Here is a 143,560-nt window from a genome sequence, read left to right as displayed (position 1 = left end):
GCAGAACCACTTGTTTGTCTTGTATCGATTTATGTCCAGTTTTTCAGGGCTTTTGCTGCACACAATGGACCAAAAGATTATGCTTGTGTATGCTGTCTTTGCATGCATTCCAATTGCATTCCAATCACTGAAGGTGCAAAACAGCACCAAAAGTGTTCTGTGGAAATGAAGGTTGCTACTGGAGAATGTCCTGAAGCTACCAGTTTGAGCTGCTGCTGCCCAGGCCCATGTCCCAATTGCTTCTGGAGATCTCCAAGGAGGAACACTGTCTCATAAGAAGCTGCTCCAGTCCATTCATCATCTTGGCATCCCTCTGTAGGACTCTTTCCAGTATGTCTGTGTCTGTCCTGTAGTGAAGGGGGAAGAACTGGACGCAGAACTCCAAGTATGGCCTCACCAGCATTTAACATCCTGCCTAACGCAGCTCAGGACACCATTAGCCTTCTTAGTAACAAGAGCCCATTGCTGGCTCACATTTAGATTGGTGTCTACCAGGACCCCCAGATTCTTTGCTGCCAGGCATGTCTGGGTGCTGAGTTGCTCCTCCCCGGGCCAGGACTCTTAACTTCCCATTGTTGAACCTCACTGAGTTCCTGCCAGCTCACATCCCAGCTTGTCCTAGGTCTCTCTGGATGGCAGCAGGAACATTTTGGTGTTCCCATCACTCCCCTCTGTTTGGTGCCATCAGCAAACTTGCTTAAAGAGCTCTCAGTCCGTCATCCAGATCATAAATGAAGGTGCTAAAGAAAACTTTTCTTTTAATAAGGGAGGGATCCTGGGGCACAAGAGAAACATTACTGGGTAAGGATATGACTAAACTCCATGGTTCTATTTGCTTCACATCATGTGTCAGCAGTGATGTCTCCCTTCTACAGAACCACCCTTCAGTGCAGCTAGATACAACCCTATCATGCTCGTGTATTTTTTTCTTGTAGAATGACTCAGGTATCACCAGGGGCCCCAGTTCCTAAGCACTAAGTGACATCATACCTTGGCAATTTGATGTCAGAGCAAACCAGCCATCACTGCAAGTGCGTACAGATTAAACTGGCACTGCTGGAGTGACCTCCTCACCAGGGAGGAATTGTCACTACTGGCCTTTGTCCCAAAGGGAATTTTGGCTGCCCACAGCTCTGCCAAAGGGTTGAGGGGGAGGTAGGTGTCTCGAGAGCTACAAAGCTCTTTGGGACACCCCGGTCAGAGGACAGCCAATGAAAATAATGACTCAGTTGACCCCTCAGAAGACAGCCAGCACCCAAAGTTTTCCACGCAGTATTGAAAATCACCACGTGCTGGCTTCAAATCACATTGCCCATGCCAGACTCCCACCTGTTTATGTGGAAAACTTTATGCGCCCAAAGCATGAAGTTGTTCAGAATAATATGTTGGGTGGATCAAGGTTTCCATGTGCTCCAGTGCTGTCAAAATATAGTGTCTTAGCCAACACAGTATGATATGAGGAGGGCACTGGAAGCTGAGCCTTCAGGGACTGTTTGCAGAAGCTCTTCTGGTTCTAAGGCAGTCATAGACCTTTCACCTGCTGCTGCTTGTGTGCAGGAGCACTGCAGGTTGAAGCCAGCTATGCAGGGAATAAAAAAAGCCCCATTCCTGTGCTTCTGTGTCACCACACCACACAGGAGAGCCTCAACAGGGGCAATTTCTTGCAACCGAAATTGAGAGGATAGGATGTGGAGTGCAAAACTTGGCTGGCATCAGGTCCCCTTATGAACTTCTGCTTTCCAGGCTGAACTTGAGCCCTCCTCCGCAGCTCCCCACAGGATGTGCTCCAGCTCATCTTGGTGGCCACCTGCTGAGCCCAGTGCAGGTTATTCACATTTCATGTGCACTGCGGACACTGCATCCCAGCCAGGATGTAATGAGTGCCCACTAAAGGAGAATAACCATATTGCCTCATCTGCTGGCTGTCCCTCTCTCCTGAGTTCTCCTCTCTTCACTTGTCACAGTTGCCGTGGGTGCCTCTGCAAGCAGCTAGAAAAGCTGGAACAATGTCCAACAGAAGAGTGCAGTTGCATTTCTCAACCAGAGCAAGAGTGTCAAACAGTCATACAGCAAAGTGATGGCGCTTCACTTGAAAACTACATGCCTTGATTACAACGAATTCTGGTGATGAATTGTCTTGCTAGGGAAACCCTGCTGTGAAAGGCTGGGCATCCTGGGGACAGTCACACTTACACAACACTTTTCTTCTTTGATACATTCTGTTCTTCAAGATTGCTGAGTTGAATGATGAGTTGATAGAGGTCCTGGGACTGCAGCAGAGAGTGACAGCTTTGTTAAGCAGTGAATGATGACCTTACTACCAAATTCTGATTAATGCTTCCTTCCAAACCCTCCTTGCCCTTGCAATATGCTGTCCATTAGCCCCTGCCAATATCTGCCTACAATAGCCTTTTTGCTGTGATAGGAATTGTGTGATTATAGTTATCTAAACGTGTGAATAATTGGGAGGTTATGCCATATTACATGCTTCATCAAGTTCCCTATTCAGGTCTCGGGGAAACATTTGAAGTTCAACACTATGTCTCAATTATGCTTGAATTTCTGGCAGGGGGAAAAAGAAAAAGTCACACTAACGAAGCTGTCAAAAACACATTCTGCTTTAAATTTCCTGGGACAATTGGACAATGAGACTCAATCACACAATGAAGAGCTGCCTTCTCCTCGCTCTATTAACAGACTCTTGAGTTTATTGAATTGCTTTCTTAGGCTCTGAAAATAGTTACTGATAAAACTGCATTGTGCAGTAAATAAGCGAGCTTCATAAACAATAAATTCTGTGCTGAAACTTTTATCTCCTGACAGTTTCTATGAAGAGCAATGTGCTTCTGTTGGGGTATGTAATGAGTTTGCACTGTGGTGACGTTTGTAAGCTATAAATGAAATAACATCAGTCTGTTATTGCAGCTTGGGTGCAATATTCTCATTACTGAAAGTGAGACTTCATTCTTCTGTGTGCTCTGGAGGTCACAGCTCTGGACTGGGATTTTGCCCCAGGCACCTTTGCACTTCAGGACTTTAACAGGAGACAAGCCTATCTACATTCTGACAAATTCTTTTGAAATTTTAGGAGAAAAGAGTGTTATTGTAGAGTTACTGATCTCAGTAGCGAGCAAATATCAATTGAGGGTGGCCAGGGAAGTCCAAAGGGTGTCCAAGAGGAAGAGTGAGAGGGTAGCAATGGCCATTGCCCCTTGAGCTTGTTCTTCTGCCCTGATTTCCAGTGGCAGACTGGTTTGGTACCAGGAAGTCACCATCAGATTTGTTGTGCTAGAATTAAACACCATACGGAGATCACTTTTCTTTTATGGAAGCACTGAAGAGCTTTCCTTTGCATAGCTTCCCCATGAAGGATGCCCAGTGTACTGGAGCTGTAATTTTGTGAATGGGGGGTGGGCTGCTGCACCATGATAATGGACACCAGGCAGAGACCTGTACATGGGCATTCATATACAGGCTCCATGAAGTAACAGAGGGCAGGAACATAGAATCACAAAATCATAGAATCACCGAGGTTGGAAAAGGTCTCTAATCTCATCCACGCCAACCATCTGCCTACCACCAATATTTCCCCACTAAATCATATTCCTTAAATACAACGTCTAAATGTTTCTTGAACACCTCCAGGGACAGTGACTCAACCATCTCACTGGGCAGCCTGTTCCAGCACCTAAGCACTCTCTCAGAGAATAAATTTTTCCTAACCTCCAACCTGAATCTCCCCTGAGGAAACATGAGGTCACATCAGTGGTATCAGGTAGAAATGGAGGATAATGATTTATGCTCCTGCTCTACACGTGATGAGCAAGGGCCACCAGCTCAGTAGACATGACTGTGCAACACCAGGTCACATGTGAGATGATGGCAGATCCAATTCTATACCTGCCATGAGGTCTGCCCAATGCTTACTGTCAGGATGCCATCAGAGACCAGCATGACCATGGCCACCAGGCTCCCATCGTGGTATGTCAGGCTGGCAAGGTGCACAACTCACAGTATGCCATCAGCTGATCCTCCCATCCTTTGGTGGGGACAGTACCCACGTGGTTGGTGGCTCTTATCTCTTGTGGTGTGCCCCACTGCGAATCACACAGTGAACGTCCTCTCTCCAGCAAGGGGACAGCCATACCATGGGCATACTGCTTCTGGCCATGCAGTGATGTTGGAAAAAACAAGGGGGTGAAAGGCCATAGAAAATCTTAGCAAGGTGAATGAATGCAGACAGAGAAATGTATTTATCTTTCCTGAAATATTGCAAAATATATCCAGGCTTGGCCTAGAGTGAGTGAAGCAGTGAAGAAATCTAAAGAGTATACATGCATTACATACCAGCATGGAAAAGTGACAGCAACACAAGGCCAAAAGAGGCCAACCACACTCCCTTGGGAGTCTAGGAAATAAGTGAATCAAAGAGGGCTTAGGGCCAAAACAGGCCAAAGGAGGATCCCTCAGGAGTCCAGGAAATAAAATGAATCAAAGTGTGTTTGGGGCTGATACAGGCCAACCACAATCCCTCTGGAGTCCAGAAAATGAGTTTAAGTGTTGTCCAGGCCAAGACAGCCTATTAAAGTTTCCCCCACCACAGAACAAGTCAGCTGTGAACTGTAGAAATTGTAGGAAATTGGGCCATTAATACGAGCAGAACTCTGTTGCTCATCTTCCTTGCCCAGAACCCTGGGCCCTGGTTTGTGTAGCTGTGCTTTAAGCTCGAGTAACCTCCTGCCAGGACCCTCCCTTTGTAGATCTTCCCTCTGTTTCTACATTCCCTCAGTGAGCTCCCTTGTCATCTTCCAGCATTGTCTGGAGGACCAGCCACAGACACCTGGGGTCAACAGCTGTCCTGACATCTGCCTGGCTTGGAGTTTCCTCCTTGGTATGGTTGATTACATGCAACAGTGCAGTCCTCCCACCAGTGCAAACCTCACAGGGAGGATTTTGCAAGAACATGCCTCACTACAATTTCTTCTGAGTGTTTGCCAGGATGGCAAACAGTGGCCAGGCTGTCCAGGAGAGGGCAGTTGAGGGGCAGTGCTCATGGTGGTGGCACTAGTCATCACCCTCACACTGGTGCCGGCTTTCAACAGTGCTGGCCATGTTGTAGTGTGTTCTTCCATGGTTCTTCCACTCACTTCCATGGTGCTGCTAGTCATGCCTGTGGCAAAGCTAATTTCTGAACTGCAGAACTGAAAGAGGAACAGGAACAACTTGTTGTCATTTCCACTGTGTCCACTGGAACCCATGAAGGTTGGCAGAGAATGAGATGTTGTCTCTTATCTCTCATGCCCTGTGGCTGCTCCTCTGTTGTGTGCTGCAGACTCCTTGGGAGCCATGAGACTTTGGTAGTTCTAACTCCATTCTCTCTTGTCATGCTTGTGGTTGCCCCATGTCACCGGTTTTGCCTTTCCCTTGGTTATCGTACATTCGGGCATCTCCATCTCAGGGGATTATTTTCTTTTCCTTGGCTGACAGTCACCACTACAAACCCTGGGAGGCCTCAGCACCTCCTCTCAGTGCTGTCATTGCTATTGCTGGGGGGTCACAAAGGGAGTAAATCCAGCGGCCGCTTCATTTTATTCATGAAGCAAACCAGCGGGCAAATGGAGAATAAATCAGAGGAGGTACTGACAGTGTGCAGTCAGGCACGGGGATTTACTGCAGCAGAAGGTTTATTAATAGAGTTGTGGCTCTAGCAGCACTGTCTGTAAAGGCTGTGGGATAATTTAATGACCAGCAAGGACAGAAAGCTGAGATAACTGCAGCATCCGTGTCAGTAATGTTTCCTCTCTGCGGTGCCTTAGCTCCCTCCAAAGGGCCAGCCAGAGAGGAAGTAAATCTTGGTGAGCCTCGAGTGTCCCTAACCTGAGTCTCTCCTGTGAGGCAAATTGCTGTTTATTAGTGAGAAAAGGCTTATGTGACAACCTCCACCTGAGGGCTATGGGCAGGTAAATATCCCCTCCGGATGAAGGGGACCATGGAGGCCACCAGGACCATTGATGTCACCCTAGCATGGCCTTCAGAGAGAGAGGTGCCACTAGTTTGGTGCTGCAGCTTTGAAGGGTGAAGCAAAGAAAGACAAATGCTGCCAGTCAGTACCTAAAATGGGAATTTTAAATAAGTGACCTAATCTTAGTCACCCCTGAAAGCCATAAACAGCTCAGGCAAGGTCATGAGGAGCCTCCTATGAGTTACCTGCTGCTGAAAATGCCACCATCACTCATGGAGCTTTTGATGACCTTCAGAGCAAATGGGTTTCTTAGCTTCCTCTGGCGTGTTTTACTCTCTGAAGATGAAGCGAGAGCACAAATTTGGTACCTTTGGGGTTTCTCTCAGCCTTTTAGCTTTGGGTTAAATTGATACCAAGGAGGAGAATTTATTTTGTAGAAACAAGTAGGGGCAGAGATGGAGGCAGCAACAGAAGAGGCTGTTCCATGTCCCAGGCTGAATTTATTGCTGCCTGTTTTCTTTCTGGACACACCAAAGCAGAGTCCACAAGTCATTCCCTCTCTTGTCTCTGCAATGCTACAGTAAGCAAATTGACCTGGAGTTTATAATTCAGCTTGTCAAAATAATTTTCTGGGATTAAACTGAATTTCTTGGATTAAAAATTCAAATACACCCAGTGCTGCAAAAGGAATGCAAGCTCCTCTTTATTTGATTTATCAGTGGATGCTCCCCAAAGTCTTCCCGAGGAAAGCCAAAAACCATGTGTGCCTTGTAATTAGATCTAAATGATTATGAAATTTTGGGAAATTGGTGTTTATGACACCTGCTGGGGTACACTTCCTCCTCCCGCTGAGAGACGACAACGCAGGAACAAGACCGAGCCTAACTCGTCTGACCTCCTCCTGACCTATGACAAAATCACTCAAGATGATTTCACTTGAAGAAGTGATGGGCTCTCGGTTGTTTTTTGAGCTGGAAAAAAATCTGTTTGACTTCTAAGTACTAATTTTCATTATTTTGCATCTTACTTCGGGGGAGATTCAGAGTTATTTTGAAACAGGTGACATTACCCCTTAAAACTGGGACGTAAGCTTTGGTTTTATGCAGCAGATGGATAAACTATCAGTCACTTGCCTGTAGGTGGAAAAATCTTTGCTTAAGCCATTAACACTCCCTAGTGTAACACTACCTGTGTTAAGCAAAGGGAAATCTGTTTTCTTACTGCTATTTGATATTGGGAAATAACAGGAGCAGATAAGCTTTATAGCAGCACTGGAAATGTGTTTGCAGTAATAAATGAGACGCATAACAGGCAAAACCATCTTTGCTGCTGAGCCTGCGTTGGCATGAGTCTGTTTTCCCTGCCTCCTCATGAGAAGCCTGGGGTCAAGATAGTCCCAGGATAGGCGATGGACGAAGGCAAGAAAGGATGAAGAGCACTGTGACTCATCCCATACTCTCACCATTTCACATGGTAGTGGCAATAAGGAAATTAGGGTTGGTTGCAGACCTTGTAGAGTACCCACCATCTGCAGCACTGTCATCTTGCTATGGAGAGCAATGCTTTGCAGCAGAAATTGTGTCCTTAGCTGCTCTCATTCATTTCCACACGATCTGAGCATCCGGATCCAAGAGGGGGATGGCTTCCAAGGAGAGGAGGCACAGATGTTGGGAAATTCAGGAAGGAGGCTCATCTAAGTACTTAAATATGTAGCTGCTTAAGTGCATGGCTTACCCATGGAAACTTGTGCTTCTGATAGGCCCATCCAATAGTCGCTGAAGTCGATGAAAAGATGCCCCTAGAGTCAGATGAGGTTAAACTGCACTTGGAGAAACACATTTATGCTCCTTTGAAATGCTGTAGTCTGTCCATCCATCACATGGCCCTTGACTTCCACATTTCCTCCAAGTTATTGGTTTCCATGCTTCAAACACGTGCCTGTTTCAGTGTTGTTGGACAATTTCACTGCTATTTGCTGAAACTGATTTCTGCCCAGTAACTGAGCAAAGGTCATAGCATCTTTAGCAGCTTGTTATACCTTTTTTCTTGTGGTTTTCCCATGTTGTTTCCTGAAACATCCCACATGGACACAAACAACAAAATATTGCATGAATGAATGATAATGATTAATTAAAGTTCCAATCCTTCCCTGTTTGTGAAAGCAATTTAACAGATTCCATCAACAAATTGAAGATCCATTTGCCATCAGCAACCCGCAAGATATCTGTTCCAGCACTGTATCTGTACAGGAAGGCAGAGGAGTTCCCCAGCCAAGAGGTTCCTTTCTCCTGTGGAAATCTGGCTGGTAGAAGAAGGGCCAATCTCCTAAATACTTTATTCACCTGTGGAGGACAGCATGCCTTTGGCAACTGAGGTGGCCTTGGTTTTCCTGGCAGTGTTGTGGCAGACCAGAGGTTAACACCCATAACAAAAAGCCATTGCCCAGGAAGGCCTACATCCATCATATCCCATTCTCATCTATTTGGAAATGCATTTTGTTCTCCCCAGCTCTTGAAACCCTATTGTTTCGAATGCTGTCTCAGTCTACGTGGCCACCCAGACTGTATGTAACAGTTCTACCCCGGGAGTAATGAGTGGAGGGATCTACCTTGTCCTCCACCATGGGCTGCAAAGAGTTGAGCACAGTGGCTCCCCACCCTCTAAGTCATTGCTGAGCATGCAGGGTGCCCAATTCCTGGCTAGCACAACTTACACCTTACCAAGCATGAGGGCAGGTGTGCTTACACTAATGGGCATGTACTTCCTCAAGCAGCATGTGCTTTTGCACTTCCCTTCTATTCTTGTTCTCTTTTACAACTGCTAGGGCCAAGTATGCCCGATATAACTCAGGCATGCAAACACTGGAGCTTGGACTAGTTTGTCCCAGCTGAGGATCCTTGGAGCCTCCAGGATCTCCATATTTGAGTTACGCAGGCTCTCAAAGTTCCTAAAACAAGAATGTTCTCCCAGTCCTTCCTTGTGCAAACCAGGTGAATTCCGTTGTTTTTCCAGACGATGCCTCTCCACCAGAACTCCCTCCAGTGCTGTAAGCTATTTATAAGGCGAGCTGTGACTGTACAGAACACGCTGGCTCTCATCAGGGTGTGCCTTACACGTTGGATGCTCCTCCAGAAACAGCCTCTACGTGTGCACGGTCTTTTCCTGATTTCCCCCCTTTCCTCTTTCCTTCCTCTGCTGCTGTTTTCAATCACGGCTGCCCGGGCAGCACGGTGGTCAGGCTTAGAGACTTGCTAGAACTGGATTCAAGATTTATGAGAACTAGATGTAACCAGGCCTCTCCCAGAGGTTTGGGAAGAACAGCTGGAGTCTGGCACTTTCCATCATGACAGGGACTATTAAAAACTAAGAGTTGAACTGAAAAAAGCCAGGGGGAGGCGGGAGGGGGGCAATGTTTAGGCTTAAAATGCAAAACAAGTGCCTGCAATATCCAGGCTGTCTGCGCAGGGGCCAATTCTGACAGCAAACGGCTTTCGCAGCTGCTGGGAGCCGGGCTTATTTTAGAAACCACTTCAGAAACAAGAGGTTAAAAGCAAGGAGGGAGGGCGGGTTTCGATGCGAAGGCTCTGTGTGTGTGTGTGTGTGTGTGTGTGCGATCCTACTGCTCAAAGCCCTGCCTGGATGCATGATGGAGCGCTTCACATCCTGCGCTGTCTGGAGGCCGTTTCGGCTGGGCCACCCCACCCAGCGCTGAGGTAATGGCCCCGGCCGGCTGTGTTTGTCGACATCGCTGAGGCGTGCGTACGTCCGGCCCGCTGCGCCAGGACGGCAGAGCTGCTGCGTGACCAGGAGGGAGGGGACGCCATCCCACCCCATGGTTGTCTTCCATCATGGCGGTGCCCCACCTGTCCCATGCCCGAGGGGTGCTGGGGTCGGGATGTCTGTGGACCTCCTGTTTCTGTCAGCAGGACAGGATGGGAGTCTGGAAGGAAGTCTGGAGAATTGTGAGGAGCCACTGGTACGGAGCTTGCCGTCCACAGAGTCTGCTGTGTGCAGAGCTTGTGCCTTCACCACTGGCAAGGTGGGGGATGCACCAGCACAGCCAGGTGGGTTACATTCGTTCTTCCCAAAACCAGCCCCAGAAAAGCAACCAGAGCTAAGAAGTGCTTAACAGATTGTCGTTCCTCTTGGCGGACAAAGCGTTGTTAAAAAGATGCCCTCTATGAGGACCGAGTGAATTACATCTCCAGCAACCATCCCCTGGCGAAGCAATATCCTTGGTGTCAAGGCAGCCGTCACATACATCATTCTCTTAACCTGCAGGCCAAGTGGAGGCTCTTTATTCCCATGCAGTACCTCATGCTCTGAGGCCCAAAGTCATCTGAAGAGGCAGTGGTGCATTTGGGCATGTGTGTCCCCATCTCCATCTGTGTAGGACCTGATGTCTGGCCTGGCTCACGCGAGACCTGAGGTTCAACTAAGCTGAAGTCAGCAACCAGGAATATCAGAGAAGAAACAGTAAGAGAATAGAAAAAAAAAAAAAGTTGTTTTTTACAGGATGTACATTTTTGCTTTAAGAAATCTCCCTGACCCTGGAGATTCCGCAATATCATTTCAACATAGCTCTTAGTAGGATGTGAAACAGGGCACAGGAGGGCAAACAATGGGAACAAGATTATCAACACTTTTATAGAAATATTTGTTTCTGGCTTTCTCATGTTTTGTTGTTGCTGCTTGTTCCTTTTTTTTTTTTTCAGAATCTTAAACAATCAGTGTCTTTCATTAATTTTTTTGTTGTCTTTTTGGTAGGACTCTGCTGCTTTGGGTAAAGAGATATGAAGAAATTTGAAATACAAGAAACTCCAAATGGGTGACATTTTTATGCTTGGATTTTTGAGTTCAGGAAAATCTGATGGGAAAAAAACATTGCAGACAACTTGAGTCTCTACAAATCACTTGTCACTTAATTCTGCAAAACATATTTCTATGAACCCATCAGGCAATGCCTTTCCATGTATCTCAGTGACCTCTACTATCTCTACCTTTACTATCCATTATGCAAACATGGAGCTGAACAAGAATCATAGAATCACAGAAAGGCCCGGGTCACAAAGGAGCACAGTGCTCATCCAGCTCCAAGCCCCTGCTGTGTGCAGGTCGCCAACCAGCAGCCCAGGCTGCCCAGAGCCACATCCAGCCTGGCCTTGAATGCCTGCAGGGATGGGGCATCCACAGCCTCCTTGGGCAACCTGTGCCAGTGCCTCACCACCCTGTGTGAAAAACTTCCTGCCAATATCCAACCCAAACCTCCCGTCTTGGTTTAAAACCAAAGAGGCTCTCCAAAAGCTTGTAACATCTGCAGGAAAGAAAGCACAGGTTACTGCCCCAAACTTCTTGCTATTCCATGTGAGACAAGGACAGAATCTGGCCCCATGAGGTTTTACAGAAGTGAGATGTCACTGTGCCAGGGCTGCAGGCTCAGAGCTCTGCTAGGGCACAAAGAAATACAAGCTCTGTCATGGTGGAGGAATACGAGAAGCACATGTTTGGCCAAGCTGGTGGGCAGCATTATTCCTGCTCCCAAGGCTGGCTGGGCTCTGGTATGTGCAGAAAAACAACCCCATTTCCTCCCATTGGTGTAGGGGCTTCAGAAAACGCAAATTTCACCCAATGCTATTAAAACTAACAGTTGCCACATGTAAATATTTATGTTAGCCATCTCGCTTCATCTGTGAAGCTCCTAAAAACAAAGAGCCAAACTCAACCCTGGCTGTTAGAGTAGGACCAAGATGCGATGCAGCCTTCAGAAGCCAAACCAGCAGGTCCAGGAGGATGAAGGGAGCCTGAGCTTAGACACTTGCTGGTGGACCAGCATGATGTGCGATGCTTGTGGAGTGATTCTGGTCCCATCTACCAATTGGTCACCACCATTGGTGATGCCTGAGAAAAGAAGAACCCTGGTTTCTCGGGGTCCCTGTGAGTGCGTAGTTGGGAGAACCATCGCAAGCACCAATGTGTGAGCTTGTGCTCTGTGTGTGAGAAACCCATGCCCAACCTCTGATTGTGAACCAGCCTCTCCAGTGCTAGATCCTCCAGACATCTCTACCAGTAGAAGCACATGATGAGGAAGAAGTTCCTCAAAGAGTTCTAATACTCATCCATGCACGTTGTACTGGTTGGTTTGGGTCTGGAGAGAGGAACAGAGGGACTAAAAGCATTCATGGTTGCTTGTGCCACTGACCTACATAACACTTACATATGATCTTGTGTATTACTCAGGCTTGTTTCAGTGCAGCACAAGCATTACAAATGAGATCTCTACTGTGCTTACCTCCAGGGGCTCTATCTTTTGGCATTGAGGAGTGAGGTGGAAAATTATACAAGATTTTTTCTTCCCTTGGGAAAAGATGTGAAATCTGGATCATTTCTGTCTTTCCTCGGTGGCTGTCCAAGCAGAAGTTAAAGCTCTCACAGCAATTTCTAAAATCCCCCTCTAGATAACACGGCAGAGAGGTTTCAAGGTTATTCTCAAGAGTGTAATGGCCGTGTTTCTTCTTCACTGCAATACTGTGATCTAATGAGCAGTTTCAAGAAGCATCAGGACAACGTGCAAACTGGAAAGTGTTTGGGAAAAAAAAAAAAAAAGAGAAAAGGAAAAAAAAAAAAAAAAACAAAACCCCAAGATCCTCTTAATTCCAGTCTGCTTTCTTTGCTTTCTTTGTGCTGTTTTGAATAAGTTAAAAAGCAAACTGGGAAAATTTAATTTACACCAGGGGAAAAAAATACTGCTGTTGAAGTCCATAGAAAGTCCATAGTGATACTGTTCCACTTCAACAAGTATTTGTAGCGTATCCTATATATTCGTATGGGTATATATATACACATATATATATATATATAAATGTTTTTCCCCCCGGGGTTTTCCTTTTAAAGATTTTTGCCTTTTCACATGTGAACTGTAAACAGACTGACAGATGGAATTCTTTTGTATAAACTGTTTCAGATACACTATTCTTCCATGCCTGTGTCAGTTGTTTACAGTATCAAAAAGCCACAGATACGCCTAAAAGTAAGGAAAGTTGGAATTTCTGCCAAACATTTGGATACCATCTATCCTTCGAGGCTATACCCTCACTGCATCGGGTGGTGCTAAGGAACTTCTTTGCTAGAGGCATCTCCACAAGATGCGTGTCAGCAGGAGACTGGGCTATCTTCAAAGAAAGAGCTGGGGAGGGAGAAAAGAGAGTTTTGCAGACTGTAGACCCCAAAAATTGCTGCTGCCAGTGTCTACACTTGGTAATGAGTGCATAATAGACGGGTGGCTGCTGGGCTGGTGCTGGGAATGTCTGGAGTTCTCCATGTGGGTGGTACACGGTCCCCACAGCTCTTTTGTGTGTGTTTTTCCTTCTTTTCCTGCCCTAGATGCCAGGCAAAGGGTCTAATCTGGGAGGCTGTCATGTACTAGACAGTACTCAGGGATCTACGAGGCTGTGACTTCTGGTGAATGAGCCTTTTATCAGTCTGGTTTGGGCCTTTGAAGTGTAGAAAAAAATGCAGCTTTTGAATAAAGTCCTCCCAAGAAGTCCCATCTAGAGAGAGCCTATTCCACTGGAGGAACTGGTTTAAGCTGCCCGAGCCCTGTCACAACAACAGCTGCACCCAGTGATTCTCAGCATCCTGGCAGTTCCACACTGACAACCTTCATTCGCCCTGAACTCTGTTTCTGACCCTCACCCTGAGAAATGCACTTTAATGGTCTTCAGTCATTGAAAATACCCTCTCATCCTTTGCACTGCTTCTTTTCTGTCTGAACCATTGTAGGGGTTTCCCTGGAAGGGGAATGGCCACCATCACGGGACTGGGATGGGTTGCATGCTAAAGTGAAGTACTACCTTGAGTGGATTGCAGCTCATGCACTTTGGAAGTGCTCTCCAGGTCTTGCATATCTTTGCAAATAGCAGCCACACCAGTGTACTAATCTCTGCAATAAGGATCAGTGGAAGTCAAGACATGCAGTGGGAGGAAATGGATGTCTTCTGCTAGAAAGCAGCAGGGAAAGCAAAGGGAGCAAGGAGGTCAAGGCTGCCTGAAGCACTGAGAAGGACGCTGGACCTTCAGATCTGAAAGCCTGAAATGGCCAAAAATTCTCCAGATAATAAGTCCTTCCCCAGGGTAATGAGAAAGAGATCCCCTGATACAGAGGAACGTTCTGTTAGTTTCTGAGTTTAGAAAAAATGAAAAAAAGGGGCCTCTGAATAGAAATGTGTAGGATTTTGCTCCCATTAAGCTGTCCAGTAATTATCTTGGTGGCTGACTCCAGTTCTTTCCCAGAAGGCACGGTTTGGCAAACATGCTGGTGTTGTTCACCAGGACATCTATTCACTTGGATGTGGAGATCAGGAAGGTAGCAGAACTAAACACTTAGGGAAAAAAAATCTCCATTAAAAAAGAAAACAAAAACATAAACAAAACAAAAAACACAAATAGAACAAACAAACCAAGGAAAACAATCTCCAGTTGGCCAACACATCCCACCCTAGGATTTACCATCAGAAGTTGCTCTCCATCAAGTTAAGCCTCTGCTGGAATACAATCAGTCGGATATTTGTCTGCATGAATGCTGGCAATGTTCGGGCTTGGGAGTGTGAATCCAGCACTGCCCTCTCCTGGATGGACATCAGGAGCCTCCCAGGCACCCAAGAAATGCATGAGAAGTGCAAGAAAAGTCCTAAGAAGCTGCTGTTTAGTTCTCCACCCTGCAAGGTACAGAACTTCTCCAAGCTTCTTCTAGCCCACTGCATCACAAATGCCAGGCACTCACTTTGTAAAGACACTATCTTCTTTTTCAATAGAAATTCTCAGCTGGAAGTGAGTCTGACCTCTATCAAAGATTGTTCACTGAGAAGCTGTAGGCGGGATGGTAGAACCCATGCTTGAGCATTTCTAGATCACTGTTGTGCTACCTTGGTGAGAGAATCAGAGCATGATAACTGCAAAGTGATGGACTTGGAGAATGGACAGGCTATGAGATGGAGAACACCAACACAGCAATGTGCAGGGTTCTGATGGAGTTTTAGTTGTGCAGGTTTTTGCCTAGTGAAGTTGTGGATGCCCCATCCCTGGAGTTGCTCAAGGCCAGGCTGGATGGGACCATGGGCAGCCTGATCTGGTGCCTGTGTAGCGGTTGGAAACCCTGCCTGTGGCAGGGGGCTTGGAACTAGGGGATGTTTGAGGTCCCTTCCAAGGGATTGGGTTTGATTCTGTGATTCTGTGAAGGCTCTTCCTGCAACACAGGCAGCACTCAGCTGCTCACCCAGGTTCTTCTTGCTCAAGGGGCAGAGAGCTGCTTTCCCATGAGCATAAGGGCTGTTGTTCCTGAGTTCTGTGTAGCCATGGTGAGCTCTGTGGTCATGTAAACATTGCACAATGGAGAGCCCCTGCTGTCTGAGGGCAGCAGAGGCACTACAGGGCTCCTCCTCTTTGGACTGCTCTTCCTGGGGGAGTGCAGCTCTTCATGAAGTCACGACAGCAAGCTCTGAAGGTGCCAGCAAGCCTGCAGCCCTCTCAGAATTATGCTTGCATTGCTGAGAAGATGGGTCATGTTTCTGGGAATCCACCCTGACCTCCTCTGGTGATGCTCTGGCACTCTGAGGATAGAGACAGGGAACAAATAGATGCGTTTTACCCAGTTGCTGGTTCCACTTGAGGAACTTCACAACTCTGGGTGATTAACAAGCTCCTGCATTCTTGCATTTGGGGCCTTCCCTTCTGGACAGACCTCCAGGAATATGGTCAGGACAAGGCGATGGTGTGGGCAGCACCTGCTGGGGGTAATGGGGCAGGAAGAAGGAGCAGAGAGAGCGCTCTGGATCTTCCCTCATTCCTAAGGGTTGACAGCAGGACACATCTCCCCCTCGTTGTACTCCTTGACTCAGGGGCAACATGACTTACAGGTAAGACCTCAGCCTTGTCTGTGATGGCGAAAAACCTACGGACACCTTTTGTTCCTCACAAAAACATTCTCTCCTGCTTGGAGAAAGGTGGAATCCCGTCCCGTAGCTAAATTTAATACAGATTGACAAACTGTTTTGCCACCTACAAAGCTATTAATTTGCATGCTGAATTTTTCTTTTGACAAAATTGCAGGAAGAAAAAAAATATAGACAGACATCTTTAGCCCTTCAAGAGAAGATAGATGCTGGCTGGCCTGGTGGGAAGCGACGTGCCAAGGAGAAGTAAAGGAAGATAAAAGCTCTGCCAGCAAGTCACTGCGAGTGCTTTTGTAGAAACAGTACGAGTGTGATGAGCAAACCTTTGACCGCCTATTGGAAACAGATTTTTCTCAACACAGAAGCAATCCCTTTGGAACGAGAGCCCTGACCAAAGCTGGGCGTCAGAGAAGGGCTTACAGCGAACTGTGGGGAGGAAGGAAACCCGCCAGTGGGACAGACAGCATTGCCTTTTGTTTTAGTTTGTAGCACTGATTGTTGACTGCTTTCTGATTTCACAAGAATCTCTGGATTTTGTCAACTTCCTTCAGAGATTTTGCTGGGAAAAAAAGTGGTAACTGTGCTTAATGTTCTCCTTTCTCAACAAAACCACTCAACGTTTTCATTCAAATCAAAATTTTCCATGGACAGCAGTGCGTGTTCCCCAACCAGCAGCATAAACACTTTGGGCACCGCACTGCTCTCTAGATATTTGTATTCCAGCAGCAAGAACTCAGGTCAGAGTTTTTTTCTGCTCAACCTCACGGAGCAAGAGACAACTTTACTCTGAAGACTTTGTAATCAGAATGGGAAAGACAGAGGACGAGAAAGGAAGAAAAAAAACATTGTAAATATGCTTTAACAGATGGGGCACTGAGGTGGCAGAAGATGAAGTGATTCCTTTGACGTCATAATCATAGGAAATCTAAGCCAAAATGAAGAACTAAATCCATCCCTCTTGGAAGGCTCAGCACATATTTTTAACCACAGCCCATCCTTTCCCTCCAGTGCCGTTGAGTTCCTTGTTGCTTGCGAGGGGATGGCACTTGGCACAGTGCTACTTGCTGAGGATCTGTCACCTTACAGGGACATATCTTGGGTGATTCATGAAGTATGCCTGATGACCACTTGTTCCCATCAGCTCCTCCTGGGGAAATCCAGCACCTGAGTGAAGCTTTGCTTTATCATGGGTGTTGGCAATGTGGATATTGGGGATTCTAGGCTTCGTCACCATCTTGGTGATAATGATAATCATGATAACAATAGTAACAACAATAGAAACTGAGGTGGATCCAGGTAGCTTCATCCAGCTGTCTGGCTTGCTACAGCCACGATGGTTGAGGTGAGCAAGGGTGAGCAGAGCACCCATGGCAGTGTTTCCTCTGTGGGGATGGCAGAAGAATGAGGGGTTTATCCATCATCTGGGAACCAGAAAACATGCTTGGGCTTGGTTTCATCCCACCTGGCACGCTGGTGGATCCCTGGCAGGGATCCTCTGACCATAATGGAAAGCATGCATAACACATGATCGAAATCTGGAGATTTACACCCATTTTGCTTCCTGTGAGAGCACAAACCAGAAGATAGCCAAGGGAGTCAACCCTATTCTTTGTCCCTCTCCCGTGATTCCTACAGCTGATGGACAACCTTCACAGCCCAAATGCACGGTTTGGTGATGGAGACACACCACCAGCCCCAGGACCCCAGTGCTTTCCCACTTCAGTGTTGGGGGAGCACAGTGTTGCTGAGCCCTGTGCAGGCTGGCGTGCAGAGCAGCGGGGATTAGGGCTGGAACTCACAGCATTTGGGCCATTGTGCAATGCCGGGCAGCTGGAGGGTTTCACTTTTCAGAGGGGAAAAGAAAATATGAAAAACTAGAACCAGAAAACTCTTTTTTTCCTTCCTTTTTTTTTTTTTTTTTTTTTTTTTTGGACCTATCCAGAGCTTTCCACAATGCTAGTGATTTAAACCAGACCTGGAATATGAATGCAACTCTAATATTTCTACCTTACTGAGTTACAATGATGAGTCAAAGGGCTGGCCGAGGCTGAAGGCAGCAATGTATGTATGTACAGCTACAGCTGAAATCTCCCCTTGCATAGACACCTTGTCAGCTAGAGCTGGATCCAGAAGGTTAATAATGTTCTGTCCTTTTGGCTAATTCTGCAGGCATGGGAAAGAGAATATGAATTTAATTTAAAATCTAGACATTCCTTCCAGCTCTGGGATGGGGAAGACAAAGCTAATTTCACCACTGGGCGTAGGGAGGCACATCCCTAGCTCTGCATCCAGGCTAAATCTGGCCTGGGAACTCACTTCTAGGGGTGCTTGAGCCAAAGATATGGGGAAGTGGTACCATTCTGTGGGAAAGAATGAGGTTGCACCACAGTATGGGGTGGGGAAGAGGAGCAGGTGACCGGGATGTGAGTCAGGCTTCTCAAGGATGAGCAGCCCTTACTGTCTGGGTGCAGGTGCAGCATTGGGGAGTGCCCCCAGTGTCTCACCAAGGGAGGGATGTGAGCTCAGGGTTGAACTTTTGCGAGGAGTAGAGGAGTTCTGCAGACAAATGTCTGCCCAGAGCTGGGAGCAGGCATGAGGCTTAGCACTCCTCAGCTCAGCCAGACTCCTCTTTCACCCCTCATCCCTATCTTCTGCCTTCTCATCCTCCTGCCAAATAAATCTCCTTCGAGTTTAAATAAATGCCATAGTGTCCTAAAAGTCTTGCTGCCCCGGAGAGGAAAAAAAAAAAAAAAAGAAAAAAAAAAAAAAGGAATTAAACTGAAAGAGAAATAGTAGATGTGCATCTTCTTCCCTTTGGTCTCTCTGAAGGCTATTAAGTGATGCTGGGTGACTGTGGACAGGTACATGCAAATAATAGGATCAAGGCAGCAGTACAAAGGTTTGTCTCCCAATCTTAATGCAGGTGTGGGAGACACAAACCAGGTGGCTAAAAGGCTCCTTTGTTTGAAGCTGTCAGGAGAAGAAGCTGATAATCTCATGCCTCATCCCTAAATTCTCTTTCAGCCGTGTCAAGGCATCTCCTCACATCAGGAAGTCTGCAATGACATGGCTATGTGCTAAGCTCAGTTAATGTGGTCCGAGGTTTAAACACTTCAGGTTGAAAGTGGATAATTGGTGGTAGTGGATTTTAAAAGCTCACACAGGTGCCTTTGAAAAGAGGTCAGGAGTCAAGTGCATCTCTCCTATGAGAAATGGTGAGCCTTTCCTAAGGAGATCAAAATTCTTCCACGGAGAGCCCCAGGGCCTTGTAAGAACTGTTATTAATTTAGTTCTGTATGTTCCAAATAATGGAAAAACGATACCACATGTGTACACGCCTAGAAACAGGGGCATGGTCTCTCCGACAGATAGGATTTCACCTGACTCTCATGGGCTGTTAATTAACTAATCAGCTCTCAGAAGCAGCACAGCAGCCCATTCCCCAGCTGGGACATCCAAGGATGCTGTGCCCTCGGCTCAAATGGGCCCCGTGGGGACAAGGATAGGCTACCAGCAAGCATCTACCTCGGGATCTGAGGACTGTGGTGCCTCCCGTATGGATTTTCAAAGTAACACAGGGATGTGGGCTCCCGGGTGCATCTTTGCTGCCATGGGTTGCTGCAGCCCTCTGTTGTCCTGGTCACGATGCATCATCCGCAGCCCACAGGCTGAGACCACCCTGCCCCTCCCAGAGCCTTTTCTTGGCAAAGAGGGCTCTGCACCTAACTCATCTGCACCTTTAAAAGTCTGCCGCTCTCCATCTTCACTCCATTATTATCCAGAATCAGGCTTAACTAAGGGGAAGTTAGAGGAAATTAACATCATTTTCTTACTACAGTGGATGTTTTTTTTGTGTGTGTGTGTCAGTTGCAAGACATAAGCTTGCCTAAACACGCAGCACATGAAAGCAGCTCCTGCCCGTGGCATATCGGGTTGCAAAGGCTCTGCGATTGCACCGAGCCTTGCACCTGCCCAGAGCACAGGGAGCAGAGCAGGGCTCGGCGTGGGGCGAAGACAGCTGGGCGGATCGAGGCCAGGAGGAGCTGGTTTTGTCCCATGCTCAGCATGTGTTTGAGTTTGCAATCCGAGCACCCGGGGTGACATGTGCCAGTAAAGCTGGAAATAGCATCGCTGTTACTCATATTTGCGTTGGAAGGAAGGGATGGCTATTGCTAGCTCCTAACCCCGCATGCACACACGTCTCTGGGTCTACCTATGCAAACAGCCCCTTTGCTTGGAAGATCACATAATTTGGTGGTTTGGAGCACGCAGCCCAAATAAGCACAGAGAAGGGCATCACATGAGAGCAGGCTTATTCCAATTGTGAGAGAGAGCAAGGAATTTTCTCCTTGGAAATGTTCAGATGAAATTGTTGATGTCTTTTGAATGGGATGATATGGCACTGTGGGCAATGACACACCTACCCATCCTGCTGCAAGCAGGTGGCACTTTTGCCACCAAAATAGCTATTCCCATCTGTCCCCCTGAAGTCTTTGGCACCTTTTTTCGCTGGGGCCAATGTGGGAAAGACTCCCACTGGTGAAAAGATGTTACAGATTTGTTATTATTTGCTGTACGCTTATTCGTCTTACAGTAGCACGTCAGAGATCAGCGTGGGGGGCTCTGAGCAGAAACAAAACCCCCAATATGGTCCCTGCTCCAGAAACTATGAGCTCCAGCTCCCTGTCCTCTGCACCAGTGCTCAGGGCTTACCCATCCCATCTCAGTTTTATTCGGCATAGTGTGAAACTAGAAATTGCTGGGACACAAAACCAAAGCCTTCCCCTCTTCAGCACGGAGCATGGGAATTACTGAAATGCTTCATTTTGTTTCAGTTTCTTAGATGAGAAATGATCAAACTGATGCTTTCTTGCAGGAAAGGTTCACTTTTGACAAAGTGATCTTTCCCAAAGGGACAAATAACTCATTCAGAGACATTTCTCCAGCTCCGGCTGTAAGGAACTTAAGAACAGCACTTCTCCTTTTTTATTAATATTGTTTGTTGGTGAAATGGCTTTAATGGCTGTGGGGTCAGTTGACAGATAGGAGGTAACATTGTTCTCCTCCTCCAGCGAATGTAGTGTTTGGCATGACTTCAAAATAACCCTATTGTTTGTCATCTTCTCAGAGTACACTATAAAACCCCTGTTAAAAGGAAAGATAACGTTTTCTAAGCATAAGTCAAGTGCTGGGTTGCCTTTTTTCAAGCTGCCTGATGAGAATTAATGGTGTTGGATCTCCTGTTTTAAACACATTTGGCCAGGTTTTCTGGAGGCACCTAATTTATCTTGAGGCTCTTTCATCTATTATCTAGCTGTGAGCTTGTTCGTAGCTCATCAGCCATCCTCGTTTTGACAGGGGGCCTTGTGATGAGCAGCCAAGAGCGCGCGGCGGCGGGGCCGAGCATATCTCTGGCACGGAGGTGATGGGAAAAGGCTAACCTCCTGCCACTCCTCCCAGCACTCCCCGAAAACAGAAACAGAGCCCGAGACCATCACGCCGAGCCCTCTGACGTGTCGGAGTGAACCTCTGACAGATCCCACCTATCGAGCCACGGAGCAATTGTCACCTCTTTCCCTGTGTGGGAGCTTGGGGGAGCTTTGGGGAACCTCCTGTTGTCGAGGGGATGTTCTGCAATGGAGAATTGGGTCAAAGCACAGATGCTGTCCATGGAGCCATAAATACAGACGAGAGAGTGGCAGTAGCTTTGGAATAAAAATAACGTTATCTAACGAGGGGAGGGAAATAAAGATATTATGCAAACGCTCTTGAAACAGAATGGTAATTTTTCCATGGTTTGGACACCCAGACGAGAACGATCCGGTACGTGATTCAGGACCGTCACAGATGTGCAAGTTTTGCACATCAGCTCCAAAGCCCCGCCGGAATCAGGCGGAGAAGTTTTGCAAAATAAAGACGTCGCCTTCTTTTTTCTGCTTTCAGTGCGGACGGACGCGAGCGCTTGGAGCAGCAGCGACAAAGCTGCTGGGAAGTTTGTCACCATAACACTGGCTGTTTATGCTTTGTGTGGATGAAAGAACAGCTTTCTTCAATTAGGCTTTGTACTTCAGCTGGCAGGCGGGTGCCGGCTGTCTGAAACCCCAGCTCTCGCGCTGCTTGTCCCAGGAGCCAATGGATGCCACGCACGTCAATGACTTCAGCATGCTGCCCAGCCAAGCCCTCCTGCTTGTCCTGGGACAGAAAGGGAGAAAATGGGAGACATCCAACCAGCAACAGCAATCATGTGAATTCTATTGTGTTCTATGATTCTCTTTGGATCGGGCCTCGTGCAGCTTTCTTAATGCTTTCCCTCTTTATTCCCTGCTCCGTGCAGGTGCAGGGAGCTGACATACCAGTGAGAAGCCTGCTGGTTCCTAAAGAACAGCTCGTTTTGAAGCCAATGGTCTTGTGGGGAAAGCAGGCTCTTTCCATTGAGTTCAGCAAGTTTTGAATAAGTTGCCTGGATACCTAGCGTTGTAACAGCATGAGTGATCGGTCGATAGATATTTGTTTAATAAGAAACAGTGCATGTGAAAGGAACTGCCTCGATACTGATGTGGATTTATAAGATGCTGATTGCACTTTGTCATGCAGTTCTGCAGATTGAGAGAGCTGGAGTTTTATGGTTTACCGGAAGCTGATAGCAAAGCCGTGGCAAAAAATCAAAACGCAACACCCATGGCAGCCCTTCACAGGGAAAACTATTGTATAAATTAGGGCCTAGAGGAATTTGTGATATTGCCTTGGAATTCTTCTAGAGTGAAATGTGTTTCCTGGGTCATACTGTGGCAGAGAAAAACATAAGCAGGGACTCTGAGATGCATGAACGACAATATTTAATAATTAAAACCAAACCTCTTTATACCCAAGCAGGTCTTCCCATCAACAAAACTGTAACAACTGAGCTCTGATATTTCTCATCTCTCCTGTGCTTGTGTAGCTCACCACAACCATCCCACAGAAGGAAGGATTCAGGGGTTGTAGTCTTCTCCAGCTGGGAACTTTGGAGGCATGGTGTGGCCTTGGGCACGCATGTTTCTTGTGACCCCATGTTGAAGCCAGGGTGCCGAAAATGGACTCAACCATAGAGGATGGATGAACACCCCCAGGAAATATTTTCCCCTGCACATCTCCCATTCTGGCTCCTTAGATTGGATATTAGGAAAAATTTATTCTCCAAAAGAAGGTGCTGCAGTGGCACAGCTGCCCAGGAGTGGCAGGGTCACCGTCCCTGGAGGTGTTCCAGAGACATGGAGATGTGGCACAGCAGGCCTAAGAAGCTTGGGGTGGATGAGTAGCGCATGCAGGGGGAACAGAACTGTGATTCAGATGGCAGCAACACTTCTTGGTGGCACTTCATAAAGGGTTTCCATGGGTTTAAACACCACTGCCAGTGCTGTGAGACCCTGCAGAGAGAGAACTGGTCTTCACGCTCTCCATTCAGTCTGTCTAATTTATGTATTTCTTTCCCTCACACTCTTAATAATAACCAAAGGAGAAACAACGGGCACATGTGAATCTCCACATCCAAGCAAGGTCCAAATGCCACCAGGACCTGCTCCAACCCACAGCCTGGCAGACTCGGGTATGCTCAGCTCTCCTGGGGATTCCCAGTCTGACCCGAGCCAGGTAACTGGGCAGCTAAATCCCTTTAAGCGTTTGGGCCTCTTCCTCAGCTCTCACTCTGTAATTCCTTGTCTCGCAGGTGCGTTGTGAGATTAAACACATGAAAGACTCAAGGCACCGAATGCCGCCGTGATGAGACCCATCTGACAGAAAGATCAATTTGTGCTGGAAAATGCCTGAGATTTTTCTACCCAACAGTAGGATAATTTATCTCCCTCTCAAAAGACTTGAAGTGTGTTTTCAGGAAATGCAAACATGTTGATTTTCGCTACCCATTTCTCTCCATCCCTCAAATAAACTCTGCTTTCCTGCACACGGCAGCTTTGAAAATTGAAGAAGAATCTCATTAACTCCCCCGAAGCCTTAATTGTCCCATTTATTCCTAGGCACTCCGGAAGCCCATCTTTCAGTGGCTTGCTCGCCCTGCTAACAACTCACCGTAATCCTTTCCATAATCCCCAAGAATGCTGATCACTCGGGTGGCGTTGGGCCTTCCTTGCTGATGAATTGCAGGGTATTTCATATCCCCTCATCAAAAAGAGCTCTTCTTCTGCCTTTACTCTTTCAGCAAGGAAAGTCGCTTTTATGTCAGGCATCAGGCCTTCCCCCGCCATCAGCGACCTTTTTCTCTTCATACACAAAAGCAAATGTTCTGGAAGCTCTTTAAAATACCTGAGCAACTGGTAGTAAATGAGTCATTTCCTGTTGTTCTAACCTTTTTTTTTTTTTTTGGCTGCTGAGAAGTTATCTCAGCTCGGGATGTTAAGACCGTTGCACGATCCTCTGTGTTTGTGCAGATAAACATTATCTCTTGTCATTCCTGAGCTGATCAAGCTGATTTTATAAACAGCCTTTCATAGTGGAAAGGGCTTTTTTTTACTCTTTGCAAACCTTCCGGGCTGGAGTTTGGTGGATGCTGGCATGCGGGAAAACTACTGTATGTGTGTTTGCATTGCGGTAACTGCAAATCTGTCCATTCCAATCTTTGTTGAGTTAACACACTGGGCAAACTAGGTGGTTTTGCAATGACCTCATCCCAGGATCTCAGCAGAAAACAGCCCGTGTACATAGCTGAGCCTGGAATGCGAGCGAGACCTCATTCATAAACTTCCTTACCATTCCTTTACACTCAAAGGCAGGAATAAAAATCAGCCAAAACAAGCAGAAATGGTGTTCCGGAGTTAACCAAGTGGGAAAATATATAGATGTGCTTTTTTTATTTTATTGTATTATTGAATCAGGATGCTTTTAACCATCTGTGGGAGGCTTTCTGTGGTATCACATTCATGCTGTCCCTTGAACTACGCTAGAAAACTTATCATTAAGCTGCCTTCTTTTCCTTTTTTTGAAAGTTTTTTTGCGTGTGTGATATCACCTCCTTTGTTGGTGATAGCACCACCACCTGCTTAATGCCATTGCAAATACAGAGCTTGGAAAAATGTGTTACAAACAGCAGGTGGTACGAATATACTGCAGCTCAGAGAAGAGGTCTAAATACAATGACAGTTGTTTTGATTAAAGCTGTTAAGCAGCAAGGGGAGAAAAGCAATTAATTTTTGCATTTTTTCTAAGGACGTCATGATCTTGAAGTCCTTACATTGAGGCAGTCTGTGCACTCACTGTGGACAGTAAGTTAATACACAAAGATCTTCTGTGTTGTTGGACTGAGGACTGAATTCAGCCTGCAACATCTGGCCTGGAGATGTCACCCACCAGTGGCAATGACTGCCACACAATGGTCAGCACAAGGCTGGCACCACTGGGGTCCTCAAACACTTCCCCAGTGGGATGCAGTACTATTTGGGCACATTTGTAGCCCCAGCCAGTTGGGAGTTCCGCCGTGCCAAGCACTTCTAAGTCTCTCTTTGTCAGCTCGGTGGTGAAAATTGGGCTGGATGATAATTGCAGTCACTGAAAGAATTTGTCTGTGGTCTAATCTGAGTGCAACTAAGGAGCTCCAGCATGTGCCTCCAGCAACTTGGATGTCCAAGTGGTCTTGCTTTTCAGTGCTGGACAACCCCAGGAGGAACTTGGTTTCCAAGAGAAGATGACAGTGAGTGTATTCAGTCCAACGCAGCTGTAGGTATGGTACAAACACACAATTAGAGACAGTTCCTGCCCTGGAGAGCTTGGATTCTAAATAGACAAATAGATCATCTCCAGATGGCAGAGGCTGGAGTTGAATTGGTGGGAGAGCACACAAGTGTGTGGTACTGCTGCTTCTGGATGCAGACAGCTGGCCACAAGGCAAGGGGAGAGAAATGCTGTAGATGCTGGGGGGGGGCAAATTCCCTGCAAACAGCCCACAGGATGGGGCAAGCATGTGGGGATAGCTGCAGGCCGTGGTATGACACATAACGGGAAGAGCTGGAGGAGGGAAAGGAGGGGAGAGGGAAGGAAGTCCATCTATGGCAGCTCCTGCTGAAATGCAGGGGGGGTGCCAACACACGCCAGTGCCTGGTGGTGAAGAATGGATGAGTGGATGTGATTTAACATTGTTAGACACTTGGGACTTTATTGTAGAAAGAAGGATTGATGAGGGCACGAATTCCAGCCAGTCTGTAAAGGAATAGGACAGTGGTAAAGAGCTTTTTCACCTTTCACCACCATCACCAACATGGAGCGTAAGACTCATGCCTAGAGATCAGAGGATGAGTTGCTCCAATGGAGCCAAACCAGTAGGACTTCAACAATATGCATTACAAACATGTGAAAGATAATGGGGAGTTCAGTTCCACAAGCACTGCCAGGGTTGTGCTGGGGGATTGGGAGCCTCATCAGCCCTGGAAAGGGCTGGTGTGGGCAGTAAGAAGCCCAGTGAGACAGGAAATGTTGCAGGGCCTCTGGGCAAAGCAAGGGAAAGGCAATGGCTTGGAAACAAGAAGCCCTGGAAGTGCCTGTGGCAGGACGCTGGATGTGGTGGGGATCCCACAGACATCTCTACAGAGGAGAAATACACTGAAGAGAGCTACCAGCAGTCATTGTTGGCTCAGAAAGTCCCTGGTCTGCCCGTTTTTGTAAGCTGAGTAGGCTCTCACTGAGGATAGTCTAAACCTTATACTCTTCCCCAAACCTCTTGAGGCGTTTGTCACTTCCAGAGGCAGGATATTGGACCAGGGAGACCTATGGGCTGATACACTGATTTGCTTTTACAGCCCTGCTCTCTATCATTTGCTCAGCTTTGGTCATCCCAGCATCCATTTTGAGGGAATACAGCTGAAGTGAAGAGAAGAAACCACCAGTTGCCTGGGAAATCTTCTGAGTATTTATTTCAGACCACAAGCACTGTAGGTGGCTCTAAGATTTGGGAGGATGCAGGTGAGAAGGATTTGTGGGAAAGTATTGGATTTCCAGTGGCCAGAACAATAAAGAATAATAAGTGAGAGGCACCTCTCCAAGCAGACATGGGTTTCAGCAGAGTGGGACAAAGAGCAGAGCGTCCACCAACAGTAGAATGCCACATGCTAATTGCAGGAGTTTACCACCAAACATGGGAAAGCTTTAGTATTTAACTTGGCAAGAAAGAGGTGATTTAACTGGTATAACAGAGATGCGGTCAGGCAGTATAAATCAGTGGGCCACAAATTACACAGGAAATTTAGGTCTAGCTTTCAGAGTTGAGGGAGGTGGGAAGATGGAGGAATTAAAACCTGATACCATTAAAATATTGCTCCAGGGCGGAGAAGAACTTGCTGTAATGCTGCTTAGGATACAGATTGCTGTTTAAAAGGGTCAGGAATACACAGCAGGTCATTCTTTTACAAGAACTATCTGGCAACACGAAGAGCAAATTTGGAGCAGGTAAGATGATGGGAGTTGCATATTGTAAGACATGGGAGCATTCCCAGTTCTTCAGAAGAAAAAACACTATTCTGAGTTAAGGTGACTGAGACAAAATGAACTCATGTAGCCCATCCCCTACTCTTCAGCTGGGCTAAATTGCTAATAAGGATGTTAACTGGAGGAGGGTTCTTATGAGCTGCAGCTGAAGTTAAACACACCAGTGCCTTTCTCTGACAAACCAACTGGCTGAACTCTGCCACATCAGCATAAATGCAAAGCCTTCTGTATGCATTTGGTTGTTAATGGGAATATTAGAACCTGTTAGAATTTTATCTACTGCTTCAGTTGTACTGTTTTTAGGCCACTGCAAGTTTATTATTGTAGGCTAAGAGGGAATCACTATGATCAGTTTGTAAGGTTTTATGAATTATCTCCTTTGGAAAGATACTCTTGTTTTGCTTAAAGATTCTTCATGGCTGATAATACTTCCCTCTAGATGAACGGAAAAAAAACGCAATTGGTTTCTGGTCAGAATTTGTTTAGCTGCATGCTTCAGCTGACGGATCTTCTTTTTTTGTTTGCATGTTTGTTTTGCTGTTGATATATTTAGCTTTCTGTCTACTCGGTAAGCCTATTCCATCAAGCCTAGATGGATTTTCCAGCTGCCTTGTGATTTGATTAAGTCAAGTTAATTTTCATCAGATGATTTGAAACAATCTGATCCAACTTCTTCAGATACCTTGGTAGTTGCAAACTGATCTCTACCGACTCAGAACTGCCCAGGATCACTTCTGATAATTCAGATCATCTGTGTTGCCTTTGGGGACTGATTCAAATTCTGCTAAACCAGCATAACAACCCCCCTTGATCTAACAGGCTTTGGACCAGCCTCCCATCTCTTTGAAACAGCAGGTCATATATCTGACTAAAGGTAAAGATTTTGGCCATATGCCTACAGAGTGCACTGTAATACAAGCCAGCAATAATCGGAAGACAAATTTTGTATATGTGCAAAGTATTAGTGCCCTTAATGATAAAATGTCCAAAATTCTTGGATCAGGCTTGAAAACAGTGGGCTTGAGCTACTTTTCACATGGGAATACCTTACAAGCAGTAAAGAGCAGATGGAAAAGATCAGCATAAAGGAAATGAAGTGCTCCTCATGCTACGGAACCCAAGATCTGTGGATGCAGACTACTGCCATTCTGTTATTAACTGCAGGCACCTAAACAGGAATCCTCACAACAAAGAAAAACCTTCCTGATGGGAAGAGGCCATGCTGAGTAGGTTGTGTTCAGTTGTCAGCTAAACAACTGAACCCACCTTAGGGACTATCTGTGGACATCTGCTGCTTCCCCCTCAGGAGGTTGTTCTCCCACTGAATTCAGCAAGGTCCAAGTCAAACTGAGGACCTTAGGCAAGGATGAGACTCCTTTGCTCCCACCTCATCCGAGGGGGTTCAGATTCTTCTCAGAAAGAGTGGTGATGCACTGGAAGAGACCAGGGAGGTGGTGGGGTCACCATCCCTGGAGGTGTTCCAGAGCATTGGAGATGTGGCACTGAGGGACGTGGGCAGTGGGCATGGTGGGGTGGGGTTGTGCTTGGTGATCTTGGAGTCTTTTCCAACCTGAATGATTCTATGGTTCTATGATCTCCTTCATCTACACCGATTAGTACAGCACCCAGCGTTGACCCAAGAACCCAGGTGTACCCAGAACCACGTCTCAGCTGCAGGCAGTTCTGACCATCTTCGGATAACGAAGAGCCTCAGAAATAACAACATACCAAAAAGTCATCTGCACATGGATTTGGGGGCATAAAGAGAATTTAAGATCTGCCATCTAAATAAAGAAACCTCCCCCAGCCATACCGCACTGTGAGGGTTCCAGCCAGATGCTGCTGCTTCTTGGGCTGCGGGGCTGGAACTGCAAAGTAGCTGAATCAAGAGAGTGGCCACACAGAAGGAAGTTGTGGAGGAATATGGAAAAGATCTGTCTGCATCACAGCATCAGTTCATCTCCTTGGCAGGGCCCTTTCTATCAGCAGCGGTGCCTAATCATTAAACAGATGGGCTGAAAAACCACTTTGCAATATAGATGGGCTGAGAAGAGAAGCATGGTTTTAAATCCACGTATAGGCTGTTCATTCACAGGGTTTTTCCAGGGGGCTGTCTTTCCTGGGGCCCAGCTGACCTCATGGCACAAAGAGGTCTGTCTAATAACAGTGGGATCCCTGCCTAACGTGCACACCTCCTGAAAAGCTTAAGAGCCATCACAAGATGCTCCAGCCCAACTGAAGGTGGCACTTAGGGGCATCTGCCTTTTGCCTGATGTCACCCAGTGAGGTTGGGACACTTTGCCAATGAAAGTGCATCTACACCAGGGTGTTTTTGCCCACTAAGTGCTGGCTACAGTTTCTTTTTTTTCATGCATCCAACCAGCAGAGGGAAAAACAACCAGAAGTCTATCTAGTACCCAACATCATACTTGCTGAATGTTTCTTTCTTTTCCCTATCAGCTCCTTGTTTCGCTGTTTTATTTATAGTATGTTCCAGGCCATAATCAAATGCTCTGTTGTATAAGATGTGGGCAAAAAGACAACAAAAACCCCTTGGGGAAACTGAAGGAGAGATATCCCTGCTAACTGAGGAAAGACAAGGCTGGGGAGGATGTGGTAACTCAAGGTCTTGACAGCAAAATACCCCCGAACTCCTGCACCTACAAACCCCTTTTCCTTGGAATGGTCCTGCAGCATTCTCATCTCCCAGGAATGCAACATCCTTCTTAGAAGCACAAGATGGATGAGCCACTGGGAGCACACAGCTTGGGAGAACACTGAGACTGAGGAGTTCTTAACGGGATCAGAAGAGCCAGTGTTACACAAAGAGATTATTCACCCACTTGTGGTTATCGACTTCTTAAAAATCCGAGTCTATTTTTTATCCTGGTCCCCCAGCTTCCCATTCAACACTGCTGTGCTTCAGCTTGGCTTTATCTCAGTCATCTCCACGTGCTCCTGCAGGAGCAGCTGTGCAGGACTGCTCTTGTCCTTCACTTGCTGCATCTCACCTCTAGTGATGTCTTGAAGACATGAGCGCTTCCAGTGGAAACGCACAAGTAGAACACTTAGGAAACAGCCAGGCCGTCTGGTATTTCTGTTGCTCCTACTTACACTCAGCACTGCGTGGGTGCCTGAATGCAGTATCTGAAGTGTTTCTTGCCTGATTTTCATTTGTGTAGCATGCAGGATCAGCTGATGTTTGTCTTCATGTGACGTGCCTTTGATCCTTCTTTGAGCCCTGCTAAGTAACACTTGTTATGTGTCAAGTGACTGTGACTACGACTGCAGGAATGCACCATCAGAACACACAAGAATGAAGCTTCTGGCTCCTCTGATTGTCAAACAGAGGGAAAAAAAAGCGGCTGTTTTTCCTTTCTGTACATAACCACTCTATGTGGACACTAAACTGAGACCTGGGGCAAGAGCTGAGCTGCCTCATGCATCCACTTGCATTAAAGAAGAGTTGCTGGTGCCTAACAGAGAAGATCCAAAATGCCCGTAAGGAAAGCACTCTTGCTTGTGTTTCATTAGAGATAAAAATTAGTTCAGATACTATATCTATTCATTTAACTGCGTGTAACTTGGAGCCAGCAACTCAGACCTCCCAGAAGACCCGAGTGCAGCCTTCACTCTCAGAAGAAAACACATGGTGTGAAATCATCTCCTCTACTAGGAGACAAAGCTCAAGTGCTGTTTACTTCTGAACAGAGTACATGAAGATTTGCTAGGTGTATCAGCAAAGCATGAGCTCAACACGACCAAACCTGCAGGAGGGGATACCTTACCACTGGAGAGTGTGCCAAGGGCTGGAGAAGTCTGAAACAAGAGCAAGTCCTGTAGGACTGCTCAGGGATGTGGTAGAAAAGACAGTGCAAAAGTCCAATGAAAGTGGACAACAAAAACAGGTGTTTCTATGTGCTAAAATCAACTGAGACAGAAAATGAGGACATTTCTACTCACAAAAGGAATGGAGATAAATGAATTATGTACAGGGTGCAGGTTCCCTGGAAAGCAAGCTCCTATTCTACAAAAAGAAAAAACCTCATTTGTTTGAATTCCCTGAAATATCAAGTAAGACAAAGCACTGGGACATGAGTTACAAACGAGATGGCTGTTGCTATTTGCTCAGAGAGGCAATCTCACGCAGCAGCATCCAGAACGTGGTGTCTGCCAGTCAAATTATGATGGGAAGAGCTAGAGCTTACCATTTCAGCACAGGCTGAAAAGCGTCTCCTTCCTCTAGGGAATCTGCTTGCAGTTCTTGTTTGCTGGTGAACTTTTGGATAGTAATAAGTTGACCTTCAGCTGTTGCCTGGAAGCTTTTCCTCTATCTCAAGCAAGTGATTTGAATTCTTTCTAACTTCCGATCTACAGAATAGGATTCCTAAAATTTTACGGAGCTGTTGTGAAGATTGTTAATGTGCATGAGATACTCATGTGTTGGGACTGTGGGCCAAGGAAGCGTCCCAAGTCTGTTCTCAGGGGAAGAGAAACAACATTCTTAGATTTTGAAGAAGCATTACTGTGAATACACAATAAAATAAAGAGGTCAATGTACCCATGTAACAAATTTCCTATTAATACTGGTGAACAGCAGGTAGCTTTGCAGAAACAGAAGCCAGTCCGTAGACAAGAAGACAGCAGGTGAAACAGATGCAATGGATTCTGAAATATCAACAGAAAGGGAAGAGTAACAGCAGATCCCAGTCTTGACCGCAGTCACAACCATGAGCCTTGACCTCAAGGAGCAAAGGGCCACCTCCCTCCCACCCTCTGCTCCTTCCTCCATTCTGAGGATGTAGCCATTCACACATACCGTGCTCCTCACGCAGCACTGTGCCTTCCCAAGTCCATCCCAAGATCCTGTTTTCCCACCCCATGGTGCCATGTCCCTGCTGGGTACCGTCAGTCTGCAACATGGGCTTCTGCCGGGTGCGATTTCATAAGAGTCAGCCACTGCACTCCAGCAAACTTTCGTTGCCTCTAAGTTCACAGCTATAAATAGGGGCTTTCATAAGGTGGTGCCCGCAGAAGTTCTGGCACAAACAATTTTTAACATTTTGAATGAGTGGGGCTTGATGGGAAGCCTGCTGCCTGCCGGCTTTGGCAAGCTCCACAGACCTGTTTGGGTTGAAACATGCCGATATCCAACAGAATGAGCTGTTAGCCTGGCTGAGACCATTTCAGCTTATTGCATAAGTGACTTAGACAGATGTTTAATGGATTTATGTAAGGCTGGCTGAAGTCAAACACAGGTGTAAGAGATGAAAGGGGAATGGGAAAAATGCACTGTGAAGATCATTTTTCCATTTCTGTATTTTTTTTTCCCCTGGCTGTTGATTCTATTGCCCTTTCCATGCAATTTCTGTGCTGTGAGTCACCAAGAAAAAAAATACACACACACACACAAAAAAAAAAAACACTATTTTTATTTACTACCAGCAAGGAATGAAGTTTTACACAAAGCTGTGCTGTAGCTGTACTCACTTCTCCTATTTCAGCTATCCAGTTTATTTCTGCTCCAGCCCAGCTGCATTCTGCTCCCAAGGTGTGCTGAGCAGACATTGCCACTCTGAGGAAGGGGAGCAAATGAAAGGTAGATCCTTGCTGCAGACTGCTCATTATTCAACCTTCCCAGCGTGTTGTACATGACATTCTCATGCTGGGATTTGGAACGTCTCCAGCAGCGACAACATGAGCTTTCTCCTCCTGTGGTGCTCAGACTGAAGTGGGTCAAGATGTGGTACTTCAGAAGCGTTCATCAGCTAAGCATCTCTTGCAGCCTCCTCCCAGGGCATCACACAAGAACTTTGTTTGTAGAGATAAAATACTGCCTCGCACCAGGTCCTCAACCTGCCCCCCCAGCCCCCCACATGCTGGGCACCCACCACCAGGTAGCTTCAGTGGTGAGGAACAGAGAGGAAGGAGCAGGATGTGCCAAAGTGGGCTTTTGCCAGCCCATCTGCAACACATGGACAGTCTCCTGACTCTCCATGGGCACAAGGCAATGAATTGGTGTGTTTCACCCAGGTGATTTAGGCACAAGGCAGGTCTGCAGTACTGATGAATATTTCTAGGGGTTTCTCACCTGTCAAACCACCCCCAGCAACTGAAAGCAAAACCCAGTGCATGTTTTTCTGTTGGTGAATCACTGAAATGTGCTAGCTGAGGATGATGAGAGAGTGTCTTTAGCCCTGGATAGCCAAAGGATGGTATTGCCATTGTTGCAATTGGCCAGGCAGTGGCAGTGCTGCCCAGGGAGGTGGTGTGGTCACCATCCCTGGAGGTGATCAGGAACCATGCAGGTGTGACACTGAGGGACGTGGTCAGTGAGCATGGTGGGTGTGGGATGGGGTTGTGCTTGGAAATCTTGGAGGTTTTTTCCAATCTGAATGATTCCAAGCTCAAGGGGGGAGATGGAGAGGATGATGATCCTGGAAAGTCTTGGAAGAGAAACAAAGGAGTAACTATAGCTTGGGGACAAATCCCTAGTGGTGAATACCCTCAATAACTGTGGTGATGTGCCCCCAGCCCTTAGGTGGAGCAGAGCAGCCCAGCACTGATGTTGGCCCCAGAGCTGGTGGCAGAGCCAGGAGCTGAGCTCACATCTCCTGGCTCCCCAGCCAGTCCCAGACCCACAGGGCCGTTTTTCCTCTCTGTTCTGCCTCATTAGCACCAGTAAGCACTTCTGTCACCAGGGACATGCATGCTCTGGTGGGGAGTGTAACAGAAATGCCTATTAATAAATGATATAATACTTTCCAGTTTTCGAGGCTCTCTGTGGCGTCCACTCAGCAGCCCTGGCTGAGTCAGGCTCTTTTATTTACACCCTCAGCACTGCCAAATCTATTGTTTGCCATAGCCTGGGCTTGCCCAGAAGCTGATGAAGGATTGACTTGAGCTGGCCATATGGATAGGGACCAAGGTGCCAGCAATGCCAGTGGTAAGGCACGCATGGATGGATGGGAGATAACAGGAAAAGGTCCCCCGTGCTGCATGGGAGGAGAAGGACAGCCTTGTAACAAGCAGTTCATATTAGCCCCAAATCCCTCAGCCCCTGGCTGGGATGGCTCTGCATGCACAGAGCTGGGACGGGCACTCACTCGGCACGACTTGGAGTTATTGATTCATTCTGCTCACAACAATGTTGCACAACGGGATGTGTTTTATGGGGACATTAACCCACACAGCAATGGCCTTAATGCGCCTCACCACCCGAGGTGTGTATTAGCTGCCTTTATAACATATATCCCAGCGGATTTTATTGTTATTGAAGCATAAATCCTAGGGTTTAGAACCTCTTAAAACTCTCCTCTTGAGATCTACCCTTCCAGGGCCCAATCCAGTAGATGGTGGAAAAAGCCCAAACCGCTCACCCTTACCCCATCTCCAGCTGACACAAGGTTGTCTGGGATATTAGCAGCACCAGAGCTCTCCTCCTGTGTTTTCTGTATGGAAGCAACAATGATGAGGAGGTTCAGCATGTTCTTCCCTCTTTTCTCTTCAAAAGCTCAGTACAATGCATTGCCAGTGCCTACCGGGGTCCCTGAAGCCATATCTAAGATCTATATTCTACCAACACCCCAATTATGGGCACCCTTCTCATCCTTGAATGTCATCTTGAAGCGGATCCCCTCTATCTGTCTACTCCTCACTGAATTCCTACAAGAAAAGGGGTAAGAAGAGAGGGAAAAGGTGCTATTTTTTTTTCCAAGTCATTAAAAAAACAAACAAACAAATCCAAAGCTAATAGAAACAGTGATCAGAGGTTCTGCCCTGCCCATGTGCCATCCGTGCAGTGTGGTCATGCTTTAAAGCCACCCCACCATAGTACAGGGCTCCAAAGCCACTGCTTTTAACTGCAGACATGAAAGTTCCCCCAGAAGCTGTCTCCTCCTCTGTTTCCAACCCTTGTGCCTTGCATTGAGCTCTTCAATCCACTCTATGAGGACTAGATAGAGCCTTGTGTTTGCTATCAGAGGTCCCTGGATTATAGGCCCCCACACCCAGCCATCTAACAAAGGGAAGGCCATGCACGATGGCCTTAGGAGGTTGTATTTTGGTACCCTTGGATACTTCCCATGCTTGCCCCACACAGCCAGGTCTGTCTGCCTCCACCAGAAAAACAACCCAGCACATTCCTTGCACCAGAGAGCTCCCCACTGCAAATTCACTTCATTGCCGAGAACCAAATTGCATTCATTCACAAAGCCTGCACACCTTGGCCCAGCTGCCACTCTTGAGGAGGTCTGTACTTAACATTTGACAGGAATGCCAGTAATTCAGATGCCTAATGAAACTGGGGAAGGGCTTATCGGCTTATCACTCTAACTATGCTAATGTCCCTTCTCATCCATACCAATGTCACCATGCTGGACACTGTCCCAGCCCTATGTTGGAGTGTGATAGTGGCACCAGCCGCATAGGAGAGCAGATTTGGAGACAAGGATGATGGACTTGAGGCTAAGAAATCTGTTTTGGAGGGTTTGGCATGTAGGACCAGTTCTCCCCACATGATGGCCTCTAGCCATCATGCTGCAATGAGTTCCTTACTATCCTTTGTCTCACCAAAGAAAAGCTTTAAGAAACAAGATGGTTGCCAATTGAACAAAACACCTGGCAACTCTGACAGCAGAGATTTTTGCCTAGAACAGGCATTAACTAACATCTCAATGTTTACCTTTAGGCTGGTGGCCACTTGGCTCAGGAAGGCCACTGAAATTGTCAGAAAGCCATAAAGTTTTGGACGATCCCTTTTTCATGTTTATAAGAACACTGTGGCTCCCTGTTAAATCCCTTCTGGGCTGAGTCCACAGACAGATGTGGTTTTCTTCCTCTCATCTTCCACGCTGGGAGTACAGAGACATGGGACCCTCCAATGGGGGCTGTGGTAGGCTGGCTTTCAGGGGAGGTGACCAGCAGCCCATTTGGGGGGTTAAGTTTTGCTACACCAGTCCTGTACCAGTGACCCTAAAGGTGCTAAAGAGGTGGGAAGAGATCCCAAAGGACATTTTGCAGTAGGACCGAGAGGCAAGACAAACTCACCAGTTTTGGGTAGCAAGGCTGATTAAGGATAGCAGGAGAACATCTACTGGCATTTTTCTTGAGACATCCCCCACCTCAATATAGCCAACTTTACACAAATGCTTAGTGGGTTTCTAATTGCTCACAGAAGCTGGTTTCTACCAAATGACATCATTTCGCTGTCTCCCTCATTTTAAGAACTGTTGCCTGCAGACCCCATCACACAGAGAGAACTTGAAACACATCTGTCTTAAGCTATTGTAACACTTCCCTCCAGATGCCACTAAGATGGGATCTGCATTTAACTCTTATTCAACTGTACTCCTGTGGTGTTGAGTGGCACAGAATTCTTCCCATCTATTCTTGAATGGTTTGTAATTGCCAGTATCATGGAGAGATGTCCCACCAGCTCATGAGTACACGCTAAAGAGGGAACCCCAGTGCAATAGTACGTAAGGAATTAGAACATTTCTCCCACTGCTGCCCCTCGGGATACGGAGGAGTCACCATGCCACATGCAATTCTTTTCTAGCTGGAAAAAAAATCCCAAGCAACTACAAGACAATAGACCAGGCCTGGTTGTCTCTCCTTGTTTCCAGGAGACATGTGTGGTGGATATGTAGGGCTATTTTTGCTTCACGCTGAACTGGCATCGTCACAGAGAGCTGATTTCTCCTCTGCTTTATGTCCAAAGATGATTTTGGAAGCTGAAAACTCGCCATAGCCATGAACAAATACAGTTTTGGAAGGTCAGCTTGCTGCATCGCTGGCTTAATGAAGATATGTGTGCTTATCTGTTTTGGTTATCGAGTGACATAGTTTCTCCCTCTGTCATGGAAAACTCATTTACCAAGCAGAAAGGAATTGAAGCTGTAGTTGACCGATGAAGTGCTTTGTGTGTCTCTGCTTCCCACTCCTTCAGACGTGGTCACTGACCTCACGCAGTGACTGGGAAGATGAAGCTGTCCTGCTCTTCAGATGTGGGCTCATATGAGCCATTTCAGTTGGGTACACACTTCCGTCCCATTCACATAAAGCCCATAGAAACTTCTTCCTCTTGTTCTCTTCGTCATTACACTGCCTACAGCTTTCAGTGGGAAGGACACTGCAGCAATTTTGATCCCTTGGTTAAATCCTCCTCCAAGCCTTGAACAGAAGATCTAGCACAGGGAAAAAGAAATGATGAATCTAAATTGAGGACCTTTTTAACATTCTGTTGCAAAGGGAAGGGTCTTCTCTTCACCTTCCAAGTGCAGGTAGTGTCACACCAGTAAACGCAACTTCTCACACCACTGGAGGTGGGGAAAGGTTGGGCACAAAAGGGACGTGGTACCATGGAGCATGCTCGAGTTTGGTAATGATGCCCCTACAACAAACAGAATGGAAATCTTAGCAAGTGAAGAGGCAGACAATCAAATACAGAGGCTGGACCACGTGTGACTTAAAGGCAGGCTTGAAGTTGTGTTTCCTGGTGTGAAAGGCCAACCTGTGAGCAGGTTCCAAGACTTTCAGGGTTTTCCAGCATGGCACAAGCCCAAGGTGATCCCAACGCTTCATTGAAGACCTTTGGCACAGAAGAACTGAGGAGGGTGGAATTGACCTTGCTCCATTATCAACAGGTTTATATCTTGCCAAAGCCTTGCAAGGTATCACAGAGCTGAGCCAGGAGATGTTTTGGTTCATGGCTGATTGTGGCTGCAGCTCAAGCTGAAGCCATTGCACTCAGAGCTCAGCAGCATTCAAAGCCCAGCTTTGGCTGGAGTGTGGTCTAAGAAAAAAGCCACTGCTCTGCTGCTCTTCCTGCAGGATGCAGCTGCTTGCACCATGCATGGGATTGCATGGGACAAAGGAGAGGATCTGGGGGGCACTCGTCTGCAAAGGAAGGGCTGCGCAGTTTTTGTTTAGTCTAGTTAGAAATGTCATACTTTATATATCCTTCACCATTTCCTCGTAAGGCTGCTTCACTAATGGATAACTGCACCAGGAAACTTCTGTGGCTAGACAGCCAAAATTTTACCTTATTCACTTTCAACCTTTCCTTATAACTCTGTAATTCCTCAGGATTTATGTCATTCCAATATTTGCCTCGTTCTTCCTCAGCTGCTGCTAGCCAAGCCAGTGATATTTCATTCATTTTAATCTTTCTTCCAGAACTTCCATTTTTCCAAGCTGAATCTTGGTGCCTTTTTTTCAACCTCATGTTCATCTCATTTGCCAAGGAAAAGCTAAGGTAATATTGCATTAGATCCAAAACTGAAAATGATATTAGAGTAGCCAGCCAGGCTGGAAGAAGAACTTGTCTTAACCAGAGCTGGTCATCCTCTTTGCCTTTTAACTTTGACAACAGCAACAGTGATTGAGACTTAAGTTATTAGCTCACAATGCTGACTGTAATTTCTATAAAGAAAGAAATAAATAAAGACACCTGGGGCTTTTGGTATTGCTCAAATTACTCCTACATAGATACCAGCAGTGTCACATAGCAGAGAAATAATCGCTAGAAGGTGTTTTTGTCAGAAGCACTTGGACTGATTACACACATTTTCTCATCATTACCATTTATAATTTTGTGTTTATGGATCTTTAACTCAGAGTCACAGTGCTCTGTGCACAGAGTAACACTTGGCTGAATAAATCTGAGAAACTGCGACCTATTGAACAAACCCCACAAAAACCCCACAGCGGCAGTCACTGAATATTGAGGGGAATTGCTTCACACCTCAGCTGATGCCTCACGTTGTAATTATTTTAACATTAAATAGGAAAAAGAAAGCGGTTTGCACAGGTGTGTGGCCATATCCATACATTCTCTTTTGGTTGCTTCTGAATCGCTTTGAATTTGAGAAACAACGTGATCCACTTCTTTGCTAGAAATAGCGACCAGCCATGAATGTTCACATTGCATTTTATAGAGAATGGCTCAGCAGAGTGAACACAGGGATTTCTCAGGAAGCAGTACTGATTAGAAAGTTCCCAGTTATCATTACATATTGATAACTTCCATTAAGTGCATTGATCCCGTATAAAATGCTGTGACTCATCGCCACACGGGTGCAGTGGAACAGCCTCAGGATGAACACACCTGTCAAGGAGGAAGAGCTGCTATTCCAAGGTAGGTGAAGGAGAGGAGCGTTGCCTTGCTCCTTGATTTCAGGTGCCTGAGGTGGCACAGCAGTGATAGCAGTGCTTCACACTCCCTGTGGGAGATGCAGGCACGGCTCTGAGTGCTGCTTCCCACAGCTGCCCAAGGCTTTGCATGTGATTTTCCATCTTGTTCACCCTTGGGAACGGAGCCATTTATCGCTGTGCTGATGAAGGCCCCGCATCCCTTCCCTGCTGGTGAAGGAGCCCCACACACCCCCCGCCCAGCCCCTTGCCCTTGACCCCTATTTGCCCCATTGGCCTTCTTGCTGACCCAGCTGCTGCCTTCCCACCCCTCAGCTCTGTCCCCTTTTGTCTCCTGCTTCTCTTCCCAGACTCATGGGCTACCTTTCATTTTAAAATGCTCATATTCCAGTCCCTTCTCTTCTGGTGGAAACTTTAACAAATGCACCAACATCTGCTATAGTTAGTCATCACACTTAATGTGCAGGATATTCCAGCTGGATTCACTCTCCTTTTATTATGTATTGGAAAGACGTTTCATCTGCACTCCTCTGGCTTGGCCAGACACAAGCCCAGACTCACCTCTGCATGTTGTGGACATGGCTGGGGTGCCATGGGGTGCTGCATGGCCATGCACGCACAGCACATCCCACTCCAGAACCTCTCTGGACCCAACTACCCATACAGCCAAGATGGGTCGTGCCTGGGCTGTGGAGAAGACATGATAGGCTTTGAAGGCAGACTGAGCAGCTGGTAGGAAGGTAGGGAGAGAGGGAAGAAGGGAAGGAGGGAGGGAGGGAGGGAGGGAGGGAGGGAGGGAGGGAGGGAGGGAGGGAGGGAGGAAGGAAGGAAGGAAGGAAGGAAGGAAGGAAGGAAGGAAGGAAGGAAGGAAGGAAGGAAGGAAGGAAGGAAGGAAAGGACAGGGAACAAAAGAATAAAAAATGAAAAAGAATGAAAGAAGGGAAGAAAGAGAGAATAGAAGGGAAAAAAATGAAATAACAAAACAAAAAAAAAACAAAAAATGAGAGAACAAAAGAACGAAAAGTGAAAAGAAAATAAAAACAAGAAAGAGAGAGGAGGGAGAAAGAGAGAAGGGAAGGGAAGGGAAGGGAAGGGAAGGGAAGGGAAGGGAAGGGAAGGGAAGGGAAGGGAAGGGAAGGGAAGGGAAGGGAAGGGAAGGGAAGGGAAGGGAAGGGAAGGGAAGGGAAGGGAAGGGAAGGGAAGGGAAGGGAAGGGAAGGGAAGGGAAGGGAAGGGAAGGGAAGGGAAGGGAAGGGAAGGGAAGGGAAGGGAAGGGAAGGGAAGGGAAGGGAAGGGAAGGGAAGGGAAGGGAAGGGAAGGGAAGGGAAGGGAAGGGAAGGGAAGGGAGGCATTTTCCAAGAGCTGGTAAGAGGGCCTCCCTGCCCCACACAATCTCTGGCCTGAATGGCAAAACCTCCTGGTTTATGCTTGGGCATGAAAATTGTGAGTTTTGCAGGATTTGCAGGTAAATCATTTTAAAAGCTCATGTTTGCCTTGCAAGCAACCAGCCCCTTTGCATAAGAGGAGGGCAGAGCAGCCACCCTCTGTCTTTGACCCCAGGAATGAGCTCAGCTCCTTGGCAGAGGAGTGGAGCTGATGGAATGATGGGAACTCCATCCCAAAGCCCTCATCTCATGGAAAACATGAGCCAGAACAATCTCATACATGATCACATGGGCTTCCTGCAGATCAGGCCATAAGTGCAACAGCTGAACAGCTGCAAGGTGTGGAGAAGGGGATGTCTGGGGGCAGCTGGGGGGTGAGGTCAAAGTGCTGGGCAAGGCCTTGGGGAAAAGTAGAGCAAATCTGCTGCAAATAAATAAATATTTGGGTTTTTATTGCAACATACACAATATCCTTTACCTTCCTTCTCACACCACTGTGCTCTTCAAGCGGTTGGGTGCATGTCCAGCATTGTCACAGACTGCCTTGGGGTGCTCGACCTTTGCTCAGAAAGATAACCTACAAAAAGAAGTCGTCACAAAATTATTGGACAAAACAGAAGTAATAACGTGAAAAGGGAGCAAGGATGCAAGGAGTTTGAGGGGCACATGCTGAAGCAAAGTTGCAAAGTGAGCAACTGCAGCAGGTCGGAGGTGTGTTAGTCACACTGAGCACGTGGTGAAGAAAAACAGCTACAGCAGAAACACTGAGGCCACGAATGTCCCAAAACAGGTCTTGTGGCTGACTTCACACATGATCTGTGTCCCTGGGAGTTGCCATTTAATTCCCTTTGCGAGACAAGTGGTTTATTTGCCTTCCCAGATAAATACAGACCCACGCCATGCACTTGCTCCCGACAGCTCTCTACAAAGGAGCATTTTTCTGAAGCGTTTGATGGTCTTTAAGAAAGAAATAGCAGATGGTTAACACAGTTGTCACTTTTCTCTAATTGTAGGTGAAACTCCCAGGTCAGGAGGATTTCCAGCTGCTGGGGCATTCTCCTCATTTCTGGCGTGAAATGAGTCAGTGTAGGAGCCGTGCTCCTGGTATTGGTGTGCCTCACATCTGGGGTCTTTTGGTAAATGAAATTCTGGGTGAGTAAAAGCTGCCCTAGGACAGCTGTGTGTTTTTTTGGTGGATCTGGTGACAAAGATGTAAATTCCTAACGAAAATACCACTGGCAAAAGGACCTGGAGAAAAGCTCATTTCCTTCTTTTGAAAGACAGAGTCTGAGGGATAACAAAACAAAAGAGCTTATCCGTGCTATCGATAATAAAGAAATCCAAGTGGAATCTCCCTAAGGTTAAGCTTGGCACTTTCAATTTGAAATACTGACAGTGAGTGGAAGAGCCATTCCCCTTGCAGAGAGTGACATCACCACAAATGGGGCTGTGGATGTGCTTCATAAATTTCCCTGAAGTTAGTGCAGGTGACAGACGGTGTCTTCTAGGAAATGAGGATTGCTCAAGGAAGCAATAAATAACGCCTGCGCTGCCACGACCACAAAGCTCGATGTGGCGAAATAGTTAAGAATCCCAAGAAATGTGTTTGGAAATGGCTGATTCACCAGGGAAGAAGGCAAGATACTCTTCCAAAAGAGCAGATCATGAAAGTATTGGAAAGTGCTAGAGCGCTAATTAAGCGAGGTTAATTTCTACGTGGCTAAAAAGGCATGGGAAAATAAAGAGAACTCCACTGGAGGAAACATTTACCCTTCCTTGAACTCATAAACCCAGTGGTTTGCTCTTGTGAGTGCTACCTGAGACTGTAAATTCTATAAATGTTCAACGGCCATCCAATTTATTTTGGAAAATTCAGGAAATTATTAATTTGAGTTCACTGATTGTAGTGTCCCAGTGCCCATTCACTTCAGACATTTACTGCTTTATTTTAATGCTGGAATTTGCAAGGAAATGCAGGGAGAAATTTATTTTTACATAAGTATATGCCCGAAAATAGATTGCAGTCTAAATACCAGGTAGCAAAAGTGTACATATTTTTAAGGAATAATCTCAACACAGTCTGACCTGAGTGCCATCGTTGCATAAGCTCTGGTATACAGGAGTGAAAATCCCAAATATACATTTGCAATAGAGAACATTTGCAACGGAGGCTTCTGTTAATAAAATAGGATATTGATGGAACATCACAGTAAGTGTTGATGCAAATCTTCCAAAATGTGTGCTGGATGTGGCTCTGGGCAGCCTGGGCTGCTGGTTGGCAACCCTGCAGACAGCAGGGGGTTGGAGCAGGAGGATCATTGTGGTCCTGTTCAACCCAGGCCATTCTGTGGTTCTGTGATTCCGTGATTCTATCCCTGCTCCTCTCTGAAAAGTAATGTTAAATCTAACATGCGAGGAAACCATGGTCACTTTAATAAAAAAAAAAGGCTGTGATAGTTAGCTCTCCAACGTATATTGCTTCTATTAGCAAAAACAAACCAGCAGGGCCTTGGAACAGTGTCAGAACTGCTCAGGTTCAGAGGGGCAGTGTCTGAAGTCAGCCCAGCCCTGCTGGTCCATCAGCTTCTGCCCTCTGCCCTGATGCCCGTTGCTGGAATGGCCAGGCTGTGATTTAAGCCAATATGATACCGTAATTAAAAACAAATACACAAAGGACTGAATTTAACCCAAAACCCACCATCCCTCATGCTTTACATTTCCTACAAAGGGAGTGAACTGGTAAGATGTACATGTTTATTGGTTTTCTTCTTTGTGCTTTTACAAGTATTTTTCTCTTTGATGATCTAAACCATATGTTGAGGTACTTTGGAGGATTATTTATCAGTTCCTCTACAGTAAGAGAGAAATACCAGGGCAGAGCCCATAGGTTTGCACACATACACGCTCCTAAATCATTCCTTGTTCCTGAGCAGCCAAGCTGCCATATTGATAAATAGTCCGTGTCACATTAATTCAATTCTGAATCACTCTGAGACATCATTTTGTTACAAATATAAATTTTGTGGTGTAATGGAATGTGTTAAGCCTTTAACAAATGAACATTTAATGGCTGCTCATGAAAAAACATAAATAATCAGAAGTGAAATTAGTGGGATTGCTAACGAACGCACAGAGCTGAGCAGCACCGCCTCGCTCCCCATGACAGGGGACAGGTGGGAGCACATCCACATTCCTTCCTTCTCTTTGGTAGCTGTGGCTGGGGTATGAATGTATGAACTTGACATACTAAGCGTTAGACCTATTTTTATGGACAAGCTGAAATCTAAGAAATAATCCATTGGACTATTTTTTGGTAATGACATTGACAATAATCCTAGTAACTGCACTGCACCTGCCCTCCTTTCCATTCCTCTCAACCTTTGCTCTCTTGCTATCATTCCCACATACCTTTCATTTATTCCTTTTGACTCCCAGATGGGCTTCAATGATTTCCAGAAAAAAAACAACAAAAAACCAGCTCATTTTCTCATCACGGGCTCTTAACAAACTCATCTCATGCCTCATCTGTGTGTCAGCGTTTGCACAGTGCCAGGTCCAACCAACATATTTTTGTATTATATGTATATATATGCATACATAATATATGTATGTATGCATAGATACTATATATAGGTGTTTTTTTCCCCGCTGGTGAACCTCAGTGTTTGTTAGAGGCAGCAGCCCAAGAGGCTGCTCTGGCCTTGCTGGGCTCATCCATGCACCACGACTTGGAGAACCGTACAAGGATGGGAACCCATCAGTTCCTGGGTCAACTCCAGGGCAAGATGTTAAGCACAAAAGTGTTGCGTGATTAGTGGCAGTCATTGGAAAGCAGTTTTAGTATCTGTGGCTATAGGCAGTTGGTGGACTCCAGCCAGAAGTCTCTCTTTAAGCATCAGAAAGTATCCCTAAAATTGCAAGCCTTTTGAGACCGCGCCACTCCGCGCGCTGCCAAGAAAAACAACACAGAGTGCATAAATCTGAAACAATCACTTCTTCCAGCTATGGAGGGACCAAATAACAAAACGCTTAGCTAAATGCTTTTTATTTGCATTCATATTTATTCTGAAGCGATCCGAAAGTCGTCGTGCCTCCGTGTGCCCCGGCACGGCTGCTGTGCAGGAATTCCCATCCCCAGGACTGATGAGAGGACCCTCGCTCCCCTCTGCATGGCTGGGATGGGACACAGCCCCCGTGCACCTCACGCTTCTCTCTGCTATTTCCCTTTCCTTTGCAACAGGAACAGCAATTTCTGCACACCTAAAGCACTTCTCTGGCTTTGCTCCCTGCACCCTTGTGCAGTGCCATCACACAGCATGTCCTCACTGTCCTTTCAGCTCCTGTTCTGTGTTTTCCCCATCCGAGGCTCAGCCCGGTGATATGTACTCAGGGTCCACTGTAAATCAGCAAATCTCTCTCCCTAGGATTTGCTCATGATTTGAAAATCTGACTTGAAACAATTGCCTTTCCCCAAGAGCACCATATGCAACTCCAATATATTAGTGGCGAAGGAAAATATGCTGTGCTTGGCGTTTACAATTCCCACTCTAATTTAGCAGACAGGTGTTTCTGAGGAACAGCTCATCTGGCAAGGAGAAGGAGGGTCGCTGGGTTGGGGCTTTTTTCTCCTTCCCTTTTATTTTCATTAGAGGTGCAGATTTGCATAGGAGGAATTATTTGGAAACATGTCGGGAGAAGGTAGCTGTGATTGCTTGGGTCCAACCCAAGTTCCATGACTTTGTGTGAAATATCTCTCTGATTATCTCCACCAGAGAGGCCGTGGATGCCCCATCTCCACAGACACATTCAGGTTGGACAGGTGGGTGTCCCTGATCACTGCAGTGGGGTTGGGGCAAATGGTCTTTAAGGGTCCCTTCCAACTCAAAGGATCCTCTGGTTCTGTAATTATCAACAATGAATGGTGAGCCAGACGGCCCAGGAGGATGCCATGTGGTTGCCCATATCCTGAGACAGAGCCAGTTTCTGAAGCTTTCAATGGGATGAGCAATCACTGCATTGGTCCCGAAACTTGTGACTTGCATTCTTGCTCACCAGCCAGCAATTTATTCCTTAGAGAGGGAAAAAAAAAAAAAAAAGAAAGAAAGAAAGAAAAGAAAAGAAAAAAATCTAAACTAAATTAATCCTGTTCTGAGAGCTAAATATGGTCAGGACAGCTGTGACCTCCCCCGACTTCACCCTGGCTGAGCGAGGACAATCACTGCCATGTGCCACCCTTTGTTGCTGAGCCTGGAAGAGATTTCTAATCCCTGAACAACACGTGTGCACCCACGCACGTAGGCAGGCACACACACCAGTGTGGTTGAACTCACAGTTCACATCCAACGGGGAACCGTTGGCAGCAGGACTGCCCTTGCAGTGCTGGAGGGATGAAAGAGCCCCCATCGGCTTCATAAATCCCTGTGTACACAAGGGTTTTTCTTTTGTCTACAGATGTCCATTTCTAGTGTTACAAGGTGCAAATTCCGAGGTTGGGCAGGCGCTGGGAGCTGTGTTCTCGTGTTGAAATGCCGGTATGTGGTCCGCGTGTCTCTGATCTCCAGAGCTTCCTAGCATGACATCTTTCATCATCATCATCAAGCCGGAGGATGGGGATACATGTGGCCACCAGATTCCTTTGCAGAATGAAGATGGGCCGCATCCTCTAACTCCCCTCTTTCTCTTCTTCCCAGCGATGCTTTAAAGTTGCTTCATGGGACGCCTGGCCTTGTTGCACTGAGCCAAGAGAATCCTGTAAAGAGGGCACGTGCCCAGAAAAGAGCTTGGGGCCCTCTCTCTGGCCAGGGATACTCCAAACAATCCCCATCCTCTTTGAAGGGTCGCCCCGTGAGCCCCCAGCACTCGTCCCATCAGGAAGCGGGGGCCTTTTGGTTTGTTGGAAGGAAGTGGTTAACTCTTCCTTCACCACCCTTCAGGGGGACATATTAGCAAACGTGCTCTACAGTCAAGAGCAAGGGACACCACAGAGTTTGCTGCTGTGGGAGGAAAGGCAGGTGGGAGTGGAATCCCATGGAGCACAACGATGACCACTCACCATAGAGGTTCCCTTCTGGGGGCACTCAGAGCCATCTGAGCCATCCCACCACCCTGTTCCCACAGGTTCCCCATGCAGGAGACCCGCTGCCCCTCTCACACAGCTCCCTCCGGTGCTATCATTTGCATCCAGTGGGTGTTTCTGATTCACATCAAAGTGGAAACTGCAGCAAGCGTGTGTCGTGTCAGCTTTGGCAAGTCTTGTGGCCCTCCCTTTTTTTTCTTTACTTGTTTTTCCCTTCCTTTTTCTTGTTGCTGCTCAGCCCTGAAGAACGTAATTAGAAAATGAGCCATTTATAAAACAAATGTTTCCGGGAGAAACTCCCCTGAACGCCCGTGTCATAAAATTATTGAATGCGGCATCTGAGAGCGCTCAGGATCCAAAACTTCCTCGGGGCTCACCCCTATCCATTATTCTGTCACTCCTTCAACTGGGCGGTGACATTTTACTGGCGCACCCCGTTCTCCTCCCAGTGAAGTTGGCCTTCTGGCTGCTCGGCTACTAAACCAAAGCAGTGCTGCGTTGGTGTCCTCTTCCATCCGTTAAAACGGTGTTGGGGATGCAGTGAGCCTGGCTCATTTCCTGGGGCTTTGCTCCCATCCCCCTTCCCAGCACATCCCAGAGGACGAAGAGAGGCGATGGTCCCCAACCCATGTGCTGGTGGCATTTTCAGGGCTGAGCAAAGCCCTGGGCTTCGGGATGTCCCCTCCTTCAAGAAATGCTTGCAGCTCAACAAAAGTGTTCAAAGTGATTACTTTGGGAGCGTTCCATAGTTCACCCTCCACTGAGACTGCCTTTGCCCAACACTGCAGTTCCCACTGGACCACCGTACAGCTCGCCAGACTTTCCAACACATTCGGAACCTACGAAGTGCTTTGAGATCACTGCCAGCTCCCTCTCTGGTCTTCTGGCGCAGCTCAAGAGGCAGATATTAATCTTAACAGCTATATGCTGGCCAGGCCTTGGTTGCCTAAGAGATTCTCTCTGAATTTATTTATTTGGATTTATACAAAAGAGCATAAGAAGGAACACTCCTCCCGGACTCCAGGCTCACCAGCCATAAATCACGAAAACAACTACAATGAAACCACCCACAGTACCTCCCGCCTCTGACACGGCTGTTTTCCTCCGACACCCAGCTCTGCAGCAGCACATCCAGCTTCCCCGCATGCCTTGGCATCCCCACGTGGAGCTGTCAGCTGCAGCCGGCCCAGGGCTCAGCGCTTTGGGAAGCCTTGTCCTCGTCCTGCTTTGGAGCTGCTCAGCGCTTATCTGAGAAGTGGAAGAAGTGGTGGATGCGATTTCCAGCCAACGTCTTTTAATAAGATTCCTTAATAGTCCACCTTGACTAAGCTGAAGTAGTCAAAGTGAATTTGCATCAGACAGATATAACCAGATAGACCTCCAGAGGGTCTTCTAGTCCCTACGGGTCTTCTCATCCACCTAGTCTGCCCTGACACATAGCTAAGCAATTTCTCCTTGAAACCCTCCAGTGATGGAGTTTCCACCACTTCCCCCACAAGGAATCACAGTTCTCACCCTTGGAAAATGTTTCCTAAAGTCTGACCTCAGTCACCCTTGCCCTTAACCTGATCACTTTATATGCTATCCCCAGCAGACGCCGAGGACTGCTTCCTATCTCCTATCCAGTGGGGAAAGTCAAAATACTTGAAGGCTGTTATCATGTTTTCCCTCGGTTTTTTTCCTCTCTAGACAAAACAACTCCATTTTTTTTCAGCGTCTCCATGCAGGTCATGGTTTCTAGAGCTCTGTTCCCCTTTGTTCTTCTCCTCTGGACCCTCTCCAAGGAGTCCGCATCTTTTCTCAAGTGCAGTGCCAAAAGCTGGATTCAATATCCAGCCGAGGTCTTCCTGGGGCTGCGTGGAGCAGATGGATTGCTTTGCATGTCTTTGGCATAGCACTGCTAGCCTGATGGCTGCTTTGCCTGCAAAAAGCAGAGCACTGCCTACTCCTCTCCAGTCTGTGATATACTATTCCCTTCCCAGTGCACCAGAGCCTCAGACAAGGTCTCCCCTTATCAGGAGAGTCTTCTCTGACTGAAGGTTATTTGGCTTTGCTTTCAGCTCTTTCTGCTGTTCATGCTGAATTTTGGCAAGTTTAGCATAGCAGAAGCAACCCCTTGAGATCTGGGTACCCCCAGGACCAGGTTCCTGCAGTAGGAAGGACGACAGCTTACTCTCATTAAACATTTTGCTCTCACCCCCTCTCTTTGCATCAGGGCCCAAGGATCTATCCCAATAAGGTGGGAAGTTTCCCAGGGCTTGTTTCCCTGAACCCAGAAGGATGCTATGGATGCTCTGCTGAGCTGATTTTTCAGGTCAGCCCATTTTCCTTTCCATGCTAAGCCATCTGAAGAGCTTCCTTCTGCCCTCTGATGTGAACACTCAAACCTTGCCTTGCCCTTCCTTGAAGGTCTGCCTCTGCCTTGGACTGCAGAAAAAGAAAAGAGTAGATGTGTCACTGAGGGACGTGGTCAGTGGGCATGGTGGGGGTGGGTTGGCAACAGACTTGGGGATCTTAGTCATCTTTTCCATCCTTAATGATTCTGTGATTCTATGATTCTATGAAGGATAGAAGAAGAGGGAAAGGAAAAGCGATGAGATGGCTACCAGTGTGTGTGTGGATGCCCTGATGCTGAGGTTCTGACAAGGAAAGATCCTAGCAAATGACTGGGGCCAGGAGAGTGAGCTTCATTTAGGGGTGAGCTGCAAATCACCTAGAAAATGACCTGATAAACACAACCAGGGTAACTCAGGCTGGAAAGAGGACCTTATGCAATGTCTGAGCAAATACCAGGCTTAGGACTTTATCCAGTTCAACTTCAAAAACTTCTAAGGATAGAGACTGTGCAACCTCCCCGGGCCACCAGCTCCAATGGCCAGCTGTTGACTGCTCTCATTGTGAAAAAGTTTGTCCTTATATACAGAAATTATACACAGAGGTTACACTTGATATTTCTTCTCTGTACATTTGTCTCAACCCTAAGGTCTAGACATAGATTTAAACCAATCCTGGTTACTGCTCTGTTGACTTTTTGTTGCAGCTTTATTGGCTGAAGGGTCAGAAATGCTGCCCACTTTGTCCAGAGCATGGGACCAACATGGACTTTGTGACAAATGGAGTGCACACAGTGCTATAGGATCCAAATCACAGTGTCAGCAGGAGAAGGAAGCAAGAAAAGAATGCTGGAGACAGCAGGTGAACCTCAGCTCATGCCTGGAGCCTCCCCCTCAGAAGTAGCTAAATGTTTTTTGAGCTGAAACTTCCTCATTGGCACGTGTTGGTACAAATTCTTGCACAGTGGGGCCTGGTCCTGGAGGGGATCTTCAGATATTGCTCCAATTGCAAAAAATACGCAATCTCAAGCAGGAACGCGGGCTGAAGCACAGGCTGCAGGTGGAGTAACACCATTACAGAGATGTTGGATGCATCCCAAGCCCCAGGAGCTGGGGTCAGAAAAAACAAAATTAAATTGAGATGGGAAAGAAATCCAAACCAGTCCAGGGTGTGTTCATTCAGGATATTCTTTCTTTCACTCTGCCCTACAGTCAAGAAGTAATGACGCAGTTATAATTCAAGCATGGTTATGTCTGTAGCCCTTGATTCAACTAATTAGATTCAGCAAAGATTTTTCTTTCTTTTTTTTTCTGTTTTCCTTTATTCTCTTTAAATTTGCGGTGTCATTTTGGGAGGATGAAGGCTGCCAAACAGTTAATAAACCAGCAAATTCTCAGAACGATCGCCTCATTTTACTCCCAGCAGACCAGAGATGCACATGGGGGAGAGCAGACTTTGGTTTGCTATTGGCATTGCCCAGCCCTCTGGGACTGTACCTGGGCTAATGGTGAGCCTGGGAAAATTGCAGCTACAGTGCTGGAGGTCTGGTGGATTGCTTGTGGATTTTTTCATAGTGCTACATTATGCTATAATCCATTTTTTTTTTTGTGCACAAGCCCAAGAGAGGATAGGGCTGGAGATCCCAGTCCTGTTGGACCAAAGAGTGGTGACTCATTGGCACAGCTGCCCAGGGAGGTGGTGGAGTCACTGTCCCTAGAGGTGTTCAAGAAAAGGGTAGATGTCACATGGAGGAACATGATTCAGAACAGTCATAGGCATGAGTTGGTGGATGGACTTGATCTTATTGGTCTTTCCAACCTTAACAATTCTATTGCTCTAACAAAGTGCTCAGCAGAAAGTAGGAAGGCAAATGCTAACCAAAGCCAGTAGGCTCTGAAGAGTTGGAGGGCTGCTTTATGTGCTGAGCATCAGAACAGTAACCATCCCTGCTAGGTATATAATGCAGCATGGATGGTGGCCGGCAACATGAGATGAACAAATTGCAGGAGGCAGAAGCAAGTTGGAGCTACGTAACTCCAGATTCTTGATCTTACTTAACTTATTTACATCTTAAAGGTGCAACAGCCACAAGTTTCTGCTTAAGGACTCAAGGGAAGAACTTCAAGATTTGCTAAAAGTTCAGTTGAATATTAAAGAATAGAGTCCACCAAGTAGTGCCAACGAGAGCAAAATGAGCCTTGCTCATTTTGGAATTCACAGGAGTGGTGACAGCAGTAGCATCATGGGCTCTCACTCCCTAAATGTCTGCTTTAGAGTGGGAAAGGAGGAACAGGAAAGAGAGATGTCCTCAGAAGAAGCAAAGGGTTGGCTGTGTGGGGGCTGTGAACTCTCCAGGTTATACAGGAGCTGATGGTGAGGCACTGCACAGGATGCCCAGAATGGTGATGCTGCCCCATCCCTCAGACAGCCAAGGTGAGGAGATGGGTTCTGAGCACGGATGGAGCTGTGGGTGTCCCTGTGCACTGCAGGGAGTGGGACCAGAGGGCCTTGAAGGGTCCCTTCCAACTCAAACCTTTCTGTGATATTGCCCTCCCCAGGGACGTTCCTCATTGGAGGCATTGGAAAATAAGACACAGCTTCAGGGCAGGAAAATCTCAGCTGAGCATCTCTTCATAGAGCGATGTTCTGGCTGCACCATGCTCTGCTCTGCCCTCTCCCTACAGATGTTACCTCGCTACCCAAACTACATTTTTTCAGCACTATCAACTTTCTTTAAAACCAAGTCCGGCTCCCTGAAACACTCACTCAAAAAAAAACAGTATGTTTTTAAAACATGTTTTTTGTTCTTTCTACTGTAAGGGTTTTGGAGGTAATCTCAGGTTTCACACCTTGCTTGAGAAAAGTTTTTAAACAAATACTGAAATTCTCATTTAGTCACATGACTCCATGAACCAAGACTTCAGAAATACCACAGAGCTTGCAATAAAATCCCACAAATTGGCAGCTCTGTCTGTCTTTAAGCTTTACTCAGAGCAATCAGTTTCAGATCCGCAGTTCCTAAAAATACAGAAAAATCCAAGCACTGCCCAAGTGTCCCAAGCCAGTGCAGGAAAATGCTTCATCCCTCTTCAAAACATGGACAGTGCAGCTCACACTTCCTCCAGCCTTTGCTCTCTTGCAGGAAAACCCTCTGCCAAGGCAACACTCAGCACACTGACAACAGCAAATCCAAGGACATTGGGCCAACGTGTTCATTTTTTGCTGACAAAATCATAGCCTTATAGAATGGTTTGAGTTGGAAGGGACCTTAAAGCCCATCCAGTTCCCACTGCTGCCATGGGCAGGGATGCCTCCCACTGGCTCAGGCTGCCCAGGGCCCTATCCATGGCCTTGGGCACCTCCAGGGATGGGGCACCCACATCAATCTGGGCAACCTCATGGGGTTTTGGCAGAGAAGCAGAACCATTGTCCTGGATGAGGTCTGAGACATCCCTGACCCCCTGGATTGTTACGCACACTGTGGTCGGATTAATTTAGCTAAAATGGATCTGGGTGATGGCCGAAGGCCAAAACACATGCACACACCTGTACCCAGCCTTGCTCCAAAGATGACACCTTGGGACAGTAAGCAGAAAAGGGTGAGTTTGGCATCGACAAGCTGATTTTCCCAGGACAAACAGCGAGGATCTCTCAGCCAGGACAGCCACAGAGAGACCCATCGATGCCAGCTGGCTGAGCGGGTAAATGCGAGTGAGAGCGTCATGCATTCCTCTGAGCATCCCTCACCTACAGCTGGGCTGGAGGAGGAGGTGGCCAGCTTGCTGCGGAAGGGAAGGGTGTGTTCAAACAGCATCCCCACTCCCCAGTGGGCCCAGCTATTGCTTGATTAATCAATCGTTCAATCCAGCTCCCTGCCTCCCTCCGCATGCGGGGAGCATCAGCTGAGCAGCACACACTCTTGTGGCCTTCAAGGGCTGGCTTAGGCAGCGCCGATAGCGCTGTTTATACAGCTTCCCGATGGAAACAATGTGGATTTTATTAAACGATCCCATTAATGTTTCTCCATGTTGTCATTGCAGACTTCAAACGATGATTTATGTTGGCTCGTAGGTCTTTGTCCTCGCAGCCGCACCGCGAGCAGCATCCAAGGACAAAGTGTTCTGGGACAGGACGGTGGGAGTCCTGTGCTCCTGCTGCTCCGGCTGCACGGCTGCACCGAGCCCTGCTCTGCCACTGCCACATGCTGGGGAACAAAGGGGACCACTGGGGACAGCGACCCTATGTGAAGTGGCCAGGCTTCTTTTATCACGGGAAAATTGTACCTGCTTGAGCCACGCTGGTTCTTATCCCTTGAGACAACACTTACACCACCAGGCTGCTCTTTCCCTGTTTGCCTCTTTTCCTCCCCGTCATTCCTATTCTATCCCAAAAACTATTTTGCCTCTTTGCTGTTTGTTTTGCATGTATGTCTGTTTGCACCAAAACAAGGCACTCAGGAGACAAAATACAGCCATGGAGAAATTTACCTTTCTTTTGGGGACCTACGTGCTGCAGAGCACCACAGAGCAATGTCTGGTGAGATTGAGCAGTTGGTACAGGTGGAGCCAGGAGGGCATATACCCAGGGTAGCTCTCTGTAAGTGCTTTGGGAGGTATCAAAAGCACTGCAGAGCCCACTTTCTTCAAAGCATTCACCTGCAACATTCGGGTCCAGGGCCAGCATTCGGGTCTCAGGCTGTGGGAGGAAGGCTTCCCATCCAAAAATGAGTAGGATTTTCATGTGTGGATTACTTTTGTCTGCATACACGAGCCTCCATGGTTTCTTTGGCCTTCCTGTCAGACAGCAAGGAGCTCACTGCCCTCAGCCAAATCACTAGAAGAACATGGTACAAGATGAATGCTGGGACCATCAAGGAGATCTGTAGCTAAGCTGCCTTGCAAGCAGCTGGGACAGCAAATTGAGTCTGTTCCTTACCCTCTTTGTCTTCTGAAAGAGTGGTTGGACACTGGCACAGCTGCCCAGCAGTGGTGGGGTCACCATCCCTGGAGGTGTTCCAGAGCCACGGAGATGTGGCACTGAGGGATGTGGGCAGTGGGCACGATGGGGTGGGCTGAGCTGGGGTTGGGGATCTTGGAGGTCTTTTCCAGCCTGAATGATTCTATGGTTCTGCAATAGTACCAACACACACAACCAGTCTCCCTTCTCTCTCCAATGGAAATGGTAGCACAGAACCCCAAGCCTCAGCTGGTTTGTGGAGCTGCCCAAACTGAGGGCCATTTTGAGAAAGCTGTGGACATGCCTGCATGAGCCACAGCAAGGTGCCTGAGCAAGGTGAGCTCCTCTCTTGGGGTTCTGCAGGAAGATGTTTCTCCTGAGCACAGCATAAAGCCTTTCCATATTACAACAGGCTAACAAAACCCCTAAGAAAGCAAGATAACGCTGAAGGGAAGACTGTGTTGGGAAGGGACTCATATGGCTGACTAGGAAATGCAGGGCTTTAAATGAGGATGGGGAGGGACAGGAAGAACATTCCTTTCTCACTACAAACACTGAGAGCTGCTCAGGAAACATCCAACAGGGCTGCCTGCTCGCACCCTGGGGCTCAGCAGCAGATCCCAGACCACCACCATGGCTGAGTGCTTGGGAGCAGCAGCCTGAGACCAGGTGTCCCAGGGAGAAGTCAGTGTGGTGTGAGCTCCAAACTCACCTTGGCTGCAGTCATCACATGCGTGGAGCAGAAGGAATGGGGATGGTGGTGATGGGTCAACGGTTGGGCTTAATTCTCTTGGAGGCCTTTTCCAACCTTAATGATTCTATGATGAGGGATGTGTTTTGCAGCTCTGCATAGGTGGCTTCCCTCTTTCCTAGGAAGCAGAGTGGGTGTGGTGGTTTTGTGCTTTCACCCCAAATGGGAGACCCTTCCCCTCCTTGCTGGGGGGCACAGGCCATTGACACTCACTGCAGAGAAGGTCTCCATCACCTTTCCCTCATAGCTCTGCCCCTGTCTATCTCTTCCCCACTGTTTAATTGGGTTCTTCTGCAAATTGCTGAGCTATTGCCAAAAATAGGGTTTGTAGCTATATGGAAGTGAAGAAGATTGCCCCTCTCTGATTCTCCGTGCCAACAAAGCCATCACCTGGGACATCAAGGCCACCCCAAATGACCAGAGGAGGACGGTGATTGCTGAGCTTCATCCAGGCTCCCCCAGACCCCTTTGTTTGGACTCCTCAGAGGCCCAGGAGAAGCGGTGAGGAAAGGGGCCTCAGCCCTGCCCCCTTATTCCTGCATGTCGTGCCAACAGAGCAGCCAACAGGTAATACCCGGTCCCACAGCGGCTGTATTTTTTGTTTGTTTTGTTTTTATTTTCTTCCTCTATATTTACAGAAGGCTGACATTTCCTTTTGACTTTTTCCTTTTGATATTTATCGGTCACACTGATGTGTTTTTGCTCCCTTTGAAGTTGCTTTGCATCTCCACACATGTTTGCTGCCGCTTTGAGACACGTTTTATCCCAAACTGCTGAGGACACCCATGAAGAGTCATGGCAGGGAAGTGGCCCCACTGACTGTTCCCTGGCAGAAAACTGCACGGGGAAGGCCTCTGCTCCTTCCCAGACAGATTCCTGCTTCCCACCAAGTGCCAAAGGCTCATTTCCTGCAGGTATGCCATTGCGTGAGCTCTTTTTATATAGAAACCTTTACTCAGAGGGCAGTGAGGTCCTGGCACTGCCCAGAGCTGTGGGTGCCCCATCCCTGGAGGTGCCTGAGGCTGTGGATGGGCAGCCTGAGCTGGGGGGCACCCATCCCACAGCAGGTGTTGGAAATGGACGGTCTTTGAGGTCCCAACCCAACCCCTTCCAACCCAACCCATTCTGTGACTCTACAGTCTCCCCTACAGCAGGCACTGAGTACAAGGCAGAATTCCCCCCTTTATTTTCTCTTCCAGACCAGAAAGGAAGATTTTTGGAGCTGCCGAGAGAGGCGTAATAGTTCAAATCAACAGTTTGCTGCTAGTGCTGAAGAAGCCTGCTCTGCACGTTAGCCAGTAAACAAACCGCTCCGAGGAAGAAAGGCCTGTTTATAAAAGCTCCTCCTGACATTCGCCTCCTCAAACAGAGCAAAGCATGTGCTAGAAACAGTTGCATGAATGATCGAGTCTGTTTTGAGTCTCCTCTCTTCAACAACCAAGGAAATCCCTATGTACAAACATTTAAACTGTAACATCTGGAGCGCAGTAATTTTATCTTGAAGATCCACATCAAACAAACTTGCAGCTCAGCCCAAGAAGATATACAAATACTTCCCCAAGGAGAGCTCGCTCTTACACCCTGGATACCGGGAGACTTGTGATTTAAAAGAAAGATAATTCAGCATCCCTTTATCCACACCTGACAAGAGTGCCTTCGGTGGGCGTTAGCATGAAATTATCGCTCTTAGCGATAAAAGAGATTGTCCCAACTATTCAACGCAGGCTTTGAAACACCCAGCTTAAAGTTTACAACCCCAGAAGCTCTGTGTGCCATTTTGCAGCTAGAGCTTCACCCAAGAAATTTCACTTGGGCTGCGCTATTCTCTGTGCAGCTGAATGGCTAAAATAAGCACCCAGCCATATATAGCGCACTACGTTGGCACTCGCAGCGGTGGGGAGCGACTGGATTCAATTTTCCATGGAAGATGACAATTAAAATTGCTTTCTTTGGTCTATCCCATCCTTTCTGTTGTTCTTCTGTGCTCTCCAAGTGCAGAGTAAATTTAGGACGCCGAGCTCCTTTCCCTTCAAAATCTCACTTCCAGTTTCCATCTTATTAAAGACATGACTAAACTTTAATGTGTGTAACATAAACGGTATCGTAAAGAGGAGGAATTAAAACAGCATGGGAACACTTGTAGTTTCAGGAGGGGGGGAAATGGCACAGCTTATTTCCTTTCGGGTTGTTGTTGTTTATCCAGCGGATAAACCCCGGCGTTCCTCTCCTACCGAATTGCAATAATTGGGAATTCCACGTTTTGCAGAGTTGTTATATTATATCCACAAATAATCCATCTTGTCAAGTCCATCTCGTACGTCGAAGATAAAGTTGGAGCTGAGTCACTGCAGACATCTGGAGAAGGTTCATTACTTGTAATTGCGAGCCCCTCTGTTAATGCACCCCATGAGAAAGGAGCTGACAGGCTGCATATTTCTGCAAACCGTTCCCAGAAAGAACCAATTTCCTGACTTCCATGTGGTGTCAATAATATAGGCATGAGATGGAGCAGTGCTTATGAAATATTAAATCTGCTTACAGGACCCGGCTATAAGCAAATGCAGACCACCTGGGAGATGGAGCGCTGGTACGCAGTTTGGCACTCACCTGGTACGTGGGACCAATGGGCTCTGAGCGATGCGTTTTGGCTTCTGTGCCATGCAACTCCCTGACATTACTGGGGGGGGTGGAGAAGAAAGCAGCAGGCAGAGGGGGTGAAGCACATTTCTTCACGTTTAGGATTCAAACCTTTCAAATCGCTGACATTATTAAATTTACTATCACGAGCGGCCAGAGATCTTATTATTCATCAGCAAAAAAAAAAAGAAAAAAAAGAAGGCTGATATTTCATGGCTTTGGAGTTAGATCATTTTGCTCCGTGCCAATGAAAACAAAGCATTAGTGTTTTGATGTTTTAATATAATGATTTAATTCTCTCATTGATATGAGAACCCAGAAACCCAACCAATGCAAAGACCCCTTCAGACCCTCAAGTCGGGGCAAAGGCTCTTCAACCCCTCCAGCACCCCGACCTCCCGTTTTGCAGCGTATTTCATGCCGGAGACTTTGCAAAGAGGGGGTCTTCAGCATTGCAAGCCTGCAGCTTGGTGTTGCTGACCTGCCTTCGAGCCTGCCTGTGCAGAGAAACATCTGGGCTCTTTCTGCTGGCAAAAGCAGCATCTCCCTGACCTTGGAGCAGATGTGGCCGCTTGAGAAGCAAGGCAGCTTTTTCTCCAGTTTGTCCCCAATTTTCCACTGTTTTTGCATGGACCCCAGCACTCCTGAAGATATGGAGCCACAGCAGTGGGGAGAAGGGCATGAGGAGAAGCCATGTCTAGCAGCATCGTGCCTAACTCCTGGTGTTCAGGGCTGGGGGTGAGGATCTGTTTCCATTTTCCCTAGCTGGAGATAAAAGACTTTTCCCCTAAAAAAAAACAAGGAGAAGAAGGGTGGGCGGAATGAGCTTCTTGTAGAGCAGCAGCAAGATGCCAGCAAGCCTACTGGAGATTCATCCCCTTAAATTCAGCACTGCGCTGCATAGAAAATAGAGCTGAAATATTACATGGGACTTACTGGCACAGTTGCCCAGGAAAGTGGAGGGGTCTCCCTGGAGATCTTCAAGGACCATATGGAGATGTGGCACTGAAGGACATGGGCAATAGGCATGGGGCAGGTGGGCTGGGATTGGGCTTGGAGATCTTGGAGGTCTTTTCCAACCTGAATGATTCTGTGATTCTATGATTCTGATGCTATTAACAGCACCCTCCAGGAGAACGGGCCATCTGATGGTGGGGACAGGGGCTGCAGGTGGTGAGGGAGGAGAGGTGCACATAGTCCTGCAGGCCAGGAGCTGCACAGCCCAATGTGGGTGAGGAGATGGAGGCTGAGGCCATTCTGCCCTGCTGCATTGACCACTCTGCATCTACCCCAGTGTCACCCATCCCAGCCATGTGCAGAAGACATGGAGATCTGGGTGCATGGACACCTTTCCATCCATTTATTTCATGTGGGCAGGTAGGGAATACTTTTGGTTGCTGGCCTCTTTGCTGAAGCCAGCATCTTTCATCAGGACATGATGTATAGTGCTGCACGATGGCTCAGATGCCCTCTCCAGCTACAGGAATGCCTCCGGATTTCTCTCCTCCAGGCTGCACTGGGGCTCAGATGCAACCAGACCTGGCAAACAAGGCATTCCATGTCACCCTGCACAGGGTCCAGATCCCAGTGCAGAGCTAGAGGTGTGTACATGGCAGCTGGAGAAGTACACTAAAATCTTCTCCCACTCCTCATTCTCATCCCAGTAATGATGACTTCCAATGACTGAGGGAGAAAGGCTGAGAAGATCTGAGCTGGATTTAGCTCCTGCTATGCTGCTTATACCCAAAGGCTCTGATGTTGCTATCTTGGGCTTTCTGCTGTGTTCACATCCTGCATCTTCCTTCCATATGTCCCAGAATCATAGATTCATTAAGGTTGGAAACGACCTCTAAGATCACCAAGGCCATCAAAGCGCCTCCAGCAGCCATGTCTCCAAGCATCCACAAGGATATTTAGCAGCATTCACATCCAGTTGCAGATGCCACACACTGGTGAGATGTAATGTTTCATGCTTCTCAAGCAACAGGCATCTTGCACTACCCAAACAAGAAAAATGGGAATTGTGAATGAAATAAAGAAGAATGGCCCTTTGTGTTCCTCAAAAGAGGAAAACAAAATCAGGCTCTGGTTTAGTGATGGACGGCCTGCTGCTCCCAACAGTGAAGACTCACACTGGGCCTGTTCTGAAGCAAGCACAGCCCAGCTGCTGGTGGTACAGGCAGCACAGAAGTGCAGACAAAAGCAGAGATGTGCAGCAGCGAATCTCACCGTCCACTTATTGCCTGAACAAAAAGAGCTTGGTAACAGGCTGTTATCTTTAGCAGTAAGCAGCAGCAGAAAGAGGACACCAGGAGCAGTCCCCCATGTCACCTGCCTGGCCTGTCCCTTATCAGTGATCGGTGTCTGCAGCTCTCCAGGTGCTTGGTGAGCAGAGACACTGCACCCCACCTGCAGATCATCTTACCCAGGGACCAAAAACCCAGGCAGCACAGTCAGGTGCTGAGGACCTCCAGCACACATCCAGGCTTCTGCATGCAAAGGTTGGAGCTGCACGTCCCTTAACCACATCGACTTGCCCCAGAAGAGGCCTGCACCCCATGTGCCCTCCCAGCACTGCAATAGATCCCAACGTCCCTCCCTCGTGGGGAATGAGTCACATCACCCCAGCCTCCCCTCTTCTTGTTGCTGATGGATTGTAGGGGCTTTTTCAACGTATTTCCTGGAATGTTATAAGTGTTATCTGAACGGGCCTCTCGCAAAAAACACCATAAACCAAAGCAATTTGGGTAACGATGGCCTTTTGGTCCAGTTTATCCCACCCCAAACTCCATAAATGGCAACTTTGAAAGTTTCCCAGACCTTCACAGTAGACCTTGGAACTGTCTGTCTGATTTATCGGTTGTTTCACAACACATACATCTCTCCTATATAATCCCAGTGTTTTACTTATAAGACATATTATAACTGGGAATCAATCTTCTTTATTTGAACACTTAGGACAGATTCACACATCATTTCACCATTAATTAGAATAGACTCAGCCTTGCAGATCCTCCAGCCTGGCTGTGGTGTTTCACTTCTTTGCCCCTTGCTCGCATCACATCAAAGACTTGTGGGCTTCAGGGCTTTCTGCTGCGACTTGAAGAAGAACACAGGTTGTTCCTTGCTGGTTAGGAGACACGCTATCCGGATCATTAATTCACAACAGCTCTTGTTTTCTCTGCCTTTTCCATGCTGATCTGATACACTGGTGAAGTCCGGGGTTGTGCTGCAAGTGATTAATGCTGCAGTAAAGTCTAATAAACTGAGATTCCAACAAAAAGTGTGAAAAATGTAATCTCTAGTGTTCTGAAAGCTTACATATGACAAAACCCATAAATCACCCCAGAAGTAGTCATTATGGTGAGTTACTAACTAGATTATACAGCTGCATTTGTCATAATTTCCCATTACGTAGAGAATAAACCTATCAGCCTGATTTATGGCAGAGGGCTTCACAATATGGGAACTGGGACCTGTACTGTTCTGTGGCAAATGAAGAGAAATGTTGTGTCTGTTCAACTGCAGAATGGAAAAGGAGGGAGGGGAGATCTTCCCTCTGCTCGCTTTCATTTGGAAACACTGATCCAGGACCGATGAACCCACCGAGTGGACTTGGGTCCATGTCCATGGGATGGCAAAAGAAGAGGGCACCAGTCTGCCCTACCACCAGCTTCAGAAGATCGTAGAATCACATAATCAAAGATGCTCTCTACAACTGTGGGGGAGGGAGAATATTGGAGGTCTTTTGGGGGGAACAAAGTTGGTCATGGGGAAAATGGGTACTGTAGTCGTATCCAGGCATGTGAAAGCTGGCTGTGGGGAAAGTGGGTTCTGCAGTCTTATCCAGGCACATGTAAAGTTGGTCATAGGGAAAGTGTGCATTGTCATCATATCTGGGCCCCTGTTATCTCCAGACCCCTTAGATACATCAAGGAGTCTTGCTTTGAGCATGGAGCTAGGCAGAGCTTTCCCAGTTTATAGAGGAGAGGACAGGGAGGGCTGGTATGGGGCAAAAAGGTTCACCCTCAGCCTCCAGAAAAGAATTTAGCCAATTCAAAGAGATGGTCCCATGGCCAAGGATAGGCTGCATTCCTCCAGAGGCCCAGTTGTGTTTTCCAGACCACTACAAAGTAAGCTAACCTGCATCTATCGTGACCCCACATGGCCACACCGTTCTGGATTGCACGAGAATTCCTGCCAAGATTTGAGACTATTCCTGGGCCCTCTGCAGCAGAAAGCAGCATGCTGAAGTGGCTGATTTACAGCAAGCACAGCTGACGAAGGCGGCATCAATAAGGACACTTGGCAAGCCCAAATCCACACAACCAGAGCCTGCCTGTCTGCAGTGGTACAGCCTGTAATTTGCTAGCACTCATCTGCTATATGCAGCGAGGATAAATATTGACAAACTTTCCAAGGGGCTCTGCTTATTCGGCAGCTGCTGGAAGCACCCTGTGGTGTGATGGCTGGGTGCGTGTCTGTCACCACAAGCTGCCATCCCCCCATGGCAGCTCATAGACAAGGGTAACGGAGAGAGTGCCCACATCCTCCCCTTCCAATTAAGTACCACAAGGTCCTGTAATGAGGATGGAGTAGTGTGAGCTCCTCATGGCCTTGTAGCTAAGCGGCACAGCCTTCTGTGTTGGGTTTTGAGGGTTGTTTTTTTGTTGTTGTTGCTGTTATTCATGTCACTTCCTGAGGTTCTTGAAGAAAGGAGGGGTCTGTGGAGGATGCTCTAGGGAAAGCAAGTGCCAGCAGTGGGTGCTGTAACCTGAGTGAGGTGTGTATGGCTGTGACACCTGGAAGGCGACCCGCTTGTAGGGTTGGCAGAGCACTTCTTTGATCTACCAGGTGGGAGCAGAGGGAAGGCATCCTGTGTCCTTCCCAGGAGATTTCTCCCTGCTGAGCCCTTCCTGCCCACCTGAGCCCATCATCAGCACACAGCTCTGTCTCAGATTCCCACCCCAGTGAAGCACCTGTGGAGCTCAAACCTACCTTGAAAAAACAAGCAAAAAAAAAAAAAAAATCAAACAAATAGGAAAATAATGTTTTTCTCTTTGCAGCCCAAGAGCTGAGCTTCGGCCGGGCAGCAGAGCCCTCTTCAGCACAACAGTGGGTAGTGAAGAGCTGGGTGAACCAGTTGGGCCTCAGTGGGCTTTCGTGGTGATGGCACCACTGGGACACAACTAAGCACCCCATCACCAAAGTTCTCACCATAGACTGAGGGCAAACATCCACCAAAAACAGAGGGTTGAAAGCGTGTCATATAATCACAGACCACAATTCTAGAAGGAAGTGTTTTTTCATGGGGAAATCTTGGGGTGGAGGAGGAAGAAAGGGGAGAATGGGAAGAGACCCACATTCTGAAGCTAATAAATACAAAAAGTGATTTAACAAAACATGTCACCATGTGACAAGGTACTTTTTCTTGCAAGCAGGTGCACCGCAGTTTTAGAAATATGAAATCTCAAGAGGTTCGTGTTGCACAATAGATGGCAGCTAGAAAGCATGTTGATGTTTTTTGGCAGTATTTCAGATGTCATGGTATTTTTTTTCTTTAAAGCTTCCATCAGCAGGAGGGAAAGCTGTGCCAAGGAAAAGGAATCAAATCTGGATGCAGCAAGGCTCGCGTTCAGACGGCGGCTCCCTGCCAGATGCTACGGGGCCAAATCGGAAACAACCACATTGAGTTCATTACGACAACTGCATAATCAAAAGCCTGCACAAAGGCAAAAGGAAAAAAAAAATTAATCTGTTTAATACTTAGCTGAATTCTCAACTGTTGAAATAGATTTGACGAAAAATTCATCACAACCCTCTCTTCCTGTTGAGAAATTCTGTCTTGTTCTCGGAGATGTCCATGAGATGGCAGGAGCGCACTCTCCTCCGGTGGCCAAAGGGACCACAGCACAGTGATGACCCCAGAGCCACCAGTTCCCAACCAGAAGCTTTGCTCCAGCTGCGGGCAATACTGAGAAAGCACTTTATCTTTCTATTTATCCCTACTTGAAAGAGATGGAGGAGCAGCACCAAAGGGCACATCTTCACAAAGTGAAGTGACTGATGCCAGCTTCCCAGGGAGGTGGGAATGGCTCCATTTGCTCCCCTTGCTTTCAGCCCCTGTTTGGGCAGTGCAACCCTGCTCAGTGCAGACTGCTCGATGTGCTCATCCTGTGCTGTGCTGGGCACTGAGGAACTGCGAGTGTGCGAGGAGAGAGGGACCCGGACACCCGCCAGGAAGAAATCTGGAGGCTATGATTTAGAAATCACAGCCCTGGCGTTTATGGCTGGGGAAGGCTGTGGAAACAAAGCCTCAGGGATGTCCCAGTTTTCAGCTCTGTTTACAATCCTGAAGCCTCCACACAACTGGGGCACATCTGTGCTCTCTGGTTCTGAGCACCAGGACAAAGGATGAGCTGACAGTTGTGCATTGCTTCCCTTGGCCTGGCTGCAGAAGTGACAGTCCTAACCAAAGGCTGCAGCGTGAGCCTGGAAAGCACCTGGCTGCTCCAAGAGCTTCAAGGGAGTTGCATGAAAGAGCTCCCTTTTTTTGGTTTAAAAGACCCCTGAGCTGCTCACAGGTCTTAAAAGAAGAAGGTCATCCAGTCTTTCACCTGCTGTTTTGCTAAATCCGTGCTCAGTTAATAAAGTCACAGCCTGTTGTTTTGGTTTTCAGGAGGAGGAGTAGGGTCATGTTCTGCATATCTCAGTTCTGCACCAGGTTCTCACCTGCTCCCTCCAAGGGCTTAAGTGAATAATTTTATTTATTTGTATAGGAGGAATAAAATCATGGCATAAACCCCATCCTAATGCCCCCTGATGTCAGAGGGAATGTCCCTAGCAATGTTAATGGTCTTCAGATTGGGCTTCAGAAGAGCAGCTGCAAGATATTAACCGGCAGGCTCAGGCTTCAGCTTTGCTTTAACTCAGTCTAAACCTTTGTAAATAAGTCACCATAGGTCAGGGGAAAAGAAGCTCCTATCTGGCTGTGCTCCCCTGTCCTACAGAATAAGCTCACACTGTTAAGAAAGAGGGATGCTCACTGAACAAAACATTGAGCAGAGGAGTTCCCATTTCACAAACCCAAGCGTTCAGGAAGTGCAGAAATTGCTGCAATGATTCCTCACCTTTTTGCCATGGCTGATAACAATTTCCTCCTTGTTCTGCTTGGCATTCCCACTATGGCCATTTCCTACTGCTCTCGACTGCCAAGAAATCCCTCTTGCTGTGGTAAGAAGTGTGACTGCTCTTTCTGGCACATAGAAGCAGGATGGAGCAGGGAGGAGAAACAGGTACTTTGGAGATGCCCTGGGCTATAGGGGGCAATGTCAGAGGGGCATGGGTTGGTGCCTCCTTTCTCTAGCTCCACTTGTGCAAACCATTCAGCCATGAAATGAATTGTAAACTGAATGCCTTTATTTCTTTACTATCTTAAGGTCTTTCTGAAGCAGTAGGTGCTAATCTGTTACTGATTACTGCTCCTGCAATATGCAACGTGATTATCACTGCTCAATGAGGGAATGCAAAGCTGCAACGGGCCAAAGATGGGCAGCACGAGCAGCACCGCATATGGAGAGCTTATGTGGGCTGAAGCATGGAAACATTAACATATCTTCCATTATGCAAATAATAGGACTCCTGTGTCACACTGCCATACGCTCAGCAATTGAGAGCCACTGGCATAAGGAGTGTCATGCTGTCACTTGTGGCAAAAGCAGCCAAAGGCACGTCCAGATCGATGCCTTGACCTCTATGTGGACTCTTGGAGATCTTGGCCATTGGTTCCAGATGGGCTCTAACATCTCTTCCAACCCAAGCCTTTCTACAAGTCTGTGATTCTATGATCTTAAAATCCATCCATGTAAATGTTCTTTTTTGTTTTTCCAGCCAGAGCATTCACTTCCACCCTAAACCTCTGTTTCCCCATTTGTGTTTCCCCAACTTCTGTGAGGACCGGAACAAGGCTGGGAGGTATCAGCACAGACAAAAAATCAGGGAAAATAACCAAACAAAAGCATAGAATCACATCATAGAATGGATTATGTTGGAAGGGACCTCAAAGACCATCCAGCCTTACCCCTGCTGTGGGCTGGGTGCCCCCCAGCTCAGGATGCCTGCGGTCCATCCACGGCCTCAGGCGCCTCCAGGGATGAGGCACCCACAGCTCCAGGCAGCGCCATGGCCTCACCGCCCTCTGCATGAAGTATTTCTGACCTCACAGCACAGCGTACAACCAGATGCCCTGCTGTTTTCCTATCGGCAGGGATTACATTGCTTAAACCGTGTATTTGATACTGACTAATCGAGGAGGGCTCGGAGGAGCTGAGAGATGAAACGGGGATTGGAAATTCTGAGCGCACACACGCAAAGCATTCAAAGTGAAGTGGTGCAGGTGCACGCTCCCAAATGCAGGCTTTTGTACAGTTCAAAGCAAATGATGGAGTTTTCTGTGGGAGCTGCTGTGCCAGTGAGCCACTTCTCAGGCTCTGGCTGCCATCTCGTGGCCTTGTGAGACATTGTCCTCTTCCCTGTGATCGCCACTGCAGCCCCAGCAGTACTTTTCCAGGACTGGTAATGGCAAAAAATTCCAGGAAATGTTTCCCCTAGGAAAGCCCTACTTGGAAGGCCCCTATTCCCATACTGCAGTGGTTTTGACCTTTTCACCATACATGAGAGAGAATGCTTTGTTTTCCACCAAGTGACATTTGGAAAAGGTGGAATCCAAGTAGGTGAGGGTTAATGTTATTTGTCCATCTGCTTGTCGCCCTTGGGGAAGTTCAAGCAGTGCTCAGCAATATGCTCAAGATTGAACTTGCTGCTGCCTTTCCCAGGTGCTGGTAGTGGGACATGGCAAGGCACAAAATGGGTTGGCACAGCGTGACAGCGTGGCACAACATAGCTTGGCAAAGCATGGCACGGCACGGCAAGGCATGGTGTGGTACAACTCATCATGGCATTGCATGGCCCAGCATGGCACAACACAGCTTGGCAAAGCATGGCACAGCACGGCATGGCATGGCATGGCAAGGCCTGGCATGGAGCGGTACAACTCCTCACGGCGCAGCGTGGCACACTTTGCCTGCACTGGTTCCTCCCCCTGAGCTCTCACTCCAGCCCCACTCCTTGCAGCAGATCTCAGAGCCATCTGCAGCCTCAGGAAAACCACCAAAGCCCTGAGCAAACTCAAAGGTCCATCTGCACAGAACAACTTGCATGATGTAGAGCCCTAGGTTGATGTCCTGGCTCCAAAGGAGCTAAAGGGAGTTTGAGTTTGGGTTTTTTTTTTCAGTTTTGAGGTTTTCGTCAGTCAAACCAAGATTTTATCACTGCTCTCCTTTTTTCAGAGTATCAGTGGAACTTACAGATCCTCACGGGCTACTTTGCTCTGGTGTATTCATTCACTGACGTGTGAAACAATCGTGTTGTACCTTGCACCCTTGTCCTGCTGCATGTCATCCTGGCAGAAACCATCCAACTCCTGTACAAATCAATCAATTTGTACTTAATGACATCTGTGCAGTCACCACTGACTTCTTCATACACTCTACATTGATAAACATATAATGAATAAGTATGAGGTACATGAGTGTAGTCGGGTCAGTCTGTTCTCCCATGTAACTAGAGATAAGGTGAGAGATAATAGTAGCCTCAAGTTGAGCTGGAGAAGGTTCAGGCTGGATGCCAAGAAAAATTTCTTCTCTGAAAGAGCAGAGCTGCAGTGGCACAGCTGCCCAGCAGTGGTGGGGTCACCATCCCTGAAGGTGTTCCAGACCCATGGAGATGTGGCACTGAGGGGTGTAGGCAGTGGGCAGGATGGGGTGGGCTGGGGTTGGGGATCTTGGAGGTCTTCTCCAACCTGAATGACTCTATGATTCTATGATCCTATGACATGAGTTGGAACAGCTTCCTGAGAGACAGCCAGTGGTGGCATCACAGTCAAAGAGAGATCATCTCTCATCTACCTTAGGTCTGTTGGCTGTACACCTGTAGCAGTGCTGTGACAGAGTGTTGGCAAAGTTTGTGCCCAGTGCCAGGTACCTGAGCAGTCCTAGAGACATCAAGCTGTTCCACATCATCTCTTCTCTAGTAGAGATTTAGATGGTAAGGGAGGGCAGATGGAGGTTGGATGTCAGGGGGAAGTTGTGTGCTGTGAGAGCGGTGAGGTGCTGGAACAGCTGCCCAGAGAGGCTGTGATGCCCCGTCCATCCCTGGAGGTGTTCAAGGCCTCTAGGGCAGTTATTTGGGCAGTGCACAGGGATGCAATCACTGACAGCGACTTCTAATGCCCCGAAGAGCTAGCCCCTGTCACAAGTGCTCAGTGCTAAGTCATGGGGCTGGAGAAGGTGAGATCATGGAAAAACTGAAGTAACACAGAACCTGCTGCATGGATGCATGTTCCATCTCACACTGGCCAATCAGTTCCTTCTCCACTCAACTTGCCACCAGACCAGGCAAAAGCACATTTTGTGTACTCCATTCCACTTGGAGATAGAAGTCCCTGGGAAGAAAGGAGGGAAATCTGCCTTTTTCCATTCCCTTTCTGGATTTGAGGGGAAGGTTTAACTAAGTTTGGTGCTGTCATGGGGCACGAAGTCAATGCCAAGCCTAGGCACAGGCTGTGTACATTACTGAGCACCCTTGCACATTTCCCAGCAGAGTTGTGCAATGGATCTGATGTTTCTCCGCAATAGTGGTGGGGAATCTTTGCTTTTCTCGGGGTAAAATAGGCATTGCTAGCGTGTTAGCTGAGATTTTTTTGTAAAACCACATGATCTGGGCTGTATGAATGAAATTCCAGCCCATCCGTAGCCTCTCAGGCTGCCGTCTCCCCACCCCGGTTTACAAGCCTTCCTACACCACGACATCCTCTGTGTTCATGTTGGCAAACAGCAAGGCTAAGACCATAGTCAGTTTACTACACAAGGTTCTGATATGCAAACCCTGTCCTTTCCAAAGGGCTTTTGCAGCAAGCTTGGTCTTGCTGGGTGCCACAGTTCCCATGAATTACAGAGGAAGCTCTTGGCAGTGTGCAGGACTTGGCTCATACCATATGAAGGAATGTCTCAGCATCTGTGGCACTTGGACTGGCAGGCTTCCTGCTGCCAAGCAGAGCCAAAGCCGGTTCCTCACACCTTCGACTAGATTAGCCTTAATCTGATTAACATTGCCTAATAAGAAAATTTCAATTTACGGTCATTGACCTTCAAGAAATCACATATGATATAATTTTTTGCAGTGAAAGTCAGGTAACTGCCGTGTGCAGTTTCAATTCCTCAGACTGCAGACATGAGTTCCCCAGGGCAGAGCACAGGGAGCAGTATCTCCCTTGCCCTGCTGGCCACACTCTTTGCAACTCACCCCAGAACACCATTGGCTTATGAGCCACCAGAGCACACTGCTGGCTCATGGTCACCCTGTTGGCCACCAGGTCCCTCATGTCCTTCTCCTCAGAGCTCCTCTCCAGCAGCTCAGCCTGAACCTGTACGGGTGCATGAGGTTACATCCTCACCTGGTCCATCCCCAGGTGATGGACCCTACACTTGTCCTCATTGAAACCTCATTAAGTCCTCTACGTGCAACTCTTCATCCTGTTAATAAGTGCTGGTTTGTTGCAATTAGACTTATTGCTTATTGCTAATTATTGCTTACTACTTACAGTTCTGTGTGGATTTCTAAATCACTCCCTGTATTATCTCCTGGTGGCATTCCACAGAAGCTACCTGACACGAAAAATCAGCATTCATCCATCAATGACGAAAGTATGGGTTTCCAATAGCTACTACTGGTGGATAAATCTGGAAATGAAAGTATGGGGATGGGGGGAAAACAAAAACAAAAACAGAGCCAGAGCATTACAAGGATAAGCTTGAAAAGACCCCCTTCAGTGATGCCTGTGGAGCCACAGAGGGCAGGGAGTTTAAACCTCTGACCCCCTCATCAAGTGCTTCTGGACAACATTGGCTGCTGGCTTTGCTGTTAGCTCAGATTTCTGGCTTTCCCCAGGCACTACAAGCAATAGGCTCTTGCTTCTTTTTACAAGTAGATACAAGAATGCAAGGTAAAGTAGAGAGAAAAGATGAATAAAAATAGGATCACTGCTTGACTTTGACTCTCATTTGCAATTTGGCTGCTGGGGAAAAAGATACTTCCCCTGTCTTAGCAGCAGCCCTCAAACCTGACATTTTTTTGCTGGCTTTGGGTGCTTTCCTTGGATATCAGACTTCGAACAGTTGCAAAATATGGACTCTTGGCTGGCACCATTAAGTCTTAGAAAAGGAAAGAAGGAAAGAATATGCAGTTATTGAAGAATAAACAGAGACCTCAAAAAACTGTAGCAACAGTGGAAGTTGTGTCTCTCGTTTTGAGCAGTTTTCAGGGCACAGAAAAAGCAGCAGAAAGGACAGACGCTTTCTCTAGGCTGCACTTAGTGGGGTCTGCCTCCAGCACAAGGCAATAAAAGGCCCAGCATGCTGACGTTTGCATAGGCTCCAGGACGTCACAGATGTGGATGAGGACAACTTCCAGCCTTCCAGATGCTTTCATCTCTGGAAATCTTCTTCCCTCCTTTTTTTAAGGACTACAGCAGAAAGTATTGAACAAATGGACCATGTGCTGGGAGTTTTGGCAACTGCAGCTTATCTATTTTGCTCAGTTGTGCTTTACCATCTCAAGTCATGATCTGCAGTCCTGGCTGCCCACTGAGGCCAGGAGAGATGGCAATACAGAATGTGCTCCTGATTTTACTCCTCCCACCAGAAAATCCTGATTTAAAATCACTGTGAAAAGAGAACAAGGCACAGGACATTACATTTGAGTACAGATGTCCACATCATGAAACCTGTCCTACTTGTAATACTATGGAATACTGACACCAGGTTTGGATGTGTGCCTCAGTCACCACCATCCTCCCTTATGAAGTACAAATCCCATGTAATATCCGGGTGATGAAGTCCCACAGGAAAACCTAACCCTCCAATTGGGGTGTGGGATCAGATGCAGGGAGTGTGACACAACCCATTTGCTCATCCCTCACCCACCCAAAATCCCAGACTCACTCCACGTCCATTTTTGAGGGCAGGTACCTGTTTTCCAGTACAAGTGCCTGTGTGTGGGGAGCAGGGCAGGGATCATAACAGGCATTTGCATTGGAAAACACTGTTTTGCAGATCCTCCCATTGCGGCTTGCTTTACAGATGTGATGTAAAACTCTGGCTGTAAGCTTCTAACCATGCACAAAGTTCACCCGAGGTGAGAGGGCTGTAGGGCCCTATGACTATTTAAGCCAATAAGCCTTTGCCCAGGCTTCTGGAAAGTGGTAGGATGGGAAAATATTCTGCAAGGGTTCGATTACTGCATTTATGCCAACTTGGGGACAGGTCCAGTGGTCAGAAGTGGGAGGGATCTTGTCCCTGGCCACGTGGATGGTGACACTGCTTGGCTGTTTTGAGGCCTTTTAAGTAACCTGAGCCATGACGATTTCCACTGCAGCCAGTTTTGCTACAGATTTCCCATATCAGATGCTCGTTCCTTCCTAGTCTGGTCTGTGATTCTGATTCTGGTCCCTCTGCACCATAGGAGTGCAGGCTGTCTCGTTTCAGCCCATAAGGCAGCAGTGATCTGAAAGAGTGGAACTGAGAGGAGCTCACTCTCCGAGGCCCCTCTTCAATGTTTCTTGCCAGGTCCTTCATTACTGGCTGCAACAGGACTTCCACTACAGGAAGAAAGGAGCTCTCATGCCAGACATGACATGAAAGAGGAGACCTCTTATCAGCATCTAAGAGAAGTGAAAGCATCTGACTAGAGAGACAGAATGAAGTAACAGCAATATTCAGCGAAAAGCAGAACTGGAGTGTCCAGAGGCTTATGTATTTAGAGGCTTCTGGTGAAAGCACTTCCATGAAATGAACACAATGTGGTGTATTTATAGCAGGAATCCAAGGCACTAGCTGTCACCTGACTGACATCAGTTCCTTCTGGCTGCATGCTGCCAGAGCAGCTTTCCACAACCCTCCTGCACATTTCCAGCCGCACACAGCAAGCATCCCACATTACCCAGTAAAACATAAGTCACGAGGACATTCCCTCTGGGCCAGTATGACGAAGATGATCTGAGGTCGCTCACCTGCTATTTGGTGTCAGCTTACCGAGACGCAGCGTCTGCATCTCCCTGCAGGCTTAAGGTCTTCTGAATCACACTCTGCTCCAGAAAGACATTTAAGACAGTATCTGACTTTACAGGAGTGTTTCCATTACTGCTCTCCTGCCTGAAGCTACGTCCTTTTGTACCTCCATCAAGGATGCAATGACAAGCACTGCTCTATGCTTTCCTAGAACGGCGTGTACTGTGAGGACCAGGTGATGCATTTTGCATCTCTTATGATTCGTCGTGCCTAATCTTCTTATATTTGAGCCAGAAATGCATCCAGTGGACTGGATTGTGACAGACTAACAATGAACATTTGGGAGGGGAAAGGATGAAGCACAGAGAGCAGCTGAAATCTGAATCCTGCTGAAACCAATGGCGATACAGTACAGGTCCCAGTAAAGCCTGCGTTTCACACACCACCACACTGACGGTGACTCCAAACTCACTTCTAGTGCCAAGTGTTCTCAAGGTCCTGGCACTCCAGCAACGCTTTCTGGCATCATGAGACAAAACATTTGTGTGTAGTCCTCCAGAGGTGGCACAGAGGGCTTTGAAATGTCTCCAGCCCCCATCTGACCCTGCTCCTGGGATCCTTGCTGTGACCTCCAGCACAGCCCCACACTGCTACAAAATCCTCTGTTGCTCCTTACAGCCCTTTGAGCAGGAGTTCTGGACAACTTATAACCACCTCTCATCCTTTGCTTTTCAGCCACTCACCAGCCTGAACTTCTGTGCTGGAAAAAGTTTTTGTTTCTTTTTCCTCTACCTGATGGCATTTCTAACTTGTGCTGCGTGTATTCCATCCTTCCTGAATGCAAAGTGTAAGGTGCAGGAGATACAGTGGCCTCCAACTCTTCATTTCAGCATCTACAGAACGGAACAAGGTCTTTATTTTCCAGGTCGATGATTTCCTCCAGGGGTCTTTGTGCTTTATCTCTTGGCCTAGCCATTGGCACAACATGAATGCAGAGCCCTTGTTTGCATTTTGATCTGGTCAAGTCCACAGTCAACACTTAGCAGAAGGTTACACAATATTCCCCTTCTCTCCTCCAAAACGCCTGTGTCAGCTTTGTTGGTTTTGGAGCTACAAAACTAATTTGCTTTCCACGTGCACACACTTGAGGCACTTCCTACATCCTGTTACATCTGGAGAAAAAAAAACACCACAAGAATTACCTTTTCTATCATTTTTATTTGCTCACCACCCATAGCAAGGAAGAAAGAAAATCAGTAACAACCCTTCCAACACTGGGAACTGCCCAAATCCCAGAGCAAAGGAACAAAAAATCATTATTGGAAGAGTACCTAGGAGGAAGGAAAATACTACAGGATGGTGTGTATCTGGAGTAGCTGTTGGCAAACACGCAGTTGGGCAATGTCAGTGCTATAAGGAATGATAGAAACATCTAGGCTGGAAAAGACCCACAAGATCATCAGGCCCAAAGACCCATTAGGAGAGCCTGGATTTGAAGGGCTCTCTCTGATGCATCTGAATTGCAACCACATTTCTGGGAGAGGCCTTTTATCCACGTCTACAAGCACAAGTACAGCATTAATTAAGTGAGCCCACTTATGACAAGCTCTTCTACAACAGCTCTCATCAGATGAATGCTGAAGGGTTCTGGCTAGAAGACTGACATGGATCCCTCCATTTGATAGTTTCATATCTTTCACATCTCCATCTCCTTCTTTCACAGGGAGACAAGTGCAGAGCCAGGCTATTTTTTTAGAGAAAGAAAGAGTAGCATATCCATTACAGTGCTAGCTTGTGTGATAACAGATGGACTCATGATCAGAAATTCTTTCTTCAGTGCCATCAACCCCTCTTCATCTCGTTGAAGAAGAATGATGTGGTTGATTTAGGTTGGAAGGGAGCTCAAAGCCGTCTGACTGCAACCCCTGCCACAGCTCCCACGGATGAGGGACCATCCAGCCTAGCCTTGGGGATCTGCAGCGATGGAGCAGTCACCCTGCTTCGACTCAGTCCTGCACAAAGGGCAAAATATATATCCCCAGAAGGAGAGTACAGGAGGAGATGGGGCAGCTGAGCCTAGGCATGGCTCTAGTTCAGCCTTTTCTTTGCCAGCAGGCTGCCTGTGCGTGGCTTCCTGTGGGTCTCATCAATGCACAGACAAGCACCTAATCTTCAGTCCATGCAAGCTTTACCAGACCAAAATCTGAAAGGGTGAACACTTCTGTCAGGGGTCATTACTTTGCTTTCTTCCTTTTGTTTGCCCTGGAACAATAGCAAAAGAAAAAGAGGGGGGAAAAAACTGTACAATTGAACAATGCTGCCTTGAGAGGGACGGTATGTGATATCTAAGAAATGACCCCTCCTTGCCCCCAGCTCTTGTCTTTTACAGCTAGCAGGATATTCTGTGTCTGCTGGCAGCAGGGGAAAAGAGAGATGAGGCCGTAGCTTTGGAAGAACATCTCAGTTCTAGAGAAAGGCACAGCTGACCTTGGCTCAGGAGATGGACCAAAACTGCTGGTGTTCAAGTAAAACAAGCAGACAAGCTTTCCATGGCTGAAAGCAGAACCGAGGTCTATTTTGGAGGAGGGGTTAATCCAGTTAACCAACATCCTTTCTAAAAGAGCCCGGAGTCAATGTCTTCTGAGCAGATAATATCAAGATGTAAGCAAAGATTTTTGGAAGCCCGCTTAATTTGATGAACAATGTTTTAGCAGAGTCCAATTCCTAACACTCTCAGTGAACCCAAATATATTTGGATAGCTGTGAAACTGAAAAAAGCAGAAGTGTTTGATAAATATTTCCCGCCTGTATTTGGGACAAAGTTGAATGTTGTTCCTACGTTATATAATGATGATGAAATGCTTCCCATGCAAACAACTTAAAAAAAGAAGAACATTAAACAGCACAGCTGACGTTTGAAAAGCAGCAGGTCTAGAGGCCTTGCACATCAGGGTTTTAAGAGCTCGCTGTTCAGATGACTGTTCTCACACAAGGTGGGAACGTGAGAGTCTAGAATTGGGCCAGAGGACCATTTCTAAGGTGAAGCTCAGCGCTGTGTCAATATTTGAAGTGTGTGACTGAGGTAAGCTCATGTCGTTTCATGTTGGTTCATCTGACACTTCTGACCTACCTATAGAGAAGTGGCATGTACCAATTAATAAGGAGACGGAGAGAGGGGATGTAATGAGATGGCAATCAGCAGTTTTCATGGGAAATGTAAACGTTCCTGTCAAAGAACCATTTTCATTCTGTTCCTTGATAAAATCACAGGTACAGTTGACAGCAGTAACCATGTTGACTCAGAGCTGCACAGTATCCAGATCTGAAGAAAAAGTTATATGCAAAATCAATACCAGTGCATAAGAAATGGTTTAAAAATAGCTAATGGAAAGATCTTAAAATGGCTTTGTTAGAAAGGATTCATCAATGAGTAAAGACTGTTACTAATGGACTCCTGCAGGCACTCGGCCTCGTGCTGTTCACTGTATTTGATTTAGGATCTGGAAGAAATCACAAGATGATGGCATCAGTTGTGCATTGTGATCATTTCAAAACTGACCACACTGTATAAAGTAGCACCAACAGGAGCAGCTGCTCTGGAAAACAAAACTGTTGGGATGTGGATAATTAGAATAGCAGCCACAAAAGGTATCCAAGCGACTAGGTAAAATGAGCTTAATTAAGGGAAGCCCTTTACACTTTCAGTTATACCCATGCTACCCAGATTCATGGGGAACCATGTTCCCCTTTCCTGGAAGTTGGCAACACATTTGGGTATAGATTTATGGTCTGTGGAAGCCTTCTGTGAGGGTTTCATGACATACAGGACTGATCTTAGTCTGCACAGAAATTCACGGAGCTATACAAACAACACTTTAAAATTAATGCAATTTGGTTTTAAACCTTCCACGTAGACACTCACATTCTTCTACATATTTCCTCTGTAAGGGAACTTCTGCCCTTGCACACTGACTCTTACTTTTTACTTGATGTAAATCAGCAGCAATGGGAGCAGAGTCCTGTGTCACGCCAGGAACTTCTGTGCTACTCCACACCCACAAACTGTGTGTTCCCAACCACACAAAGAGGAAAATGTTCCTCTTCTGAGCTCTAGAGAGAGAGGTCTGGGCTCCCAACTTCCATTCACACCAGTCTACCCCAGCAAAGATCTCCCCCAGAAATTCAAAGTGAACAGAAATTGGACATTCCTGGGAAGGATCTTGAGGTTCTGCAGGTCCCTTCACATTCAATAAACCAGTTTTCTGCCACTTGTCTTTGTAGGTCTCCAAAATGGCTCTAAAGAAAAGTCAAATTGCAGCTCTTGATGCTGTGGTTCAGCCTGATGATGATGAACAATCTCTGTTTGCCTATAGTCTACAGGGACATTGTGAACAAGAAAGCAGCGTCTGCAAATGGACAGCAGACATACACTCCCAGAAATGCACAAGAAGAAATAAATCACAGAATCAGAGATCAAGTCATCTGAAATAATACATACATGAGATAAAGAACATGATGTGTCCCTTGGTCATTTAGGCAACCTTTCCTTGTTCTCTCAAACAAGGAGAAAAGGAGGGAGCATCTGAGTAGGATGACATAAATGAAGAGGGGTGAAACACTTGCTGAATGACAAAAGATGGTGAAAACCCCACTGGCTTTGACAGAAAATGAGATGGAAATGGAAATGAGAATCTCATGGGATGTGTCTTCAAAGCAATCAACAGCCTCCGTCCCTGGAGGTTCTCAAGACCCGTGGAGATGTGGCACCGAGGGACGCCTGGTCAGTGGGCATGGTGGGGTGGGCTGGCAGTTGGATGAGGTGACCTCAGTCATCTTTTCCAACCTTAATGGTTCTATGACTCTGTGGCATTCTCCTCTTCTTCCCCCCTGTTGAGGAAAATCTGGGGCAGGTTTCACAGAAAGCATACCTTGTTGAGTTCATTTAGAAATGCAAAATGAAACAAGTAGCTCATGTCCCTGTTGCTAGGATGATGTGGATATGAAGTCCCCCTTCCTCTGACAGCTGCCTATATTTTATCTCCTCTCTTTTTACTTTTTCCCCACCTGAGAATGCAGAAGGAGCACTCACAAAGCTGCCGTGGTGAAAGCGTGTGAATGCTAACAAAGTTTTGTGGAGTTTTTAGGATCAAAAAGTGTTGCCAGGCATTCAAGATGCATTCACCCACAGCAAACATTTTTTAAAAGCTTTGCCCATCCTTCCAACCTGAACTTCATCTGGCCTCTTTCTGTTTTAATGCAGTCCATTAACAGGATTCCCCCGCTGAAAGTGGATCTAGCAGGTAGGTCCCAAACCTATTTGGGGAGATACAATGCCATGCAATACACAGAAGTTCCCTCGCAGGACAGAGCCAAGCAGAAGGGAATGGTGCATTAAGCATGTGGAATCCCAGCTCCAGGAGGAGATGTGGGAATTGGGGAACACGTGTACTGCATCCTGTTTTTTTCCACAGCTGATGTGCAGGCAGGATAGGAGCATCGCTCACATACCCTCACCCCACCTCCTTGTTTCTGGGGGTGTTGTAATACGGGGGGTTTCGTACAAACAGGTGACCCCACCCCAGTATTTCAGGGTGTGTTTCTGGGAAGCTCTCCCTCTGCCACCCCCACAGCAGCCATGAGATAAGACGAGGGGGACGTACATACAGCAGTGATCCATCTCTGGGTGTGTGTTGGGGACTGAAAACCATCCCTCATCCTCGCTCCTGACGTAACAAAGTGTTTTATCACCCGGCACCGATACGCATCTCAGCACCCCCTCCTGCCAAGTGCCAGGTGTGCACAGGGCAGGGAGGTGGCTGGTTGTGGCTCACACACACCAACAAGCACAGGTGAGCCCCAGCACCTCTCATTTTGGGGCCCAACACTTCCCTTTTTGGTACTCATAGCAAGCATTCGGAGGACTGGGATCTCACACTGGGCTGAGACATCCCCAAAGCAGCAGGTGTGGCTTCACCTCAAGCACCAGGTGCAAGTTGAGCAATGCAATATCAAGAGGACATGAAGCCACCATCCACTATGGGGATGGGGAAGGGTCTGGAAGGCAAGGTGTGTGCAAAATGCCTGAGGCCGCATGGTTTGTTGGGCCCAGAGCAGAGCAGGTGGAGGGGAGGCCTTGCAGCTGCTGCAGCAAGCTGAAGGCAGTGCTGAGCTCTATGGGAAACAGCATGGAGCTGCGAGGATAAGGTTGGTCAGGGCAAGGCTCTGCCCCAGAGGCAGTGGGTATGGCCCTGGGCTGCCAGAGCTCAGGGAACACTGGGACATGGCTTTGAGTCATAGAATCATAGAACGGCCTGGGTTGCAAAGGAGCACAATGCTCACCCAGTTCCAACCCCCTGCTGTGTGCAGGTCACCAACCAGCAGCCCAGGCTGCCCAGAGCCACATCCAGCCTGGCCTGGAATGCCTGCAGGGATGGGGCATCCACAGCCTCCTTGGGCAACCTGTTCCAGTGAGCCACAGGGCTCGGGTAGTCAGCATGGAGCCAGGAGCACGGCGATCCCTGCGGGTTCCTTCCAACCCGAGATATTCCGCGATTCAGTGACACACGTGCGGGTGCCACGTAACCCCGGGACGTGCTGGGGATTGGCGGGGGTAAACGCTCGGCAGTTCCCGCAAACTGCGTAATGCAGCCCAAGCGCAGGCAGCAGCCTCCAGGAAGCCCTCAGCGCTCAGCCCAGGCCTCCCTTCCCCCCCCGCACCGCCCCCGGCCGCGTCGCGGTGCACGTGACGATGCGGCACCGCCCCCGGCCGGGCGGAGGAGCTGGCGGCTGCGGCAGCCGCGAGCCGGGCGTGAGCGGGGCGGCGCGAGGGCGGCCGAGGTGAGGCGACGCCGGCGCGGCATGGATTACCCCGAGCCCGGCTCGCCGCAGGGCGCCTGGGAGCTGCCCGGGGAAGGCGGCGGCGGCGGCGGTTACGGTGGCCGCTACGAGCGGGCGGCCGGCGGCGAGGAGGAGGAGGAGGAGGAAGCGGCGGAGCATCCCCTGGCCCGCCCGCCCCGCCGCCCCCGGCAGCGCTCCGTGCCGCCGCTCCGCGCCGCGCTCTCCACCTCCTCCTCCGAGGAGGGGGAACCGGAGGCGGCCACCCCGAGCGACTCGACCGGCGGCGGCGAGTTCGATTCGGCCGAGTCCGGCGCTTCGCTGCGTTACTCCTCCGGCACCGGGGAAAGCGGCGAGGGCGCGGGGCTGGCGAGCGGAGAGAGCGGCGGCGGCTCCGCGCTGCCCGAGAGGAAACGGCAGCGCTCGGCGGCGGGCGGCGGGCGGCCCCGCTATGAGGTGGTGCGGGAGCTGGGGGCCGAGGAGGTGCGCTGGTTCTACCGGGAGGACCGGAAGAGCTGGAAGCCCTTCATCGGTTACGACTCGCTGCGGATCGAACTGGCCTTCCGAGCTCTCGGCCCCGGCCCCGAGCGGACGGCGGTGGAGCCGGTGTGCGTGCGGAGCGGGCTCTACGAGGTGGACGTGGCCAACGCCGAGTGCTACCCCGTCTACTGGAACCGTGAGTGCGGCCGCTGCCGGCCCGGGGCCCCGCTGGGGGGCGGGAGGGGTCCAGCAGTGCCAGCGAGGGCGGCTCACGCACAGGATCCCCGTCGGCTGTGTGGGACCGAAGGACACGGATCTGACGGGGTGCTTTTCCACCCCCGGAAGGACCGGACCCTCACGCCTCAGGCGGCGGGATGCCATCTGCCTCCTGCCCTCCCCAAAAAGTCACTGAGTGTCCCCTGCCCGCACAGGGAGCTGCTATGGGGAAATAGGTTTAGCAGGTGGCACTTCCTGCCCCCCTGGTATGGATGGGTGCGGGGCTGAGCGCTCCCTGTCGCACCCTTTTGATGCTGACATTTGGGGTAAGGGCAGCTGGGCATCGTGTCTCACACATAAATGGGGCAAGGAGAGACACACAAGGAGGGCGTTCTTCCCTTTTGGCATCCAGGGGCATCGGGCAGCCTCCTCGAGCCAATGCTGTGCGTCCAGGAGGTGAGGGGCTGTCCAGTGCCCATGGAAAATGGGGTGCTACTCAACATGGACTTGAGAGGGTGGGCGATGAATCCCCCTAATGCATCCTGAGGATAGGAGGCGCTGGGTACCCCCACGCTGCATGCGGACTCATGGGAAGAGGAGACCCTGCGCATCTCTTCACATGCTTCTGGCAAAAAGGGGATCTGGGCATCTTTCTTTCCTCCCTCTGCACCTAAAGGAAAGGGGCATCTGGGCATGCACTCCCTGGCATACAGAGATGATGGAACGGCATTTTCTTGTTCCTTGATAGGTACAGAGGAAGGTGGCTGAGAACCTTCTTGCTTGTGCTTCCCATTTCACAGAATCACACACAGAACGGCCCGGGTTGGAAGGGACCTCAAGGATCACGAAGCTCCAACCCCCCTGTGCCATGCAGGGCCACCAACCTCCCCATTTCACAGCAGCCCAGGCTGCCCAGGGCCCCATCCAACCTGGCCTTGAACACCTCCAGGGATGGACGGGGCATCACAGCCTCTCTGGGCAGCTGTTCCAGCACCTCACCACTCTCACAGCACACAACTTCCCCCTGACATCCAACCTCCATCTGCCCTCCCTCAACTTCAAACCATTTCCCCTTGTCCTGCTGTCATCTCCCCTTTCAAAGAGTTGACCTTTTCCCAGATGGGAAAGGGTGAGTGGGATTGGAGATTTGCTGTCCCTACTCCCCTCAGTATGCATACTTCAGGAAGAGCAGGGGGATACCAGGCAGTTATTTGTCCACTGTCTCCCTGCCACGTGCATGCTTCTGATCTCTTTTCTTTGGTGAGGAACCATGGAAGAGCGGGCTGAAACCTGGCTTCTCTGCTGCTGTCATCCTCTCTTCTAGGAAAGTGATGGACTTCATCTCCCCAACCCAATCATCCTTCCGCTGGGAGAGGCATGAAATGGAACTTTTCTGCTTCAAGGGGATGCAACAGGCATCTCAGATGCGCAGTCCTTGCTTCTTATCCTTCCAAGTGAAGGGTGTTTGCTTTACCACCTCAGCTTCAAAAGGATGTGGTGATGTACGCCTTTTCTCATCCTTCCTCAAGAGGCACATCTCTTGCATTCATCTGTCTCTGTCCTTAGAGGAGAGGGAACCTTGAGGAACAGAGGTGAAAGGGTAGGCACCTTTCTTTGGAGGGAACGTGTCCCAGGGTCTTGCTGGACAAGCATCAGCTCTCCTGGAGCAGACAGGCTATGCTGCTGCTCACCCTCTGTCCCTGAAGACTTGCTTTCCAACTGTGTTCCTTCAAGGTCAAAGGAACTGTAATGGAGTGTGAGACATAGACTGGTCAAGCAAGAGGCATCGTCTTGGCATGGGCAGCAGGCAGTTTTCTCTGGTCTCTGTAAATTTTTGAGAATTACTTGGGAAATTTGGGGCTGATGGGAGACACAGAGCAGCAGATCTGAAAACTAGGGCTCTTGCTTGTTTACTCTCTTCTTTCTTGTCATCTTTACAGGGGGGAGATCTGTAAAAGACTATAGCAGGTGGTACAATTCATTGAGGTGTGTGAAACCTCTGTTTTTCAGCTCATCACCCCAAAAGGCAGATAGTGAGCCCAAGGAGCAAGGAGAGCTCTCAGTTCACACACATTTTGAGTTAAAGAAGAGCCTTAGCACAGCTCCATGTTTGGACAGTGGGGATTTTTCTATCACCACCCTGAAGCAATGACTGCTGGTGATTGTTGCATCTGCCACGTGGTTACAGATCACCCAAGGGATGAGGAAACTGCTGCTGTCCCTCTTGCTGCCTGTGCCATGGGGACAGAGGCGACAGAGTGAGCAGAGCTGCCAGGTGAGGCAGGATTGCTCCTGGTAATGGGAGCAAGAGGCTGTGCTCATCAGCAGCTTAAAGGTTTAATTTCTTGACCCTTTGCCTGGTCCATTTTGGAAGCTGATTCAGTCTCCTTAAGCCTGAGGAGCAGATGTTTCAAATAATAACGTGTGCTGCACAGAGACAACTTCTGATGCTTGGAAGGAGAGATTTCCAGAGGTTAGCACCAGGAGCAGTGCTAGACAGAGAAATAAACTCACAGCGCTAAAAATGGGGATAATTTTTTGTCCTCAGAAAGCTGATTAAAGAGTGCTCGAGTCTTTTCTTCTTATCTGGTCTGCTCATTTGCAAGACTGAGATAAACTTCTGGTGTTCCAGGGATCTGTCAGTGTCTTCTGACCTAATGCCTCCTTTGCTCACACGTTTCGTTGCCTCTTCCTGTAAATGTGAGAGTTCTTGCCTTTCTCCCATTCTCTCCTCCCAGGTGAGGCGGTGCGTTCTCCTGTAGGCAGATGGCCAGCATGGCTCTGCTGCGCTGCCGCCTGGTGCTCTCTGCCTGGTTCTCTGCTGCGCCCAGGCCACAGAAGACTGCAAGGTCAGATCCCAAGGATTCTGTCTCATCTCCTGCTTCTGAAGACCTTGGTGTGGCTGTTATTCCCATCTAATGGCGTGCGTGCAAATCTGGATCTGAGGGGTAGATGCTACTTTGGTCTTGTGGGAGGGAGCTACTGATGGCATACCAGATCTCACGCTAGATACATGTGTGGGTAAGGGAGACAGATCTTACTTTCTGATTGCACGAGCATGACAAACAGCGAGTACAACTGGCAGAAAATATGCTGAGCTGCACGTTAAACAGTACATAAACTGCTGTTTTTGCTGATTCATGTTTTCAGTTCAGAGCAAAGGTCAAAAGCTTTTATCTTTGTTCTTCCCTGTTGTTCTGTTCCACATATGTACTGCTCTTCAGGGACGGCTGCTATCTCACAGCGACAACGTTGGGTGCCCTGACGGTTCTTCAGCTGTTTTGTAATCTCAATGACAGGAAGATGCTGATCGTAGCTCGGCTTCTGCTGAAATATCTTAGGCTCGCCACAGGATTCCTTTGTAACATCAGAAATACCAGACTGAGTTACAGTTTGAAGAGATTAATTACTGAGAATTGTATCCTTACCTTGTGACCTCTGGGATTTATTTAATTAGAATTGTGGAAGTAGCAAAGACAGCACAAGAGAACTGAAATTACTAGTGGAGGCTTCCAGATAAATGAGTAGCTTGGAGCTGGGCTTCTTGTTCTTCTGCAGACGTGGTGATGAGTGGTATCTAATGTGCAAGTTCTGCCCTTTGAATCCTCTTGGAGTGCCCAGTCCTCTCTGCCTTCCTACTCAAAGAGGGCTGCTTTGCAGCTGTTTTTCTGTAGATTGACTTAGTCTGGTTTTCAAAGCCCTGGGTGAATCTGTTTAAACTACAGACTTCGGGGCAACCGTCCTATTCATTGGCTTGGGACTCATGCCTTTGTCTCATGCAACTGTTGCCCTGCCTTTCCCTTGCTTTTTGGCAATTACACTGTCAGGTTACTGATTTCTTACATATTAATCCACTTGCACTCTCCAGGTAGTTGTGTTCATCTCAGCATGTTCATAGAATCACAGAATGGCCCGGCTTGGAAGGGACCCCAAGGATCATGAAACTCCAACCCCCGTGCTGCAGGCAGGGCCACCAACCTCCACATTTAATACCAGACCAGTTCTCCAGTTCCAGGCCATGTTCTCCAGTTTAAATTCAGGCTGTTGAGGATGCATCGCCTCTACTGCTGTCTGTCATGCAGCAACGCCTCTTAAAATTGAAGTAGGACTTCTATACAGATCTGTCAGTATGTGGGGAGAAGCAGACCCAGTGGGAGTTTTGTTGATTTCTTTTTGATATATATGCCTTTTTACCTAATAGCTTGCAGGCACCTATTAAGTAAAATACTACATATTGTATTAAAAATAAGAATGCTTCATTAGGACTGTCCTTGACTGAGGATACGGAGGTAATTTCTGCTGCACTGCTTGCTAGCAGAGATTCTGCTTAGCCCATGTGTGAATGCAGAGGGAGTCATTGGATCCCCAGATACAGATTTTAAAATCCCTGAACTTCAGCCAGGTTGGATGGGTTTAAAATCTGTGTGAGATCCCTTTAAGCTTGTAGTGAAAGAAATTTCCAAGAACTCCATAGTTCTTTTGTAAGGTGTCTGTGAGCCACTTTGTAGATGGCAAGAAGGAGCAGTCGTGGTGAGAAGCCTGTGCCAGGAGAGCTTCCTGCATAACGAGACACGAGTGCCAGGGATGTGTTATCAGCCCTTTGAACTTAGAGTTAGTCAGAATCATTGAAAAATCTTGGGAGTATAGTGGCTAATGCTTGGCACCAGATGTTACAAATGGCTGTTTTGTCAGTGGGTTGTTTTGATGTGCTTGTTTTGATGTCGGAGATGGAGGTCAGCAGCGAGATAGAAACCCTTTTGTACATCAGCCCTGGTGGTTGTTGCAGCTCTGCTGTGGAGACTGAAAATCAGTGTGCAGGAGCTGCCAGGTGCTCCCCTGCTGCCTGCTTTGTGCAGGAGAGCTGGCTGCTTGTGCCTTCTCCAGGCAGTGCAAATTTCCACATTGGCTTCTGACAGGTTGGCACCCTGAGCCCATCCAGAGGCACAGGCCCCATGGCACCGCTTCCCTGGCTGCTTTAATTGACATCTGGTATGCTGAGCCTGCGTGATTGCTTTATGGTTTTTTTCTTCTATTCTGAAACAGAAATAGCATTAAAACACATTTATGAGGTAGGTGAAAACTGAGGATTTGGAACTAATAGTTACCAGTATATAGTTTGCATTTTTTTTCAGTCTGTCTTCAGCAGCAGAACACTTCTTCAGTTGCTTCACTGTGTGCCTAGAACATTGCTTTTGGTGTTAAATACTCTTTGAACTTGGTTGATACCATTTCCTAAAGGAGTTTTTCATTGAAGACCGAACTCCTGAATGCTGTTTTCTTGTTTTTCTCACCAGGCATGTTATTCTTCACTTACAAATAAAATATTGATAGTTTCCATGGCAAGGTAAAGCACTACTTTTGCTAACTGAGGTCTTTCCTGGGTTTTACTTTTCTGCCTCTCCTGTTAATTCCATTGCTCTCTTCCTTCCCAAAGCATCTTGCTAGTTTCAGTCCAGCCATCTCCTTCCTGATCAGAATGCTTACGTGGCGGTGAAGCAGTTTTCAGCTCTGCAGTACTCAGTGTGCATAGCTTCTGCTTTCTGGTGCCTTTCTCCCTTTCAGTAGGGGTGAGTTGTGACTTTCAGGATGCTTTTCTAAAGCAAGTGGGAGATATTGGTACTTTTCTTGTGCCTTTGAAGATGAATTTCTTCTGCAAATTCAGCTTTTGTTGTTGTGATTTACAAGCGTTGTTTAAGGAGAATTAATCAGTTTTCTTTAAGTGATGTCAGAAACCCTGTCTGCTGAGTGTTGTCAACTCCAGCTGAGTGATCCTGCTTAGAGTGAGTTGCGCTCGCCCATTGGCATCTCCATCACTTCTGGAGGCTATGATGAACAAGAAGGAAGGCAGAGATGCTAGGAATGCTATTCTATCCGTTTATTTCTAAGGCTGAAGAAGATGTAGGTATGTAATGGCTTTAAGTGTTGGCCAGAAAGAAGGTCAGTAGAGTGGCATGCTCTGTTTGAGTGTGGGCTGCAAGTAGCTGTGAAGCCACACCAGAATGTGCCTGGCAGGAGGCTGGAAAGGAGGCACCGCAGAGGCAGTGGGCTTGGTGAACAGCTTAATAAGTGAGCAGCGGGATGGAGGACAACCCTCTGCAGAGAAGGGAGAGGGAAGATGAGAGAAAGAGTTGGTGTGCCCTGAATGTGTTTGTTAGTGCTCTGTGGAGGTGTTAGGTATGCACAGGAAAAAGCTTGCTTTTTTTAAGTACAGATATTCCTATGGAGAGACCTGCTTTCTGAAACTGCACGTACTTGATCACTGCTGCGTGGTGCTGGAGAGAGCTTGCTAGCAGGAGAGTGCTTCCCAGGAGAGCACAAACCCTCAGCACCGTGGATGTGATTGTGCAAAAGTCCCATGACTTTCAATGGGATCAGAGCACGTGCTCAAGTTCAGGAGGTGCTCACATCTGTTTGTCACGTGGCACAGTCATTCAGCTTAGCTTTCACCTAACGCCGCTGCAAAAAGTGCAAGCTATGTGTGTTAGAAAAGGGCTGATAAGGGACTGTTTGCTAAAACTTACCAGCCACAGCCAACAAGTGCTGCTGGTGCAAGTGCTTCACTTCAGAGTACTGGTATTAACGTTGGGTAAACTGTATTAATGGATAAGAATTCAATAAAAATAAGGCTCTAAAGTTAAGGCCGCAACCTCTTCTCATGTTTTAACAGTCCAGGGTTTTTTGATGAGCATTGTTCCGTACGTCATTGAGGCAGCTGATGAGGTGAGCTGTAGAATTCCGTGTTAAACCGTTGGCTTCAGAACTGTGTAGAGAGTAATTGCAGTGATCTTCCTTCAGCTACCAACTTAAAAGGGAAATCCTGCCTGAACAACATAATGCGTGCTGTATTTCGGGGGTTACTTCCACCTGTTATCTTGAAATTGGCTCAGTAAAGCGAATTAGAATTATTTGGTGGACCAGCAGCATGATATCCTTTACCACTCAGCGAAGGAAATCTCTTGATGTTGGATGCTCAGTAAGATTCTGGGTCTGTGAATTCAGTGGCTGTTTCTATGAAGTTTTCTGAGGGTGGATTTCACCCATGAATTCCTCTTTAGGAGATGTTGGTACTTCTGCAAGAGCAGAACAGGTTGCTGTGTTTGTGGTTAAACAAAGGGAAGTCATTCTGGCTGTGATTAAAGGAGTGGTGCCATTTATTTAAATATCAGTCACCTGCTTTATACTGCAATAACGTACTGGGAAATAGCTGGAAAGCTGCAGAACACTGAGCTGCAACAGAAAGCCTGTTCTGTTACCTAGCAGTCAGGAAATAATGAAATTTTAGCTTTTGTCTATTTCATTACATCCGTTTGTCCACCCTGTGTGCATGATCACATCACTGCCATTAAATTTAAGGATCTCATTATCAGCAGTTACAGCCATCACTTCTCTTAGTTGAGCTTTCTGTTCTCTTGCATTCTTCTCCCTTTGTGGGGGCTCTGCAAACCCTTCCATAGGGGAGCTAGGAGGAACTGATTGCCCTGCAAACTGTGCTCTGTGCATTTGCATCAGCACAAATCAAACCTGCACGTTGCTGTGGCTCTATAAGCAAGTGCTGGTGATGGCTGGTGGGTGTGAAGATGCACCCTGGTGCAATGTGAGTAATTCTGGACCTCATACCTAAGTGAGAAGTCTTATGGGTCGTGCAGCAGTGAACATACCTAAAATATCAATGTAAGCACTGGTGAAGTTGGAATGAATGGCTGATATGAAAAAGTCCAGAATAGCATTGAGGGTGCAGCTGTAAAAGACATTCATTTCAGTGTCACGTTAACATCCAGCTTCTTGTGCCCAGGTTCTTACTGGCAGTGCTGCACTCCAGGGCACAGAGTATTCAGCCTTCTTAGCAGGACTTAAAATAAAATGTCAAAGAATGGTTTTTGCCTAGGTTTTCCCCCTCTGTTAGTAAGTGCATGGGCTTCTCTCTTCATTACCTAAGGAGCTTTAAGGTTGGGATACCACAGCCTTGCAGATGCTTTAGCTTGCACAGATGTTATCCTCATGCACTAGAGGTCATTCACAACTGTAGTGATAAGGAAACCAAATTAAAGGAAGAGATATGACTGCGCTGGAAAGCAGGAGTCCTTGGTATCAAGCCAACAGCACTTCATGGACCTTTGTTCCACATCCAACCCTTTGGCTTTGTAGGTTTCAGCAGAGCGTAAGTTTTAATTTACATTTTTGAGCCCCTAAATGCCATATTAACCTTTGAGATCTCATTGCTAGGTAAATTGTTACGGCTGTCCGGAGCTTCATGAGTGGATGGCACTGGATGTGGATAGAATCACAGAACGGCCCGAGTAGAAGGGACCTCAGGGATCACGAAGCTCCAACCCCCTGTGCCATGCAGGGCCACCGACCTCCCCATTTCACAGCAGCCCAGGCTGCCCAGGGCCCCATCCAACCTGGCCTTCAACACCTCCAGGGATGGACGGGGCATCACAGCCTCTCTGGGCAGCTGTTCCAGCACCTCACCACTCTCACAGCACACAACTTCCCCCTGACATCCAACCTCAATCTGCCCTCCCTCAACTCCAAACCATTTCCCCTTGTCTTACTGTTATCTACCCTTTCAAAGAGTTGACTCCCCTCCTGTTTGTTCCCTTTAGGTACTGAAAGGCTGCAGTGAAGTCACCCCACATCCAAAGCTCACTGCATCTTTCTTTCATACTGTTTCATTCTGCCTACATGTCTTCCAGGTTGCATGCTAGTTCAATGTTTCTGAGAGAGACCTCCTTTCATTTTCTTTTGCTTTTAATTAGAAGTATGTGTGGTCTTGCTTTTGCAAGCTTTCTTAGTTCTGAATCAAGTGAGGTGGAAGGGGCCAGTATGAGGTACAGTTTGTGCTGTATGCTATTAAATTTAGGTATATGCAATTTCAAGCCATGTGTTGGCAGGGAACAAATGATGATGATCACTGAGTAGTACAAGAAAGAAAAAATGTAGCCGAAATGAGTGCCATAGTTTGTTTTCCTGCTGTGTTATGATAGATTTACATAGGTTTTGGATGCAGTTTTTGTTTGGGTGAGGATCTCACAAACACTGGGCAATGAAATGAAGTGGTTGGGGTATGTATGTGTATAAATTACAGCATGGGTGTGCTGAATCATGGATTGTTGGAGTTGGAAGGGACCTGCGAAGGCCATCTGGCCCAACCCCCTGCAGTGCACAGGGACACCCAGGGCTCCATCAGTGCTCAGAGCCCCATCCAGCCTGATGCAGCTTCTATTTTCCCAGTTCTTCCCTTTCAGAAGATTTAGGAGGCTACGATGGTGTAAATTGCACATGTTCCTGTTTCTTCACATCATTAATTACAGCTTTTGTGTTCTTAGAACTTTTCAGGGAAAAAAAAAAAAAAACAAGGACTTTTTGTTTAAAAATTTATAAATCCTTTGTTGCCATTGCTGGAACTATTTTTCTTTAAAAGTGGTGAAATAAGTATGACTAATTAAAAGAAAGTGCCTTTCATTAGCTCCTAATCTCTGCCATTCCAACTTAGGAATCCTTGTGTACGTACAGCACCAAGTACCGGCCAAACACGTGGGGCCTCACTTTGAAGCACGGCCAGCTGCAGATTACGTGGTGTAAGGCTTAAGGCAGTAAAGAAATCAAGGCAAATCCTTTCCTGGGGATCAAGGTTGGAATGACAAAGATAAACTCTTAACATTACCTCCTACAGAGTTTGAGTTCTGTATCGGAGGAGAGAGAAATCAAATTCTAGTTGGATGTAAATATTTCATTCCTTTTGTAGAAGGAAAGGATGCAGGGGGAGCTTGCCTTACGCTTCCTGAAATCACCGGTGAATATTCAAGACGTGAATGAACGAGTGGATAGGAATGCAATTGGGCCTTAAAATAGCAGGTTTGGTACACTGCTGTTTCATGGCAATTACTGTAATAGCTTGTATCGTGCTGGATGAATCACAGGGTAATCTTGGTGTAATCTTGGTGCACCTGTCTGAGATTAGCGGGGTTGTTTACCGCAGCGCAGCTTTGAGGTTTCGCTCAGCCAGGTGATACGGAAGGACCTGCTGCTGTGTTGTAAGTCCCTGGGCTCCCCACCCAGCCTCGTGCCCGCAGCCATTGCCTCAACACACCGCCCTTCCTTCACCACCCAGTGCCACGATGGCAGCTGGTGGCCTTGAGGATCAGGAGGTTGCTGTTGCCCTGCCTGGAGTGTGACCTGAGTGCAGCCCAGCACTGCGCGCTGGTAATGCAGCCATCATAGAATCACAGCATGGCCTGGGTTGCACAGGAGCACAGTGCTCATCCAGCTCCAAGCCCCTGCTGTGTGCAGGTCACCAACCAGCAGCCCAGGCTGCCCAGAGCCACATCCAGCCTGGCCTTGAATGCCTGCAGGGATGGGGCATCCACAGCCTCCTTGGGCAACCTGTGCCAGTGCCTCACCACCCTCTAGCTGAAAAACTTCCTCCTCATATCCAACCTAAACCTCCTGTCTCAGTGTAAAACCATTCCCCTTGTCCTGTCATTGCTTGGTTTTCACGACCATCAGGAAGCTGTTTTTTTCCCCACTTTGCCAAGCCTCACTAACAAGCAGTGCTGTGCTACAGTTCATTGTCATCTGCATGGCTCTGAAAGACTGTGTTCACTTTTATGAAGACCAAACCGTGCTCCTGATGGCAGGAAGGGGCATTCCCTCTGTACTGGAGGGTCTTTTTGCTGGGGTTTCCCAGCAGTGTAACAGTGATCAAGCCTGCACGCACCCAGGATGAAATAAGCTAGCTGAGATGCTGTGGCTGCAGGCACTAAAAGACACAGAGTGGTCGGGCTTGGAAGGGACCTCTGGAGATCAGCTCACCCAATTCCCAGTTGTTAAAGTGTTGGTGGGGACCAACTCCTGGATCTCCCTAAAATCCCACTGAGCTTTGGAAAACCTGGCTCCCTTATGAAGCCCTGCTTTGAAAACAAAGCCCTGTAATAATCTATCTCTGGATCCAAAAGTGATTTACAGATGAAGTGTTTTCCAGATAAATGCCCTTTCCAGCCCTAGAGCCAGATATATTATTTTATCTCTAAACTAAATTAGGCTGTAAAGATTTTACAATAAATGTTTTCTTATTTCAGTCGTTCCGTTTTTCTTTTTCCTGGCCCAGCTTCTCTGGGAGAGCCTGTTGCCCATCTATTATTTGAGATTTGCTGTTTGACTGCTGTGTTCTACTTTAAAGAAACTCAGTGGGAAAGTTTTTTTTTTCCAGCAGAAAGAGCCTGAAAACGTTTATTTTAATTGCAAATGCTTCGAATTTTGGAAATCTATAGGTGGAAATTCCCATGTGAAAACCTCGGAACCCTTCAGAAATGAAGAAGAGGTGTGTTGTCTTCATTTGGTTTGGAGTACAAAATAGTATTCACATCATTTATTTTTTTTTTATTTTTTTTAAAATCTTTTTATGGATTCAGTGAATGGAGCCTCATCAGAATGCTTGGTGAAGAAAATTAAGGAGCTGCTTGCAGATTTTTCCCAGCGAGGATCAACATCTGACACAGTTGTGCCTTTGCTTCGGCAACAATGGGATCCTTTATGCTCACTGCCATGCCTTGTGTGCTTCGTTTCTTCCTGCAGGCAGAGCTGTGCTGTGAGAGCAGCAGAGCTGGATGTGTGTGCATGAGTCCTGCAGAGCAGCGTGGCTGCGTGACAGGTGTAAAACATAGGGGACACAGCCGAGGTGAAGACCAGCACACGATGAGCAGCTACTGCTGGAGTTTGCTTCTTGTTCTCCGTGCGGCAGTGATCAATAATGATTCACAATTGTGGTGTTTAACGGGTTGAGTTTGAGAAAGTTCATTCCAAAACCTGATGGTTGGCACTCTGTTCGTGGGTTGTCGACTCTAAAATGAGTTTAGTTTTCACAGACAACTGCAGTTTGTGTCCTTTTTCATGACGATTAACTCCTGCAGTTCAAAGCGCCTTGAGTTCTGATTGTTCGGATCCCTTTTCATTAAGTAACCGTGCCTTTCCAACAGCCCAGCCTTTTCATTCATCTGGTCGGATCAACGATACCCAAAACATCAGAAATCCAGGGTGGAACAATTTGGTGCTGTCTGGAAGAGCTGTTTTAGCAACTGAATGGCAGAAGTGGGTCCTGTGCTGCACCATGGAATCATAGAATAGGTTGGAAGGGAGCCCAAGGATCATCAGGTTCCGACCACCGTGCCAAAGGTGTCTGTTGGCATTTTGGTCAGGCCAGCCAGATTGGTGCGGTCTGGTGCTGCAGCAGTGGTCAGAGCATTAAAACAGGCTTTGAGGATCTTGGAAGGGAGGAACAAGAGGGGATTGGGATGTGCAGGAGGCCGGGATGACAGAGGCTGGGGGTGATCAGAGCCTTTGTTTCAGGGGATTTGCTCCCTGCATCACTCTGCGTGCCTGCTTAAGGGGCTGCCTGTGGGTTTCCCAGTCATGAGTACACTTGGGTAATCAGCAGAGCACCCACACCAGCACCCAGCTGTGATGTGGGCCACTCGCCCTGGTTATCTGCCCACAGCAGCTGCTGCTTTCCCTGCTGCTCACCTCGCTGTGCTGCAGGAGCTGCCCAGCAGTGCCATCACACAGAGCCTGCCCTGCTCCAGCTGCAAGGCCAGGGCTGTTAGGGGATGATCGGCATTTCTGGTATTGTAAAAACACTGGTGGACTGTAAATCTTCTATGGTGAAGGTTTTGAAACAGGCTTTGGAACATGGAGTGTTCCTGCCTGGAGGGGAGATCCCTGCAAGGAGATTTCCCTTTAGTCTTCCTAGCTTGTAGTTGTGTTGGTCTAAGAGATGATGAATTCAGAATAAATAAGGGAGGTGTTTGCAGATCTCTGCTGCTTTTTGTTCTCCCCTGTGAGCACCTGGTATGAAAGTACTTCACATCTGACAGGCTGGGCATCTCTGCTTTCTGTTCCTGTGCTTGGGAACTCTTTGTGCTCTCTGTTGGTTTTTCTGTTTGGTTGTTTGTTTTTTTACTTTGCATTTATGTATCTAGTTTTCCTTTACTGTTTTTGTTTGTTTTTGCATCTATTGTTGCTTTTCCCAGCTGCCCTTATCAGCTGCTTTCACACCATCTGTGTAGGAACAGTTCTTTGAGTAGCAAAGCCTTGGTGCTTTTTTTCCCTCATCTCCTTTTTTAAGCCTCTCCTTTTGTGGCTGAGTGCTTCGCTTCCTTGGAGAGCTGAGTTTGTGTGGTGTGTATGTACACGTGTACAATGTTTGCATTTGATTGAGTCTCTTCCAGCTTGTACTGGAAGTCAGTGGTGGGATTGCTTTCTTGGTCTTGGGTCTCAGCCAGTCCCATGGCCACAGCCCCAAAGGCTCTTGAACCCACACACTGCTCTCCTTGATTTTCCAGAGATGGAAAATGGATCAGTCTGGAGAAGAGAGGCTCAGGGAGATCTTATCTATAGCTCTGTGAAGGGTGGTGGTAGCGAGGTGGGGGTTGGCCTCTGCTCCAAGGCAACCATGATAGGATGTGAGAGAACGGCCTGAAGTGGTGCCAGGAGAGGTTCAGGTTGGCTGTGAGGAAACATTTCTTTGCAGAAGGAATAATTCAGCAGTGGCACAGCTGCCCAGGGCTGGGGGGTCACCGTCCCAGAGGTGTTCCAGAGCCATGGAGATGTGGCACTGAAGGATGTGGGCAGTGGGCACGGTGGGGTGGGCTGGGGGATCTTGGAGGTCTTCTCCAGCCTGCATGGTTCTATGAAGTCCTGAGCTAAAATGGATAGTGTTGTCTCATCGTGCTTGAGGGTATCTGTGCAAGAGGAGAGTTCTCACTCCCTGCAGTCACAGTACTGAATCTGGGCATCAGTCGTGGTTTGTTGAAGAACCATAGATGCCAGCACTCATTTTGGGGGAGAATTCTGTTGTATCACATGGACAACACATGCTCAGCACCCAGCTTCCTCGTTTGGAGCGCCGGAAGTGAAACTAGAGTGACAGTGACTGAAAACAACCCCCACTGCAGACTGGTTTTAATTAAGAAGTGACTTCACTCTTTAAAATCGTCCTTTATGTTAATTGATACACAGATGGAGTTATTTTAAGTGCAGTTCCCAAAAGAAACAAAGCTCTGTGCTGTCAAGGCAAGCATATGTGGTTTGCTTTCTCCTCCTTGCTCTGCATCTTCTTTACAACTTCAAACCCCCAGTTCCTATCGGTCAAATTGTATAAAGGAACATGAGCCTCACAAAGTTCCTCGTTCTTTTTGAAAATACAGGGCAGCCACATAGAGAGGAGTATAAATCCCATTTTTAACCCAACACTCAGGTTTGCAGAATATACATCTTCCTGTCTGTTTCTTGCATCCTCAAACACGCTCAGCTCCATGGGGAAGAAGCGGTGTTTCTCAGTGTGTGGTTGGGGTTTCCTTGTTGGGATTCCCAGCACTGGAACAGGCTGCCCAGGAAGGTGGTGGAGTCTCCTTCTCTGGAGATGTTCAAGACCTGCCTGGATGCCGACCTGTGCGACCTGCTGTAGGGAACCTGCTTTGGCAGGGGGGTTGGACTCGATGATCTCTGGAGGTCCCTTCCAACCCCTACAATTCTGTGATTCTGTGATTCTCTGCTGTCAGTTTGGGTTCTGTTGCATAAAAGAATCTCTTGTTTGGTTTTCAGAAACGGAGAAGATCCCCGTAATGCGAGGGCAGTGGTTTATTGATGGTACGTGGCAACCTCTGGAGGAGGAGGAAAGTAACCTGATAGAGCAGGAGCACCTCAACCGCTTCCGGGGCCAGCAGATGCAAGAGAGCTTTGATATGGAAGTATCAAAACCTGTTGATGGGAAGGAAGGTAAGATTACTTTGCATATCATGTCTTCTGGACAGCTGGAATCTTCTTCTTAACTAAGAGCTTGATCTGGGATGGTTTTCTGTTCTGCATAATGGGGAAGGTTACAGGGTGCAGTTTGCTGTCCCCTTCTCCACTGTATCTTCTGGTAGGATTTCCTGCTCTAGCACATTAGGTGAGCACTGTGGAATTATATTCACGGATGGACCTCTTGTTCCCATTTTGCTTAATGTTTCATATCTTTTAATTGTGTTTGAAATCTCATTTCAAACTGTAATCCCTTTATGGGCTAAGAAGTGTGTCAGTGTCTGAAGGCAAACTGGCTATTAGTTCTCTGGCTGGCGTTCCTAATTTCTGCCCTAAAGGGAGCATCCATTTTACAGATCACATTTCATTTTCCATTCTAGCTCAATCTGTGACTTTATTAGAGTAGTTTTCAGCCAGTCTGAAGTCTCGGGCATTCATTCAGTTATGGAAGTCCTTACGTTTTAATCACCAGGCTGAGGGCGTTCAGTTAGGATTCTTGGCAATCTCAGTCAAACACATTTAACTTTGTTAAGAATAGTCTTCTGAACTTACTGTGCAGTTGAACTGATTGCTCTGGGTAAACGTAGCACAGCAGAAGTTTATTATTTTTGGCTTTCACGCTTTGCTTTTGTGTGTTGGTTGTCCCTTGTGCAACTTTCTCAAAGGAGGAGCTGTAAGCGCAGAGCCCTGGCAATACGTTTTAGTAGCATTTGGGGTTATCCTTTACAAAGCAACTTTGTGGTTTAAAGGAGCTTGAACAAAACTTGGAACAAAACGGTTACAGAGGTAGAAATGGCTGTGCTTTGGTGCAGACATGCAGTCCTCACGTGGGAGCTGTGCCATCACGTGCGTAAAACCTTGTGAATAATTTAGAAGCCAGATAGCATTCGGGGTTCTTCTGTAATAGGAAAACCAGAATCGCATTTTTTTGACTTCAGGGGAATTGTTGGGAATACAGAAAGCAGCAAAGTCCTTCATAGCCAGTGAGGACACTGAACTGTCCTGGTTTTTATTTTGCATTTGTGCTACTTTAACAGTTCTTTTCATAGAATGGCTTGGGTTGAAAAGGACCACAGCGATCATCTAGTTTCAACCCCCCCTGCTGTGTGCAGGGTTGCCAACCACCAGACCAAACCATTTTTCCCCTGACCAACCCTGCAGAAGCCTTCTGCTTTAACAGCTCTGTCAGGTGGGTGCCTAAAGTCGGGTGACCTCTGACCCCCCAGCACAGTGCCCACAGCTTCTGAAGGGTGCTTTTACCTGGGTTTGGTTGGCCTGTGTCAATTTATCATTTCAGTGCACTGATACAAATGCCAGCATTGTTATCGCAGCTGTAGCCCTGCTGAGAGCACAGTGTCATTTCTGGTTGGTCAGCATGAATTTGCTTGGAAAGCACATCCTTATGGCTGCTGAGTGCTTCCAGCCTTTAGTAGCATAATGTCTGTAGGAAGAGAAAATGCCTTCAGCTGCACTTGGGTTCACCTCATCATGTAAGGAATGGGGCTCAGGTGGGCTTTTCTTCCAGCAAATGTCTGGGTTGTGGAACAGAAAAATTCAGATCTGAATCGAGGAAAGGAATGGGAAAGATACAGTCCTTGTTATTTGCAGACATGTAAGAGATCAGAGAGCCTCCAGCCCCCAGGGCCTTTTCTAAAGCTGAACTAGAACAATAACAGTGAGGTATGCAGTCACTTCAAAAGGGAGCATAAGTCCCAACTCTCTGAAGGCTTTCTCCTAGAAATTCGGGAAGATGCAGAAAAAATGATCAACAGTAAGTGTGAAAAGTGGATTTTTCATCTTAATTAGCCTCTCAAAACATTTCTGATTGGCTGAAATCTGCGATTTCCATCCGCAGGTGGCATGGGGAGAAGCTTTACAACTTGCATTATCACTGGTGAGGTAAACATCATTAGTTGGAGAAGTGCTGAGTTCAGCTTAAATTGCTTCATTGCTTTGTTGCTGCAACTTGTTGTCATTGCATCCTGTATTAAATACATCTCGGCCCCATCAAGGTTTACAGGTGATTGTTACTTAAGACTAATGAAAGCTAGGATGGACCTGTAGATATCACTGGGAGGCAAAATGCCTCTTCACAACACTACAATACAACCTTGTAAATGCTGAAAACCTAGCAATCTTATCTGACCCGTTAGCAAGAGGGAAGGCAGTCTCTGCTGATTTGCTGTTACAATGCCTGTTATTACCTAGGCATAATTGCTTTATTATTTGATCGTGCCTCCTTGCCTCACAAATAATGAATAACAGTGAGGCTCTTGCTGATATTCAGCTGACAGTCTTGTTGGGCCCTGATCTTAGGCCAGCTGTGCTTTAAAGCAGTGGCAGCAGGTTGAAAAGTTAAGCGTAGATTTCAGTTATTTGCTTTCTTAATTCTGCTCCCAGATTGAAGCATCTTAAGAAAACATGGATAAGCTTTATCCAGAACTTTTGTTAACGACAGACTGCCAATGAATAATTACCCCAAACTGCCAGTCCAACAATGCCTTCCTTTGAAAGTTCACAACGTTTCAGAACAGTGGTCCCCAATCTGGCCTGCAGGGATGATAATAATGCTCATCCTACTCTTCAGTGCTCATGGAGACCGAGTATTTAATTTCATGCACTGCAAAATGAAGTGCACTTTTGCTGCCTGTTGTATTTGATTCCTCCTGGCCTCTGATCCTCTGCAGTGGTCTCTGAGTGGTGATCTCAGCAGTGACGTGACTTCCTTGGGTGAATCATTCATCAGGTCAGAGCTCCAAAATGGAGCACTTTGCTTATTTCTTGGCGTCGTCAAAGCAGATTAATGTGAGCTTTGGTTTTTCAATATCCAACTGATATTTGGATTTGAGATTTGGGTCCCAGACGACTGAGTTCCAGAGCTGTGTCTGCTGCTTGTAGAAATTAGACAGATTCCTGATATTCCTGGAGGGGTGGTGAGCACCTGCCATGCTTGCAGGAGGCCACTTACCCTCACCAGAGGTTTCTGAAGTGCAGCATCATGTATATGAGATGCTGGCAAGTGACAGCTGATCTCTCAGGCCACCACACAGCAGGCAGTGTGTGTGTGTGTGGCTGTGCAGGATGTTCTCCTTCCTGCCCCAAACCAGGCAGGAGGAATGCTACCAGAACACCAGTGCAAGCAGAAGCTGCAAAGAAATCACCTCTCACCTCCTTAGCCTGACTGCCCTCAGAGTTTGCTTTGATCCTGGCCAGATTCTGAATACGTTCTTCAGCTCTAAGTGTTAGTCTGATTGTTGATAGGCGAAGAAACGTTGCAGTATTGCCTATGAAGATGGGATAACCTTTAGAGCTACAGGAGGAATCCACATTGAGGATGAGGAGCAGAGATTTGGCCGCATTTCTCTGACTGCTTTGTTGTGGAAGAGACGATCTACAGCCTGTGCAAATCACAAATGTGATATTGGCAGATTCAGGACAGTATCTTCTAGCTTGCCCTCACTTGTGTAGCTTAGAAATCAATTTTTTGAGCAAGAGTAGTGCTGGTGTTGTCCTGTGGCAGTTGTATGGGAGCTCGGTGTTTGCTGCTCAAGTCTTTCCTACAGCAGTCCTGTCTGACACCTTCAACCACTCAGTGAGATGCTGCACTGCTGAAGCTGTATCTGTGGGCTCCCACCGACTGCCAGCTCTGATTTTTAGTTCTGCCACCGTGCTGATAGGTAAGATAGGATGATGTTGGGGGCTTTTTGAGCCTCATGTTCATTTGCCCATGCGTTGATTGGTTTTTTTTTTCATCCAGGCTTTTTTGATAAGAACAAGGGTTTTGCTCGTCTTTCTTAGGGAAGGTTCATTCTTCAAGCTGAACATGCATAGGTTAATATCAGCATGAGGTGCAAGGTGACATTTTTGTTCTTAGGTTCAAAATTTTAAATATAGATATTGACCATTGAAATATGAAGCTGAGGAGTTTGTTTGGTCACACTGAGATGGCTGTCACTGCCTTCCTGCAGCACTACTGACCTTTCTTGTACTGTGCTTCTGCCCATGTATTATGCTTGAATATATTGTTGTTAAATAACTCTATAAATATTTGAGACCTTTATTGTAACACTTGTTCTGTGAAGCAGCGTTTAAGGTGAAAACATTTTGAAAGGAATACAAAAAGGGTATTGTAAAACCTTGTTAGCAAACAGTAAGATTAAAAGGTATAGAATAAGTAAGATTTAGAAACTTATTTTCATAGATGCTTAGACAGTGAGTTTAGGACTTGCTCATCTGAAGAGCAGCATTCTCTAGCAACCTCAGTGAGGTCAAGGCCACTGTAAGACAAAAACAAAGCCATGAACTTGGATAATAGCAAGTTCTGAAAGGATCTTAGGCTAGATGCTTTGCTAACATCATTTAACCACAGTAAAGGCAGGAATGTTCTGCATCTGAAGTGTTGCTTTTTCTCCCTTGCTGTGTGATCGAAGCCCACACATCCCCTGCTGTGTGCTCCTGCAGCACAGAGGAGCTGTTAGCAGGCAGCACAGCTCCAGCTGCAGAGAGGGAGGAGCAGTGTCTGCAGTACAGAGCAGCCTGCCATTGAGCTGCAGGTTAGCTCTTAGAGTCAGGTATAGTTAGGTACCTGTCTTTTGTTCTTCTGTGAGCTTTTCAAGAATATTCATTTAACCGGGGAGAAGTGATGCTGGAAGTTTAATACACATGATGGTAAAATAGGAACAGATGTTTAGAGAGGGCAGATGGAGGTTGGATGTCAGGGGGAAGTTGTGTGCTGTGAGAGTGGTGAGGTGCTGGAACAGCTGCCCAGAGAGGCTGTGATGCCCCATCCATCCCTGGAGGTGTTGAAGGCCAGGTTGGATGGGGCCCTGGGCAGCCTGGGCTGCTGTGAAATGTGGAGGTTGGTGGCCCTGCATGGCACAGGGGGGTTGGAGCTTCGTGATCCTTGAGGTCCCTTCCAAGCCGGGCCGTTCTGTGGTTCTGTAGCTGATTGTATTTGCAGAGCGGTGGTGGAGCATCCGTCCTTAAGAATGCTCAGATTTCAGCTAGAAATTGCCAGAGCAACCTGATCCAAACGTGATATTACATTCAACTGAAAAGCTGATCCTGTCTGTGGGAAACTGGAGCAGATAACCCCCCAGCAAGTTCCTTCAATGGAAATCAGCTCTGTGGTTCTGTGAGAGACTGTAAGAAATGTAGAAATCCCCACAAGTCAGAATCAGAACAGATTTTATAATGCATTGATTTTGAAACTGCGTGAGTTTCTTGGGTTTTGCTATGGGCTTCAGTGTGTCATTACACACCATGAAAAGTATAGAAATTGTGTTTGGAGTTTTTGCTGTTTTGCCTTAGGCTTCAAATACAGTTTTCTCTGTTGATTAAAACAGAAAAAACCATTAACAATACATTTTTGTTGCAGCTGACTATGCTAACCTTTAGTAAGGAAAGTCTCATTCACGCAGTCACAGAATTGCCAGGATCAGTAGGGATCTGTGGAGATTGAGAAAGCAGCAGAGCCAATGAGGGCAGGTTGCTCAGGATGTTTCCATGGGATTTTGATTATCTCCAGCAGAGGAGACTCCACAGCATCTCCGTGGGCAGCCTGTTCCTGTATTGCCACAGCCAGCACAGTACTCTGTAGGCTGAATTGTTCCATCGAGTCCCAGTGCAGGAATGATGAGCCTAGTTTCCCTCCCTGTAGAAAACTTATGTGCAACAGTAATGTACAGCATCTGTATGAAGGCATCTGCTGACAGAGCTGTGAGCTGAGAGCATGAGGAGGTGTGAGATGCCCTTGACAGAAGCATGGAATATCACTTGTAAGTTACTGGGCTGTAGAGCATTAATTACTTCTAATGCCTGTAAGGGAGAGTGATGTCAGTTACATTTTCCCATTCCCCAGCAGGCAAACTGATTGCAGCCTCAGCAACTTTATGGATTCAGAAGCCCAACTGGAGACTCTGATTTCTCACTGGCTTTAAGCACACACATTCTTGACTACATAAGGTTTTTGAGGCTCCTGTTGTTTGCTTACAATCCGAGGCTATTTGTACGAGTGCAGAAGGTGGGCTGGTAGGAGCTCACCCTCAGCCTTGCTGTGTAAGTGCCAAGAGAAGCAGCCACATGACTGCATAACTCAATCTGCTTGGCAGCAGTTTCCCCTTTCCTTCAAGCATTCCTTCTGTAATTGCACAGCACTGATGTGAAGGTAAGTCCGTGAAAAAGAATCTTTGGCACAGCTATGTGGTGTTTCAGGGGTGAAGTAAGACGAGTGAACGTCTAATAGGAGCTGTGGGCTTGCCTTGCCATCCAAGGGAAGCTCCTGCTCACAGTGGGAGGGCTGTCAGAGGCACAGTGTGTGCTGCTGGGTTTCTCTGCAGAAGGACTCACAGCACAGGTTAACAGTGGGATGTCTTTTCTTGCAGTCTTTGGGGAAAATAATAGAGCTGTGCTGGAAGATGAGTTGTTGTTTATTTTTCCAAATGTTTAGAGTCTGCTTAAAAGTGCCTTTGTTCTGCCCTGTGCCAACTTGTGTGTTAATGCTTTGGTACGCCTCGATGCAAAGGCACTCAGTGAAACTGCATGCACTGTCACAGCTTTCCTTTCCTAACGCCCTGAGCTCTGTTGTGATGTCATAACTGTTTATGAAGAGCAAAGAGACTGAATGTGCCTAATGTGACCTGACGCTCATGCTACAGAACCAGTTTAAGTGTGTGTGCTTTTGAACAAATGTATTGACTCTTTTTCTTTTGTGATGGTAATGCTCATGAAAAAAATGATGCTCCTTTTAAAAATTTTACTTTGAAGCTCAGTGTTTTTACTTTTAGTTCTCTACTACCTCCCTCCCTTCTCCCTCCCTTCTTTGTTCAAATGGAGAGGATATAAGGAGAATTCAGATGCTGCATGTCTTAAACGAAAGCGTTCCCAAGGTACAGTAATTGTAGATTATTACTTTTTTTTCTTGTAGTGCTCCTGGCATAGGAAGCTTTGCATTCTAGTTTGCTCGTGTCAGTTAAATGTGCTAGAATTACATGCTTCACTTTCTTGCACCGTGTTCTTGCCATTTCCCCCACATGGGAAGGAAAAAGCACTGAATCTTAGGAGAAAAACAGCAGTGCTGCAAGTCATAGAGAAAAGTAGATGCTAGCAATACTGTGCTCTAGTTTTATTATGATTGTTTGTGGCTGTGATTAATGACTGTAAACTTCTGCTTCTTACACACTCACTTTGTGGTTTGACTTTCTCAGTAAAACAGAAGCAACACTTTTAGAACCTCTGTAGGCCCAGCGTAAGGGAGACTGTACTGGGGAAGGAACTGAATAAAGAGTTTTGTAGTAGGCAGAATTTGGCTGACCAACCTTGGGATGATGGATGCATCTCTAGTTTTGTGTCAAAAGTTATTTTTACTGCAGCTTTTGTATCAATATTGGAATGAAGTCACCAGACATAGGATATGAAACAGGGAGGCTGTAGAGAATGCACCATCAAGGCTGCTGTAACACAGGAGGAACTTGGAGCTGAGGAACAGCTGATGTTGTGCCAATTTGCTTCAGAAGGTGGAAGTAGTTCTTACAGGAGCCATTAAGGATTGCAGAAGGTTCCAAAGCACTTTGCCACACATCTTTGGCATTGTTAGAGCTGGCAGTGATTAAACTCATACTGACCACAGTGACATTGGAACCAGCCTGCTGCAAAAGGCACCTTTGATTTAAAATGTCATCGCATCTGGTAGGTTTAGAGTTATTCCTGTCATACCGTATATTTCTGTAGTTCCTAGGAGTATTCTGAAGGGTGAGGATCTACTTTGGCATGCATAAGTGTTTGCCTTGGAATTCCTACCATAATATTTTGCTGTAGTTGAGTCTAAAATGCAAATGTCTGAAAGCGTAGAGATGCACAGGAAATCATTTCCTGCCTCTTCTCACACCTGGAACTCAAATCTGTAAAAGGTGAAAAGCATCATAAAATATATGATCGTAAAAAGTGAGAAAACTTGTCATCATAATCTTGAAATTATTTTATGCATTATTTTTTCTCCAAATCATGTTCGTTTGTAGTGTCAAATGGATTTGAATTAAGATTGCTTATTGGGCAATTAGTGACGATCTTGAGTCAGAAGGTGAAAATTCCTGGGGAAAAAAAAGAAGAAAAAGAAGACAAGCATGGATTTCAAGCAGTATAAATCTGTTCTCTGGTCTTTTAGCCCTAACAAGGATGCCAGTGCCTTTGTGGAGTAGATGGAGAGCAGCTCTTAACACTTCAAAGATGCTTTTCCTTATTGATTTTGACGTGCATTGGCACTGTGGTGGGAAAGAATCACCCCACGCCTCGGTCTTGGCTGGTAGATGAAAGAGCCAAGTTAAAACCAGGTGCTTACCTTCAAGGGTATTTAATTTTAAACTGCTGGCCCTGTGAGATGCCAGCTTCAGGTGCCTGTCTGCAGGTGCCTTCTGCTGGAAGCGTTTGGCTCCTGAAGCACTGGAGCCAGCATGCTGTTTGTGCTGGCAGCACACCTGCAGTCTGCACACCCCAGCTTCTGTGCTATGATGCTGCTCCTCAGCTATTCTCCAGCTGTTGTGGCTTAAGTTGAGTTTCTGCTGTCTAGCTGAGATCAGGTTCTTCAAGACTGGAGGAATAGGTACTTCAGATTTTCTTTACCTTTTCGTTCTTAATATTTAAACTTTATAGAGGGACGTTTTCCTCTGTGCTCATCTGGCTTGGTGAGATGGAGATTTATGTGCTGGCAGTTCCTTTCCTATCCTTCACACTTCACCTATAGAATTACAGAATCGTTCAGGTTGGAAAAGACCTCTAAGATCACCAACCCCAGCCCTCCATGCCCACTGGCCACATCCTTCAGTGCCACATCTCCATGCCTTTGGACCACCTCCGGTGACCCCATTGCTCTGGTGCAGCTGTGCCACTCCTTTCAGAGGAGAAATCCAACCTGAACCTCCTCTGGTGCAATTTAAGGCCATTACTGTGCTTCTCTCTGCTGTCTTCCATCTGCAGCTGGGCTGGGGCTTCCATTTGTTTGTACTCTAGGTGTCTGTTTGCTTGGTATTCCTGGGGGGAAAAAAAAAAAGGAAGATTAATTTCTCTTTCCTAGATACAGAAGAAACCAAAACTTGATCTCATTTTCAAAGGCTTTGGGTTTTAATGCCAAACTGGAAAACTGAGCAGCGTGCAGAATACTGAGGGGTTTTGCAACAGGGGAAGGGGCATATGCAGTGACTCCTGCTAAGAAAGCTGCACGTGTTCTTAATGTCAGAGAAGGTGCCCATGTGAAAACAAAGCTGCAAGAAGCCTGATCCAGAGGGATGTTCCTGTCCCATGGCTTTGTCAGGAGATGCTTTTGTCTTCTGTGCAATCCACACGTACAGCGTGCTCCTGGAGGACCACGAGGCAGAGCTATGAACATGAAGGGCATTCCCCTGTGCCCTACCTGCTGCCTGACCTGAATTCTGCAACTTGAACACGGTGCTTCTTCAGTGAAACCACAGCATGCCTTGGTGACTTTGTGACACTCAGTGACACCTGATGGTATGAACAGCTCCAGAGATGTCACTTTGACCACCTCTGCACCGTTTGGATGGTTCACATCACAGCATTTGGGTCTGGAAAGAAAATATAAATTGTTATCATCTCATCTTCAGGAATATATCATTCTTTCTTCTTTGGGTTCAAAATAGCAATGGCAGCGTTTGTTATCCCATACCTGGAAAACGTGTTTACACTTGTTTGGTTTTATTTTCTTTTTAAATGATTATTTTCACACTGCTATCAAATCTTCTCCAAAGACATGTTTGTTTCCTGCCTCGCCATTAACAAACTCTGCAAATGTCAGCAGTGAAAGCCCCTTTCATTGGGCTCTTGATTACCATGAGAATCATAGAATCACAGCATGGCCTGGGTTGCAAAGGAGCACAGTGCTCATCCAGCTCCAACCCCCTGCTGTGTGCAGGTCACCAACCAGCAGCCCAGGCTGCCCAGAGCCACATCCAGCCTGGCCTTGAATGCCTGCAGGGATGGGGATCCACAGCCTCCTTGGGCAACCTGTGCCAGTGCATTGAATTTTCTCATTTTAGGAGATTTATATTCTCGTGATGGACAAGGCTGGGGTTGGAGTATTTCTAAGAGTCGGAACTGGGAGACAGAGAATCTCATTCTATCTCAGAAAGAATATGGGATGGTGTTTGGAACAGGTCCGTTGATCCTCAGGCAGACTGTTTAAGCGTCCTAAGAAGGAAAACTGAGAAACAAGAACCACTTTTTAAAAAATTTGAGTGTGATGGGGGAAAGGAAGGATGTGTAATCCAAGTGCTGAAAAAGATATATTGATATATATTTGTATCTGACCTTGAATGCAGTGTGTGTCTGCCTTGACAACATGTCTCAGAGAGCTAAGTTATTCCGTTCCCAAGAGGCAGGGAAGCACAGTCCTGAGTATTACTGATAGTTTCACGTGGTGCTCTTGTTAGAAGCAGACCCAATTTTTCAGGTTCCCTTTTGAATGCATCGCTAAATATCCATAGTGTTGGATGTTCATTTGCAGTTCCTTAGTGCACGCATGCATAGGTTTTAGTTTATTTCCATGTGTCCTTCAACAGATATTTTTGAAGTGTATAGAAGTGGAAGTTAGACTTTATTCTTTCCATGTGAGAATAATTGATGCAAAATCAAGAAAATCTACCACTTCCTGTATTTCCTTCCCAATGGAGAGGCTGGCCTTGATTTCAGAAGGCATTTGAGAATTGCTGCTCTTCACACTGCTGTTCTTCCAATGGTAGCAAGCAGTTGAGCCACAGACTTCTCTACTTCTTCCTGTGCATGCTTCGAATCTTGGGCATGGTGTTCTCCGAAGGCATCGTGCTTCAGTCCTGCTCTGTCAGCTTCCCCAGAAACGTACTGAGAGAAGGATTTCACAGAGCTCACATGGAATAAACCTCTGCTGTTAAAGACCTGCTGAGTGGATGCATGAAAAGTCTACAGTGGTTGTGGATTCATGGGTAGAGCAGTCAGCAGCCATGCAGAAGGAAGCCTTTGCCCATGGACTGCTCAGCTCTCAGCACGTCACAGCCTGTTGCATTGGCTCCACGTCTGAAAGAAATCTTGCTAGGAATTTCCTTTCTTCTCTGATTCTAAACTGAGATCTCTGGATATGGGCTTCTCTCTTCACCTGCAAGGAAAAATGGCTTTGTTGTTCTTTGGGTTCTCGCTATATTACTTCTTGCTCTGGCCACTCATCAGCCCAAGCTGACACATCTAAGCCAGGCTGGCTTCCCTTCTTCTTCTATGCCACTGTAAAACAGCAGTGTAATTCTACTTTTTGTGGATCAGCTGTTAACTATGGCGGAAAGGGGTAATCCTTTTCTAATCTCCTTGTTTCTCAGGGACTTAATTTAGTTTTCCTCAGGCTATTTTGGGTCTATCTGCCTTGGAAAAGAAAGAAAAAATGCTTCAGGGCAAAGGTCACACAACATTTAATTAATTTGTGCTGGAAGAAAGTTAAAATATGGAACCATGACGGCTCATGCTTTCTCAGAATGTTTTTTGACTACAAAAAATCAGAGTAGCTTCAAGTAGAGGACAGATTAGAGCCGAGCTTGTTATGAAAAAATAGCATAAAACCCCTGTGAGTGTTTTCCGTGGCTTCACAGCCTTTTTTGCAAGACCCATGATGTGGTTAAACAGCATTTTCTTTTCATAGGGCTATTGCTGTTAGTTGTCAGGTCTCCAAGTGCTGAATGTTGCACACTGGACGAGAGCTAAGCAGCAGATTTCCAAGCACAGGTGATATCCGTGTTGCTGGTGATGCAGCAGCTGTGATGCTGCTTTGTACACAGAAGCTCAGCTGGGAGATTCTGGCTTGCCTTATTGCGTGCCTGCTGTGCTTAACCCCAGCAGTCAGGCAGTGTGTCATGAGGTTGGTTCCTGAGTTCAATCCATTCCAAATCTGGAAAGCACAATCACTGCGCACAAAAAAAAAAACACTAGAGCTCTTTAGGAGCTTTTGAAAGAGCAAAATTCTGTTCTGTGCCAGAAATTACTCATTCAGAGGCTTTCTCACTGAACCACATTTTCAGCTCCTGGACGTTTCTGAAAGAATAGCAGAAGCAATAGAGCCTTCTCATAATGGAGCCTTGAAAGCCTCTGTGTTACTCTGATGCCCCGTAGCCTTGGTCGAAAGCAGGGATCCCACTGTATGGCTGCAAAGGAGAGAAGGTAGGAGTGCACTTTCCTAGCAGAAGTGCATTGGTCAGCAGTATTGTGGGGGTGCATCTCCCTTCCCCCCTTGTTTTTTGCTTTCAGTTAAGGATATGCTATAGAAGCCTACCAGGGTGCAGGAGGATGATGTGCAATGTCCTCTCCAAACTGCTCTTTGTTCTGGTCAGATTAATCCTCAAATGTAAAAGCTTTCCAAGGTAAGAAGCAGTATGGATTTAGGTATAATGGAGCACTAGATATAAATGTGTGTGTGTGAATTACCCTTCTGTCTGTTTGAAGAGGCTTTTGTTTTTCCCCTTACCCATCTAAATTCAATGTTGTTCCTTTTTGCTGCAGCTATTCATAGTCTAAAGTTGAGTCGCAACCATGTGGACTGGCACAGTGTGGATGAAGTGTATCTGTACAGTGATGCAACAACATCTAAAATTGCAAGAACTGTTACACAAAAGTTGGGGTTTTCCAAAGGTAATATTTCTCAGAGTTTGTAAAAAAACATAATGCAAATATCTGTATCTGAAGTTTTAATATGTGACTGGCCCCTTTTTGCTGGCGGGGTTTTGCAGGGGGGTGTAATAGGTTCCTCAGGTTGCATAATTGTAACTGGACATGGAGTGTTTTTGTTACGTTTGTTCCTTGTTACTTTGGAAGCAGCAGTTCTCATGTCCTTGCTGCATAATGCTGCTACTACAGTGGCAGTGTCTGACAGCCACAGTGTAAGAATTACAGTTGCCTTTGCAACCTTAGCTTTCTCTCTGTGTCCTTACAGACTGCCATGCTCTCCTTAAAAACACGGTTGTGCCTCCCCCTCTTGCCAGCTTGTGCTTTTTTCAGTTCATTGGACAGACCTATGAACTGAGAGGAGGGGTGAAGCACTTAGATCTAAATGGAAAGCATTTTCTGTAGGAATCCAGGCTCATTTAAGCTCAAAATTACCAGTTTTATAACCAGCAAAGCTGAGACAGTTATGAGAGAGGATGTTCCTCCTCAAATAAAGGCAGACTGTTGTCCATCTGGAATACTGGGACGTGTCCTCCCTGCCATGCTGCTCCTGTGCATTACTGAGTAACTACAAAAACAAGAAGAGGCACAAGTTGCTTTTGTTTTTTTCCTTGGTTTCTGAAGAGGCCAGGTAACAGGTCTGGCTTTAATCTGATGCCTCTGTTCTGTAATTACTGCCCTCTTAACCCACAGGGCTCTTGGGTGGATACTTAATTAATGTTTGCCAAGAATTAGTATAATTTAAGGCTCTCGTTGCCCAAGTTTCCAGAAGAGATGAAGTATTCTGTATCCACAGTGTGATTTTGGACAGCATGAAATAGATGATGTAGACATTCTGTCCTAAACGCTTTGGGAAGACAAATAGCAAATAGAAGCTCCCATGATAAACCTGTCACGTATAAGAACTGCTCTCACTATTTCTGTTGTGTTTTCCTCCTCCTCTGAAACAAAACGAGTTGCTTCTTGCTGTTTTTTCCCCACGAGGGATGGTGCTGCCTTGCTCTGTGTTGCATCCGAAGGGCTTTGCTGAATGCCAGCTTTTCTGGTGTTGCACAGCTAGCTCTCATAGGAGGCTGTTGCCTTCTGTATGGCTCTGTCACTAGAGGGGGATGAAGCCACGCTGTGCCCTGGGTTTCAGCAGCCATCTGCAGGGCAATGAGAGGATACCCATACCTGCAGAATTGATTTTTGCTTTGGCCACTGAACTGGAGAATGCCTGGGGAAACACGGGGTTTAATTGGCTGGAAAAACATGAACAGTTTGTCACTTTGTAGGAGAAATCTAAAGCCTTTCAAGCAGCTCCTCTAATGCCATCAGAGATCCAATGACAGTGAGTGCCTGTTTTATGGCAAGATCGTTTCAGTGATCACCTGCTGGGGAAGTAAGGTGGAGATACAAGGAATTTTAATGGCTGAGGTGCGTTGAAGAAGAGCATTATGTAATAAAAGTTAATGGGCAATCACACAACTGTTCTCTGAAAAAGTTGTTTTTCAAACCAGCTCTGAAATTGGTTCTTTTTGCATTGGAAATGGCTTTCTAATACATTGACTGAGAGAATGAATGTCACCTTGTTGCTCGGATCTCTCAGGAGTTGAAAACTGCAGATTGTTTAATTGCATACTAATCCTTTCTGTGTAATTGTATTTTCAGAATACTTTTTAATGTATTGGTCTCAGACAAATTAAGCTTCTGTCAACATGTAAGACCATTGCATTTCATGAAATGTAACTGATCTAGGATCATGTTTTTTCTGCAGCTTCAAGTAGTGGGACAAGGCTACATAGAGGCTATGTAGAAGAAGCTACCTTAGAAGACAAGCCACCACAAACTAGTCACATTGTGTTTGTTGTGCATGGTATTGGGCAGAAAATGGACCAAGGAAGGATCATCAAAAATACAGCTATGTGAGTCCTTCATTGTGTTTGCAGTAGCAACTCTAACCTGAATAAAATGCTGACATTGTAAAGGACAGCAGATCCTTCAGTTTAAGCTGCATCTCTTCCAATTTCCTTCTCCCTCTCTACCCCTGAGTCATTACTCTTTGTACTGGGAGTGCATTGCTTTCTATGTTAGCTCAACTGTATGAGCCTAAGGGAAAGCAGCTGCAATCAGGAAGAGCAAGGTTGTATTTTGTTTTCATGACCAACACTTCTGACTTGTAGGGGACTGTCTGGTGCATTTCCAGCACCAGTGCTCAGTGACTTTGTCAAGTGAGGGAAGATTTTCAGTTGACCAAAATCAAGGGGAATCTCCATTGCTCCTGCAGGTTGTCAGAGCAGTGAGCAAGTGAAGTGTGTGCTGGTAAGAGTGAAAGTGAGGAGCTAGAATGAATGCTGGCGTTTGTAACGGTGCCGAGTTACTTAATATGGTGGGAAGCTGTTGCTGAGAATCTGCTCGTTGAGTTCATGGAAGCCTGATGAAAAGCAAAACGTAATTAAATGCTTATGGGGTCTTTTCATTAAAAGTCTTTTGTGAAGCTTGATTTGCAAATGGGTTTTGATCTGACATCCGAGCTAAGTCAGGAGGCCACTTACAGTGCTGGTGAATAGGAGGGCAAAGTCCTGAGTTACTGAGAATGCTATCCATGAAAATAGTTCTGTGGAATATTAGGAGTTGTGAACTCCTGATGACAGAACTGAGGAGACAAGCTGGTGCTAAGGAATGCTTGATTAGCTGAAAGAAGAGGCTAAAATGTGTGAACTGCAGATCTGTGTTGTGCAGATGGTTTAGTACGTGCATCCCAAACAGTTCCACCTTCCATCAAAGTCAACAGCAGTAGCAGTGTGCCTGCTGCCTCTAGAGAAAGTGCCATGTGGAGCTGATTTCATGGTAAGGGTCTTGTGACACTGCCTTTAAATCCAGAGCAGCACTGGAGGTCAGTGCTTATGTGAGTGTCTGAGGTGCCATTGCCCTGCTGTGTGCCATCATGTCGCCAGGCTCCTGAGCTCCTGCAGCTCACTGTTCTGCTCTGCTGTCCTCAGCTGTGGTGGAGCAGGCCTCTCAATTTCACTGCTGTCAGTTGTCATCACAAAGCAACAAGCTGCTCTTTCCTGCTCTCTGCATTCTCGCACTTCACCGCTCTTATCTGTGGTGTTTTAGGAGCAAGCAGGCAAAAACACTGAGAGAGAAATCCACAGCCCTTGGTAAAAACCTGAAGCTGGTCACCAAAATATATGTAAAACCCTTTATTTTTTTAGGAGCCAATTGCACTGGTAGTGCAAAGGTCCTAAATATGAGTTGCTGGTTTAGCAGCCACCAGCAATCGTTGTCATTTAGATTTTCTACTTTTTCCTTCTACTCTGTTCTTCACTGAAAATGCAGATGGGATTTGTGTGTGTGGATTAATTTCAGCTCAGCGCAGAGTGCGCAGGTGTCCATTCCACGAGAAGTCTCACTACAGATGGCAGCACATTACATGGAACCATAGAATCACAGCATGGCCTGGGTTGCACAGGAGCACAGTGCTCATCCAACTCCAAGCCCCTGCTGTGTGCAGGTCGCCAACCAGCAGCCCAGGCTGCCCAGAGCCACATCCAGCCTGGCCTTGAATGCCTGCAGGGATGGGGCATCCACAGCCTCCTTGGGCAACCTGTGCCAGTGCCTCACCACCCTCTGGCTCCAAAACTTCCTCCTCATATCCAACCCAAACCTCCCCTGTCTCACTTTAGAACCATTCAAACAAGAGTTTTTGTGTTTCAGGTAATTTCCCTCTGGTCTCACATCCCCTCAAGAAATATCAGGCAATCAGATGGCATTGCATAAAGCTGTAAAATGCTAGTTATTGGCATAAATTGTGTAGTCTGTACAAAACCTACAAAGGAAAGCAGCATGTTAGATGGAAATTTGTTTTTTTTTTAAGAACTTATCAGTGGGGAAGATCCCATATGTTCTAGGAAGGCATTTTAGAAGAAATGTCTTCCAGGCCAATGCAGTGGCAGTTCTCACAAGCCATACTAACACTTTCTGTTAGCACTTTCATCTGTGATATGACTGTGTATTATTTTTTCTTCTTTTTTTTAAACATTCTTTTGCACCAGGGACACAAAAAGTCAAATGCTGCCTTCTGAGAATGGATAAGGGTAGGGGGATGTATTTTTTGACTTTTCAGACTTGTATGATCTAAGGAGAAAATATTTCAGTATTATTCCCTTTAAAATGGACATGGTTTTATAGGAAACCTGTAGTTGCAGCTGTGCTAACTGTATAACATAAGTCATTGCCATTGTTGTCACCATTCCTCCTTTCTTCCCTCACCAAATATTGGTACTACCAGCAGCTGCAACACATTAGCAGCCCTCGGAGCTCGTCGTTGTCTTGGGCTGCGTGCAGCTTTGGTAGGTTTGTATGTCACTTGGGATATTGATGTTCCAGTGTGGGAATTTGGGATACAGACTGGGAGAGAACAGAGACAAGGCAGGTTAGAAGGAACATGTAGGTCAACCACCAGGCCTATTGCAGATGGCTTCTCGTGGTGTCTCTTCTCCTAGGCCTTTAGGAAGTGCCCAGGATGCTAGTTTAGTGTCACACTACTTAGTTGATTACACATTATAGGATGCTGCTTCAGGCATGAGCAGGTGGTGTCCATGTCTTTGATATGCAAGTAAGTGTAGAGCCTGCTGTAAGCTGTTATCCCAGTGTTCAGGTGGGTAGAACGAAGCAGCACATTCCGTGGTGCTTTTCATTGGTTTGGTATGGTGCTTGTGGGGTCTCCAGAAGGAGATCTCCCTTTTCCCAGACCTCTCTTCTGCACTGTGTCTTTGCCACATGCACACATTATGGCATCTTTCGGATTCAATCTACCCTGCTATAAAACCTTTGTATTTTTTGCAGCCTGTATGAGAGCAGCACTTCTATTCAGAGCACAAAACCATAGCCCCACTTGAGCAAGTGGCCTTAAAAGAAAAAGAAAACTAAGTGCAAAAATGCAGCTTATAACTCAGATTTGGAGTTCTCTGCCTGTAACCCAGTGGGCTGAGAGGCACAACCAGAGCTCATTTGATATGCTGTCCTTGGATTACTGCCTCAAGAAGAAACTGGTGCATCTCCTGATGTAGCTGCATCATTAGGCAGATATTGTTCATCACAGAGCTGAAAACAGAACTCTGTTTCCAGGGTAATTTAAAATTGTATGCACTAATTTCATTAAGAAATGGAGTTCAGTCTGCTCATTAATGTGGTTCGATGCTGGGGTTGCAGGGTGTCCTGTAAGTAGGTAAATGGAAAAGATGCATTCTATCAATGTTTGAGTGAATGTGTCTTTGGGAGATGTGACATGATTTTGTTTCTGCACGGTGCAGTTAAACACATTTATTGTCTAAATGTAGCATGGCAGCTGGTACAACAAGCTGCTCCTGTCAGTGCTGATATTAACAGCAAGACTCGTCTGAGAAGAGACAGTACCTCCTCCAGGCTGGAACAATGATTCAGCTGACCTACTGTGAGCAGAATAATGAGCTGTGAGTTGTTCCAGCAGAAAAGGGGATGGTTTCTTTTAATGGAAGAAGATGCTGTATTCTGAATTTCTATGTAACATAAACCAAGATAGGATGGCTTGGTGTACTCTGCTGGCATTTTTTATTTCCCATCAGGTGCATTATTCTGGTGTTACATGACTTGTGGTACGAAGCAATGCTAACATTAAGAAATAGGAATAATTTGAAGCAATCCCGTTGTCTTACTGCAGATTGATCCTACCATCTTCTAAATTCCTGTGCTTAAAAATTGAATGGAGTAACTTCTCTGCATATTTCCACAACAGCTGTGATGTTACGATGCTTCTCCATTGCTTTTTCTCCAGGCCTGGTGTCTGTCTGCCTCTCTTTGAATCTCTTGTTTTGATTCAGATTCCTATTTGCCTTTGCTGCTGCTCACAGCACAAAAATTGCTGTCTGTGCAATCGCATCATCTTGGTACTGCACAGTCACCAATTACGTTTTTATTGCACGTCCCATTAGTAAGCTTTTTAATTGTGGATTGTCATTATAATAATTACTTCAGAATAGCAATTTTGGTAAATTTCCAATGATATGCAAGCCCTTGCAGAACACAGAGCCTCTCAGAGGCCTTCCAGTGCCTTTAAATGCTTGGATCTTAAATCAAGATTTCCTATATGCTTCTTTTTGTAAGCTTTTCAGGTGTTTGGTTCTTCTGTTTATTTTCCATTTAAAAGCTTACATTGCACTGCATGCACATTACATGTTTGTTTTCCATTCTCTGGTGCTGGTAATAATTGCGTGTTCTTCTGAAATTAAGTATGCAAATAATAGTGGTTGCTGTACCCGTCTCAACTCGAGCTTTCTTTGGAAGGCAGATGAGAAGTTCAGCCCAAGAGGTAAAGGGTGATGGTTAGGGTATTAGTACTCCTGTAGGAGCTTGTTCTGTGTGCATTAATTAGTTATCTAACACGTGGCTGCATGTTGGACCAAAGCTACAACAGTCATTACGTGCATCTCTACTCACATCTGTCCTTCTTCCCTTCTTCTCCCCAGTCCTCTCCCCTGCCCAAAATTGCACTTACGCTACTGCTGACTCTGTGCTCCTGTTGTAATCCAGATCACTGCAGTTACCAAAGAGCGAGAGCCCCATCCAGAATAAGGGAGAGAGCAGTGAGGAGGCAGGGTAGAGCAGCAGGAGCAGGGAATGTCTCATCTGCTTTGCTGCCAAAACCAGCATCAACCAAAGAGCAGCCTTGCTGCTGTTTGTAAGCTGTGCCAGGTAGGGAGGCACTTGGTTTGGAGTACCTGAACTGAACCTCTGAAGCCTTCTCTCGGAGATCCTGTTGTCGTAACCTAGAATTTTGGGTTCTTTTGATCATGCAGAGTCCCATTAATCTTGAAAAGGATGAAGTATGAATCACGATTATGTTCACTTTGATGGTCTCCTAGAATTTTCATCTTTCTTCTGAAGTAAAATGAGTCTCCATATGTCCTAGAGCAGCACTCTGAGTATCTTAAGGCCTGAGAGCAGAGGAATCCCTGAAGAGCAGTGGCAGAGGACAACACGTGCCTCACAGGTGCTCTTTGAAGTCTGCCTTGAAAAAAACTGCATTTCTGAAACGCAGCTGAGCTTTTGAACCTGGTGTCCCTTTCATTTCCCCTGGCTTCAGCAGAACTCAGTATTTAGTGCTCATGCCCACTGCTCTCACTTGACTTAGCAAACATAGTGTAAGCCAGCCCCGTGTTTTCCCAATAGCTTGTGGTATTCTCAAGGAGGCTGGGAGTGCTGAGCTCAATTTACAGAGCTCCAGAGTGGTGAAACCAATGCAGGAATGCTTTTGAAGCATAATGTCTCTCCTGTGAAGAAAGGTTCAGGGAGCTGGGCTTGTTTAGCTTGGAGAAGAGAAGGCTGCAGGGAGACCTCATGGTGGCCTTCAGTGCTTGAAGGGAGCGGATAAACAGGAGGGGAACGGCTGTGTGTGAGGGTGGGTGGTGATGGGACAAGGGGAATGGTTTTAACGTGAGACAGGGGAGGTTTGGGTTGGATATGAGGAGGAAGTTTTTCAGCCAGAGGTGGTGAGGCACTGGCACAGGTTGCCCAAGGAGGCTGTGGATGCCCCATCCCTGCAGGCATTCAAGGCCAGGCTGGATGTGGCTCTGGGCAGCCTGGGCTGCTGGTTGGCGACCTGCACACAGCAGGGGTTGGAGCTGGATGAGCATTGTGCTCCTTTGCAACCCAGGCCATTCTATGGCTCTGTGTACAGGTGTGTGACCCAAACAAGGCATTAGTTTGTTTTGTTCCTGGGTTAACAACAGAAAGAATAGAGAGCTGCTCTGAGTGAATTTCTTGTTCATCCCGGTAGTGTATAATGTTGTGAGAGTAAAGGTATTTTGGTTGATGAAGTTTTCAAGCAAGCAGCAATGCTACCTGATTTATTTATTTTTTCCCCCACCTTTTTACTGGGGTTCGTTCCTGCTTTTGTGATGAAATGAAAATTGTGGAATGAATAGGAGAAGTTGATTCTTTTATCTTTTATTAACTGTGCCACGTGTTCAGCAATCAACACAGTGTTATTATTCCCACTTTATGAGTGGTGTCATGGAATCACAGAATCGCTCGGGTTGGAATGGACCTTAAGGAGCATCTAGTTCCAACCCCCAAATAGGTGTATTCCCACCTTGTAACAGGTGTATTATTCCCACTGTACAAATGAGTGCATGCATTTAGAGCACAAGGAGAGGAAGGAAAGCTGTTGAAGGTTGTCCTGTTCCCAGCCACTCACCCTACTGCTCTCTATCCTAAATCTTAGAATCCTGGAACGGCCTGGGTTGCACAGGAGCACAGTGCTCATCCAGCTCCAAGCCCCTGCTGTGTGCAGGTCGCCAACCAGCAGCCCAGGCTGCCCAGAGCCACATCCAGCCTGGCCTTGAATGCCTGCAGGGATGGGGCATCCACAGCCTCCTTGGGCAACCTGTGCCAGTGCCTCACCACCCTCTGGCTGAAAAACTTCCTCCTCATATCCAACCTAAACCTCCCCTGTCTCAGTTCAATCATGAGCTCAGAGGCAGAAGCTGATGTAATGCCTCCTAAACCCAAGACCATTCCTCATGCTTGGCTGTGGATTGTCTGGCTGAAGAGCATCTGTAAAGATGGTTTGGGAACAAGCAGAGTAGAATGTTCTACCCTTCAGGTGTTTTGCAGTGTTACCAACTATCAAGGTGATTTTATAAAATCTGTGTAGTAGATTGATCTTACTGTAGCTGGTTTCTTTTGTACAAGTTGTGTATGCTTCACAGAAGTAAAACGAGTAGTGTAATGATTAGAAAAAAAAATTAGAAGTAATACTTGTCAATATGTTAAAACATCTTTGGAATAGACTTTCTTATGCAAGGATACCTACCTATGTAAATATAGCGGTGTTATTTCATTGCATTAACCAGAGAGAGGCAGCCCAGTGTTTTATTTATGGTGAGTCTCAGAAGTATTTATTTTCAGGCCATTGCTCCTTGCTTGCAGCGTAGCAATATGTCACAGTGCTTTCCAAGGCATGCATTGCATCTGGGCTCAAGTGCATTTTCGCTTAGAAAAATCATAAATTCTAGTTGTTACAGTGTGCTGGGGTGTATAGATTTAAGTAATTGTTGCTCTGGGGTCAATATTTCAGCTTCTGTTTGTATCGGAAAGGGGAATAACTCTGCATGTTTAGATGAGGATTTATCACTTCGGTTAGTGTTAATTTCACAAGTGGCTGGAGAGCCTTGCCAGCTAATAAAATAGCTAAAAACATGATTTTTCTTTAAGCCAGAAGGCATTTAATTAAAAGAAAGAAAAAAAAATAGCGAAGCAGAGTGCATTGATGTAGCAGGTGTTTTGTGTATGAGCATAGCCACGCTGCTTAGCAATTACATCGCAGCTTTGATCAACATTTGTCATCCAAAACTGTTGATGAAAACCAGTGGGAGATGCCACATAGTGCCATTCGCTGGGAATGAGATGTGCTGCTCTGGAAATTGGCCTTCTGATGTGTTTTGATGCCATTGTGACTCTCGGTTGGTATCAGGAGATCGGTGTGACATTGCTGCCGTAACAGTGGGGGATCTTTCTGATTGCTTTTGGCCAGTGATAGAGCTGGATTATCTCTAAGCAAGTTCAGTTTTAGGCAAAAAAAATAATACATTTTTTTGTAACTGCATAGTTTGTGATCTGCAAAATGTCAGTCGTGTTCTGTAGCATTAACCAGCTCCTTAAGGTTCAGTGGCAGTGTGGGATGGCGAGCAGAGGAGCACGCTTGGACGTACACTGAGAAATGCATTTGCTGCACACTTGGTCAGTGAAGTGGCAGTTAACAAAATCTGTTGAAACAAAACTCATGTGTGCTTTGCTGGAGTGTGTTTTGCAAGGCACCAGGAGGATGCATTGATTTTTCCAACACGCCCAGGTGCATCTGAGCATTTGGCCTTTTCAGCAGAAGCCTGGAACTCTGTTGCCAAATGGCAGAATGCTTCTGGGCAGCCACAGCTGATGTGGGGGCAACCCCCAGATGTGGGTAAAAGTTGGAACTGTGCTTTGTGTTTAACAAAGTGTTGTGATTTGGTTTCCTGGCAGGGAGTTCCACTTTAGCTCCTCCTTGTCTTTGGTGTGCAAGATATATTCAAAAAGCACATGCAGCACTAAGCAGAGGAAAGGTTTGTCAGCCTTAACTGAAGCAGATCCTCTTGCCTTTCCCCCACCTCAAATGGGAAGAACGCTGTGCTGTATGTAAACCTTTGGACTACAGACTAGGAGATTAGAAGTGCAATCAAACCAGGCTTTAAAAATAGAGATGTTGATTAGCTGCATTTCTTGGCTGCTTGGTCATGCCACTGGTAACTATTTTGAAACACTGTGTGCCAAAGGATGTTCTCTCCTTTCCCTTTCTTTCATTTTCTTTCCCTTCCCTTCCTCCCCAGAAAAGCACCAGTAATGGAAAATATTTTGACAGCCCACTTCCATTAATATTTTGGTGCATCGCAGAACGACTTAGTACCATATGAGCTGCCAGTAGGAGCTGAAATTCAGCTCTGCATTTGTTCCTCTGCACACATCTGCCTTCAGCCTTCCTGCACAGCATAAATCCTGTTAGGGAGTTGGGTCTGCACAGGGCAGCAGCTACACTGGGAAATGAAGGATGAATTTCATCCACACTTCCTCCTTTTCATCTGTGCTGTCACCTCCTGCTGCAGTCTCATGAAAGAGCTTTGAGCAGCCCCTGTCCTGGTGTGGCAGCTCCCTGCTGCCTACTGCTGGCTTTGTTTTGAAGGGGTAAAGATGGACTTGATCTCAAGGCAGGAGTTTGACAGAGTTGTCTGTATGGGATACCACCAAGTGCTGACACTGCTCTGGTGCACACAGTTTTGCTCATCAAACAGAGGAGCTTCAGTGATTACTGTCTCAGGTGATCCAGGCTGAATGGTTGCATTTCTGTCAAGCAGAACAAGAGCACTCATACTCAAGGAAAAGTATCTCAGCTGGGGGGGGTTAAACTTCCCAAAGCACGTCTGGATTGGTAGAAGTGCTGATGGGAGATTAATGTCACCTTGCATTTGGTCATAGCAGTCATGAGAGGGAGGCTGGCTTTGAAAATAGGAAAAAAAAAAACCCACAGGGCTTCAAAGCAAAACTCTGATGGCTGTAACTGGGAAGCAGCTGCTGGAAGCTGCAAGTTGAAATGCTAATAAATCACCCTGTGTCTCTCACTGAGAACTCTTAAGCCTTCCATTCTGATATGTGAAGTTAACATTCTGACTTATCAAGCACTGTTTTTATTAGTTTTCTTTGTGTTTAAAAGCACTGAACTGTCTTCCTTAGTGGTCTAAATGGTTGATTTCAGTGCGTTCAGGATTCCAAGACAGTAAAATTGTTAGTTTTCAGATCATATGCTGCTCAAACCAACCAGAGTTAACAGATGTTTGTCAGTTGAACTTGAATGGTTTGGATCAGGCTCAAAATGAAATCACAAAGAGCTCTGAAGCTCTTTGGAGAATGCAATGCACACAATTTTCCACTGTATGAGGATTTAAGCACTTTTTAACAAAATTGAGAGGTGAAGTAATTAGCAGTGTTGGTAAGCATACATTGACATACCTTGAAAGCAGTGAGAAACGCATTGCACCTGGATGCACTGAATTGCCTGCTAAGAGCACCATTAGCAGCCTTAACAGGAACATATTCTGTCTGTGTTTTTTTTTTCAAGGATGCGAGATACTGCAAGAAAAATAGAAGAAAAGTATTTTTCCAACCTTGCAACACATGTTGAATTTCTTCCAGTTGAATGGAGGTCAAAACTCACCCTCGATGGAGGTACTTTCTTTGGCTCTTTGGTTGTTCAGTAGCTGCAGTCTGCAAAACTGTCCCCAGAAGTTTCGTGCTGTATTCTTTGCCTGTGCCTTGTTTGGATTTTAGCCTTCTCCTGCATGTAACTTAAGCCTCTTTTCTTTCAGACACTGTGGACTCCATTACCCCAGACAAAGTGCGGGGTCTGAGGGACATGCTGAACAGCAGTGCCATGGATATCATGTACTACACAAGTCCTCTTTATAGAGATGAAGTAAGTGGATTTTATATGAATTTTACTAGAGCAGGGCAGAGAGGCTGAAATAAACTGGATTTGGTGTTATTAAAGTTTCCTTCTGAGACCCTGAACTGAGCAAAGACCTGCAAAGGTCTTTGAGGTATGGTTTAGTAGCTTGTGGTACTAATAGGAATGGGAGGGTGGTTGGACTAGATGATCTTGCAGGTCGTTTCCAACCTTGCAATTCTGTGATTCTGTGGAGGAAGCAGGAGCTTAAATGCATTGTATTTAGATGGAACAAAGTAAGGCGTCAGTGCCACAGCAAGTGGCATTGCTTTTGTCACGTCCTGCCAGTCCTCACCTCCTGTATCAGTGACTGCATGCAGCATGACAGGGTCAGGGATTCCCATTGTCAAGTTGTGGTTACATGTCTATCATCTGGATTTGACAGCATTCATCCTGGGAGTTGAAGGAGGAACAGCCAGGCTTCTATGCCAGATGGGCAATAGAAGTGTGTCTTTTGGTATTCTGCAGTAGAAAATAAGCAATATTATGTGTGCAAGCATATAATAGATGAGGGTGATATCACTGAGAATTAATCAGCTTTAAAATGTCCTGAAAGACGTTTTGCTTCTGAAAGAACAGGGATTCTGGGTTCTCCCTGTCAGTGAATGTGTAAAGGGTCTGGAAAACATCCAGCATGAGGATCCTCATCCCTGCTGTTTAGGGACTCTAAGTTTGGTATGTATTTTAGAGAAATTAAATGAAAAGCTGATGTTTGCGCTTCAAGTAATCAAAATACAGAGTTCTAATGGGAGAAAAGTAGAAAAACAACAACTATAATCAGTGTGGTTTTAGAGCAGAAATGATTGGCTAAAATGGGTCTCGATCAGATTAGAAACAGAAGGGTTTTTCGCAGCTTTTTCATGCATCTGTGTATGCTGAGCTAAGGAACTCCTTTAAGGTGGGATCCTTCTTACCTCCAACAAACATGTGCTGTTGGTTGTATCCTGCAGGTTGCTGTCTTGTCTTCCTGTATAGGCACACATGCTTTAGTCTGTTCAGATGCAGTGTGGCCTCGTTCAATGGAAAAGCCTCAAAGGTTAAAAAAGAAAAAGAAAGTACCCCAAAGATTAAGAACCCCAAGAGCATCCTTTGTCACACATTCTGGAAAAGCCCCATGGGGTTGTTTTATGATTAGTTTCTATAGGAATTCTAGCTTTTCCTACGTTGCTTGTGTTATAAATGAAGTAATTCTAATCTTTTTGCAGCTTTCATGCCCAACCTGCATGGTTTGACTGGAGGTGAGAGGTGGACAAATACTTTCAAAGCTTACTTGAGGCTTTGGTGCTACCTTTCATTAAACTTTGATATGTTTAATTATTTCAGACTGTTGACATAATTGCCAAACCTAAAACTCCTAGTAGTACTGATTTTGCTTATAGCAGCCATGGCTGTGAAACTGCTGTGAGCCTTTTCAGCTTCCAGTGCTAGAAATAAGCGTACTGAAAGCTGTGCTCTTGTTGCTCAGTAATGCAGAGTTTATTGTTCAGGGCTTCTGGGTTCTCAGCTGTGTATCAGGTTTCTTTGTTGTGGAACTGAGAGCAGCCTGAGCTGCTGTAGCAAGTGAAGAAAACTTCTCTGGCAGCTCAAAAATAGATTTTTGAAGTGCATTAGAGGCTCGGCATGTCTTTTGGGCAGTGAATTAGCTAGCAAAGGTTAGGTATGCAGGCCACCGGTGCATGAAGAATTCAATTTGTTGCTCAGTAGAGCTGTAGTTTTACAGGTATATCGCATCCCTGAGGTATGAGAATTGGCAAATACAATGAGTGTACTGTGGCTGTGCTTAGATCTGATTACACAAGTTGTTTTCTTCACTTAATCAAGTGAATTTTCCTGAAACGTCTGCAACAATACACGCGAGATTGCCATTACCCTGCCTTATTCAGGCTGCACCAATACGTCTTACACCTTTCTCAAAGCAAAGTTGGACAGTTTGAATAGCAAGCAAGAAACAAGAAAGCAATCTTACAGGTGTAATGTTAAAACCTTGAAGAACAGGTTCCTGAAATGAATGCCTGGGATGCAGGTTTGCTGCTTCACTCAGCTGTTCCTGTTCTGACCCTGAGGTACCAGGGATGCGGCTTCTGGACGGATGCCACTATTTCACATGGAGCTGTGTAAGCTTCCACTCAATGCACGGTTCTGTTCATCTTTTCACCTTTTATTTTGCCTTTAGCTACAGAAAGGAGGCTTGTATGTTTTTTAGATCCTGCTCCTTGTCCCATTTCATTTCCTGTGCACAGACTGAACAGTGTATTACCAACTGAGCACTCCTCTGGAAAATCAGCAGGTTTTTTTTTTCTTTTTCCCCAGTGTTCAGTGTTCACTTTGTTCCAAGTACTCATTCCAGCTGAGAAGGGAGCCTTGTCTTCAAGCATTCATGTGGTCACATGCAGCTCAGAATTAGTATGCTCACCACTTCACAATACCAACCCGCTTCTTTGTGTACTGTTGGCACTCCTGAAGCTTTCCATCCAGAAATCTTAGAATCCTGGAATGGCCTGGGTTGCACAGGAGCACAGTGCTCATCCAGCTCCAACCCCTGCTGTGTGCAGGTCGCCAACCAGCAGCCCAGGCTGCCCAGAGCCACATCCAGCCTGGCCTTGAATGCCTGCAGGGATGGGGATCCACAGCCTCCTTGGGCAACCTGTGCTAGTGCCTCACCACCCTCTGGCTGAATCTTGAAAGGAATGAATGAAACTTTGCTGTGCCCTATGAAATAAATTGAACAGTACAGTGAGTTTGCCCTAGAGAAGAGTAAAAGCTGTTATCCACCTGAGAGCACTTAAAAATACTTTGCTATTAATTCTTTTCTAATTCAAAGGCCTTTCCCCACATCTGGAATGTAGCCATTGCTTTAAAGCTTCTGATCACTCTTTTAACATCTTAGTAAGGGATGTTCAAGTGGGTATGTGTTGAAGAAAGAAAAGGAGAAGCTTTGTTGTATTGGCTTTCACCTTAGATAGTAGTCAGCTGCTCCAGATGCAGCTGGATTGTTCAGCGAAGCGTTATGGGATCCTGGCAGGTAACCCCCTCTCTGATTGCAAGTATAATTTTCTCCTGCAACACGGTAGAATATCCCAAAGGTGCCTCTTACTTGTGATGTGCAACGTGATACCAGCCAGATATCAATAATTCAGCAAGCATCTCGGGCAGCCTGGGCTCAGAGCTCAGGATGGAGGATGTTTGCAGCCCACACATTCAGCTGTGGCATTTGTGTGAGCTGAGCATGGTGCTGTGCAGCTCCTCATCTACACTGAGGTCCCTGAGTAAAACACGATCAAAACTGTTCAAATATTGCACAGATGCCAACTTAGTGCTTTTCTTTATCTTTTGAGGCATGCATGCCTACCTTGAAACAAACAACTTTACACTGATCCTGGTCTTGCTGTTGCAAGACTTCGCTTCACACCCATGTCACTGTAGCTTCGTATTTCTTTAATAATAAATGCTTCTGGCAGAGATTGGAAAGCCTAATTGACACACTGCGAATTCAGCGTTGTCACCTTTGTTATATTGTTAAGTGCTTATTTTACTGGTCTTCGGTGTGCTTACTTCCAGCCTAATTGTAATTCTATACATTATTGATACGCCTCGTGGCAGAAAGTGCCTTTTGTGCAGGCTGAATATTATTTCCACCCATCTTAGAAAGACCTTTAAAGATTCATTCAGACAGTGCAAGAGTCTCAGAGATCAATTGATGTTTATGGGATGCTTCCGCCACAGCTGAAGTGCAGGGAGGGCAGAGGGTCCTGCATTCCTCACCAGCTGAGGGCAGAGGGAGTGAAGGATCTGGGACACAGTGGCTGCAGGCTTGGTGTTGGTGGAGCCTGGCAGGCTGTGTCATGCAGCTGACCTAGCATGGCTCCACTCTGAAATGGCCTGGTAGTCTGCTGTTACACGTGTATTAAAATCAAGGGATTCACATCTGTGAACCTTGGAACTTGTGTTCGTTCTTACAACAGGTTTCGTCCCTCTGATACAAGGTCTGGCAAAGAAATGTGCTGCTTTCAGCAATAAAAGGAAGTTGTTTCTATGTCTTTCAAAAGGAGAAGGGTTTGAAGCAGGAAATCTTTAGCTGAGACTGCTTGAGCACTGTCTTTGCTTATTCTGTTGAACCTAATAGGGAACTGCCTGCCAGCGCTTTCATGGCTTGATTAATTCATTGGATTGTCAACTTTATAAAGTGGTTACTGGATCTGCTTTCTGTGCAGTCTTGAATGCTGCGACTTGGATACGAATGCCTTAGGCTCAGCTTCTCAACCAAAAAGGGGTACTGAGGGAGGCATTGGGCTGTGTGCTTCCTTTTAATGTAAAATGACTAATAGATGAAGCCTTTCCTGCCTGTTCACCCCATGAAGTCTCATTCTGGCCTCTCATCTGTTGTTGGGACACACTACTGGCCCCCATCCATCAGGATATATGACAGCTTTGTATTCGGGAGGGTCAGCAGCCTCCCGCCACTGTGTGCTGCCATGTTCTCCTGGTTCATGTGAAGCAAACTCCTTCTCAGTGCTTTTATCATAGAACCACAGCATGGCCTGGGTTGCAAAGGAGCACAGTGCTCATCCAGCTCCAACCCCCTGCTGTGTGCAGGTCGCCAACCAGCAGATTTATCGATCTATCCTTGAGCCGCAGGTTTTTGTTGGCTGTTAAGGACCTTATTGTACCTCCAGTAGGCCCAAGCACTTTCTTATTGCCTGCTTGTTGAACAGGTTTATACTTCTGAAGTTCTCCCAGCACTTGGAGTGAGCTGCTAACAAAATTCTGTTCCACAGATTGCTTTCAGATTCTTTTCCCATGAATCCTACAAAAACATTCCTGCTGTTCAAGCTGGAGGGGTGCAAAGGTCGGGTTTCCTGCACTCCCTTTTGATATGTAGCTGTGCTTTGAGTTTTTTCCTCTTGGACTTCAAGCTGTTCATGTGAGAAGACTGTCCAGTGGTGAGCTCCTATGGAGAGGCCAGAGAAAGGCCCTGGAAAGTTACAAGGGGAGGTTGTTGGAGCTGACTGCTGCCAAAAAAGGACCATCAGCAGAGCCCAAGACAAGAGCAGCATTTTTTGTTGTCTTTGACAGATCAAAGAGCTTGAGACCAGAGACCTGCATGCAATTTTCAGCTGCAAACAAGTCACTGAAGGTTTGAGTAGCAGCCGTGCAATGTCTGTGTCACTTCTGTGCTTGGGGTGCCAGCGGGGTTTTGTACTCCTTGTTCTCTTGGAAGAACTCATTTCCTCTATATTGAGGGAAAGTGTTATTTACTATCCTGAAAAGCCAGCTTTTGCCCCAGCAACCAGCCTGCTGGGATGCGCAGGATCCTGCCTGGAGCTCTTTGGTGTGGACCAGGAGGTGTTTGTCTGCCTTGTGCGCATTCTTCTGCATTGCAGAAAACAGGAGTGCTCATCTATGCTTGAGTCTCACAGGGCTTCTTTCCATCCGAAGAGGATGAACAGCTGTTTCAGATGTCGGTGGCTGTGATTTAGAGGCTTATTATTTTCCAGCTTCACACAGGATGCAGTTAAAACCTTCACATAGGAGCTTCAGCTGAGACAGGCAGCAGCTCCGGGTATTTCACTGCTTCCACGGTTACTTATCCCCTTCATCTTTCAACAGTCCAGGCTTACCCAGGTACCCAAGAGCTAATTAGAGACATGATCCTTCTGCTTGTGTAGTCAGCATCTTCACAGAATCATTAAGGCTGGAAAAGACCTCTGAGATCCCCAAGCCCACCCCTCCATCCCACTGCCCACGTCCCTCAGTGCCACATCCTCTGGAACACCTGCAGGGACGGTGACCCCACCACTGCTGGGCAGCTGTGCCACTGCAGCACTTCTCTTTCTGAGAAGAAATTTTTCCTGATATCCAAGCCAGACCTTCCCTGGAGCAACTTGAGGCCAGCACCTCTCATCCTGAAGTTGTTATTTTGGAGATGAGAGCAGTGCATCTCCTCTGGCAGAGCCTCTGTGCCTTGTTCATAAAGCATGTACCCTCGCCACCTGGACTCCTCAGTGGTTGGATGGACTGCCATTTTTCTGCACGTTGGAAGCCATGTGGTAGACAGGCATGTAATTGAAAGGCAGATGGGATTTATGGTCGGATCAGAGCAGGCCCAGTGATCCATTCCTATACCTTGACTGTCAGTCTTGGTTTGCCTTCCCCTCAGACTGCAGGAGTGTCACTCTGGCTCTCTACATGTGTGCAGGAAAATTCCTTGCTAGGCTTTTATTTAGGCTTGTGAAGGTCATAGAGCATTTAACCTCAGTTTGTCAGAATCAAAAACAGTGACATCTGAGCAACTTGATCCTGTGGGCTTTGGTTTCCTACATGGGAGATGCGCTGGCAAAAGTTCAGCTGATAAAGGAAGCTCCAAGCAACTGGATTGACTTCTCATGGAGCAAAAAGAGAATTGCTCCCCAAAGAGCTGCACAGTGGGTAGCAGTGTGCTGCATCTGCTTGGTCCCCATGGCATTTTTCTTCCTTTGCTCTGCTTTGCTGAAACCTTTGACTGCTGGCAATCAAGGCTCTTGCTTGCCCTCTGGGACCAGAATCAAACATGTAGGAAATGCATCCATGACTCGGACACAGCTCTGTCAAACTGGCAAAGGCTGTGTCTTGGGTGTCTTTTGCACCTCTGGAAATGCAGTAATGCATACTGGCTCTCTATTCAGTCTGAGGATTGTGGGCTGCTTAGTGTGCCTGGTTATGACTTGCTATAAAGTCTTTGAAATTTGACTGCATTAAGGGCTCCAGGCATTGTAAAGCTTGCTTTTATTTGTATTTTATGCATGAGTGTTAGTGGCACATCTGAATGCTTCATAGCATTTTAATCCTACACCAAACTTTTGCACTGAAATAATTGATCTGCTTGCTGTGCTCAGGATTTATTTCTCCCAAAATCACAACAGGGAGAAAGGGCTTTCCTAGGAAGCAAGACAGAAATGTTGGAAGATTTTCGGTACCTTTCTATCAAAGGTTGCTGCATCCTCAGTCTGATGCAGTCAAAGGGCCAGCTGGGGTGCAGGGATTTGATGTGGCTGTTGCTGAAGGGTTAGCAAGTGTTCCTTTTGCTGCAGTGGTTCTGTCTGTTCTACAGGCTGCCTGCTTTTCACTGGTCCCTCCTGGAAGAGCTGAGCAGAGCAGGCAGTGGATTAGCCATCAGAGCAGCAAACAAGGTTTGTGGGAGCAGCTGCAGGAAAATATTGACTCAGTACTGCCTTTTGTGGGGGGATTTGAGCTTGTTTAGTCTGTGAGAAACTTTTAGGAGATGATGATAACGTGTTGGGCAAGCATTCAAGGAAACTCAAAGCTTTTTGTGGGTTAAGTGCTACCCAAAGCACTGGGGAGCAGCTGCCAAAGAATGGCACTGAGAAATGGCTCTTTGTCAATGATTAAGGTGGAAATTGGGAGGGAGGAGGCAGGAGAGGAGGTGGGAACTGAGAAAGGTTTCTGTTCATGCTTGCATACCACTATTTGTGTGGATGCCCCATCCCTGCAGGCATTCAAGGCCAGGCTGGATGTGGCTCTGGGCAGCCTGGGCTGCTGTTTGGTGACCTGCACACAGCAGGGGGATGGAACTGGATGAGCACTGTGCTCCTGTGCAACCCAGGCCATGCTGTGATTCTGTGATTCATTCTATGAACCAGTGATTCACAAACCCTGTGTGTCAGATATCTAGTCAAATTAAGTACTTGTACTCTGGTTGGCAAATGTAGAGCTATTTGGAAACCCACAGACAGTTTCCTCGACCTTGTTTTTGTCTAACTCTTTAATAACAACAAGTTTCTGAGGATTTGGACACTTGTAAAGGAGACTGGACATAATTTCCAACCTGAGTTGTCTTACTCCCCAAAGCAGCAAGAGAACATAATCCTATAACGAAACATGACAATGCCAGAAGGTTACTTGCCCACTCTGTGCCTATGGGCTGTGAGCAGACTGATGCAATGTTGTTCCTGAAAGGAATCTGCTTTTCCAGGGAAATAGGAAAGTAGGGTACAGGACTGTTGAGTAAGTTGGGCAGTGCTCTGGGAGCACTGAAGGACGTTGCTGAGTTGTTGTGCACCTTATTTTTAACTTTCCATCAGGAAAAAGAAAAAAAAAGCTGCTAATGCTGAGATATATTAATTAAGGGTTTCAGAAGTAGCTTGTTTAGGATTTTTAAAACAAGATGGCATTATTCTTTTCCCCCTTGTATAGATAGAGTACCTGGGAGCCACGGTGAGTGTGGCACTGGAACATGGCTCTTATGGGGAGCAACTGAGGCAGCAGGGGTGGGTCAGTGGTGAAAAGGAGACCCAGGGAAGACCTCAACACTCTCTACAGCTCCCCAGCAGGAGGTGGTCGTGAGGTGGGGCTCAGCCTCTTCTTCCAGATCACAATGATAGGACAAGAGGTGATGGCCTCAAGTCATGGCAGGGGAGGGTCAGATTGGATACGAGGAAAAAATTCTTCTCAGAAAGTCTGGTGATCACAGAATCACAGAATTGTAGGGGTTGGAAGAGACCTCCAGAGATCATCGAGTCCAACCCGAATGATGCACTGGCACAGCTGCCCATGGAATGGTAGAGTCTCTGGAGGTGTTCCAGAGCCGTGGAGCTGTGGCACTGAGGACATGGGCAGTGAGCATGGTGGGGATGGGTTGGAGTTGGGTTCAGGGGATCCAACCTGAATGATTCTATGATTCTGTGCTGCCTGCACTGAAACCAGGAGCCAGTGCTCCATCCGGAGCATCCACTGTGTGTCTGGGGTTGTGGGCTCCCTGCTGAGGGCCCTGCAGGCAGGACATAGTGCTGTCTCCTTGGGGGTACCTGGAAGCCAGCCTGGAAACTGCAGGAGAGCAGCGTTCCCTTTTTTCCCTGAGTGCTTGGCGATAGTCCTGGAACACTTTGATTTCAACAGATCTCCGTTATTTTGTTCTGGATTGTAATCAAAACCTTTTTTTTTTTAATGGAGAAAGTGCCAACCAGCCGAAGCTAGCCCTGATTGCTATTTGCAGCCCTTGCTAAAAAGCTCTGCCTGTTTGTTCATGTGTGAATGTATCTCCCAACGTCTGCACAGCGCCAAGCGCAGTGGGCAGCATCACAACAGAAAGACTTGAAAATGGGAATGTTGATGCTTATTTCTCTGAGCTCCTGCAAAGCTTTGTTAATCATTTCACAGTGCTTTGAGGCATAGGGCTCGTGTGTTTTCTATCTCAGCAAAGTGTGTATCAAACACTGACAGTGCTAGCGTCATTCATATTTATATTCAGTAATGATTCAGGCACTTGAAAAATCATGTCCAAATTACATGTTCTATAGCTTCAATTTCCTGTTGTTAACAAGGGAATGATTTGCAATTTCATGTTTGTCCTCCTCTACGCAGCCTGGAAGCATTGCTCAGTTTCTGTGTTGAGTGTCGCAAGCAAAGCTGGTTTCTTTTTGTGTTGTCTGTTTTCCAAATCTTGTGTCTTTTAACAGTTCTCTCTAAAAAAATATTTCAGTGAATCCTCCTGTTCTTATATACATGTACACTACTATAGGACTTGAAGCAGATAAACCTCCGGGAGATTCAATTAGGGCCAAAATAGGGCCAATATGTATTTATTATGGTAGCATCATAGGGTTAGCTTGTGATGATTGAGAACTGTGTTGCATTATTGTTTTTCCCTCATACCTCCCAGTAATCTATAGCCAGAAAAACATTTTGTTAGCATCGCTTATGTCAAATGTTCAAATTCTGGCTCTGCTTTTCTCATTTGTGCTTTTTCTCCTGTATCTTCCTTTTGCCTGACATGAGACTGCTTTTTTCCTGTACTAGCATCATTTCATTCTGAGGGAACATTACATAGGTGCAGCATGGAGGAGAGGAAGTGGAATAGGAAGCTCTGGTCCCTTCATACATGAGCAATGGGCAGAATGAATTTGAGTATGCCTTACAAAGATCCAAAAGCAGTTTGGGATATTTTCCCAGTTACACAAACTGAACACGATGCTTGTCCTACATGCATGCTCAGGAGGCTGATGTATGCGCTGTGTGAACAGGAGCAGTAAGATACGTTGTTATTAAACCTTCTTCCCTTACCACCTTCAAACAGCTTGTCAAGGGGCTGCAGCAGGAGCTGAACCGCCTGTACACACTGTTCTGCTCTCGGAACCCAGAGTTTGAGGAGAAAGGAGGGAAAGTCTCCATTGTGTCCCACTCTCTGGGCTGTGTCATCACCTACGACATCATGACTGGCTGGAACCCGGTCAGCCTGTATGAACAGTTGCTGCGGAAAGAGGAGGAGGAGCTTGAAGACACTTGGATGAGTTATGAGGAGCGGCGTTTACTCGAAGAACTTTACATAACCAAACAACGGTAATGCATCCACTTTGGTTATGAAAGGATAAAACCACAGCCCTACGTGACGCCCTTTGGGTGTTTCCAGAACCCACCATAGCTCTTATGTTTTGCAGCTGATGTTCCTCTGACGATGCTGAACGGTGCTGGTAAATGCTAACCGCAGAACTAAGCAGGCAGGGAGCTGGCAGTGCTAATGAGAGCTCTGAATCTGTGTCCTACAGACTATACCAAACTCAAACAAGTCGCTGCTACTCACTGCTCAGGTGTGCTGGGAGCTCCTAGCCAAGAAGAAAGGACAGGGTCAGGCCATGAGCCCGCAGATATTTGAGGTAGCTCACAGGTGTGCAGTGAGCTGAAACACACAGAACCTGAGCAGTGAAATGCCAGAGTCTCTAGAGAAAAACAAGAAGTGTTCTCTAAGGCTGAGCTTGGAAATGGAGCTCCACCAGCTGGGTGCAGATGTTGTGGTTGCTGTGATTGGGCTTAGGGGATTACTGCTGTGCTGCAGATCATTTACCAGTTTCTGCCTGCTGCCATTTAGAAATGTTAATGCAGTTCTTAGTGCAGAGCAGCACTGCCCATTGTGACAGATTGGATCTTGGTTTCGTTGCCTTGCAAGTGTTGGTAGGGATTCTCAGGATGAGGTGACCATGTAGATAATCACTCTGCCCCCACACTGTTACGGTGCTTTCTCTGTTCTAACCTGGCTTTTAGGGTACTGTGAGACTCTATAGACAGAGAATCTAATGATGAACACAGGAGCATGAATTTCAGTCTTTCCAGTGGTGCTTTGGGAACGTTTGTATTGCATCAGATCCGCTGTGCCTGAGATCAGTATGTGTGTAATTAGGGATGGGTACAGGACATCTCTGACAGCTGCAGGGCTGGATAAAGTGTGGTCTTCCAGAAAGTAGAGAAGTAAGAGACCCAAAAATCGTGCCCAGGGGTAAGGTGACCCTACAGGCATATTACTGATGGAAAATTACAGTTTTTATAGCCATGCTCCAGCTCCTTAGGTGTGCAGATGCATTTCACTTTTCATCCCCAGTAATCCGAGTACCATTTGACACAGGCACTTGTGTGATAGTGGCTCCCCTGTTCACAGGCCATCATAGTGTCATTCAGTCTGGAATGGTAAAGGATGTTTCTGTCTCCTGGATTTCTGGTGTTGCAGGGCTCTCAAACGTAGTGGATTTCTGAAAATACTTATGCCTGAGTGAGGTGTGTGCATAAATATACTGCATTGTAGAACGTGAGCATATACATTTTATTTATTGGAACCCTTCAAGAGCAGCTTACAAGAGTCAAGAATTCTGCATGCCTCCTTTTTTAAGACCAAATCACGTTCATTGAAGCATACTAACTGGTTGAGAGGAATACTCTTCAAAAATCTTTAGCTCCAGACTAGTATCTTTCTAATCAGGGCGACAGAGGTTAACCTTCATATTTTTGCTTGCAGAATGCTTTAGGAGAACTTGAAGAGGTGCTTTTTGCTGCTTTGACGAGGGCATAATGCTCTAGTGCTGGGTTAGATGTTGTTCATCCCACAGACTGGTGAAAGATAAAGGACCCTTTTTAGAGATAGCTGAAAATGCGAGACCCTGTGCTTCAGATATTCCACTGCAGTACAGAACTCTGTAATGGGCCATGGATTCTCCTGTGGCTGTGGCTGAACAAAACAAACTAAAATCAGGCGATGTGGCTGCAGAAACCAAGGAAGCAGGAGGTGAATCACCTGCTCCTGAGCAGGGAGGATGGGCAGATGCTTGGGGTGATGAATGTCTTGATTGATTCCTCCCGTGGTCAGAGGAACAGGATTTCACATGCATTGATTCTTAATCAACTGGGCTGCCTCAGAGGAAGAAACAACGCAGTCACTCTCTCTGCCTAACAGGCAAACTGTTGGACCTTCCATCAATGCCTGTTTTGGATCAGGTCCCTTAATACGTCTGCATTGTTCTGTCTCAGAAAGATCTCCTTATTTTCCAGGTTGAAAGAGATAGAAGAGAGGTTACAAGGCTTAAAGGCATCCACCATAGCAAAAACACCTGTCTTAAAATTTAAGGTATGTATATCTAGATTTTCACTGAATGTCCTAATCACACTAAAAGCACACTTGCAGTTAGAATTATTCTACTTTCTTTTTTTTCCCATGTCACTAGACATTGGTAAAATGGCATGAATGTGTGTGGATGTACATGAACACACTACTAGATTCATGTGCTACTATTTGTTACAAGTATATATGTTCCTATGTAAATACATAACCCAGTGTTTGAATAGCTATCACACTACACACACTTGTGGGAAGGTAAAAACCATTTGACAAATTGCACCAATCACATACCTTGAACAACTGTACTTCTTTGTCAATTGAACCATCTGCCCTGAGGACTGCTTCTAACACATCACACCTCTGAGTCAATCGGAGTGAATTTCCTCCAGCAGTGGATTTTCCTTCAGAATTACTCTGGCCTGACAGGTAGGGCAGGTTACTTCTAGACTCGTGAAAAAGACTGCTTGCTAATTGGCTCTGTCAATTGCTAGAATTTCATGGCACTGGAAGAGGACATTTCTAGCTTTGTGGTGGGATGTGCAACGCTTTCTGGTTGCTCTGCTGTATCCTAAAATATGAAACAATAAAAATGTGACATGGTAGATAAGAAGAAAATAGATTATTGTTCTTAACTTGCCATTTGTCTTTCCTTCTGAATTCAGAAGCACTCCCAGAAGCCAAGGTCAATCTTGAGCCGTGAAAAAGAGGAAACTAACTGTAATTCAATTTGTCATAGCCTCCTTCTTTTATCACAGCTTAAAAACGCATGTTGTGCTATTATCTCTACCATCAAAGAAGCTGGAGTCAGACATACTGCTCTTGCTGTGTGCAAAGATTATTCTTCACTCAGCTGCGTTTAAACTGAAGGTTTCTTTGAACAGATGCTTTTTAGAGAGAGCAGGAGGGGAGGGGAAAAGAAGGCAGAGAGAAGAGAGAACTATATCCAAATTACTCTTAGGTAATTTCCCATTGATGTGCATCCTTTTTCTTACCCTTACTGAAAAAAACAAAAAGACATTTTGTTTTTTTTATGTCAGTATTCCTATCGTAGAGCAAAGCTTATGACTCCTCCTGCTTGAGTACTGTGCATGGAACAGACCTCAAGGGGAAGAAGGGAGACCTCAAGGGGAAGAGGAAGGCTTTCCATGAATGTGATAGCAAGGTGCTCCTGCCAAAGGAGGATTTCTGCAGGATGTCATTGAGAGATGATTGCTCATCAGCAAGCTTCCTGAGGGTGACTAGCTTGTTGAAAGAGAAGTAACTGCTTTGTAGGCACTGACTACCAAGCGCCATGGCTCTTGGCAGACAGAGCTCTCATAGGATCTTGAGTTGTTATTCACTGCAAGTGCTTGATCCACAAATTGCTTTGAGCTGTGCAGTGCAGGAGGGTGGAGTCCTTGATCCCTGATCTCTTAGGCTGTCATACACAACCAAGTGGCTACATGCAGTTGTGATGGAAAGGACTAGCCAGAATATGAACATGTGGGGAATGGTGTAATACCTGCTTCTGCTTAACGTTAAAATGAATCCATTAGGTCTTCTGTTCGTGAATCATAACCAGGAGAAAAGTGCTATCCTGAAAAGTGGTGTTCTTAAAAATTGCTTCTCTGTTAAACATTTACAGGAGTGTACATGGAGTGCCTCAGTCCTGCCTCATGCAGGAACACCAAAATTGATAGATGCCACTTTGCTACAGTGCTAAGCGTCTAATGACTGCTAATTTAAAGGGCTTTATTTTTGGAAGGCTTGCTTTTGATTTTTAGCATTGGTATTGATTTATTGCCACCCTTTGAGGTACCCTGCAGTTGGCACTTTGTCTTTGTGAACTTTACCAGAGATGGAAGATCATGCTGAAAACTCGTGCATGGAAGAAAATAATACAGCAAAGAACGCTGTGCTCCAAGAAAGAGCATCTGTCTATGGACACTGTTAATGTTTATTGATAGAAACCTGCACCTCGTGACCATTTAAATTATGTACCTTTTTAAGGATCTTTGCATGAGGAGAATTCTGGGAAGTATCTGCCAGCAAATGTCAGCTGGCAGTCGCTTTCTGATTTCTTTCTGAAGCACAAAGACCATAACTGTGTACTCTAAATGCTGTATATGGGCAAGTCAGATGGACAGGGTTGGAAGTGATGTACTCACTTCAAAGGGTAACACAGTGAATATCTGTTTCTGTCGTATTTGAAGATGAGAAGGCTTTTTGTCCAAACTGCAGAAATGTGAGGGTCTCTGTGAAGGTTAATTGAAAGAAGAGCTGCTTTGAACTCCAGAGTAACTGGAGTAACACTACAGATGACAGTGATCTGTGCTTTGCAGCATATGACACTGAATAGCTCTGCTGAAGACCTAGGGCTTTTTTCCATTGAATTGGAGCTTGGACATTCTTTTGGAAGGAAGAGGTGGAGTACCAGCGCCAAGTCAGAGGAGGAGGAATGTTTTGTTCAATGCTGGAATCTGGTAGATAAAACGGGCCATTATTTCCACGCCTTCGCTCCGTGTGCTGACATACAGCAAAGGCGTGTGGGAATCCAGGCGTTCTCCTCGTGCACCCAGCAAGAATAAACTCCTCTCACCAGTTGAGTAGCAGCACGCTGACAGTGCCTTGGTTGCAGTGCCTTCTGTTCCTTGGAGACAATATCTGAGGATTGGTAATGGGATACAAAGGCATTCACCTCTTGGTCACTGTTGAATCCTGGCCTACGTTGGCAGTGATCAGAAGTCATTACCACTGATGTGTGCTCAGTGATGTATGTCAGATGGGTTCACGGCTGCAGTGCAGGGTTGCTCTGCCTGCCCGGCAGTGCTGAGGGCAATCCTTGCAGAGCAGGTTGCAGCAGCTTTGCACAGCATGAGCGTGAGCTGCAAGGTAGCTCAGTGTGCTGTGCTCAGGCAGTGCTTCTGTCTGTGATGTGTGACACTTCTGATGAGCACCATTCTGTTCACTTAACACCGGATATTTGCAAGAGGTTGTACATATCACCAGCCTGTATGTGTGTGTGACTACCAGGAGGGTTTTCTGTAGGTCATCTCCAGTGCTCAGTGCAGTTGCACTGATGGCTTCTGTAGCAAAGTGAGTCAAGGAGTACTAGCTGAGGATAAGGTTATGGAGCTGTGGTGAGCTTTGAAAAGTTGCATGAGAAGCAGACTTTAATGATGTGAAACACATCACATTTCTTTCCTTCTTCTAAGTGTCTTAGTGTCTTCTAAGTTCTTGTATTACTCCTTCCAGTGTTGGTAGACTTCTTTCAGTTCAAATACCCAACATAGTTTCCAATTCTCAAACGTTGCAGCATCACAACATGTAGCTCTCTTCTCACAGCAAAAAAAACAGGAAACCTAACTTGTTATGTTATACTGTGTATATTACAGTGCTCTTCCCTGTTTTAATTTACCAATACTATACAAGTCCCTTGGTTGAAACAGAGAGAAATCAAATCCAGCCGTGTTAGAAAGCATTATTTCCACCCTCATTCAGGCAGATGAAATCTCTCCTTAGGTTGAGAATTTCTTCTGTATGGGATCTCCACTAGCAGTGTTCTTGGCATTGCGTGGCATCCGTCCAGGAAACAGCGGGAGTCAAGATCATATTCTGCCCAGAACAATTTGTAACCGCTTACTGAATATCTTTCATCCAACAGATCCAGTGGTGAGTTGTAATTCCAGTTGCAAGCTTTTACCTTTTTTTGTTTCTAAGTGTTGGCTGTGTGATAACGAGTTCTTCAAAGTGTGTGAGCTGACACATGTGTGTTCCTGCACTGCACTGGCTGTTCATGATTGCTGTGCAGTACCTCGGGTTTTGTAGCAGTTGAGAAGCATTTGCTGCAAATGGTTGCCTTCAGTGTCGTGCACTTTGCTTCTCTTTTCTAATTAATAAGGGTCAAATTTGAGTGTACTCAACTTGCTTTTTTGCAAAGACGTGAAATAACCCTTCAGTCAAGTTCCAACTTGGCTTTAGCTTACTGGCTTCCATTAAATGTCATGGATCCAAATCTACTACTGCCATCATAAAAAGGCTTCACAAGCAGTTCACAGAATACTGTAGAAAAACAAAGACACTGTCGTTTTCCCTAAGGGAGTAACAGATTGTTAGAGGGTGGGATAGGCCTTGGGAAGGAAGTATTGGTATAGCTTTGTGCTGTCCTTGTGCTCCTCCATAGGCAGCCAGTGTTAGCTGTCATCAAAGGCAGGATGTTGGGCCTCTGATCCATACGGCCTTGGCAGCCTCTTTGAACAGGAGTCTGACTGGGGAGTTTCATGCTTTCCTATCCAGACTCTGGTATACAGTATTGTAGTATAGTCTGGTATATAGTATAGGGTATATAGATTTCAGTCTTGTCACTCTGTTTTCTTTCCTGAATTCCTCTTGCAGGCCTATAGATTAGAACCTTTAATCCTGAAGCACTACAGCAACATTTCACCAGTCCAGATCCACTGGTACAACACCGCAAACCCTCTACCTTACGAGCATATGAAGCCAAGTTTTCTCAACCCAACAAAAGAACCTACCTCAGTTACGGATGGCGAAAGTGCTTCAACTGTACCAAGCCCAACTACTTCACCAGTCATGGTTCGGCGCCACTACGGGGAGTCCATAACCAACATAGGCAAAGCCAGTATACTGGGTAATTGCTCCTTGTCCCTTTTTCTGCAGGGGTCTTCTCACACAGCATCACTGCTATGTGGTGTTTAAGGTCCAACTGTCAGCAAGTCATTCCTGCCTGTTTTCAGTGCTTGTTTTGCGTGGGGTGCATTGCTTGTTCTAATCCAAACTAACATTTGCTTTGAAGAAAAGGCAGTTTACATAATACACTGAAGTCAAGGAAAGGATGCGTTGCAGGGAGAGGATGTGGGTCAGAGAGTTTATGCTATTGCCGCTCTATTGTCTGCCTTCTTATGGTAACATCCTGGGGGCTTCATATAATATCCACTGTACTTCATGTTTTGAAATACTTTGAAGCTTGTTTTGTGTTTGCATTCTGTGGTATTGACAAATAGAAGGAAAAAAATCACTCCGTATAGGTTAAATGGAACCCAATACTGTATAATTTTACCAAGGGAGATTCGGGCTATTTCACTGTGAAGTCTGTCCCTTTCTGCCTTTCTGAATCAACTTTCCGAATCAGAGTAAGCCCTGATTTAGTAGAGCTTAAAATCACTTTCACTGGAGCTTATATTTGAGCACACACATGCAGTTTTTGTTGACTCAAGGACTTTCTTTAGCTCTCTGTGTGGGATCTGGAAGAAGGTTAGTGTGACCTAGTGCAAGAAATCCTGCCAACCCAACAAATAGAGTGTATAAAAGCAGTTCAGTCCTTAAGTGAAAGCATGCAGCATTTCAGAGCAGCGTTCTCTCACAGTACACTGCTTTTTGCTGTTTTACTACAGCAACTTCAGTGTCTCGTCCATACGGTGGCAGCAAAGTCAGGAGAAAACATCTCAGATCTGTTCCTAGCTTTTACACCTTCCTGAGCAACCAAAGGAGTCGTACTGAAGGACGGTAGAGCATTTCTAAAGCTCTGTAGGGGTTATTTCATCCTGAGGACCACAAACAAAAGAAGTCTCTTCAATATTCCCATGGGATTCTTAGGTTCAGAAGGCAGCATCATGGTTTTGAAACATTTGTCTTAAACTTTCTATAAAGGAGGAATTACAACGCAGACTTAAAAATTCCAGATTCCTTTCTGCAAAAGCATTCCCATCTATTTTTTTGTTCCCCGTAACTACAGGTTCCAAATTACAGCCTTTGCCTGTCCACTAGATTAGCATCGCGATGAACAGTGTAGACTTCAGTCAGATAAGCTGTTCCCACCCTAGAAAAGCATGAATAGTGTTTTCCATCACCCCGCTCTAATTGACGGGTGCAGCGGCGGCTTTAATTTGCAGTTTGAATTGGCTGACCTCGTGCTTGTTTTCCTTTTGTTTGTTTGTTTTTGCTGAGCTCAGGAGCTGCGAGCATTGGGAAGGGCCTCGGAGGGATGCTGTTTTCGAGATTTGGTCGCTCAAGTACGCAGACTGCAGAGCCAGGAAAAGATGGAGCGGAAGGGGACGACAAGAAGAGCGCTGTGGGAACGCCGCCTTTCTCACAGAGCAGCTCAGGCTTCCTCGAACCCACGTGTTAGTGACTAGCACACCTTATGTCCCTTGTGGGAGCAGGATCTCCTGCGTGTGTGTCTTGTGGGAGTGAGTGGAGAGAGCCCAGCATAAGGCCAGCGAGGTGCTGCAGGGCCTGAAACAGCTCTGCTGTGAGGAGGGCCGAGAGCTGGGGCTGCTCAGCCTGGAGCTGAGGATACTCAGAGATCCCATCCGTGTCCGTCAGTACCTGAAGGGAGGTGTGGGGAGGACAGAGCCAGGCTCTGTGCAGTGGTGCCCAGTGCCAGGACGAGAGGCAGTGGGCATAAACTGGAACACGGACATTCCCTCTGGCCATCACTCTGTGCTGTGCGGGTGGCAGAGCACTGGAACAAGCTGCCCAGAAAGGCTGTGGGGTCTCTCTTTGGAGATCTCCAAAAACCACCCATGCACAGTGCTGGGCTCCAGCTCTGGCTATCCCTTCTTGAGCAGGGCAGTGGACCACGTCAGCTCTAGAGGTCCCTTCCAGCCTCAGCCATTCTGTGATTCTTTGAAGGCTGTACAATTACTGACTTCATTCTCCCTGTTATTTATTTTTTTTTGTCCTCTTAAAAAACATTTATCTGTGTATTTGTGCCTGTCACATATGCTCACACACATCTATGTGTGTGTGAGTTTTAGCTAACGAGACCTGTCCATCAGTAGTTCCTAGACTATCTCTAGGGAAAGCAAAATGATTGCTTCAAGAATTTCAGCCTCTGTAATGAAATGGATTTATGTAAATTTGCCCATACATTTGCAGTTCTGAAGCAATCTCTATTTAAATGCAGGTATGGCTGGAAACAGAGGCTGTCCTTGTCCTGCTCTGAACCCCCCAGAGCACAGAGTGCAATTTTAGCAGCTGGGTTATTTTTTTAAAAGTACATATACTTCCTTTACAGACATTCATACTTTATTTTTAAACTTCTCATCGCAAGGCGGGGCTTTTGCAATCTAAGCAGTCACAAGCATTAGCACTGTTGTATCTTGTGATTGCATTCACATGATGCATTGCAGTCTGTTGATTGCTGCCACTTCCAGCAGATAACCTGCCTGAGTCACTGCTGCGGACAGAGAGTTGGTTTTAAACTTCAGGGAAATGGAGTGGTGTGACAGTCAGCACTGTGGAGCTCTTGATGAGGTCCCTTTGCATGGTGGCACGTTGAGGTCTCTGCACAATTCCCACATCCCTCTTTGCTGAAATCCCAGCTGCAGTGCTGTGTCCAGGTCTGAAGCCCCCAGTACAGGAAAGACAGAGAGCTGTTGGAGAGGGTCCAGAGGAGCCACAAAAATGAGCAGGAAGCTGCAGCATCTCCCCGTGAAGATAGGGTGAGGGAGCTGGGCTTGTTCAGCATGGAGAAAAGAAGGCTGCGGGGTGAGCTCAGTGCAGCCTGCAGTGCCTAAAGGGAGCCTACAGATGACGGGAATCAACTATTGGAAAGGGAAGATAACAGCAGGACATGGGGAAATGGCTGGAAGTTGAGGGAGGGAAGGTTGAGAAAGGATGTCAGGGGGAAGTTGTGTGCTGAGAGAGTGGTGAGGTGCTGGAACAGCTGCCCAGAGAGGCTGTGATGCCCCGTCCATCCCTGGAGGTGTTGGAGGCCAGGTTGGATGGGGCCCTGGGCAGCCTGGGCTGCTGTGAAATGGGGAGGTTGGTGGCCCTGCATGGCACAGGGGGGTTGGAGCTTCGTGATCCTTGAGGTCCCTTCCAAGCCGGGCCGTTCTGTGATTCTGTGAAATCCCGTCTATAGGAGGAGAACTTTGAGCAGAGGCCACGAATCTGTGGGCAGAGTGATGCAATCCATGGCCCGAGTGTCTGCTTCCGAGAGAGTGGCCGCACGGCTTGCAGTGGGGTTTGGCTTCCTCCCAAGCTTCTGTAACAGAGACGGGGTTGGTCGGGGTGTTTTTGCTGCAGAGCGACTGGTTCTGAATGCATGCATCTCAGTGGAAATGACTGTGGTTGTCTCCTGGTATGCAGAGGCTCCGACTCCCTTTCCTTGCTGTGTTTGGAAAGCAGCGAAACGCCGCTGTGAGAGACGAAGGGCTGTCACTCCCCCGTGCTGCTGTGCCATGACCGTGGAGGCAGCGCTTGTTGTGATGCTCCATTTATGCTCTCTCCCAGCCAAGAATTAAAATTCCTTGAAATTGCCTATGATAAATGGCTGCATTTTTTACTCAATATGGGGTTTTGGCTTTTGTAGCTAAGCAGGCTTTTAGTTTTGTCCTTTTCATTCTGTTGCTCCTTGCAGAGATTTTCTAACCGCTGAAGTGCCTTCGCAATAGGTCAACCATCCCAGTGAAACGCGCAGTAGGAATTGCTCTGAATGTGGTATTAATCAAAGCAGCCATTACAATGGAAAGATAACTGCTGAAATGTATTTGGAATAATCTGGAAATCAAAAAGAGCTATGGTTTTCTGAAAGCACGTCGTGCTGCATGTAGTCTGAATGGGGATTCGGCTGCCAGAGGTACAACAGATCCCTTCATTGCTGCAGGCTCTGAGCATCTCCCTCCTGACAGAGTTTGCTGACGGGATCTCAGCATCTCCTGGGTATTTCTGTGCAGTTAGGAGCATAGATTTATTTCTATAATCAGTATACAAAGATTATATACAGTTACTTAAATAATATATATATATATACCAGCTCTTTTCAAGCTTTAGGTTTGGTTTCTGCAGAATCAGAACGTAAAGGTGGCAGACAAATAAGCAAGGATTTCTTTTCCTTCCACTGACATACAGTTCTAACAGCATTTCTCCTTCTTCTCCAATTTCTAGTGGAACTGGAGCACAGGATTGATTTCGAGCTCAGGGAAGGTCTGGTGGAGAGCAGATACTGGTCTGCAGTCACGTCGCACACTGCCTATTGGTCATCTCTGGATATTGCTCTTTTCCTCCTCACCTTCATGTACAAACACGACCAGGACGATACTGACAAATCCAATTTGGACGCTATCTGAATTTTTGACTGGGGGTTGGGAGGGATGGGAAAGGAAATCTGAAAACCAATGGCACAAAACAGATGTTAAACCGCAGTATGTATGGCATGGAGGTTTCAGGTTTAAGTGCATGTTTGGGTTTTTTCCTGTTTCTAAGGAGCAAAAACGATTTGTATGGAAAAGCACTTTATAGTTTCAAACGTTTTGCAGTGCTTAATCAGACCTGAGGTTGTTCCAAATTCCTGTTGACTTTGCATAAAGAGACGACGCAACGTGCAGCACCACTTAGGCACCATCGTGCATTGTGCTCGGGTGACATTCTTGTTGATGACCATAATTGCTGTTCAGTTCATTAAAGTATAAAAAGAGGAGTTGATTTAAAAAAAAAAAAAGCAAAATTAATTTCCATTAACGAAGTATGTGTTACTTACAAACCTAAAACTGCCATGTTCCAATGTCGTGTGTGTCAGTCAGTAACGAACGGTGGTGTCGTTTCTCTAGGATCTGTTCAGCTCCACATCCTGTTACCCACAGTACCATTCTGAGGGCTGGCTGCTGGGCCGTGTTCTGCGTGGCACGTGGAGAAACCAACGCTGAAAAGCACCACGAGGATCTGAAATACTGTAATTATAATTTATTATCTCCGTTTCATTTTATCCCAGTGTATAAATCATTACTTTTTTACTGGTTTCTTTTGACATAATTTAAGAACCACGTTTATTTTCTACAGCGTTAAGACTTTTTCTCAGAAATGCATATCTTTGTACTACTATTCAGATGAATATATGGACACTGTGGCACACTTTAAGTATTTTTTCATTAAAATAAATATTTGTGGTTTCACACAAATGACGTTAATCACCTTCTTCTCAAAGGTGAGTCACTGCTTGGCCAGGTCCCATGTGTCTCTGAAACGTATGAAGGCTTTGACCTCAGTGTGTAGAGGGTGCCTTTGCCATGAGTAGATGTGAATATATGTGTGTTTCTGTATGGAAACATGTATTTGTCTGTGTATATAGACATGCAAGGAGCCGTCAAGAGGAAGGAGAGCAGCAGTATATAAGCTTGGTGAGACCTGAGGATACCAGAACTTAGGTTGGATTTGCATCTGAAACTAATTCAGGAGCCTCCAACAGGGATATGTTGTGATGAAAGGAAATGTCTCCCAATGAAACACTACAAGGTCACTGCTAGGATCTGAAGCCATGCACAGCTCTAGAGCAAAGTGCCAGATCCACAGCCTCTGCACTGCCTCTGGCTCGGGTATCTGTGGTCTGTATGGCATGTTTAGAAGCTGTAGAATCTCAGCTTTCCTTTGCAAAGGATGAGGCCGTGGTGTCAGCAGATAGCCGCGATCTCAATGTAAACAGATGTGGAACCAGCAGCCCCAACCAGCATCCTTCCCTCATGGAGTTTGGGAGGGGGAGGGCAGCAGCGCTGCTGTTTGGGCTCTTGTTTGTGCCCGAGTGTGTGGTGCAATGGGGGAGGAACGGGGCGTGAGGCTGTGTGTTGTGGTTAGGGATTTAGCAGCAATTACAAAGGGATAAACAGTGCAGAGGGGGTAAAGGGAGGAATGGGAGGGTGGGGGGGAAGGGCAGAAGATGATGGGAACGGTGCTGCTGTAAATGCAGCAAGACATTGGGTCTGTGGAACTCTGGCTATTAAATCCTTTTGGCCTCAGTGAATGTAACATGCCTGGCAAGTTCACCTTGTTTGATGAGTAATCATTAAAAATTCAGGTCTGCCCTTTAAGCGGAGGGCAGTTTGACACCTCCAGAAAACAGGCTTTTGTTTTTGCGGCTGCTTTCCTTGTTCAGTCAACCCTTCTTAATTAGGAGAACTTGAACATAAAAGGAGAATCCCCTTTTATATTTGGAACATGCAAAACATTTCCGAATGCGCCCTGTTTGTGCTCGGGGTTGGATGGTGTCACAGCTGCGCCGTCCCCTTCCAGCTCTGCATCTCCACGAGATCTTGTTTTCAGTGCTGCGAGCAGAGGGGGTTAATTCCTACAATTCTTGTGGTCTGCGTAAACTCTGCCGTTGTCCAGAACATGTTTCAGATTTATGGGATGGCTCTTTTCCCCGCACCGGGACGTGCTGGAGCCTGCGGAGCGCGCTCCATATAAGGGCTGGGATCCTGGTGTACCTCCTGTGTACCTCTGGGGCAAGCAGGGAGAGGGGCAGGAGCTGAGCATCGCCTTGCCTTCGTCCTGCTCTCATGGAGCGGATTCTGGTCCAGCACTTGAGAAGCATTCCTAACATTGTGACAAAGACAACGCGCCTGAGGAATTAAAAGGTTTAAATTGAGGTTTATTCTAAAGCGCAAACAAGCATACGATGCGTGTTATAGGCTGATTTTCATCTTTCTGATTCTCAAAAAACCTCTCTTCCCCTCTTGCAAAGATGATTTGCTCTTTGATTTAAAGCCATTTGACAAAAAAAGGGCTGCCCCATGTCTGCAGCACAGCACAGCCTCGAGCAGAGCCCCATCACTGCACGCTGGATTCTAAATTTCACGCTTAAAACTTTCTGGTCAGATGGCCTGCTGCAGAATATAGAGCTGGAATGTGCTGGCTTCCAATGACCGACTTGTTTTCATTCGCAGAGTGATGTTTAGCCTTACAAGCTGTGTTGGCGGGTGGTTTTTCTTGTGAACCCAAGATAAGGGCAATGAACCGCCTTGCTGTCATCTCCTGACTGATCCTCAGCTGTTTTCCTGCACTCGTCCTTCCTTGTCCAAATTTGATGCTCACTGCTTGGCTGTCTTTTTTAATACGAGGTCATTTTGCAAATAACCTCCTTCAATTTTTTAAATTATTTTACTGAATTTCATCCCTTTGCTCCTAATTCTTCCGTCATAGCTGCTGAGTGACCAGCAACAGGGCGAGAGGTGATGGCCTCAAGTTGTGCCAGGTGAAGTTCAGGTTGGATATTAGGAACAGCCTCTTCTGTGCTGTGGCACAGCTGCCCAGCAGTGGTGGGGTCACCATCTCTGGAGGTGTTCAGACGAGATGTGGCACTGAGGGACGTGGGCAGTGGGATGGTGGGGTGGGCTGGGGTTGGCCTTGGGGATCTTGGAGGTCTTTTCCAGCCCTAATGATGCTGTGATTCCATGCTTGCATTCTGCTGCTGCTTTATTTTGCAGTGACAGCCCAGCTGGCTGCGTGCAATTATTTCAGCTCCTTATCAGTCTGAGGCTGATCAGAAAGAAGTGTCCATTCTCATGTCTGTATTCCACCTGGTTGCCACCTCCTGCACGATTCTGTTTGTCCTGCTGCTCC

At 46.6% G+C, this 143,560-nt stretch overlaps 1 protein-coding gene across 2 annotated transcripts; it reads left to right on the top strand.

Annotated features, from left to right (window-relative positions):
* The first annotated feature begins 78,566 nt into the window (after positions 1–78,566).
* On the top strand, positions 78,567–141,377 carry DDHD1 (DDHD domain containing 1). 2 transcript variants are annotated; one of them, XM_048949145.1, is made up of 13 exons: positions 78,567–79,299; positions 93,921–94,094; positions 100,904–101,005; positions 106,641–106,769; positions 108,559–108,706; positions 118,471–118,577; positions 118,718–118,824; positions 128,924–129,186; positions 131,161–131,236; positions 134,729–134,878; positions 135,602–135,854; positions 137,176–137,346; positions 140,117–141,377. In XM_048949145.1, exons 1-13 carry the CDS (start codon positions 78,648–78,650, stop codon positions 140,296–140,298), a joined length of 2,514 nt encoding a protein of 837 aa, XP_048805102.1. In that variant the 5' UTR covers positions 78,567–78,647; the 3' UTR covers positions 140,299–141,377. The 2 variants fall into 2 exon arrangements, with proteins under 2 accessions (XP_048805102.1, XP_048805103.1); XM_048949146.1 differs by lacking the exon at positions 100,904–101,005 and having other exon boundaries at positions 140,117–141,375.
* Positions 141,378–143,560: the final 2,183 nt, after the last annotated feature.

Source organism: Lagopus muta, chromosome 6 (genome assembly GCF_023343835.1).
Source record: "Lagopus muta isolate bLagMut1 chromosome 6, bLagMut1 primary, whole genome shotgun sequence".
NCBI lineage: Eukaryota > Metazoa > Chordata > Aves > Galliformes > Phasianidae > Lagopus > Lagopus muta.
Note: the sequence above shows the minus strand (reverse complement) of the source record. Positions and strands in the feature narration are given on the sequence as shown.

Coding starts and splice junctions, on each gene's coding strand:
- DDHD1 (XM_048949145.1), top strand. CDS start 78,648: ATGGATTACCCCGAGCCCGGCTCGCCGCAGGGCGCCTGGGAGCTGCCC. Junction 108,707..118,470: donor ATCATCAAAAATACAGCTAT/GTGAGTCCTTCA, acceptor TTTTTTTTCAAG/GATGCGAGATACTGCAAGAA. Junction 137,347..140,116: donor AGGCTTCCTCGAACCCACGT/GTTAGTGACTAG, acceptor TCCAATTTCTAG/TGGAACTGGAGCACAGGATT.